The sequence below is a fragment of the Xylocopa sonorina genome, chromosome 13, assembly GCF_050948175.1.
Source record: "Xylocopa sonorina isolate GNS202 chromosome 13, iyXylSono1_principal, whole genome shotgun sequence".
Classification (NCBI taxonomy): Eukaryota; Metazoa; Arthropoda; class Insecta; order Hymenoptera; family Apidae; genus Xylocopa; species Xylocopa sonorina.
Genome location: NC_135205.1, coordinates 7,428,322 through 7,570,511, shown reverse-complemented (window position 1 = coordinate 7,570,511; position 142,190 = coordinate 7,428,322). Strand labels below are relative to the sequence as shown.

The 142,190-nt window shown below is 38.8% G+C and overlaps 12 protein-coding genes and 1 long non-coding RNA gene across 41 annotated transcripts; 7 read left to right on the top strand and 6 right to left on the bottom strand.

Moving 5' to 3' along the window:
• Positions 1-29,998: 29,998 nt before the first annotated feature.
• LOC143430096 (gamma-glutamyl hydrolase-like) lies at positions 29,999-32,089 on the top strand. The gene is made up of 8 exons (XM_076906082.1): positions 29,999-30,114; positions 30,259-30,385; positions 30,571-30,621; positions 30,707-30,781; positions 30,934-31,088; positions 31,193-31,299; positions 31,366-31,594; positions 31,679-32,089. Exons 1-8 carry the CDS (start codon positions 30,009-30,011, stop codon positions 31,840-31,842), a joined length of 1,014 nt encoding a protein of 337 aa, XP_076762197.1. The 5' UTR covers positions 29,999-30,008; the 3' UTR covers positions 31,843-32,089.
• A 695-nt stretch (positions 32,090-32,784) lies between these two features.
• On the bottom strand, positions 32,785-97,425 carry LOC143430097 (uncharacterized). The gene is made up of 2 exons (XR_013102602.1): positions 97,383-97,425; positions 32,785-33,529 (listed from the first exon to the last, which is right to left on the bottom strand). It is a non-coding gene; the product is annotated as an uncharacterized LOC143430097 (long non-coding RNA).
• On the bottom strand, positions 34,560-43,999 carry LOC143430087 (uncharacterized). 11 transcript variants are annotated; one of them, XM_076906053.1, is made up of 13 exons: positions 43,629-43,999; positions 42,742-42,847; positions 41,727-42,122; positions 40,745-41,262; positions 40,531-40,672; positions 40,097-40,429; positions 39,755-39,999; positions 39,251-39,516; positions 37,428-37,649; positions 36,017-36,100; positions 35,715-35,932; positions 34,830-35,595; positions 34,560-34,790 (listed from the first exon to the last, which is right to left on the bottom strand). In XM_076906053.1, the coding sequence occupies exons 2-12, from the start codon at positions 42,790-42,792 to the stop codon at positions 35,122-35,124; spliced, it is 2,949 nt and encodes a 982-aa protein (XP_076762168.1). In that variant the 5' UTR covers positions 42,793-42,847; positions 43,629-43,999; the 3' UTR covers positions 34,560-34,790; positions 34,830-35,121. The 11 variants fall into 11 exon arrangements, with proteins under 11 accessions (XP_076762168.1, XP_076762166.1, XP_076762163.1 ...); XM_076906052.1 differs by having other exon boundaries at positions 34,562-34,790; positions 35,715-36,100; positions 41,727-41,933; positions 42,015-42,122; positions 43,629-43,997; XM_076906051.1 differs by having other exon boundaries at positions 35,715-36,100; positions 40,745-41,259; positions 43,629-43,998.
• T48 (FU domain-containing protein T48) lies at positions 45,857-56,281 on the bottom strand. Of its 5 annotated transcripts, none has more exons than XM_076906355.1 (6): positions 56,034-56,281; positions 54,618-54,764; positions 47,321-47,639; positions 47,086-47,238; positions 46,867-47,011; positions 45,857-46,637 (listed from the first exon to the last, which is right to left on the bottom strand). In XM_076906355.1, the coding sequence occupies exons 1-6, from the start codon at positions 56,119-56,121 to the stop codon at positions 46,023-46,025; spliced, it is 1,467 nt and encodes a 488-aa protein (XP_076762470.1). In that variant the 5' UTR covers positions 56,122-56,281; the 3' UTR covers positions 45,857-46,022. The 5 variants fall into 5 exon arrangements, with proteins under 5 accessions (XP_076762470.1, XP_076762474.1, XP_076762471.1 ...); XM_076906359.1 differs by lacking the exons at positions 54,618-54,764; positions 56,034-56,281 and adding exons at positions 51,396-51,540; positions 52,022-52,127; XM_076906356.1 differs by lacking the exon at positions 54,618-54,764 and having other exon boundaries at positions 56,034-56,278.
• LOC143430400 (uncharacterized) lies at positions 58,908-68,029 on the bottom strand. 5 transcript variants are annotated; one of them, XM_076906660.1, is made up of 7 exons: positions 67,943-68,029; positions 64,010-65,170; positions 61,800-63,917; positions 61,526-61,707; positions 61,136-61,454; positions 60,812-61,021; positions 58,908-60,538 (listed from the first exon to the last, which is right to left on the bottom strand). In XM_076906660.1, exons 1-6 carry the CDS (start codon positions 67,953-67,955, stop codon positions 60,819-60,821), a joined length of 3,996 nt encoding a protein of 1,331 aa, XP_076762775.1. In that variant the 5' UTR covers positions 67,956-68,029; the 3' UTR covers positions 58,908-60,538; positions 60,812-60,818. The 5 variants fall into 5 exon arrangements, with proteins under 5 accessions (XP_076762775.1, XP_076762776.1, XP_076762777.1 ...); XM_076906661.1 differs by lacking the exon at positions 67,943-68,029 and adding an exon at positions 67,223-67,372; XM_076906662.1 differs by lacking the exon at positions 67,943-68,029 and adding an exon at positions 66,784-67,314.
• On the top strand, positions 70,095-71,213 carry LOC143430370 (uncharacterized). The gene is made up of 2 exons (XM_076906601.1): positions 70,095-70,723; positions 71,203-71,213. The coding sequence occupies exons 1-2, from the start codon at positions 70,246-70,248 to the stop codon at positions 71,211-71,213; spliced, it is 489 nt and encodes a 162-aa protein (XP_076762716.1). The 5' UTR covers positions 70,095-70,245.
• LOC143430088 (uncharacterized) lies at positions 71,531-75,784 on the top strand. Its single transcript, XM_076906060.1, has 5 exons — positions 71,531-72,553; positions 73,245-73,560; positions 73,837-74,396; positions 74,484-74,952; positions 75,487-75,784. Exons 1-5 carry the CDS (start codon positions 71,587-71,589, stop codon positions 75,599-75,601), a joined length of 2,427 nt encoding a protein of 808 aa, XP_076762175.1. The 5' UTR covers positions 71,531-71,586; the 3' UTR covers positions 75,602-75,784.
• On the top strand, positions 77,592-80,368 carry LOC143430187 (putative fatty acyl-CoA reductase CG8306). The gene is made up of 7 exons (XM_076906220.1): positions 77,592-77,884; positions 78,161-78,412; positions 78,673-78,922; positions 79,034-79,226; positions 79,360-79,599; positions 79,674-79,931; positions 80,146-80,368. The coding sequence occupies exons 1-7, from the start codon at positions 77,693-77,695 to the stop codon at positions 80,282-80,284; spliced, it is 1,524 nt and encodes a 507-aa protein (XP_076762335.1). The 5' UTR covers positions 77,592-77,692; the 3' UTR covers positions 80,285-80,368.
• Positions 82,165-94,051, top strand: Usp7 (Ubiquitin-specific protease 7). 2 transcript variants are annotated; one of them, XM_076906047.1, is made up of 18 exons: positions 82,165-82,407; positions 83,279-83,377; positions 83,544-83,816; positions 83,958-84,076; positions 84,282-84,416; positions 84,636-84,830; positions 85,277-85,448; positions 85,550-85,742; positions 85,866-86,019; positions 86,280-86,474; positions 89,359-89,580; positions 89,881-90,175; positions 90,286-90,505; positions 90,587-90,754; positions 91,178-91,682; positions 91,750-91,821; positions 91,893-91,986; positions 92,331-94,051. In XM_076906047.1, exons 1-18 carry the CDS (start codon positions 82,314-82,316, stop codon positions 92,432-92,434), a joined length of 3,309 nt encoding a protein of 1,102 aa, XP_076762162.1. In that variant the 5' UTR covers positions 82,165-82,313; the 3' UTR covers positions 92,435-94,051. The 2 variants fall into 2 exon arrangements, with proteins under 2 accessions (XP_076762162.1, XP_076762161.1); XM_076906046.1 differs by having other exon boundaries at positions 91,887-91,986.
• Positions 96,949-99,872, top strand: Shmt (serine hydroxymethyl transferase). Its single transcript, XM_076906066.1, has 7 exons — positions 96,949-96,959; positions 97,499-97,690; positions 98,016-98,209; positions 98,285-98,496; positions 98,701-99,025; positions 99,099-99,598; positions 99,690-99,872. The coding sequence occupies exons 2-7, from the start codon at positions 97,517-97,519 to the stop codon at positions 99,854-99,856; spliced, it is 1,572 nt and encodes a 523-aa protein (XP_076762181.1). The 5' UTR covers positions 96,949-96,959; positions 97,499-97,516; the 3' UTR covers positions 99,857-99,872.
• Positions 99,873-101,482: 1,610 nt separating this feature from the next.
• On the bottom strand, positions 101,483-103,989 carry LOC143430251 (Golgi to ER traffic protein 4 homolog). Its single transcript, XM_076906333.1, has 6 exons — positions 103,830-103,989; positions 103,665-103,743; positions 103,209-103,443; positions 102,993-103,131; positions 102,781-102,921; positions 101,483-102,708 (listed from the first exon to the last, which is right to left on the bottom strand). The coding sequence occupies exons 1-6, from the start codon at positions 103,940-103,942 to the stop codon at positions 102,459-102,461; spliced, it is 957 nt and encodes a 318-aa protein (XP_076762448.1). The 5' UTR covers positions 103,943-103,989; the 3' UTR covers positions 101,483-102,458.
• Positions 103,990-104,948: 959 nt separating this feature from the next.
• On the top strand, positions 104,949-107,915 carry LOC143430092 (uncharacterized). Of its 9 annotated transcripts, none has more exons than XM_076906076.1 (8): positions 104,949-105,118; positions 105,241-105,374; positions 105,664-105,704; positions 106,020-106,404; positions 106,512-106,899; positions 107,142-107,264; positions 107,415-107,547; positions 107,643-107,915. In XM_076906076.1, the coding sequence occupies exons 2-8, from the start codon at positions 105,264-105,266 to the stop codon at positions 107,689-107,691; spliced, it is 1,230 nt and encodes a 409-aa protein (XP_076762191.1). In that variant the 5' UTR covers positions 104,949-105,118; positions 105,241-105,263; the 3' UTR covers positions 107,692-107,915. The 9 variants fall into 9 exon arrangements, with proteins under 9 accessions (XP_076762191.1, XP_076762186.1, XP_076762190.1 ...); XM_076906071.1 differs by having other exon boundaries at positions 105,664-105,906; XM_076906075.1 differs by having other exon boundaries at positions 104,949-105,145; positions 105,240-105,374.
• Positions 107,916-111,018: 3,103 nt separating this feature from the next.
• On the bottom strand, positions 111,019-124,659 carry LOC143430093 (protein-L-histidine N-pros-methyltransferase). Of its 2 annotated transcripts, none has more exons than XM_076906079.1 (5): positions 124,305-124,659; positions 118,587-118,798; positions 112,559-112,771; positions 111,309-111,700; positions 111,019-111,225 (listed from the first exon to the last, which is right to left on the bottom strand). In XM_076906079.1, the coding sequence occupies exons 1-5, from the start codon at positions 124,494-124,496 to the stop codon at positions 111,119-111,121; spliced, it is 1,116 nt and encodes a 371-aa protein (XP_076762194.1). In that variant the 5' UTR covers positions 124,497-124,659; the 3' UTR covers positions 111,019-111,118. The 2 variants fall into 2 exon arrangements, with proteins under 2 accessions (XP_076762194.1, XP_076762193.1); XM_076906078.1 differs by having other exon boundaries at positions 111,313-111,700.
• Between the last annotated feature and the right edge of the window lie 17,531 nt (positions 124,660-142,190).

The following is a 142,190-nucleotide window of genomic DNA, read 5'->3' as shown; positions in this document are numbered from 1 at the left end:
CAACTCCCTTCCGCGCAACCGACGACGGCTGTGCCCCCTTGCCGCTTCGGCGGGCCTTAGGTGGGGAGCAACTCTTGCTCCCCGTTCTGTGGTCCGCGGACCGACCTGCCTCCTTGCACACGAGGCAAACAGGGGCGGCCGCGGTGCAAAGGCCCGCCTGGTGGCCGGTCTCACCACACCTGTAACACAGGTGAGACCGATCCACCTTCGCAGTGCACCGCTGCTGGACGTGACCCAGCTCCCAGCAGCGGTAGCACTGCTCCGGGCGGGGTTTCAAAACCATAACGCGGGCATCAGCCCACCCCACCCGGATGCGGCCAGCAGCGACCACTTTCTTGGCCGCTGCCAGGGGGCACTGCACCCAAAGGGTGCCGAGCCCTCTTGGTGAAGACCGGATCAACCCGGTCTTCACCTCTTCTACTCGACACCCTCCGGTGCCGGCTATGACCTCGGCCACCTCAGATAACCTTTTTTTTTTTTTTTTTTTTTTTAACGTGGGGAAATCCTCATGGATCCCCCGGAGCTGGGGAACTCCGGGGGTATGCCGGACTCTTACCGGCTAAAACCCCACGGTGACCTTCCTCGGCGCTGCGGGGAGGGGACCGGGAACTCTGGACGAACGCGTCCGGTCCCCTCCCGCGCCGGGGCCCTCCATGGTGACTGGGAGGACCCCCTTCCCGGAGGGGAGTGTGGTCGACGATACACACTCCCCCGTCCGAGGTAAAGAGCGATGGCTGGGTCACTCAGCCACCGCTCCCGTCCCGGGGGACGCGTGCAATGGTCGGCACATTCCCCCAAATGTACCGACCGCGCCCCCCGGACGACGCCCGTGCAAAGACGTGGGGCCCGACCAAATGGTCCACCCCGCACGGGCGTCGTCGACGCCTCGGGCCAGGCTTGGCCCGGTTGACTGGGTGCCCCGGGTGCGTCAAACCCGATACCACGACCCGACAAATGCCGAGTCGTGGCCCCTGAGGCTGACCGGCCACCATCGTGGCCCGCGGGCGCGGCGAAGGTGGCGAAGTCCCTCCCCCCGAAGGGTTCTTAGAAGTGACTTCCACCCGAGGGTGGAAGCCCCCCCCGTGAGGAGGAACGGGGCAAACGTCTACGACGCCGACCCCGTAGGCAGCGTCGAGCGGGCAGAGATTGCTCCCTAACCCGCTCGGCGGCCTCCTTCGCGACCATGACCTCCTCGCAAAAGGAGATCATGGCCTGCCAGACGCTCCCGCGACCAAGCATCCCCGAAAGAATGCTCGGCAACGAGAGGTCCGGACACACCTCCGCCGCTAACACCCGACGCGGCACCTCCCAGGCTGGACACTCCCGGAGAGTGTGCCGCGCCGAGTCCTCCGCGGCGCCACAATGGTGGCACCGCGCGGTCGCCTCGCGTCCGATTCGGCACAGGTACTGACCGAAACAACCATGTCCGGTCAGCACCTGTGTGGCTCGGAATGTGAGCCGCCCGTTGCTACGGCCTACCCATCTATCCAGGATGGGCAGAACCGCCCCGACGGTCCAATGGTCGCCGTGACGAGACAAAACGTCCCGCCACTTTAACATTGTGGACCGCCGGGCCTGGAGCCTCAACTCGTCCCGACTTGTCGTCTCCCCTGGCGGGGTGGAGTCCTGACGCTCGAGACGTAGACGCCTATAAACGTAGGCGTCTTCGAGCGCCAGGAACTCCAGAGGTGGTAAACCCGCCAGGGTGGTGGCCGCCTCGTAGGACACCGTACGGTACCCCCTTATGACGCGAATAGCTGCGCGTCTCCATTCCCTTCGGAGGAGATTGACGCACCTCCGATTAGCCGACAACGCGTCAGCCCAAACAGGGGCACCGTACAGTGCCACGCTCTTGATAACTCCACAATAGAGGCGGCGCACCCGCTCGTCCGGGCCGCCAAGGTTGGGCATGATGCGACTCAAATGAGTCGTTAACTTACCCAACCTGGCGGCCAAACGGACGAAATGCGGGACGAAACTCCAGGAGCCGTCCAGGTAGACACCAAGATATTTGATATCCTGGGCCACCTGGACGTCGGACGACCCGATCCTCACCAGACATGGAGCTGAAGTGCCCCTCTTACGAGGACGGAAACAAACTATTTCCGTCTTCTGAGGGGACAACTCCAGCCCCATGCCCCGAATCCGCGAGGCGATGGCCGCAACCGCGACCTCCGCTCGACGGATGGTCCTCCCCAAGTCCCTGCCGGTGGCTAACACCATGGTGTCGTCGGCGTAACATGTTAGATGTACGCCGACCGGCAGGGAGACCCGCAGAGCCGCGTCGTACCCCAGATTCCACAACAAGGGGCCCAATACGGACCCCTGGGGTACGCCACGGCTAATCTCACGCCTCACAAACCCATCGCGGCCACCGTAAACGATGGCCCTGTCCCGGAGGTAATCGCCGACCACCATCCGCAGGTAGGGGGGCACCTCGTGAAGTTCGAGGGCCCCGCGGATGGCCGCCCAGGAGAGGGAGTTGAAGGCGTTCTGGATGTCAAGCGAGACAGCCAGAGCAACCCCTCCCCTAGACGTGGCCAAGTCCGAGAGGGACTTGACGCGCGAAATCGCGTCGATAGTCGACCGTCCCTCCCGGAAGCCGAACTGGCACTCGGCCAGGTCGGGTCCTACGCGAGACAGGTGCTGGACGAGGCGACGTTGAACGATGCGTTCGAAGAGTTTGCCAACCTCGTCCAGCAACACGATGGGCCTGTAGGCGGAGGGCGACTCCGCGGGCCTGTTGTCCTTCTTGAGAAGGACCATCCGTCCGCATTTCCACCGTAGTGGAATCGTCCCCGTCTGGAGGCAGGCGTTGAATAGCCTGCACAGACGGGGACCGAGGACGCTGAGTGCCATGACCCAGGCGCGGCCAGGTATGCCGTCAGGGCCGGGGGCGGTGTTACGCTCCCCCATGCGTCTGACGGCATAGGCCAGCTCCTCCCCGGACACCTCCAACTCCTGTGACCATAAGGCATGGTCGATGGTGTGAGCGGGGGCCGACACCTCCCCAGAAGGGAACAGGGTGCCGACCACCCGCTCCAGGAGCGGAGGGTCCATCGTCTCCGTGAGTGGAGGCGCCCATGGACGTAACTTGTCCATAACGAGTTTGTAGGGGCGCCCCCATGGATCCTCACGGAGCTTAGAGAGGAGTCCGTCCCAGGCCTGAGCCTTGGCACTCCTGATGGCCAGCTGCAGCTGCTTCGTAAGCGTACGATATTCAGCGTACAGCTGTGCCGTTCTCGCCGCGTCGGTTGAGCGTCGACGCCTCGCCCGGGTGTACTGGCGGCGTGCGACCCCGCAATCAGCGCGGAGACGCTGTATCGCGTCGCTCCACCAGTACACCGGGCGGCGGGGCGGATTGGCGCGGACACGCGGCATCGCCACGTCGCAAATAGATGACATAACGTCCGCGAACCAATCCGCCTCCGCGTTAACCTCCACTGGCCCAGCCGGAACGCCCGGCCAGGCCACCGCGAGAACGGCCGCCATCAGGGCGTCCTCATCCATGCCCCTCAGGGCCCACCTCTTCTGGTGGTGGGCTGATGGGCGGGTCGGGGGAGGCGTGGAGATCTCTATGCGTATATACGCGTGATCAGAGAGAGTCTCCACGTCGTCGACCCTCCACCCCGACACACGACGCGCGGCCAGGGCATTTGCGAAAGATAAGTCCACTATACTTTCGCCCTGGTACCGCACGCACGTGCTGGCCGAGCCCCGGTTTAATAACCGGAGACTCAGACCAGCCGCCCAGTCCAACACCGAGTGACCCCTCTGGTCCGTCCTCGGGGAGTGCCACGCAGATGCGTGAGCATTAAAGTCCCCGAGGACGAACACTGGACGAGCTGCGTGCGAAGCGACTAAGCGCTGCAGCTCGTCCAGTAGAGTGTTGAAACGACTGAGGGGCCACCTCGGTGGCGCGTACACGCCCACCACCAGACAATCCGCCCAGTCGACCGCCACGAACCCGTGGCCGCGCGCAACGAGCGCTATCGGCCGGATCCGTGACGGGACCGACTGGGCGACCACCACGGAGTCGTCCAGGTCCCCAGCCCAGGACGGGCGCTGGAGAACCCGGTACGGCTCCGCAGCGACGACCAACTCAACCATGCCACCGCAGAGACCCTGAACCATTAGGTCCTGTGCTGCGATGGCATGGTTGAGATTGGTCTGGATGATGTGACCGTGAGGAGGCGTGAACTTTAAGCCGTGTCCATGGCCTCCCCCCGGCCAACATCATCCATAAGAGCGGGATTTTCGGCCCGCTCTTCCTCGTCCCCAGTGTCCATACATCTCGAACATCCCACGGTGGAGGATGATGCGGCCGCACCACCCCCGCTGGATCCTCCCACGTTGGAGGGTGATGCGGTCGCACCACCCCCGCCGGAACATCCCACGATGGAGGGTAGTGCTGATGCACCACCCCCGCTGGAACCTCCCGCGATGGAGGGTGATGCGGATGCACCACCCCCGCTGGAACGTCCCACGTTGGAGGGTGGTGCAGCCTCACCACCCCCTTTATGGACACTGGGGATTTTAGTCTTCTTCGCGATGCTCTTTCCTCCCTTCAGCGCAGCCGACGACGGCTGTGCCCCCTTGCCGCTTCGGCGGGCCTTAGGCGGGGAGCAAGCTTTGCCCCCCGTTCTATGGTCCGCGGGCCGCCCTGCCTCCTTGCACACGAGGCAAACAGGGGCGACCGCGGTGCAAAGGCCCGCCTGGTGGCCGGTCTCACCACACCTGTAACACAGGTGAGACCGATCCACCTTCGCAGTGCACCGCTGCTGGACGTGACCCAGCTCCCAGCAGCGGTAGCACTGCTCCGGGCGGGGTTTCAGCACCATAACACGGGCATCTGCCCACCCCACCCGGATGCGGCCGGCAGCGACCACTTTTTTGGCCGCTGCCAGGGGGCACTGCACCCAAAGGGTGCCGAGCCCTCTCGGTGAAGACCGGATTAGCCCGGTCTTCACCTCTTCTAGCCGACACCCTCCGGTGCCGGCTATAACTTCGGCCACCTCAGATGAGGTGACCGAGTCGTCCAGGCCAATAATACGAATGTCTGCCTTTTTACATGGCCTTGCTACCATCACGCCGTCGCCGGCCAACGCCACCTTCAGTTTGTCAGCCAAGGCTGTCGCCTTGGCTTCCTTTTCCGGACCGGCAATCTCCAACAGGAGACCGCCGGTCCTGGACTTCTTGGGGCGGACAGCTTCCACCCCTACGTCAGAGAGCTTCACCCTCTGCCTTGCAGCCACCATGATATCCCTATAGGTGGCTTTGCTGCCAGGCGGGAGGGTTAAAGCGACTGCCGCGGTGCGCGGCAGCCGCCCCAGCTTTGGCTTCTCAGCCATCTTCCTCTCCTGGGCCTTCGGTGGCGGGACAGGGTTCGTCTGGGCCTTTTTGGCGGCCCTTACGGCCTTTCTGCCCACCACCTGGGCCCATGAAGTCTCCTTGGCTACACCAGATACTGATGAAGATGGTACTGGTGTCTCAACAATGCTCCTTTGCGCCTCCTGGCGCGCCAATAATAATCTTTTAGCCGTCCCTGATGGGGTAATTTTGGCTTTAGATGTTGATGAAGTAGGATGAGGCTGCTGCTTATTCGGTATCTCCGTCCTCTTGTCCTCCGTCTTCTTCTCTGCCTTCTTCTGCTTCTTCTTGCCCACGGTGGCCTGTGTAACAGGACCACTCGAGGGCAAGGTTTTCCTCCCGATGACATGCAGGAGCTCCATACGGAACTCTTCCATCTTTTTGCTAATTAGTTCCGCCACCTGATCAATTGTGGCGGGCGCAGACTCCTCCTTATGCGCAGGAGTATCTTTCACCACGGTACTCCTCGCATCCCTACTATGCGGAGCCGGTGTTTGCTCCGCGCGGCTCTCGACCTCCAAGTCCATCATCCTTACTGCTGATGGGCTTGGAGATCGTTTCTCCAGCATGCTCAGTCTGCACTGCAGGCGCTTATTTTTGGCCTGCAATGCCTCCAACTCTGCTCTCATGAGCGATACATCGTTAGCCGGCAGTTGTGTTGCCGGGCGCTCGACTCGTTGGGCCAACTCCATGGCTGCCGCCCTCAGAATTCTCGCAGCCACTCTAAGGTCACGCTGAATCGTGCCTTTTAAATTCTTAGACTTGGCTGCGGCCAACTCTATTCTATCAGTTTCCTCGAGCGCCCAAGCGCCGAGGTCAGCCAGCGGCTTATTTTTTGCCAGCTGCACAAACTCCTCCATTTCCGGCACAGGGTTTGCTGATTTCCCTGGAGGAGGTGGGACCCCTGTGCCTTGGTGGATCTCGACCTCTAAATCCACCAGCTCAGCCTGTCGCTGAGCCTCGATGTAGGCCCGCTTGGCCTCAGCGAGGCCTACATACTCCCCAGTTGTTGGGGGTCGTCCTCGTTTTTTGGACTTCGGACACGGTCGGTTGATGGAGAAAACGGATCGTACCGATCCCACCGACGTGTCCGAGTCATATGAGGCGTCATTTGACTCCTCATCGGCGCCTCTTACGCGTGCAGCAAGCACTTTGTCTGAGACAATAACAGGTCTCAGACCTCCGACCCTTCGGACCCCAGAGGTCCCCGCCACCTCGTCAATCCCCCCATTCCCCGGTTTTTTGAAAATTGAATCAGCCATAATGATCCCACGAGTGTGGTCGGAAAGTAAGTCGCCCCTGGCAGAGCCGCCATGCCAGGGGAAGGCTGATACACCCGGGGGGCGCCAGTATCCCCGGGGTTGGTCGCTAGAGACCGATGCACCCACCGGCCACGCCCAGCCGCGAGGACTGGACGTGCCCCATCGCCGCGTACCGCAGCTTGAGGCTAGGGACTTTTTATAGAGGTTTATCCCCTCGCGGGCCGGCCAATGAAGGCAAGCCCCCCGCTCCGGTGAGACATGACCACCGGTTTTACGGTATTACGACAGGGGCAACACCACCCCTGCCGAGCTATGGGATCCCGGGGACGCAACCCCCCGTACCACGACCAGAACTGGCCGTGGCCCCTGGGAGGGGGACCGCTTCAACCGATTTCACCCCTCAACTCTGGGCCTTACCGGCAAGGGAGGCCCTGCCAGGATCCGAAGATCCCACCGGCATCGCCCCAGAGCATCACCGAGGCTACTAAGTCTCCACGATCCCCGAAAAGCCAGAGCCCCGTTAGCCACCGGAAAATTCCGGTGCCCAGGTTCCACCACGAGGAGGTGGGGATGGCACATGTTGTCGCAAACAGCGACAACTTTAGAACCCACCTCAGATAACCTAACCTAACCTAACCTAACCTAACCTAACCTAACCTAACCTAACCTAACCTAACCTAACCTAACCTAACCTAACCTAACCTAACCTAACCTTTTTTTTTTTTTTTTTTTTTTTTTTTTTTTTTTTCGTTGGGAAATCCTCATGGATACCCCCCGGTAGGGACTAACTGACCGGGAGGTTATGTCGGACTCCTACCGACTAAAACCCAACGGTGATCAAACTCAGCGCTACTCGCCCCCCCTCACGCGAATGGAGGGGGGGGACGGGGGGAGGCCCGGAACTTAACGATGATTACATCAGGCCCCTCCCATCTGCGCTCAGGGCCCCTCGAGGTTTTGAGGATGCCCTCTTCCCGGCGCACTCGCGCACTTAAACGTCCCCGGATACCGGGGTATCGAGGGTTAGGTGTGATCACCCACCTTACCCTCTCCCTCGCAACACGCGTGCAATGGGCCAAAGGACAATCCCTGGGTCCTTGGGACCCGCGTGTTTCGGACGAGTACTATGTTAAAACGTGGGGCAGATTACCGTCCGAACTGCCCACTTCGTTGTTATTATTGCCGTTATATGCTGTTGGACACAGTCTCTAGACGACAGCTGTTGAAGAAGACTCAAAGCCCCAATAGTCCATTCTTCTTCTTTACATTACATTATCTCCACAGTTAACTTGTCACTTGATTAAGTGTTATTATTATAACACTAATTATAATTAATTAGTACTAATGTACTTATGTGTACACACATACGCGTGAAATTTATGCTATATGTATGCTATTTTTATGTTATGTTATACTAGTGACTTAAGTCTATCACTTAACAACTTTTAAGCTTATGGTTATCGTATTTCTCTATTTACTTCATCTTTCTCTGTTTTTTAGTGTTCACTTATTATATATTTTTATCTATATATATGCTTTATTACCTATTAATATTGATTTACTATATTAACTAGTATATTAGCAACAATAGATTTTATTATCTTGCTCATTTATCGCCCATATATACGTTAATATTGGCCGAAATATGGATTATTTATTGTTTACTTATTTGCCTTGCACTGTTATTTATTTGTTTATCATCCTAGTTGTTAGTTATGTCCTTCACGTTTCCTTTTTACTGTCTTTTCGAAATTAAAATCGCGAAAAGATCATCAAAGTCCCGACTCAGAGTTCCAGGACTTGAACACGGCACCGCGCGGAATTAAACTTCGCACGGTATCGTGTTCAAGTCCCATCGTATGAGCGAGACTTTCCCTTTTTTATTTTTCGTCCACTTTTATTTATTTATTGTTGTTGATTTCTTCTGTATTTTAATGTTTGCCTTGTTTATTCATCCTCCGACTTTAAAGATTAATTATTTATTATCGGATGGATGAGCAAAACAATTGTTTTATCACCAATTAAATGTCTAACACCTCTATTTATTAATTATTTAATTTTATTTATTGTTCTTTCTCTTTAATTTATGGTCCTATATGCTTATTTATAGTCATTGCAATTTATTTTAATGTATTTCCGCATTAAAAACAACGAAAAAAGTCACAAAGTCCAAGTCAGATTTCCGAGATTTGAACCCGCCACCGTACGGGGTTCGTCTACGCACGGTGCCGCGTTCAAATCCCATCATTCGTACCAAACTTAATCCTTTTTTCTTTTCTTCACTTTTTTTCGTTTTATTTGCTTGTCTTTTCCTGTTTTATAATATATTCCCACCTTATTTATTATTTTTAATTTATTTTAAAATTAAACGGATGTTTTAATTTTAGTATTTAATATTTAAGTAGGTAGGACTTTTCCCTCCTCTATTTACTGTTTTTCTTTCTTTATAATGTCCTTCTTTGGTTTATATATTTATATTTTATATTTTATATATTTATTTCTTACTTGAGTTTATTGCCCACTGTTACTTTATACTTTCCGTGTGTGTATTTTCCTGTTAACTTTGATGTTAACTTTACCACCAGGAAGTTGGTGAGCTCTTGTCAACTCCAAGTCCGTTTTACATATACACGTTATTCTTACTTTATTTTTATTTTATTTTCCGCCTTTCTATAGTTTTATAGTTTTTATTCCTTCATAGACATTCTAGCATGCCTTCGCTATTTCTTCACTTTTGTTCATTTTTATTTATTTTATTTACTCGTCCTTTTCCTGTTTATTAGTGTATGCCCACCTTCTCTTATTATTATTTAATTTATTTTTAAATTTAAATTTAAATTTTTTTTTAATTTTTAAAATTTAAATTTAAACGAATGTTTTAATTTTAATATTTTAATATTTTATGTTTTAATATTTAAGTAGGTAGGACTTTCTCCTCAGTTTAATGTTTTCTTTCCTATAACGTCCTTCTCTGGTTCGTTCAAGATGCTGTTTTAATTTCTTACTTGAGTTTATTGCCCACTATGCTTTATCCTTTCCGTGCGTTTATTTTTCATGTTAATTTTACCGCAAGGAAGTTTGTGAGCTCGCATCAACTCCAAGTCCGTTTTTGCACATACGCGCTTATTCTTACTTTATTTTATTTTATTTTCGCCTTTATTTTTGTTTTTAATCATTCATAGTCATTCATTCAAGCGTACCTTGGTTTTTATTCGTTATTTACTTTAATTTAAAGCGTTGATTCCATAGTAAACTAGGTAGCCGTATCATGCGGGTATATTTGAGACCTTTACTTGTATCTTCTGTCGTCTTGTTGTCTTCGCGATTGTTGCACTATTGGACGTTAAATTCCGTTCAGTTGTTAATTATTCAATTGTTAATTAGGCAGTCAAGGTCTCGCTCTTCCATGTTTATTTTATTTATTTTATTTATTTTGTTTTTTTTTGTTTTTATTTTATTAATTTTATTTCTTATTTTTATTTTTATGCCTGATTTTAACAATTATTTTACTTTACGCCCGTTTTATTTATTTATCGCTGATTCTTATCTTTCTTGTTAGTATTATTGTGCCTTCCTTGTTTATATTCTTTCGAAATTTCATTCTCGTTCACAGCCTTAGCGTGTAATGTCATAAAGAGCCAGCAAGTCGCCGTAACCCTTCGGTACATTTCCGTGCACGTAGTTTTTCTTCTTTTTATTTTTCCGCAATAATTTCTTGCACTTCTTATTTGTCAGACCCTTATCTCTATTACCTACCTTTCTTGTTAAATCAATTCAACAATTATTGTTCTAAGCAGGTAATAAGGTAGTCGGGTCTCTGCTCCTTCCAGTCGGTAAGTCGCCGTTAGTTTTCGGTACGTATCCGTGTACAGAATTTTTCTTTTGATTTTTTTCGCCATAATTCCTTGCGATTATTGAATGTCAGACCCTTGACTTCATTTCCTACCTTTCTTGCTGAAATCAATTCAACAGTTGTTATTTTGAATGAGCAAATGGGTAGTCGGGTCTCCGCTCTCTCTAGTCGGTACGTCGCCGTTAGTCTTCGGTACATTTCCGTGTACAGAATTTTTCTTTTTGTTTTTTCCGCCATAATTTCTTGCAATTATTGAGTGTCAGACCCTTCACTTTATTCCCTACCTTCCTTGTTGAAATCAATTCAACAGTTGTTATTTTGAACGAGCAAATAGGTAGTCGGGTCTCCGCTCTTTCTAGTCGGTACGTCGCCGTTAGTCTTCGGTACATTTTCGTGTACAGAATTTTTCTTTTTGTTTATTCTGCCACAATTCTTGCACTAATTAAGCGTCAGACCCTTATCTTTGTTTCCTACCTTACTTGTTAAAATCAAACCAAGAGTTATTATTTAAAAACAAGTAATTAGGTAGCCGGGTCACTGCACTTTATTGTCCGTATTTTTGTCGTTTTTTTGTCATCAATTGTATAATTAATTGTCTGGTATACGTGTATTTTCGCCACTTTATATGCTTTTAGTACTTGTCCTTGTAATATTGGCTACGTCGATCATGTTTTAACCCGTTCGCGAAATTTGTCCCAAGTCCAGGGCGCACTTGAGTCTAATTTGCTCATATAATATTCATAATATTCATGCGTGCATACCACTGGCTTGATTTTTCGCCACGCACTATCACACGATCACGCACGAACCGCACACACGCACACGAAAATTATTCGCGCACTCACGCACTCGAGTAACCGAACGCGCACACACGCACACAGCACTCACTTGTCGCACTGCACGGTCCTCGTCGATCCTCTTCGCAGCCGTTGGGTCCATGTTGACGTCCTCCGATGAATTTATCATCAGTTTCTTCATGTTTCTTCGCGTGTTGCGTTGCAGAGGAGAAAACTGCGCATCTCCTCTGGTTGGAGCAACCAAAACAGCCCCAGCAGCAAAATAGGAGAAGGCCTTCCTCCCGAGAGGATCTTAGGAGATGAACCGCTGTCCCTTTTCAGGAAACAACGGCCCCCCCTCGCTCGGACGGACGTGACAAACGTCTACGACGTCGGCCACGCAGGACTCGCCGAGCAGAGAGCGTACGCTCTCTTTCGCGCTCAGCGGCCTCCTTCAAAGCCATAACTTCGTTGCAAAACGAAGCCATGGCCTGCCAGGCCCTCTGACTGTGCGTTATTTTCTCAAAAACAACACTCAGGGACAAATCTGGCCCTATCTCGCCAACCAGGGACCGCCTCGGCCACTCCCATGCTGGACAGCGCTGCAACGTGTGGGCGGCGCTGTCTTCCTCTTCGTCGCAGTGGGGGCAGACGGCCGTGTTTTCTCGGCCAATCCTCTTCAAGTACGACGCAAAGCACCCGTGATTCGTGAGTATCTGCGTCATCCTGAAGCTAAGCGCGCCATTTCTTCTCGTTAACCACGCGTCGATTGTGGGGAGTAACGCCCCTATCGTCCAGTGGTTAGTATGGCGGCTCAGAGCCGTTTTCCACTTCGTCATAGTTGTTCTATGCGCCTCGCACCGCAAATCTTCGGTGTTTTGATCTCTACTCGTACCTCGCAGCTTCTCGTAAACGAAAGAATCTTCTTCTGCGAGGAATTCAATAGGCGCTATGCCCGCCAGGACTGTTGCTGCGTCATAAGAGATGGTTTTGTATCCTCTTATCACCCTTATCGCGACTCTCCTCCAGGATCTTTTAACCGTACTAATATTTTTCTTACTCGCAATAAGGGCGGAATACCATATCGGCGAACCGTACATGGCGATACTTCTTACGACGCTGGCATACAATCTTCGAACATTCTCGTTCGGGCCACCAAAATTTGGCATTAATCTGCTTAGCTTGATGACAGATTTATCCAATCTTGGCGCCAGACGGGCGAAGTGGTTCTCAAAGTTCCACAACTCGTCGAGATAAAGTCCTAAATATTTAAGTTCCTTTTTAATCTCGATCGATTTCCCGGCTACTCTTATCCTCCGAACGCGATTAGAGCTCCTTTTTCTTTCGAAAGGGCTTACAAAGAATAGAGCTTCCGTTTTGTCAACAGATAATTGCAGCCCGAGTTGTGAGAACTTAGATGTCACGGCCGCAATCCCCACCTCGGCACGGCTAATGGTTCCGCTTTTACTTTTCCCGACTGAGAGCACCATCGTATCGTCCGCGTAACACGTAATGTGTACTCCCATCGGGACCGGCTCGCAAAGGGTTACATTATAGCCAATATTCCACAATAATGGACCTAGGACTGAACCCTGCGGAACTCCGCGATCTGTTGTTCTAGTTATTAGTTCACCGTCGCGATTTCGATATATAATCGCCCTTTCGCTCAAATAATCATGAATTATTGCCCGTAGATATTCTGGAAATTCATGCATTAATAATCCTCTACGGATGGCCGACCATGAGAGGGAGTTGAAAGCGTTCTTGATGTCGAGCGACACCGCGAGCGCAATTCCTCCCATTTTCGTGGCCGCTTCCGCGGTGGATTTTACTCTCATTACCGCATCTATCGTAGAGCGGCCCTCTCTGAAGCCAAATTGGCATTCTGCGAGGTCTGGTCCATCCGATTTCATATGCTGGACGAGTCTGAATTGAATTATTCGCTCGAAAATCTTCCCAACCTCGTCCAGGAGGACTATCGGGCGATACGCGGACGGTGAATTCGCGGGTCTTCCCGGTTTATTGAGCAGAACCATATTGCCTGCTTTCCACCTTTTTGGAAATTTTCCGGTCTGCAGACATTCCGTAAAAATTCTCTGCAACCGGGGGCCGTAAAAAACGATCGCTTTCGTCCAAAATCGACCTGGGATCCCGTCAGGACCGGGTGCAGTGCATTTTTTCTTGAGTTTCTGCACCGCACGTGCGATATCCACCAACGTTACTTCCTGATTCGCATCACGGAAATTTCTGAAGCTCTCAAGCAGGTTACTATCCCCACATATTGAGTCCGTATCACCTCGTGGGAATAAAGTGTCCACAACCTCCTCGAGAAGCTCACTACACATTGTTTCCGTGATAGGGGGAGCCCATGGTCTTAATTTGTCCATAACTATTTTGTATGGGCGCCCCCAAGGATCTTCTTGCAGCGTGGATCGCAATTGATCCCAGGATCTGGATTTTGAGTCCGAAATTGCGAGTTTAAGCTTGTTCTTCTTGCATTTATATTCTTCGCAGAGCTGCTTGATTTTTTCCTCGCTTTTGTTGTTCTTTCGACCTTTTTCCCTTTTGTATTGGCGGCGTGCGAACGTACATTCAGCTCTGTGTTTCGAAATCTCATCCGTCCACCAATACACGGGCTTCCTCTGCGGGATCGATTTGATCCGCGGCATGCACGTATCGCATACCGATGATAGAGATTCGATCAGGTCGTCCACTTCTTTTTCCACGTTTATCGGACTTTCGTCCTCCGTGGTCCATGTGGCAGCGATGGCAGCAGCCTGCAGCAAGTCTTCGTCCAGTTTTTTAACGGCCCATTTTTTCGGCCGGTTATTCCGGATAAGTGGGCCATTAGATTGGGCTACGGATACCTGAATACGGATATAACGGTGATCCGACAGGCTCTCCGTTACGTCGACCCTCCAATCTTTGATTTTTCTCGCCGCAAGAATATTTCCAAAGGAGATGTCCACTATGCTTTCTCCCTGCGGACGGGAGCAAGTGGACACCGCGCCTTTGTTTAGTAAAATTAATCTCGCTGTACTGGCCCACTCCAGAACCAAGTGTCCTTTCTCCGTTGTAATTCTCGAAGACCACGCAGCTGCGTGTGCGTTAAAATCTCCGAGAACGAGCACCGGGCGATTTTTTATTCTGGTATCATTTAAGACTGTGTCCAATTCGCCTAAGAAGCGCTCGAATTTGGATATCGGCCAACTTGGCGGTGCATAAATGCCCATAACCAGCCACTCGCACCAGTTTACCGCTACAAAGCCGTTTCCAGCCGCAAAGAGCGCAATTGGCTTGTATGCAGACGGCGTGCATTGCGCAATTGCGACTCTTCCTGTCGTGTCTCCGATCCAGTACGGACTTTCTGGGACACGATACGGTTCAGCGATAACCACAAGTTCCATTTTACGATTCTTCATCTCACTGATAATCAAATCATGAGCTTTGGCAGCATGATTTGAATTTATCTGGAGGATTTGGCACGTATCGGCGAATTTTAAGCCGTGTCCATCGCCTCCTCCTGGCTAAATTCCTTCTCTTGGTATTCACTTTCGATTTCGAGCGCAGCGAATCTGTTTTCCACAGAGATTCGTCCTGCGGCTAGCTCGATTTTTTCCCCTCCACTGGTTCCTTTGCTTGTGGAGGGAATTGCGTTATCCTTGATGGTTGTATCACCTTTTTTATGAAAGAACTTAGTGATCTTTTGCAGACCACTTAAATTCTTGTTTTTATCCTTGTTCTTCCCTTCTTCGTTTTTTGGATTCGCCGTATTTTCTGCTGTAGTTTTTGCGGGCCTTTCTTGGTTGCCCCGGGCTCCGCACGCAGTGCCCCCGGCCCTGTGACCCGCCGGGCGCCCCGCAGCACTACATATCGCGCAATTCGCCTTGGCGGCTCTACACTCTACTGCACGGTGTCCTTGTTTGCCGCACCTGTAACATAACTCGCTTCGGTCTATCAGGGCCGTACATGTTTGCGCGACGTGCCCGGATCCCCAACACTTGAAGCACGTTTCCTTCCTTGTGCTTAATATTTGCACTCTAACGGTCGTCCATCCGATCGTAATTCTGCCTTTTTCGGCTATTTTCCTTGCTGCCGCGATAGGGCATTGCACCCACACGGTGTTAAGACCCGTGTAGGTGCGTCTTAGCGGTCCAGTTTTGATATCGGTTTCCGCACATTCTCCGATTTTCGCAAGATTCCTGAGAACTTCATCCTTTGAGATAGAGTCCTCTATCCCATGCAGCCGAAGCTCTCCCTTCTTCGTTGGCGTTGAGATTCTTACGCCGTCTTCTGAGAGCGCAGCCCTCAATTTCTCAGCCAATTTTGCGGCCTTGGCTTCCTTGCTTTCTCCGGTTATTTCGAGAATTAAGCCACCTGTTCTTGCTTTTTTCGGTTTAACCGACTGAATGCCGATTTCCTCGAGTTTAACCCGACTTCTAGCCGCAGCCATGGCCTCCGCATATGATTTTATTTTTGAGTCGGCGTTGTTAGCGGGGACTGTAATTACCACCGCCGCCGTTTTTGGCACTTTTGCCAATTTTGGCGTCTCCTTTTTTGGATTTTTTGTACGCTCCATCCTCGATGGGGCTGTTGTCGTCGAATTACTGTTATTTGTTTTCTTCGATCTTGTGATTTCCGCCGATCTTGTCGCGCTCTTTACTTTTCTACCCACAACTTTGGTCCATGGGATTTCGTTCTCAGGTTTCAAGGCTTTTCTCGCCTCTTCAACTTTCTTCTCCGCAATTCTGGCTGCTGGAGATTCTCTAACTCTTTTTTGTATCACTGCCATTCTCTTATCCAAAGGCGACTCAGTTTTATCCTTCACCGACCTTTTCCCGTCTTCAGGCTTTCCTTTGCGCGCCTTAGCGTCTGCAACCGGGTGTGATACTCTGTAAGGGGCGATCTTCTCTCTCGTTTTACTAGAGTCGGTGTTCTCTCTTGTTTTCCTCGCTTTTGTTGTGCTCGAGGCCACATTTGTTCGCGAGTCAGCGTTTTTCTTACTGAATAACTCGTTCTCGATTCTCTCAAATCTACTCGAGATGAGCGTCTCAATATGCTTGAGGATTGAATCGAGAGGAAATTCCGCCGCTCGTGCTGATCCATCTGAAGTCGTCGCGTGCGGTTTTTCCTTATTCTTCTTCGGACTATTACCTGGGGAAGCACGGCTGTTATTATCCTTTCCGATCCTATTTTTTCGCTCACTCGCCATTTCAGACAATTTGTGCGTCAATTCGGAAAGCTTCGCGCTCAACAGGTCCACCTGCTTCCTTAGTTGCGCGTTTTCAGCAGCCAAGGAGCTGATTCCCCCTTCAGTGTCGTTCCCAGTTTCGTTTTCGGTCGTCGCCTCGCTGAGACGACGAGACAGCTCGTCAGCTATCACGTTCATGTGGATGGCGTTGACTCTAATATCTCTTTTGACCGTTCCCTTCAGTTTTGACGAGATATACGCCGCCCTGTGTAACTGCGAAGTGTTTCTCTTCGCCCATGCTCCCAACTCGGCCGCAGAGGCGTTTCTGGCCATGATTCTGGCCTGGTTTTCGTCCTCCGTGACTTCTTTCCTGCTAGCCTTCGGGGGGGCCGTGGTACCAAAGAGGATTTCCTCCTCCTCTTCGGACCATTCTTCGCCTGCTTCCTTCCCGACGTAGGTGGCTTTCTCATATTTGTACTTGTCAGGAGCCCTTCCATTTTTTCCTTTATTGTTTGCCGTGTTGGTGTTACCCTGCTTCCTTGGGCTTACAGTTTTGCGCCTGATCACCACAGAATCTACAGACTCGTCGGAATCACTCGTGTATGTCGTGGTGATCCTCCTCTTGGGGGCTTTTCTGCCCCTTACGGCGCGCGTTTCCTCGAACTCCTGCATACCCACGACGTCTATCTGTTCAGAATCATTTCCTACCTCGTCAGATTTGTTCACACCAAATCCATAAAGAGGTGGAAATTCCTTGTCGAAGTCGCTTCCACCGTTGTATTCTGTGGGATCGTCGCTGGTTTCCTGCTCCGTCCCAGGCCTATAGGACGACGTAGAAGCCATATTTCTGGCTTCTTCCGCCTCCTTTACCCTGTTAAATCTTCTTAATTGAATTATTTTTCCAAACACTTTTTGATTGCAAAGAGAAAATCGTCACCCTCTGGGGAGTTACTATAAGTGACTATAATCCACTAGAAAGTTCCCAGCGTAACTATACCCACTTTTATGCGCTATATTCAGGCTGATTTGAATCTCTTACTTGTAAGGATACTTAAACAACTCACCCGAGGCGGCCACACATCCAAAGAGTCCAGAAATTAACGTTTTTAATGTAAAAAACCGTGCATTCTTCTTGCCATGTGACGTTCCGTGTTACATCACCAGGCGGCGCTGATCGTATGGTGAGCTCGTACCCGTTGTCCGAGTTGCACCTCTCGATAGCCGTGAACACTGCCCGCACTGGTAACCACGCCCGACTGTCTCGATTTGTTTTTATCCGAGTTTTTATTTAAGCTACTAGTATTGCCTACTGTTTCAGCTTCCTGTCTCTTTATTAATTAACTAGGTAATTATTATTACTATTTGTTATATATGTTTATATCTTTACGTATCTTCTTTGATTTTATATTGTTTATTTTATTTCAGCGAAACTTCACCCCTGCTTGCATGCATACATAAGCTCAACACGCCTTCCAGTTTATTTCCTCAACTTAATGAATTGAGTGATTATTAGGAAGGGAATGCTAGGGTACGTGCTATCTAATCATGACACATCATAACCTGTACGACACTACGCCAAGTATACTGTGTAAGTTGAATTTATTTTATTAATTCTCTCCACCTTATTTATTTAATTTATTTAGATCTATTTATGACCCTCTTGTTGCTTCTTTAATACTCCTAACCCACACTTTTTGTCTCATGCATTGGTTGTACGAGTATTTTTGTTTAAATATGCTGCTGGTCGCCTTTACGGGCCCCCTGGAGGCAACGACGAACCGCTTCCTGGTATTTGTGACGGCAACGCCTCTGCCAGGTTCTCCGTCGACTCAGGTACGCCTTCTCTTGTATCGCTTGTAAACACGTATTAGTATTAGTGTTAATGTTGATGTTAATTTTTAATACTTATGTTTACTTGCTTGTGTCCACCCGCAGATACTTGTTTTATAAGTTATTTCCACTTTTCAGGTCTGCGGATGAAGCTCCCTTCCACTTGCCTTTTGCCTACGCCAGCAGCCGCTGGAGCCAGCACGGTGTGCACGACACTTATCTTTTATTATCTTATATAAGTCCCTAGTTTCTGCCTGTATGGTTTGTTTTATGCAGAAAACAGAAAACTTGTAACTGTTAGCCGTTTGTATTTCACGTACTATAGTCTTCTACGTGTAATTATTATTTCTTCCACTGTATTTACTTAACTAATTACATGCATGTATTCTACATATATTTGTATTAGCCAGTTTTTAGATAGTTTTACAGCTGTATACATATGTTTGTATTGTGTTTTAACTATTTTAACTATTTTAACTATTTTTGACTATTTTAGTAAGTCAATTGAGTAATTTTAGTTTGTGAATATTTACTTTATTTCACTTATTTTATATTACTTTATCTATTAGCTGTATTTTCCCTCTCGTGTATTTCTACATACTTGTGTTATGTTATTTATGTATGTAAAATGAGTTAATGAATTAAACGTAGACACAGGAGGACTAAGTGGTAGTCCCCTTGTGTGTGTATTTGCCGATGCTGTGCGTGTCAAGAGGTCACAGATCTGGCTCGCACAGTAGCGGGTTATTATTTTATTATTGCAGTCGTGCAGTGGATTGCATAGACTTCTCTCTGTTTTTCATTTATTTATTTATTCCCTTCTTTACGTGCTTATGACCTAACTTCCTTCCCTTCTTACACTCCACGAGGTTTTTTGTGATTGTTCGCTCCCTTTCACGTTTTTATTTAAAAGGTTAGCGTAACTTATTCACTCCCGTTGTTTAAAGGATTTTATTTAACAAATGGACACCTGTATTTTTAACTCGGCTAACTTAATCCTTTGTTTTTGTAATTTTAGCTGAGCTTGTATGCCTCCTTTTTTAGCCTTTTGTGTTTTTAATTTTTTGCTTCAAGTTTTTAAATTCACTTTAACTTTAACTCTTTATACCTTCTTTCTGACTGTCAAACACCCTTTGTTTTCACACAGGTGAGAGTTTACTTGTAGTGAACGCAAGTTGGCGCTGCGTCCACCAAAACTTTGAATTTTCTTCACGGTTTTTATAGTTAGTACTAATTTATCGCGTAGTTTTTATAGTACCATCCACTTTCTCTAGCCTTGTCACACACTCAGAGGTACGAATGACGCACTGTCACTAAGTAATTACGTGCCGCGACGCACTGCACGTGTACGCGAAAACGCAACGACACACGACAATGGCGGCGGTGTTACGTCACACCGCCTTTCCACCGATTTATCACTTGTCGCGCACTTTACACTCACTTTACACTTTATTGACTTCACAATTGACTCTTGACGATACTTACCTTGCCTCTGCCTCTTCCTGTGACCCTGCAGGCCCCTCCTCGACCCGAAAACGCGTTTCCGAATCGCGAAGTGACCACGCACGTGTCACGCGCGCAAAAATAGCGAATTCGCGCACGAAATTCGCTATTTTTCGCCCTAATTACCGCGCGATAACCAGGTTTTTACGACTGGCTTCACCGCGATACTTACCTTTACCTTTCGGCACTCGCTTGAACTCTAAACCTCGCGAATTCCACTCGAGAAATCGCAACCTAACCTAACCTAACCTAACCTAACCTAACCTAACCTAACCTAACCTAACCTAACCTAACCTAACCTAACCTAACCTAACCTAACCTAACCTAACCTAACCTAACCTAACCTAACCTAACCTAACCTAACCTAACCTAACCTCTACAACAAGATGACGTCACTTCCGGTGGTCCCCGAGTGGGATGACGTCACTTCCGGTGTTGCCCGAGTGGGATGACGTCATTTCCGGTGTTGCCCGAGTGGGATGACGTCACTTCCGGTGTTGCCCGAGTGGGATGACGTCACTTCCGGTGTTGCCCGAGTGGGATGACGTCACTTCCGGTGTTGCCCGAGTGGGATGACGTCACTTCCGGTGTTGCCCGAGTGGGATGACGTCATTTCCGGTGTTGCCCGAGTGGGATGACGTCACTTCCGGTGTTGCCCGAGTGGGATGACGTCACTTCCGGTGTTGCCCGAGTGGGATGACGTCACTTCCGGTGTTGCCCGAGTGGGATGACGTCACTTCCGGTGGTCCTCGAGTGGGATGACGTCACTTCCGGTGTTGCCCGAGTGGGATGACGTCATTTCCGGTGTTGCCCGAGTTGGGTGACGTCACTTCCGGTTTGCGCATGCGCGAGCAGATGACGTCACTTCCGGTTTGCGCATGCGCGAGCAGATGACGTCACTTCCGGTTTGCGCATGCGCGAGCAGATGACGTCACTTCCGGTTTGCGCATGCGCGAGCAGATGACGTCACTTCCGGTTTGCGCATGCGCGAGCAGATGACGTCACTTCCGGTTTGCGCATGCGCGAGCAGATGACGTCACTTCCGGTTTGCGCATGCGCGAGCAGATGACGTCACTTCCGGTTTGCGCATGCGCGAGCAGATGACGTCACTTCCGGTTTGCGCATGCGCGAGCAGATGACGTCACTTCCGGTTTGCGCATGCGCGAGCAGATGACGTCACTTCCGGTTTGCGCATGCGCGAGCAGATGACGTCACTTCCGGTCTGCGCATGCGCGAGCAGATGACGGGATGACGTCACTTCCGGTTAGGTTAGGTTAGGATAGATTAGAATACTTGCCGGAGGGTCTAGGGTTATCTAAGTTACTTCCGTAGGGGTTGGGATTGTGTTAGGATAAGTTAGGTTAGGTTAGGAATATTCCGGAGGGGTGAAGGTTAATTTAGGGTAGGTTTGGTTTCATCCGGGGAGGTACAGGTAGGTTTAGGATAGGTTAGGTTAGGTTAGCTTACTTCCGGTTGCGTTTGGCAAGCGGTTAATGCATTACTACTAGTATTTTGTGTCATTGGTAGGGCCAATTTCATTGATGGATAGATCATTTCTTACCGTGGGCGTACAACGCCCTTCTTTACTTAAGAATCATTACATAATTTCATGATTAATTAATAATTTCATAATTATAATTCAATTTTGGCGCCATTGTGGCGCCATCTCTTCGGTAATTTTCGAAACAGAGGTGAGAACAGTTTAAGCAGTTTCACGAGAGATGCCGCCACCTGTCAGTAAACAGTACTTCCTTGTATATTTCGATTAAAGTTAATAATTATAAAATATGCATTGCAATAGCTGTTAGTTACTTAAAATTTAAACAGTTTCTTCATTGTTAATATAAGGAATATGTTATTGTGCAGTGATTCCATGTTTTATCCCGTTCCAAACAATTATTGAATGCACGTGCTTATAGTTGTAACATGTGCATTATTTTTTTTTTTTTACATCTGTACCCCTACTTTTATATTCAATTCTGCTGGTTTCTGTGTTCTGCAAGTAATCTCCATAAGGATCAACGTATTCCTGAGTAATCTGCATGCGCGTTGTCTAAAGCGATTCGTTAATTTCTTTCAGAAAGTGCATTTTACAAGTTGTTTCCTGTTTCAGGATTGAAATGGGTCATTCTTGGTTATTTACAAGTGTTATTAACGATTAATTGGTGATAATAGAACATTTATTTCAGATGCTTGACAATTAAAGAATACAAAAAAGTATCCGTACCTGCGTACGCTTATAAATTAAATTTATAAATCCACGTATACATAGTATGTTATTAAAAAATTTGATGTTAAGTCTTACCAGGTACATTTTACGCCATTGTCTTTGTAAACAAGTGTAAGATACATCCTATGCGAATAAAAGCGATGCCAATTTATAATGGGAACCTGTAGATTAACAATTTATATTGCTTCTTCTTCGTCGTTGATCCAACAGTCCTTCGTAACTGCTTTAAGACATAGAAAATCTTCTTCTAACTGTGATAAGAGACTGATCTCTTAGAAGATCTCTTAAGAGTTAATCTCTTCTATCTGGTTATTGTAGTTCTTGCACCGTTACTCTCAGCTGAACACATGTAATTGTTAGTCGTAAGTCCTTGGAGATGCTTCGGCAGACATTTGTACACGCGATTAAAGGCATACCCATGTGCACAATTGATTGAGATACCATACTAAACAAGAGAAAAGTCAGAAAAAAGGATTACAAGTGTCAGAATGTTATTAACTTTCATTGTTTAATGGAAGAAATCCTTCCAATTATTTATTTTTTCACCACTTACAACATAGTCTCGTAGTAGAAACGCATTTTTTTAATGATTATACGTATTCTATTAACGTTAGGATTCTAACATTGCTGATTAAATTATTAATTATCATCATTACTTTATTTACGAAATGGTGGCGCCATCTCTCATGGAACGGCTGAACCCTGAACGACGAACAGTTTCAGCACTTTTTACAGAGATGGCGATACCAGTCTTCCTAAGTGTCGAAAAATGTGAATAGTGGCTATTAATTAATTAACTCGCACTTTCTTTCGTAATTAACGAGGAAGGAGCAGTAATTTGATAGTGAATGTAAATAAGATGTTATTAAAAAAAAATGATTTATCGTTTTATTCCCCTCCAGACATTACTCTTGTGCTTGCAGTGATTACAACGTATCTGTGCAATATTTGTATATTTATGCCCATTCTCTTATAACTATTTTTATTAGTTCTCTGTGCTTAGTTCTCTGATTATACGTATTAACAGAAAGTATAAGCAATCTGCCCATGCAATTGAACGCATTCCCTACTAATTTCTAGACACGTGGTCGCATGCAATTCATTTATTTGGGTTTGGTACAATATTGTACTATTATTTCGCCTCAGACATTCAAATAGGTTATTTCAGGAAAGTTGCGAAGGTGGTTGAGTAATTGAACAGATCATTAAAGGTAACAGAACATTTATTGCAACTTCTTGTCAATTTACAGAATACAAAAGTGTTAGCTTATAAATTAACTTAATAAATACGCATACGCATAGTATATTACTAAAATTTAAATGGTAAGACTTAGTAGATGCATTTTACAAAGAATCTCAGGAAGCCAGTGTACGACACATCTACGCCTAACACTCATGTCAATTTGCAAGGAGATAATGTAGATCAGCCATTTCTGAAGCTTCTTCTTTGTCGTTGATTAAATAGCCCATTATAACTGCTTCAGGACTCTGCGATTCTTGTCTGAATAGTAATAATAGGCCAACTATTAGTCTTCGTTGCATGGATATTATAATTTCATTTCTGTGACTCTTATCGGATGTAGACATGTAGTTGCTTGAATAATAAAGTCCTTTGGGATGCATTGTCAGACATCTGTGCATAAAATTAGAAGCATACACATGTAAGCAATCGTTTGATGTAGCATGCTAAACAAAGGAAAGGTCAGAAAAAGGAATGATTACAAATGTCAGTACATTATTAACTTTCATCATTTAATCGAAGAAATCCTTTCAATTATTTTGATGCATCTACCACTTGGAACATATTCTCGTAATAGAAACGCGTTTTTAATGATTATATGTATTCTATTACCATTATAGTTTTAATATTGCTGATCAATTTATTAATTAATGTCACCATTAATTTTTTACGACACGGTGGCGCCATCTCTCGTGGAACGGCTGAACCGTGAACGACGAACAGTTTCATCATTTTCCACAGAGATGGCGCCACCAGTCTTCCCGCGATTTTTTCTGACGTAGTATCGAAAAATGTGAATAAACATAAAACATTCCTCGTTGCAGCTATTAATTAATTAGCACGCAGTTTCTTTTGTCACGTAATGATGGAGGGACGAACAGTAACTTCATAGTTCGTGTAAATAAAATGTTATTGAAAAATGATTCGTTGCTTTATTCCCTTCCAGTCATTACTCTCGTGCTTGCAGTGATTGCAACGTATGTGTGTAATATTTCTATAGATTTATACCCATTCTCGTATATCTACTTCTATTAGTTTCCCTGTTCTGTGCTTGTTTCTCTGAATATACCCATTAGTAGAAAGTACAAACGATCTGTCCACATAATTGAACGCACTCGCAACTAATTTCTACACACGTGGTCGCAAGCAATTCATTTATTTGTGTTTGGTAGAGCATTATACTATTTTTTCGCCTTAGACATTAGAATAGATCATTCCAGGATCGTTGTGGAGGTGATTGAATAATTAAACCGATCATTAAAGTTAACAAAACGTTTATTGCAACTTTTGACAATTCACAGAATACAAAAGTCTTAGCTTATAAATTACCTTAATAAATACGCATACAATTAGTATAATACTAAAATACTACACATAGTATATACCTAAAATTTAAGTGGTAAGGCTTAGTAAGTGCATTTTACAAAGGATCTCAGGAAGCCAGTGTACGACACATCTTGTGTGACTAGCACTGCTATCAATTTGTAAGGAGATAATATAGATTAGCCATTTATGCAGCTTCTTCTTTGTCGTTGATTAAATAGTCCATTATAACTGCTTTAGGACTTTGCGATTCTTGTCTGAATAGTAATAATAGCCCAGCCATTGGTCTTTGTTCCATGGATCTTATAGTTTCTTCTCTGTCATTCTTATCCGATGTAGACATGTAGTTGCTTGATTAATAAAGTCCTTTGGGATGCATTGTCAGACATCTGTGCATAAAATTAGAAGCATACACATGTAAGCAATTGTTTGATGTAGCATGCTAAACAAGAGAAAAGTCAGAAAAAAGGATTATTGCAAGTGTCAGAACATTATTAATTTTGATCGTTTAATCAAAGAAATCCATTCAATTGTTTGGATGCATCTACCACTTGGAACATATTCTCGTAATAGAAACGCGTTTTTAATGATTATATGTATTCTATTACCATTATAGTTTTAATATTGCTGATCAATTTATTAATTAATATCACCATTAATTTTTTACGACACAGTGGCGCCATCTCTCGTGGAACGGCTGAACCGTGAACGACGAACAGTTTCATCATTTTCCACAGAGATGACGCTACCAGTCTTCTCGCCATGTTTTCTGACGTAGTGTCGAAAAATGTGAACAAACATAAAACATTCCTTGTTGTGGCTACTGATTAATTAACACTCAGTGTCTTTCGACGCGTAATTAACGAGGAGAGAGCAGTAGCTTCATAGTTCGTGTAAATAAAATGTTATTGAAAAATGATTCGTTGCTTTATTCCCTTCCAGTCATTACTCTCGTGCTTGCAGTGATTGCAATATATTTGTGTAATATTTGTATAGATTTATACCCATTCTCGTATATCTATTTCTGTTAGTTTCACTGTTCTGTGCTTGTTTCTCTGAATATACGCTTTAACAGAAAATATAAGCGATCTGTCCATAGAATTGGACGCATTCCCAATTAATTTCTGCACACGTGTTCGCAAGCAATTCATTTATTTGTGTTTAATACAGCATTCTACTATCTTTTTGCCTCAGACATTAAAATAGATCTTTCCAGGAACGTTATGGAGGTGATTGAATAATTAAACCGATCATTAAAGGTAACAGCTCGTTTATTGCAACTTCTTGTCAATTGACAGAATACAAAAGTCTTGTTTTATAAATTATCTTTATAATGCACATACGTATAATATATTACTAGGACTTAGATGGTTATACGCCTACAACTTTCATTATAATCTCCAACATCCTTGATTAATTAATTAATTAATATAAATTTATTTGGAAGCGTTATCGACTTCCACATCTTAGCAGACTCGTTCACTGCCACCTACTTCCGCCCCTCGGAAGGTACAATTTCCTACAAACAATAAGTCTTTAACAAGTAAGGTAAACTGAAGTAGAAGCTTAGAAAAATCGCGTATATGCGTCCATAGAGCTCTAAGGGTTCAACACAGCTAACGTAGCCGCACGAGCTATCGTGTCAATTGCATGTCCAGCGGCCTTGCAGTCTTCGCTACTGGCTTCGGTTATTAGCTGCGGTAACAAAAAACTTATCCGCGAACCGTACAATCACTGCCTGTCGACGTGTACGTAATTAATTTTGTTTCGACTTTATTGACAGAGATATTTGCACTGTTTGAACGTGGACTCGAGAGAACGTTCCTGGAACATGGTGCTGGTTCTTAGTTGATAATCGTGATACAGGATTAAACGTCGCGTAAAAAGTAACTTCTTATATTTTCATGTTTCTTATAGAAAGCGTAGAAATATAAGCTAAATATAAATCTAGATTTTGTAAAGAAAAATTATGATGTGATGTCTTTGATGGCGCAGAAATAAGTGAATAATATATTTAAAAAACGTGTAAATTTGAAAGACGTAGCAAACGAGAGTCTCTTTTTTATAGATGGCACAAATTAATTTTTAAGCAATTTCCTACTGAAAATGTACCTTCCGAGGGGCGGAAGTAGATGGCAGTGAACGAGTCTGCTGATATGTGGCAGTCGATAACGTCCTTCGGAGGTAGATGGCAGTGAACGAGTCTGCTGAGATGTGGCAGTCGATAACGTCCTTCGGAGGTAGATGGCAGTGAACGAGTCTGCTGATATGTGGCAGTCGATAACGTCCTTCGGAGGTAGATGGCAGTGAACGAGTCTGCTGAGATGTGGCAGTCGATAACGTCCTTCGGAGGTAGATGGCAGTGAACGAGTCTGCTGAGATGTGGCAGTCGATAACGTCCCTCGGAGGTAGATGGCAGTGAACGAGTCTGCTGAGATGTGGCAGTCGATAACGTCCCTCGGATGTAGATGGCAGTGATCGAGTCTGCTGAGATGTGGAAGTCGATAACGCCACAATTTACATCGTACTGTCGCAATAGCTTTAAAAACGACTGATCACTCAACGGCGAACAGTCTCAGCATTTTCTACGAAGATGACGCCACCAGTCTTTCTACTATATTTTCTGATATAGGTGTCGTAAAATGTGAATAAACATAAAACATTCCTTGTAGCGAATATTAATTAAGTAAAACGCAGTTACTTTCGTCAGGAAATTAACGAGGGAGCAGCAGAATCTTTATAGTTGATCTGAATAAGATGTTATTGAAAAGTGATTCTTGGTTTTGTTCCCGTCTAGACATTACTCTTGTGCTTGCAGTGATTACAATATATCTGTGTAATATTTGTACACATTGATTCCCATCCTCTTATATCTATTTCGATTAGTTTCACTGCTCTGTGCTTGTTTTTCTGAATATACGCATTAGTAGAAAGTATCAACGATCTGTCCATACAATTGGACGCACTCCCAATTAATTTCTATACACGTGGTCGCAAGCAATTCATTTATTTATGTTTAATACAGCATTCTGCTATTTTTTCGCCTGAGACATTAAAATAGATAATTGCAGAATCGTTGCGAGGGTGATTGAATAATTAAACCGATCATTAAAGATAACAAAACGTTTATTGCATCTTCTTGTTAATTTACGGAATACACAATTCTTGTTTCATAAATTACCTTCTACATGCACATAATTGTTTAATCAATCAAATCCTTTCAATCATTTTAAAGTATCCACCATTTGGAACATAGTCTCGCTATAGAAACGTATTCTATTATCGCTGAAATCCTCACATTGCTGATTAATTCATTACTTACTACCATCGTTAATTTATTTACGTAACGGTGTCGCCATCTCTCGTGGAAGGGCAGAACCCTCAACGGCTATCAGTTTCAGCATTTTCTACAAAGATGACGCCACGAGTCTCTCTACTATATTTTCTGATGTAGATGTCGAAAAATGTGAATAAACATAAAACATTCGTTCTTGCGGCTATTAATTAATTAACACGCAGTTTCTTTCATCACATAATTAACGAGGGAGGAGCAGTAGCTTCATAGTTAATGTAAATAGGATGTTATTAGAAAATAATTCGTCGTTTTATTCCCTTCCAGTTATTATTCTTATGCTTGCAGTGATTACAACGTTTTTGCGTAATATTTGTATAGATTTATGCCCATTCTCTTACATCCACTTTTATTAGTTTCTCTGCTTCTGTGCTTGTTTCTCTGATTATACGCATTAGTAGAAAGTACAAGCAATCTGTGCGTGCAATTGAAAGCATTCACTTCTAATTTCTAGACACGCGGTCGCATGCAATTCATTTATTTGTTTGGTACAACATCGTACTATTATTTTGCCTCAGACATTGGAATAGGTTATTCCAGGATCGTTGCGGGGGTGATTGAGTAATTAAACCGATCATTAAAAATAACAAAACGCAATTCCTTGTCAATTCACGTATTACAAAAGTGCCCTTACCAGCGAACGCTTTGGATCCTAGTCTCGTGATATGTAGATGTTTAATTACTCGTTGTAATCATTAAATAACTTAATGATTAATTTCTCCGTTTATAATTGTATTTGAATTTTGGCGCCATCTCTCGCAAAGGTGCTCAAACTGGTCGCACATCATTACCGACAGCGTAGCGAATCATTGATACACTTGTGGCGCCATCTCTTGGACCATTGCAGAAACAAAGTTGCGAGCAGTTTGAGCACTTTCACCAGAGATGGCGGCACCTGTCCGACAACAATACTTCTACAAAATTCGACGGATGTGAATAATTGTAAAATATTCCTTGTAGTGACTGTTATTTACTTAATATGCAGTTTCTTTCGTTGTATTGTTAACGAGGGAGGAGCAGTGGTTTCAAGTGGAAAAGAAGATGGTGTTATCGAAGAACAATTCATTCTTTTATTTCGCATTAAACAGTTGTTAGACACGTGCTTACAGAGATTCCAACGTATATGTGTAAAATCGCGTATTTCAAATTCAAACGTTTCCATACATTTTATTCAACCTCTTTTTGTTATTGTGTTGCTATACCGACTTACTTATGGGGGTTACGCAACACATATTCACGATATCACATTCTTTTCCTTCTTCGAGCGAGAAAGAAGAATAGTTTTACGCGGTATTACAGCAGAATTAATTGTTTTATCTGTCGTGCAAGGATCGGAAGTATAAGAATAGATCTAAAACATTTCCTTCCATTGTCACTTACAAAATTACGAAGAAAAAAAGTAAAAAAAGAAAACGATCAAATTCGATTATTCTGTTACGTAATAGGAAACGTTCGGGAAACATCCATGGTGATTAGAATTGCCAGTTCGTTGGCTCGGTCTGCTATTAAAATATTTCCTTTACAAATCTTGACTATGGACGAACAAATAAAAAAATGTTGGACTAATTACCGAAAATGGAAAAAAAGAGGGTGATACTTTACGTTTAACTTATTACAAAATGAATGAGAACAATAGATAGTCTACTTGAAATACGTAATTTTTTGTAAAAGATTTCACCAGTTTACTTGCAATGACACACGATATCGTACAGAAAATAATAATAATTAGAAATGGAAAATATCGCGCGATAAGGGGATACCAAATAAATTGAATTTCTTGTTCTCTCTTGTAACTTTAGAAAATTGTTTATTTCGCGTTACAAACAATCGTATCGGTCGATTTAAATGTATTTAAGATCGTCGGTGACTAATGAAATCAAAGATCGTAGCGTTTTTTAAAGACGAACGGTTGATTCGCTGGGACTGTGCTATGTTTGGGAAAACTGATTGCATCATCGAAATATTTGTTTATTAAACAAACGATTGATCATGATCTTCAGTTCGACACAATTCTCTTCCGTAGACGATAGAAATTGCGTTGAACGCTGATTTACTTGTGGCAACTTTTACCTTTCGCAATGTTCGTACAACCAGTAACGGTCGTTATTTTTGCGTTTTTTGTGTTGCATTGTTTAACAATTTCAAAACAATTCGATACGCAACCGAACAACCGACCGATAATTGGTAAGTATCTGTCTTCGACGTGGTTTACAATTATCATTTATATTATACCGTATTACGTGCGTGCTTTGGTTTTTTCATTTACGTATATGCATCGACTTGTTTGTAATTACTGTATTCCAATTGCACATACTTTCTGCTTGGAAGGTATTCTAACGCAAGAGATAAGCGCTTCATTGAAAAAGCAAGTATATCCTGAGATATATGATAGCTATATCGCCGCATCGTACGTAAAATTTATTGAGGGAGCTGGTGCAAGAGTCGTGCCGATTTGGTAAGTGCCTGAAAGTAATATTACCCGTGCATCTTTCTTACTTATAATTTCTTTCATTTATAATATCCACTGACCTTGTTACTGATCGTTACTGATAAAACCAATCGTAGATAGGTGATGTAATTATGCATGTAAGGGAAGGGAAATTTATATTTTAATGTTTCTTCGTGTGTTCTTTATTTTAGGATCGGAAAGAACGAGTTCTATTACCGAAATATCTTGAATAAAATAAATGGGTAAGAAAAAAGTGGAGAAACGAAAAAAAAAACACGTACGATGAGACGCGTACTCTTATTCATATCTTTCTAACAATTTTCATAGAGTTTTGTGGCCCGGTGGAGGAGCAAGTTTTTCACGAAGCAATGGATACGCCGACGCAGGATACGCGATTTACAAGTAACCAACCGTTGAACTGTACTTTCGAAATTTATACATTTTCGACCAACGTGAAATTTTAAGAACCTGAGGACTTTCTTTGTTTTTTAGGGGATAATTGATAATAGCTTCAACTTATTTGTTTATATGCATGTTAAATGTATTATTTGCAGAATCGCGAAACAGATGAACGAAGACGGCCACTACTTTCCCATTTTGGGAATATGTTTGGGATTCGAATTATTAACGTATGTTGTTGCAAATCGCGTCGAAACTAGGACAAAATGTAACAGTATGAATCAAACGATTGCTTTGAATTTTACGGCAGGTAGTACTCGTGCTTTTGGTCGAACGACCGACTAAATATCCGTTCATGTTCTTTAAAGACCTGTTAAGGCCAACGTTATCAATAATTCTTCTCTCGTGTTTTAGACTACCTAGATAGTAGGCTGTATAAGGATGCTCTGTTCGATATCGCAGATATATTGGAAACTAAGAAAGTAACGGCAAACTACCATCGTTTTTGCGTTACAAAGAACGTAGGTCATGTCTCTACAACGACGTTTATTTTGGAAGTATAGTACGCGTAGTATGGCTTTTTACAGAACTTAAAACGAATCGTTAAAAGCAATAAATTCCGAATATTGTCTTTGAATAACGATTGGAACGGAATTGAATTCATTTCCTCGCTGGAGCACGTTACTTTACCTTTTTACGGGTTGCAATTTCATCCAGAGAAGAACTTGTACGAATGGGTTCGCAACAAGTATATTCCGCACGGGGCAAATGCGATTAAGATTGCTCAATATTTTGCAAATTTTTTCGTCAGCGAAGGTACGTCGATAGCGTCAAGACTTTCGTATTTGTTTCTCGAAAGTGAATGCCAAATGATACAAATTAAAATTGATTTCTGCGCAGCACGTAAGAGCAAGCACAAATTTTCAAGCGAGGAGGAGGAACTTGAAAACTTGATTTACAATTACAAAGTAAAATATACTGGATTGAAAAACTCCAACTTCATGCAGTGTTACATGTTTAAAAATACTGTTTCACGGAACATGCGTATGGTCGAAAGAGATTAAAATTATTGACATCTCTGTTAACCGAAATGCTAATGCTGAATTTTCATGAAATTATTAATCGTGCCGGAAAAAGCATCGGTTTTATTCAAAATAGAATTAGAGCGTAGGAAATCATTACATACAAGATAGGACACGTAGAGTTCACATTTAACAGAACACCAGTGTATATTGTGTCACAACTGGGATACATAATATTACAATGGTGCATAATAAAATTCTATACATATTTCATTCTATCTAAAGTAAATCATATTTCGAATCCTTTCCTTCACCATCGTACTTCACTTTGAACCGAAGCATTTCATTCCGTCCCTCTCTCTCTCTCTCTCTCTCTCTCTCTCTCTTTCTCCCTCTCTTAAAAAAAGACCAGACAACGTAATGTAGGTGGAAGTCGTGAAGGCAATTGTACGCGAAATAGACTCTAGACTGCGATTGTCGGGGAGGAAAGTAAAATGTCAACCAACGCTTCCTTCGCGCTCGCTTCGATTCAAAGAGAATAGTTGGATCTGATATTTGCTTCCTATTTTTTAAAACAAGCACGTAACTAAATCTCTTAAAAGCATGAACCAACTCTTAATTTTATCCTCGTAACGTATAATATTATCGATAATAATAAGATGATAATAATTCATATAAACGTTATTTCTATTTATTCCTTGCTAAACTTTTTAGTAAATTACAAGGAGCGATACCATCGATCAATTGCAGAGGAATTCTTTACACGTATCGTCGGAAACGTTACATGCATCGAGTATTTTCGATACGTTGCATCCAGTTTCCTTTTCTCTTCGTTTACCTATCGTGTACAATATATATATACATAATGTATATACGCGTGAGCAATATATATTATAGATATATATTTGTTCTTTCTCTATAGATGTATCTTTGCACAGATTTTACGTGTTGCTTTCTTACATCGTTTCTTAATTCTTCTATACATCTTTCTTTCTTTCTACTAAATGATCTAACGTGAAAATCTTACGCTCCGTACGTGACATATATTTCGTGTCGCTCGTAAGGTGATCTTGCAGTAATCAATTTCCCTTTCTCTTTAAATAGTACGTGTGTTGTGTATGTGTGTGTGTTGTGTGTGTGTGTGTGATATCTAATTATTTGGATATACTTAGTTATATTTATTGTAATATATTAATCTAAATTTCTACGGAGTGACAAACATTATCGTACACGAAACTCCATGTGACGCGTGTATACGCGTCGATAAATTTATCATTTTTCTCCGCGTCTATATTCGATAGTTGTTACTATAATATTATACATACTTAGGATAAGCCCGATAATGCGACGATCGTGTTGATACACGACTGCAAAATTTCTATCGCGTTTTATGTTTCGCATAAAAATAACGTGCGTTTCAGCGTTCGGCGCTGATTAAAATAAATGATACGTGTGGAGGTAACTTAGTATCGAACAACGTCGTCGCAGTACCGAGTTTAAGATAGTTTTATCTTTTACTCTTAATCGTAAATACGAAATACATGGCCTTACAACATTCGATAATATTCTTTTCTTTTAAAGTAGGTGATTCTCAAACAACGTTAATCGTTTAAAATTAATTTGTCATATTCGAAACGAAAACATTGTCCCCGTACTATTATAAACGACGGTATTGTATTGCTATCGCCTGCTCGATTCTTTTTCTTTTCTTTCTTTTAGCGTTTAAGATCTGGTATGCGTGCGTGCATTATGTGTGTGTGTGTGTTTCAGTGACGATGCGAACGCTTAGATGAAATCGGCAAAATTATATTGCACTCGATATATTACAAAGACTAATATTAAACAAAAAGAAAAGTATTAAGAAACAAAAGAAAAAAAACAATGACTACAACTAAAACGGACGGCTGATGCGAAACTTCTTTCAACATTCGGGTCCGTATAGATGAAATATAAATTGTTTTAAAGTGAACTACACGCCAATTACAGTAAACGTAAATGTCTAAGTGAATCAAACGTTATTAATTATTAAATACATATATACGTATATATATTTTTCAGTCACGTTTACGCAGAAATAACGAAACGTATATGTATATTAAATTTTACATAGAAATTATTTCTTTATTCTTAAAGCAAAATATATAGAAGAAAAGTGAATTCGCGCCTTTTTGTCCTTCGGCGAAACTTTCTGCAGTATACCACCGATGAAACACGCCTGGTAGTTTCAATCAGAAAATCGATAATTCAACTCCATATCTAACAAGATTGCGCGATTATTGTTCGTGAAGGTGATAGCACGAATTAGAAATAAATGTGTTCCGGGGTGAAACAACCCGACGAATACTAACGATTACTTCTGCGTTTCACGATCAATTTTATGCATGAGGTACTTCATTGAACAAAGGATGTAGTTAATCGTACGTAATTGGAATTAAAAATACACTTTGTACTTGGAAGAAATTGCTCGATGGATCTTTTAAATTACGATCGAACCGTTACTCTAGAGATGCGTCGCACGCAATGTTGCATTGCGTTGAATTTTATTCCTTTCGATTGACAGATACGATAATTTCATTTCTCACTGCTCCTTGTTTTTTCCTTCTTTTTTTTTATACGGAATTGTATAAAATTTCACACAGCGTCCTACGATTGGTGCGAATAGTGTTTAATCGTAATTGAATCGTTTTCCTCTTCGTAAACGACCTCTCTCTCTCTCTCTCTCTCTCTCTCTCTCTCTCTCTCTCTCTCTCTCTCTCTCTCTCTCTCTCTCCTCTCTCTGTGCGTGTGTGTGTGCGCGCGCGCGCGCGCGTGTATGTGTGTCTGTGATATAAAGTTAGCATAGAAAAAAAAAAGTTGAGAAGAAGAAAAGGAAAAGAAACAAAGAAATTCAAACTTTGGATAATACACCACTATCGGTCGTAGCGGCACGATTAACTGTTCGAAACTGATCAAGTTTCTATAAATCTTTGTCGCTGTATTTTCGCGTGTAACTACGAACGAGCATTGCGACGAAATCGTGAAACGAGGACAGCAGCACGCTGTAATTACGACGATTTGCTACGGGCCTTTCATCGCGTAACATCCGCTTCGGTGATAAACGCACTTTCCTGCCTAGAAAAGAAGCGATCTCAGCAGTCTCCTTCTTTCTCTTCGAGAAAAGACGAACAAGAAGAGAACAAAAGAGAGAACAGCTTGACGGTACACTTTCGTATCGACAAACACGAGCACGAACGTTCTTTCAGTGTCGCATTCCGTTCTCCCTATGAAAAGTGCTTCGTTTCCTCTTGTCCTTACTTCGCATGCTTGTTCTCTTCGTTTGGTTTAGTAGGAGGTCAATACACCCGGAGGAGTAGGTACGACAACGGTGTGTTGCGGTACTACGGGTGGTGCGGGTGGTGCTAGGGGATGACCGACCAGAACCGCTGCTGCCGGAATCGGCAAAACACCGGATTGAGGGATCGCTGACGGTGTGCTGACTTGCGTCGGCGGTCCTTCCGCCGCATGCTTTCTCAAATGTCTGAGCATGTTGCCTTTTTCGACGAATGTTTTTCCACAATCCGGGCAACTATGCGGTCGCTCGTCCGAATGCGATCGTCTGTGAGAAACCAAATGCCCCTTGCACATGAAGTCTTTCGGGCAAAGATCGCAGCGGAACGGCCTTTCGGCGTTGCTGCCTTTGTTGTGCGAACGCATGTGGAAAAGTAAGTTGCCCTTCAACGGGAAGCTTTTGCCACATTCGGTGCATACAAAAGGACGTTCACCAGTATGACATCGCATGTGATTTACAAGATGCTCCTGTAACAAAAAAATCAAACAAAATTTTATATTACCTTACCTTCGTCATCGATGAACCGAATGTGCGTGTAAAAAGGAAAATCTTCTTAGTTACATATACTGATAGTTCGAAAGCGTACCTTTCTAGTAAACGGTTTCGAGCACACGTTGCAACAGTGCGATGAATCTCCGGTATGTTGACGGAGATGATTATTTAGATGTTCTTTCCTGGTGAACGTTCTCTGGCAGAATTCACACCTATGCGGTGATTCGCCGGTGTGGATTCGCACATGATTCGTCAAATGCTCCTTACGAGTAAATGACTTGGAGCAGAAGTGGCATCGATGTGGCGATTCGCCTGTGTGTTGACGCACGTGATTTGTCAAATGTTCCTTCCTCGTGAAGGATTTGGTGCAATACTGGCACTTGTGCGGTGACTCACCCGTGTGTTGCCTGACATGGTTCACCAGATGATCCTTTCGCGTAAATGCTTTTGGACAGTACTGACAGCGGAAGGGCGTCTCTCCTGTGCACATTAACCAACGATATCGCGACTTTTACTTCTATCTAGTTACTAATCGTTATCTTACGCAAACTGATTCGTTTCGATCGATTTTCCGTGATGCAACGTACAGAAAGTGTTATTTCATTGTCGCGAATTTTAAGCGTTTCTGTTTAATTGTGTTGTTTTTAGTGATTATCGTTTTAACTATCTTTGTTCTTCTTTTTTTTTATACACTTCTTGGCAGACTGTTTCGATTCTTATCTTCTTTAATATCGATTCATAGAGACGCAATGCGAATAGGATTATCGATTACAGTACTAATCTCTACAATTTCGCTGGTTATGAAGAGAACACAGAGCGCGTTACCTTTCGATATTGGTATTTCCATACGTTACATCAACCGGAAGTCAGCTATTATAACGATAACAATTCAGTAAAGATGCGACAATTTGATAGTCAAAAATACGTTCTTCTCGTTACATCTTGTCATGATTAAGAGAAACGGAAATAAAAGAGATGAAAATTAAATCGCTATGTTGTACGTAACGTCGTATGATGTATACATATATACGTAGATATATATATATATTTTTTTTTCTTTTCTTTTCCTTTCACGTAGAACTAAATTTCGTTGATGAATTTTTTATTACCTACGAAACGATACGAGAATGAGAATGCAATTATGTACAACTCGGTGAGAAAAAGAAATGAAAAAGAGTTTAATGATAAGTCGACTAAAGAAACGTCTTTGGAACGCAGACGCATTATGAAATCTGAAATAGTTAATAAGAAGCATATATGAGAGCGGTGTATTAGGCAGAATAGTAAATGTCTCTATGGGATACGATGATGTAGGATAATCATGATCGGTTAAACTAGTTAGACACAATGTGGATTGTTATGCGCGTATACACCATGTATCTATATGAAAAAGCTCCGTTAAACAAATGAATGTATAAATAAAAAAGAAGTAAAGATAAAAAGAAGATACGTATTAACGTTATTTCCACATGCATGTATGGAAATTATAGCTAAACATCGGACGGAGAAGGTGTTCGCGAACGATCGTTTTTTATTATGCACACGGAGACACGGGTACGGGGACGGGGACGGGGACGGGCAATGATCGATTCGAATTTTCGGACGATTCTCCATGTATGACTCTCTCGGTGGATGGATGTGTTGTACATGATACGTTACGTGAATATGATGCCTCGATAGTGATATAGCACTTAATTCGTGTCTCTTAACTACGCACGATTCTTTTAACCACGTGTAAACTACTACTCTTAGAGACAAATATTACAATCGGTTATCCGTGAAGTGGACATCTGCCAACCGCTCTCACCTGTGTGTTGGCGGATGTGGTTAACAAGGTGTTCCTTTCTGGTGAACGATTTGGAGCAGAAGCCGCATCGGTGTGGAGACTCACCCGTGTGCTGGCGAACGTGGTTCAAAAGATGCTCCTTTCGCGTGAATGTCTTCGAGCAGAAATCACAGCGGTGCGGCGTCTCACCCGTGTGCCACATTATGTGGTTCGTAAAGTGTTCCTTTCTCGTAAACGACTTACCTGTATTCGCAGCGGTAAACAATACCAAGAAAAGAAAAAAAAACATCAAAGCTTTTATTATATTGTAATAGGAAACAGAGGCTGCGATTAAGCTGTAATTGACATGTAAGTACGTATGGGACGATTCCAAAATGATTAACATTTACGGTATCAGTACGTGGCAAAGTGTTACTCGTCGTTTATATTTTCATGTCATAGTTAAAAATTTGCCCAGTATATCGTCTGCAAGATTATTGCAAGTTGCGCGTTGTCATTTATGGGAAAGAAATTTTAAGGGTTCTTTCGACTCGATTCATTAAGACAGTTACTATAACGTAGAATTAATTATACAACGCAATTTCGTTTCGAAATTATTATCGATCGAAAGAGTGTAGTTGAGGTTTAAAGCGTAAGATAGGAAATTAAAAAATTAGCAAGACCGATAAACGTGTAGTGCTCATATAATTCTATCATTTTCGTGGCTAAACCTGTTCGCGATACATAAATACGTATTTACGAACCACTTAGATTTACGAAATAAGTCATCACATCGAAGTTGGTGATAAAATACAGACGTATGACAGACACGTCGGTAAATGAATGACCCGTCGTCACCGATGGCGACGGCCAACAAAGGAATGATACGCCGACGAAACACACTGTTCGGCAATTCGAAGGTTAGAAAGACGCTTTTGTGAAGGAATGCGCGCGACTTGTGACAGAAGCTAGCTAGACACGATGCGCGATCAATTCTCGAGAATTTTATTTCAAGCCGTTCAAAGAGCAACCTTGCGCATATCGACTCGATCGGGATAAAAAATTTCCTTTTTTTGCGTGACATATTGTGTGAAGAATATTGTTTACTACTTTTTGAAATTGAATTTATTTAATTCTCAAGAAATTAATTGGAACTTATTTGTACGCGATCTCTCTTCTGTAAATCCGATGTGTGCAACGTATTACATATCATGTATGACACACCGAAATTAAAGTGTAACATTAAATCGAAAAGACGTTGAATAATTCTTTGTTAAATATGTTCCACAATTTTTTGCGTATGTAAATTATATTGACGCGAGATTACCGAACCGCGTACAAATACAGTGATATTTGGCAAATTCAACTTGCCTACTAATTATCAAGTGTACCACCAAATAGATAATGAAATGAACTAAGAGTATTTAGTATTTACTACAGAAAACATAAACGAACATATCAAGTGTGTAGTACTAAATTTAATTTGGCGATACGCTAGATCTTAATTATTGGAACCGTCCCATTAATTATTAAGTTTCAACTCCTTAACTCGCAAGTAACATCTAACTTAATGTTAAGACACAACTTTATATAAACATTTTATGCGTGCCAATTTTTACATAGTTTTTAAATACCCAAATGTTAATAAATTTCAATAACAAGTATGGGATTTTTTCATACTTGAAGAAATTATCCCATTTATATAATGATTATATATGTGATCATCGTTTATATTAATTACGAATATGTCAAGATTATTCTGTGCGGAAACATTATCAAACGAAATTGTCTCCTGTTATCTTAAGAATTACACGTACGTCTTAATACTTTGCGCCATTAAATTATTGGAAAAATGAATTACTTACCGCATATTTCACAGCGAAATGGTGTATCATTGGTATGTGAACGCATATGGTTTGCAAGATGTTCTTTACGTGTATATTTCTTGCCACAGGCTTGACAATGGTGGGGAGTTTCGCCTGTGTGCCACATAACATGATTCATAAAATGTTCTTTGCGGGTAAAGCTCTTTTTACAAATATCGCATCGATGCGGTGTTTCACCCGTATGTTTACGAACATGATTTACCATATGTTCCTTTCTAGTAAATGTTTTTGAACAATACTGGCATCTAAAATAAAAAGATTAAATTTTGATAAAAACAGATGCATATATATATATATATATATATATATGTAACATTAAAAAAAAAATTAAACTATTTTAGTAATTGAAATTCATACGAAATTTCTCTTCGTAAAGCATTTTACTTCGTGGCGTTATTGAATAGAGAGATATTGTTTCGCGCACAAAAACTCTGAATCCTAGAGTTAATTTACATTGTAGACGAGAGAGATAAGCGAATGTACCTGTAAGGTGTTTCTCCGGTATGACAGCGAGTATGATTATCTAAATGTTCTTTCCGTGCAAAACTTTTTCCACATACGGTACAGTTGTACGGCTTATCAGTGGCGTGTCGCTTCATGTGACGTTCTAAAGATGGTGCATTTGCAAATACATGAAAACATACTGTACACGTAAACATAGATCCGCCCAAATGACACTTTCCATGCCGTGTTAAATCATTTGCATTTAAAAAGGCCTTCCCACATACCTGAAAATATTTCAAGTATTTCGAATATAATTGATGAAAATAAAATGTGTGCATACATAAATATGTGTACACACATAACGAATTTCTTTTCACATACCTGGCAAGTAAAAGGTTTCCGTTCCGTATGATATCGACGATGCACAATAAGTTGATAGCGAAATTGAAAAATTTTCCCACATATTTCGCATGCATGACTGCCAACTGATACAGGCGACGCGCTTGGTCCTGGTGTAGCTTCACCATCGCTTGATTTAATATCGAACTTATTCAACTGAACTTGTTGCACAATTGGTGTTCCATTTTGTATAGTGGTAACCGTTTGAGTAGGAACTGTGCTTCCAACTAAGGTTGTACCGGCTGCTATTTCACTTTGTAATTTTCCAAATACTTCATGATATGCTAAAAGCTGATTAATATCCTCGACATTCACCTGTGGAATACGATAAAAGTTACGCGATTAAAAGTTGGACGCTATGGTGTACAACGCTTCCATTGCGTGGACTATAACATGTGAATTACAATATTTCTCACCTTATACATACTTTGCACCATTTCAACACCAAGGGTTTTCGCTAAGTCTTGCTCATTTCCAGCACTGATTTTCACAACCGAACCATCAGCTGTTCTAACATCCATCATATGACCGCCCGGTTTTAAGTCTGGCACTTGAAATCTACACAAAAGTTACAGTATTATGTATGGTATAAAAATTATCTTACTTAATAGACGTAAACTGCGAACGTACTGCGTCATATTTAGTTGACGTAGTTCTTTTTCTTTTTCCGGTTTTTCTGTATTGTTTTGACTTCCACCTTCGGTCGAGGAATTTCCACTTATGTTCACACCAATTTGTTGCTGTTGTTGCTGCTGCATAAGACTTTGTTGCAATTCTTGAGATGTTTGTAATTGGAGATCGCATTGAACCTGACAATGAACTTGATTGTCGCTACAACGTTCAGTTGTGCAACTCCCACCTTCGTCTTTCACCTTGTTATCATCTCTCTGTGCGCTTTGATTATGTGCAGTTGGTCCATTATTCTGAGCATTCTGATGATTTTGCATTTGATGGTGGGATTGTTGCTGCTGCTGTTGTTGTTGTTGTTGTTGCTGCTGCTGTTGTGGCTGTTGTTGTTGATGCAGCTGTTGCTGCTGAGCTGCCTGCATTTGTTGCTGCATTTGTGCATGTGCTGCCTGTAAATGACCGACGCTGGCAGGTATATGCGTTCCGTCTAAGTTAAGGCCTGGCAGAGAAACTGGAATCTGCTAAATAAAATATAACAAAATTACTACATTCTTCTTTTTAGTATAGATGAATTCCAGTTACAGTAATTGAGCAATTAAAAGCGAATTTTACATTTTTTCCTTTTTGAACATATTGTAAATGCAAATAATAAGCGCAGTGGTATTAAAAGACCACGTATGTAGATAAACATATATATATATATATAATTGCAAAATCAATGGTAGTGTGTCGTATAATTATATGCAATTGAAAGAGGAAATAAAGAAAATCTTTGGAAACAGTCGTACGGCGAAGAATGTGAAACTACAAGCATTCCATGTGTATTTACTGCAAGACACAACTTTGCTAACTACTCACACTTACACGAGGGTTGCGTACAATACGGTATATTACCATAACTCCTGCAAACGCAGATACTAAACCTGGATCATTTATAAGCTACGTTCGATATAACTAATCTTTGCATACCTCTAAGTGAACAAACCTGTGGATTTGGTTGCAAAGAACTATGATGACTGCTACTGCTAACTGAAGGTTGATGATGGTGGTGTGCAGGTGTTGACTGATGATGCGAACTGGAAGTCAACGCCATTTCTTGGTTCAAAGAAGAGGCTGGCTCTTTGGAAGATGCCTCTCCACCTCCACTACTCCTATGTGAGGAGTTGTGGTGGGAATGATGATAGACCGAGACCTGAGGTAGCGGTCCAGGAAACAGATTCGTGAGGACCCAATATTTAGCTACCGAGGAGGCTAACGCTACGGCTGTACCTACACGCAGGTCCGCGGATGAATGTGGGGTACTCCCTACATTGCCAAGACTGGTTGCTGTAGCCAAACCACCTGGGTATGAAGGACGACCACTTTGACCCGCGTTTACATCCTACCGATATACATTCAAACATTTGTACAACATTGATACAGCATGCACCGGCATGCACTAGGCTCTATTCCAATCGACAAATGCACCAGTGTTAAGAACATTTTTTTCCTCGCTGATTGATTTGATTCCTTCTTGTAAATCACACCGAGATCCAATACTCAAACTCATTCTCATACTCGGCGAGCGTATTGAAATATTTCGAATGTTAGATCATCTACAGAGATTTATCTCTTCTGTTGCGGGAAATGAGGCACAGAAAAGAATGTACTCGCTTTATTTAAATTAGATACAAGTAGATATGCTTAGTTGGAAAATAGGTTTCGTAAAGATTTATCATCACTGGATTTGGAAAGGTATAAGCATCCAATATTCCAGAAAGAAATAGGCATAAATAACTGGAAATTGCCAACAAAATTAATGAGGGAAAGTACTGCGAAAAGAAAAGCTGTAGAAAGTAAACTAAAATATTGATACGTATAAATATTTATGTAATCTAACAAATGGGGCCTTTAAATTATTGTATAATGTTTTATTTTAAAACTATTCATATACCACTTAATGTAATAATTGCGCATTTGTAGTTTGGTAAATAGCCCGCGTCACTTAGAAATGATCTTACCTCCTGTTGTGCCTGCGTAGTCGCTGGCAATGCATGCTGCTCACTATTCATCTTTATTCACTGAAGAATACTAATTATATGTTTTCGATATATTTCATTTTTCATCCTGCAAAATAATTTAATTGAAATTAATTGTTATAATTGCACGATATTATAATATAACAAGTACAAATATTAAAAGTGTTGTAATATTTGTAGCAAAGTTAATTTAATGAATAAAAATATGAAGAGATATTAAACGCGAGAGAAAAGAAAGCATCAAAGAAGATTAGTTATAAGTAGCCACGCATTGCTCTTTGTACCGCTGAATCTGACTGGTGAAATAGACGTCGGGATTTAACCTCGAAATCAATTCATTTAATATCAATAAGCGAAACAACAACTCGGTTTAAATGCAATGCACTCGATTGCACATTATTGGGCGGATACTTCTTATTACATAATGCTGATGATAGGTTAATATCGGAAAGAAAGTATCGAGACGTGTAGAAAAAAAGAAAGTTCGTTAATTTAACCTCACAGATATTTAGGAGTTTTTTGTTGAGTGAGCGGGAAGGGGTGAGTCATCATCCGATACCATCTTTCGAAGGCGACAAAGGTTGATAATGAAAGACTAAAATGCTAGCGTACCAGCGGCTCGAGTAAGTACGCAGCTGCATTTTCACGTTTGCCAGAACCTGTCGTATATCTCCTCGCGTTTAAGAAAGGGTTCACGGGCACCATCTTCTGGTGTCTCAGGCATATGACGCGTCAATTATCGTGACTCGTAGAACGAGGACAAGAGGCTACAAGATGGTGGTTCATCGGGGAATCGGGGCAAGGGGGCTTGTAAAAACCGTTCGAGAAGGCCGAAACGATAATCGAAAGAGCTCGGAGGATGGACTCACGTGGTGTACGGTGCCGTCGGCGGTTCTGGCATCTCGCTTTGTCGGCCCTAGGCCGTCTCGTACACAGGGAGACGCGCGTCCCAACGCAGGGGGGGACGTCTTTCGCCGCCTCTCGACGTCTCACCTCGCCATGAGTACCCACAAGCAAATCCCTGATAATGGCCACGCGCCCTCGCCCTCCACCTCCGCAATATATTCCAAGGAATGTCCACCGAATTCAGCAAACGGGCTTGCCAATTTTGATCCAGATAAACGCCAAGTTGCGCAAGAATTTCACAAAAACGCTGGCAAGAGCATACGTGCTCGCGGTTAACAGAAAATACGACCACTGTCATGGCGTCCCTCGCCCACCCCGCAGGAACTTACGCGTTTCGAGCCTCATTTAGTCGATCATTGTTTGATCGAATTCTACGTAAAAATCACTCGATGAATAACCTTGAAATGACGAGAAACAAATTTCTAATGAAATTCTCTGAAAATAAATGGCTTGCTACGTGATAGGATAAAATGAAATTTAGCAAAGTGCTCTTTGCCAGTTCATTCAGTTTGCGCGCGCAACATCCGGGTATGTACGCCATTTGATCACTTCCTGTATGAAAACCCGCCAATTTAGAAATACGCCAACATGGTAAATAGATGCAACTTATTAATTTTTTATTAATTTAATGAACTCACCTCTTTATCGATCTTGTACATTTCTACACTGTCAAACACTTTTTTTCGTTTTATCAAAAACACGAACCTTATTATTCTTTTATGCTCTTAAAAACGTGATAGCTTATGAAAATAGCTTGGTCGATTAATTATAAAGAATTTGTAATCTCTGTGGAAAAAGCTTGAAATCATATCAATTGATAGAAATTTTGTACTAAATTTATTAAATAAAACTGATGCTTGAATTTCTATAATTTCATCGATATACATATATAATTTGCAAAATTAGGTTATACTTGTTAAAAGTAAATGTTCTTCATTTTATTTATTCAATTATTGAATATAATATACTTTCCTTGGAGACCAAAAGGGACTAGAGTTTAAAGAAAAATGAATTGTTTAATTATGTTACATATATATTATATTTATATAATCATCTTGTATGTGTTCTCTATTAAAATATAAATATTTACATCAATTTGTACATACAACAGACCACTATGGTTCTATGTGTAACAATATATTGTATCGGTATGTGGACATACATGCTGTGCAATAAAAATGTTTTGCATCCTTTTATTCAATATAAAATGTCGATACAAAGTATTTGTAATAGATGTTTAAAACTATAGTTATGAATTCATTTTGAATATTGATAATATAAAAACAATTTCGTATCAAATTTTATGTTCATCGTGAATAGAAAAAGAAAATATTTCTTGTGACTAGTATAGTAAATTATATAATAATTACATATGTATTAAATATTTAAAATACAAAACTTAAATAAAAATGTTTTCTAAACACAATGATTATAGTTATTTGGTATCATTATTAATTTGTTCAGTCCTAGAAGTCATATACACATGATACATACATTGGCATATGTGCATTCATATATACATAAATCGTACATACATACAAACATATATACATAAATCGTGCGTACATAATACATACATACATACATACATACATACATACATACATACATACATACATACGTACATACATACATACATACATACATACTTACATACATACATACATACATACATACATACATAAACATATATCAATTTGTCCAAATCTGAGGAATTGGTAAACACAATTTTCTTTAGGGGGCAAAAGAAATTGAGGAATCTCCTATATTATTTTCTAATTTAAAGTTTTACTTTGAAGATAATAGGATTTTAAATTCCATCAGGTACTCGATCCATCTAATTGCAAACATAACAGTGTACATAATAGTTTTAAAAATATGTTTAGCATTTGGCTACAGTAATGTAGAAGCCGGAATCTGTTGTATACTGTACCATCTGATATTCATATTGAAATTTCAATTACTTTTGTTTTGAAAGCGAAGATTCGCTATATAAAATGATAAAGAGGAGTACCCTATTTCTTTAACACGAGAAGTTTCGATGTTTCATCTTGTCTCATGATCATAAAATAAATCACGACAATTATAATTATACATATCACGAGAGATATCTAGAAATAATGCATTTTCTATGCTATAAATTCCACTTTAAGAAAATGATTGAATATATATATATATATTACATGTAAATAAATTACTCGAATAAAACGGAGATGTATTAATTTTTTAACTTTATATATTACAGTTTTAGAATCAATGAGAAAAAAAAAGAATGGAATATAACTGAAATATATACCTTTTGTAAGTAGAAAATATATCTTTTTATGAGCAAATACTATAAAATATATATATATTATTTACAGTTCTGTAGTAATTTCATCTTGCGGTCGAAACCCAAGAATTGTAAAGTCATCAATGAGGTATTCACGTGCAGGTGACCAATCTGATAATATAGTATAGTTAGCAGCCTCTGCGGTATTTTGAAACTCCCACTGTGGGTTCAATTCATGATCGAGCCCATTCCTTTCACATTCATTTATCGGACAACTGGATTCTGTTAACGTTGTACTAGTATTGTAATTGTGATTAAATGTTGAAATAGTAAGCTCTTGAAAATGTGTATTCGAAGGTTTCAGCCGCTTTTGGTTGTCGTATACTAGCGGAGTTGTTTGCCCTATGCTAGATCCATTTGGACTAAGTTTGACATTATAAGCTCCAGAGCTACTTTGTCCAAGGCTGGAACTAACAGGGCTGTCTTTTACATAGCCAAGACTGGAGCTTGCAGGGCTGATACTTGATTTGTCGCTCGCTTGAAATGTTGCAAGTGGTACATTTGGTTGGAATGTAGTCAGATTAGTTGGAGTGGTTCTTGGTTCGTAAGACTGAGGTGATTGTGCGATTGTTACTTGTTGCGATGAATTCACTTGGACGGACATTGTTGGTTGTTGCAAAAATGTTACAAGTTGAGCCACCTTAAAGTACAAAGTGTTATTTTCCTGTTACATTTATCAGTGTTCACACGTTCAGTTAAATAATGTTTTGTTTTCATGTATGTACATATTAATTATTTTGTTTCACTATGCATGACTTACCAAAACGTTTTAAAGATTTGCATGAAAGAGAAGTAAAATTGGAAAAAAAGTTCTTTGAAATTTAGCAGAGACTTTTAGATTAGTGCGTCTGATAAGTATATCAACTTACTTCTGGAGAACTGTGTCGTTTGTATCGCCTTAATAATCTCTCTGCCCATGAAAAAAGTCTCTGCCAATCATCCGGAGGAATGGATATTTCATCATCTCTTCTATTAATAAGAACTAATATCCTTGCCAAGTCACGCAAAACTGGTCTGTAAATCACGGCAATGATAAAGAAGAATGATAGCAAGTAATTAAAAAATTTACATTAATCATATAATTGTACCTGTAAGCTTGTATTCCAACAGCACCATCTCCATTATTTCCAGAGTAATACAACTCCCTAACCTGCCTTCTAGTATCATTCAGCATTGAAAGAAATGTATTGCCTTCCCCTCTGAGCGTTGCAAGGTGTTTTAAAAAATCTCTTCTCTCTGCACTGAAACATAAGCAAACCATACTTGTTTCCCATCTCGATGCCATTAATCTTTAATTGTACATACAATATATTAGAGGCGTACCTATCTTCAAATTGTTGAATTAATTTAGTAGCTTTTTTCTTTCTTCTATGTACAATTATAGCTCCGCATAATATAATAAGAATACATATAGTCGCGCCGCAAACAACTCCCACCAAAATAGCTACTTGGCTACCAGTAAATCCAAACATGTATCCCGTTTCCTTACAAATTCTACCCATGTATTCGTCTCTAGTCGACCAATCTGCAATGTGACCTGGTGGACAAGTATCGACGCAACTACCCTGATATAAAAGAACTGCGCATCTTGCACACATTCTATCTCTACATCTCTTGCAACCTCCTTGTCCTTCGACACATACTGTAATCATAAGAAAAATATAGCTATAATACTTTCCTAGATATAATAATAATAGCAGATATGTAAAATAACAACAATTTTTGTTAAATATTGACAAATAGTAAAAATAATAAATTGCCGAATGTATTTACAATACTAAATTTAAAAAATAAGTATTAATTTATGTTTATTTATATTATAAATGCTTTTTGTATATATCTCTATTGTTTTCATTTATTTTCAGTTACTATTTCAAAGCAAGAGAGAGGGAGAGAAAGAGAGAGAGAGAGAGAGATAATTTATTATCAAGATATTCCAGCAAGGGTAGAAGATAACAATTGCAATTAATGTAATCATTGTGATATTATAATATTGTATTCGTTTAAAGATGATTAATTTTTAATGTACACATTTATACAGAATCAATTGGGACAGATATACGTATATATTATATATATTATGTGTGTACATTGTTTGTTTAATTAAGACCACTAAGATACAAAACAATGACGTTGGTAACAAAAATAAGTCGAGATCAATTAACGTTCTTCTGGAATAAACGAAAATTTCTGGAATAAAACGTGCTACTTTATGAACTTTACAAATCGAATTGTTGCACCGATCAATGATCCATAACCCGAAGCTGTGCCCCAAATGCTTGACACACATATTCGGCAAGTATATCACTATTTAAATATACGAAGTACTGATGCAAATGTACTGACTGGTGCGCTGTATAAATATTTTACATAATTCTAATGATATTTGTAACTGTATCAGGTCACTTTGAACTTAAATTTAAAAATCAGATATTGCTCGCGTGAAAATTATATATTACAAGTCCTGATATTTTTTGTACTTGTTTTATATAGATTAATTTATGAGCGTGATGTTGATATTCAAATACTGTTGTTGTAAAAGTAAAATTCTCTAGTGTAAAAGAACATTACAATTTGCATACTTTCTAATGCTGATGCTGAATAGGATTTTAGCGATGATAGAAAACAGAAGAATAATTTTTAGGTGATATCGTTAAAAATTTTGTAATTTTTTAATGAAAAGAAAAGCAACGAGTTGTAAGTAATACAATAGAAAAGTTCTTGTGTATATATTGATAGATCTTATGCTGTTGCGAGGACTATTAGTACGTATATGAGGAATGCGGTTGTTGGTTTCTTGATTACGTGTCCAATCTGTTTTGTAGTATGGTGGATCGACCGACGACATCACGCTCTCCAGGTTAAGAATGTATAGCTTTGTACCCGCCTTTTTTCTTATATTCTAAACATACATTTCTTTTCCACTTTCTATTGCAATGCGAACGTTGTAGACTATTCTGCTTAATGAAATCATGGAAACCATTGAACTAGGTCGGTATGATTTTTCAAAATACTCTAAAATCATAAAGATGTTAACAGAATAATATTATATTTCGATGTCACATAGCAATATTAATTATTATTTATTTTCCCGCAATTTCGGTGAACGAAATAAAAGTAGATTTTCAATTTCTGCGACTATAAACAGTGCAATCATACCAAACTAATTTTACTAATATAGCTTCAAATCAATATTAAAACCTGTTACGTTTCATAAATTATTGTAATTCTTCGGGAGGATAATTTTAGACGTAAGTTAATATTTTTTGGTGGTCTGTTTGAATAATCATATTATCTTTCATTTGTCACGATCCTATGTTGTTCGAGAAAAAGAAAATAAACACAGAAACATATTATTTTTCGAAGATAGATTACGTGTATCGAAATTGAAAGTTTTAATTGCTCGAACTTGTTACGAGCAATTGTACTCCCCTCCGTATTACACCATTACATAGAATTAATGACAGATGTTTAAATTCTTTTTTTTAACAGATAAGAAAAAAAGAAAAAAAAGATGGGTCAATAAATCGCGCGCAACATTTTCACTAGAAACATTTTTTTACGATATTCGATGTTGATCTACTCGTACTGATTTCGCAGTAAAATCAGAACGTGGAACGATTCGAACGTTAATTACACAGTGTTACGTATGATGGTAGAACGTTCAAGAATTAACTCGGATAACTAATGTTTGATTGGTGTTTGAAATTTTATTATAAAATTGTCGGTAAGACTACAAGTATTTTAGAATAATTTTCGATTGCGTTTATTATAAATCCAGTAACGAAAAGAACAAAAAGAAAAAAGAATCTACTATCATAGTAAAATTTTGAAGAGAAGAAAGCCATCGCTTGATCGTTGCGTTAGCATTATATTGTTTATTATTTTCGATACGTTACATCACACGCTTCACTGAACTTTGTATTGTATAGAAAGTAAAATTCATATAAGCTATATACATGTATCTAAAAAATATCCATAACGAAGAAAAAAATGGACTTTTTCTTTAACAGCAATAGTAGCTGTAATAGTATTTATTCATTTTTCGAGCATTTTGGCCTGCATGAAATTTATTTAAACGGTTAATTGTTTTTTTCTTCTAGCATGAAGGAGCAGAGAGCGTCGTGAAATTAACGAGGACAATTGGTAAATGGAGCCGGATGGCAAGCAGATGCTCGTGATCGGCGCACGCGTACGGGCAGTTACGCATCTAATCTGACATGAAACGTGTAGAACAGGCTGTTCTGTGCTAGCAACTAATCCATAAATACCCTGAAACGGTTAGCAATGGTGTCTGATTAACGATTGTTGTACAAAAAAAAGTTAATCATTAAAATTAAAATTTACCGATTGGTTTGCGATAATGTTTTGCAGGATACTCGAAACGTCAAAAATTGTTTCTTACTTTTATTTTCTTACTTTCATTAACAGCGGGAATAATTTCGATGTTCATTATAAAGGGAATGATCTGCACATTGAAACATGGATCTTTATTATATAGACTTGAACTGTACAATTAGAAAAATTTTTACTTGTAAGCTCGGTGTGCTGTCATATTATGCTACCAATAGGATTGATTATGTCACTGATGTAACATATTATCGTGTCTGTGCAACATATGTAAAGAATAAGCGAAATTTATCCGACTTTAAAAATGTAACGGTACGATAGCAACATTTACCGATTAGTAAATTTTCTTTCCAGTATTTCATGCGAATTCTCTGGAAACGCTGGTTGAGGGAAAGTTCTGGTCGGCTTTTACATTTCAGGCTACCACAGCAGCTCGTAGAACGAACCGAATCTACGTTTCGCGGCCTTTCTAGTTGCAGAACGATCGGTATCTTTATATTTCAACTGATTATCGTTCTCGCGAGTGGTTACACAATTTTAATGTAACCATCATTTATGAATTTGTACGTTAGAAGCTGTGATATAAATCGATGGAATAAAGTTTTCTGGATAAATGTTTGAACGAAAATACTTTTCCACTATGTATATTTGTACTGGTCACTATATAGGTATGTGATTTTAATTAGTACATGTATGCGATTTTTTATGCACCACATTGCAAAAGTAACGTGTCTTGCGAGTAAATGCAAATAATACTAAATATTAAAAAAAGTAACAATTGAGCGTAATAATATATTTGAAGATGCATAAGACTTGCGTCGTGAAAAGAATTGGTACAATTTAATTAAAGGGGAGGAGGGGGGGGGGGGGGGGGGGGGGTCAAACAGATAAGAAAAAGTCCGTCAATATTAACTATTTAAAATAAAATTATTATTGTATCAGTGTGGGCAACCTACTTCTTAACCCAGATGACACATTCGAGTACATTTTCAGTCAATTGGTGAAAGAGAAATTATCGTTTAGCTTCGTATGAGAACTTTCCACATACCCACGGCCAATTTAGTTATCTAGAACGACAATCTGCATCATTGCCAAAGTAGGAACCGAGTTCACTCCTAAACGTTTCCTCGTTGCGGAATCCGTCCTCGTTTCACAAAGTGGAAGTTCCTCGGTCATCGTGTGACAATCAATGTCTAAAGCAGGAGAAACTTTGTGAGGTCTCCAGCTAGGCTTTGAATACTATGGATTAATGTAATTCAGTACATCCTTCGTCCCGATTTAAAATCATCGAACATGATAATTGCTAACCGAATATTGTGAAAACATAGAAACGACAATTTAATACGACAACGGAGTATAATTATCGCAGCGGATAGATCACGGTGTAGCGATTTTATCGTTGCACCGTAGGCGTTGTGGAAACGGTTAAATGGTAAGGGTAAATTAGAACAGACGAAAGAATTGAATGACCGCAAAATGACCGGCAACTCTCTTCCGAACTCATTATGATGACAACTAATTGATAAGTGCAATGTTAGAATTTTATCATCATAGGTATCCACCATTTCGCTAACGACTGAACAGAAAAGAAACTTTTCGTGTCCGTTGACCGAATATCGTCCCTCAACTGAATTTCTCGAATTTGTACAACCAAGTATAAGTATGTAACTGTACCTCGCGATTTACTCGCGGCCCCGAAGTAAACGGTCTCGATGCGCCATGCTGCGCCGTAAAGAGAGTAAAAGAGGCAAGCTACGCACCAAGAATTCTTTCTTTGAGCGAGCCAGTCATTACGTAACTCAGTTAATGCCAAGCAAGATATATCCCGGTTCCAGAAATGTACAGTTATAACTCGCAGCCCGATCCCGTGAAGTAATAATAAGTAAAATGGTTGGGGCAATGGGAAAAAGTAGAATAAGTCGGAATAAGTAGAACCCCCGCGTATACATACATACATACATACATACACTGTCGCGCAAAGTGCACCGGTGACCTAGCAACGTTGTCCGCATAACAATGAGAGATCGTATCCCGCTTCATGATTTCAAATTCATTTTCTTTCGAGTGTTTGTCTTGCTACATGAAAAATCCTTTCTCGACGCAAACTTTATATATTGCAAAAATTCAATCAACAGACGACAGTAAACGATAGAACTTTCCAATAGATGGAGGCTGTACAGGCTATACACGTATACGTGCAAGTGGATATTGTATGCTTTCGATGTTATTCAACAAGTAAAACTCCGTCTTTCTATACTTTCGTAACCATGTATGGTCTTCGTAGTGGGTTTAATTTGTATTGTACAAGGATACCGACATACGACGGCAGGTAAGTTGTTCTTGACATTTGATCTAATATTTCTGAGAAAATTATTCAACTAAAATTGTTATTTACATATCAGACAAACGTTCGCGAATCGCTTAGGTTCCCCTAACGAATAGGAATTCCTGCGAAAATTTGAAGCAATATTATCTTATTTTATCGCATTAGTATCGCATTTCGAAACTATTCTCAGCTAATCAATATCCTTTATAACAGGTAACGAGATAGTCGAGGATAGCCGAGGGACAGAAAGTATGATGAAGGATGTAAATGTTTCACCGACGATAAGTTACCAGAGCCGAGACGGAAGTTGTCAGGCCGGATGTCGATAGTAAGATTGCCCTGGTGTCCCGTAAAAACCTACATTTGGACAATAAACTTGTTGCTTTCTTTATGGAATACATGATCGCATAAACATTCAAATGCTTACGACGACGTTCACTTGTTCAACTCGGAATAATCTATGCGAGTACATAATTGAACAGAAAGAAAAATAATAAACCGCCGCGGTATATACTGTAACGTATGTATTTTGAACAATGCAGGTCTCGTTAAATAGGTTGGAGTTAGTTTGTTCTGCACCGGACTGACGGATCAGGCTGGTTTCGTGGAAGGAAACGGTACTTTGGAAAATCAAATGGGAGTTTGGTGTAAAGACTACCGTTCCCACTTCCCTTTCTATTCTACCAGTTCCTCCACGTTGAAAAGGTTTCGATTCCGTTTATGTACACTACGTATATATCTACACGGTATTTACGGTGTTTTCGAGATCATTAAGTACGATTTTTACTCGGGTAAGAAAGTCTTCCACAGTTAAGTTTGGCTATCCCCCGATTTGTGTAACCATTAACCGACAATTCTTCTTTTATTGGCATGCCACTCGGTGCGCAAATTGTTTGCTATCCTCGTGATCGAAATGTATATATACATCAGTTAGCAAGAAATTTATAATTGCCACCATTTTGAAGCCTTCGAGCCATAAAAAGTCATTTATACTTTGCGAGATACGTATTAATCATCCATGTATAGATATGCACAAAAAGAAATAAACGTTAATGTAACGTTCTAGGAAAAAATGAGATAATTTAAGAATCAGTAATTCCATTATGAAGGAAAAATGTGAAACAATCGTGTGATTCTACCGTGTAATTAAGAAAGTCCCGGTAATCATTTCATCTAAATAATAGTTATATGGTACTGCATTGAGCGCGTTGTTCACAGGATGCCACCGCTTATCGAGCTATCAGCGATGCGCTGCGATGGCACGTGTATACGATGGTAAATTAAACGTGCGATACTACTTCAGCGATTTAGAGAGGAGAACAATATTAGGATGAAATAGTGAATTATACAATATTAATTTGGATGAAAGAAATTGTACTTTACACGTTGCCCAGACGAATGGATGCGGAATTAGCAATATTTTATTACAGTCTTGTATAAAACAACAAAGAGGCAATTGTTTAAAAACGTAGTACAGCGTCGGTTAATTCTCTGTTTTACCGGTATCTTATGTCGGTACAAGTTTCTTTGTGCATTCAAGATTTATGAAAATTACTCTCAATGATCATGAATATCAGCATATTGCACGGAAGATATACATAATGTTACGCGGGGTGAATGAAATACTTGTTTTCATCCTACTACAAAACTACAAGTCCTAACAAAATACCCTTGTGACTGCAAAAGAACCGAGTGGTACATGTAATTAATTCAACTATAAATTTAGAGAAGACAACAAATAATTATCGCTTATTCCTGTAATTGAGTTGAAACTGTCCAAGTTTCAAAGATATATCTGTGGGTGGTACATTTAGAGGGTGGTACAATAGGATGTATTTTCGTTGGGCAAACGCCACAACTGTGTTACATGTAACAGCAAATGCCACGATTCGCCTTTAGAAGGTTTCATGAAGGCAGCCACTTCCATCGTAGAGGTGTGTATACCTTTCCCCTGCATCCACGGTTCTCTGCTACGGTGTCTACACGACGGTGGTCCGTTCTGGTCAGGGCCGGTGAGCACAGAGTTCTCTAACCTAGAGCTCGCATACAACCGTGCTCCAACAACGCAAAAACGATCCTCGTCTCCTTTCACTTGCACAAACAAGCCAATCATCGGTTTAATCTCATTTGGCTTGATTAGAAGTATATACCTTTATCATCAGTGTTACACCTTTTCTAATTATAAACTGAACACTTTTCATTTTATTCTATTTTATTATTTCCAATTTTGTATAAATATTTTAACCCAGCTCGGTAAAAGGTGATCGTAATTTATGAAGTTATTCATAAAAGAATCTGTGATGGCCAATTAAAAGAGGTACAGGGAACCCTTTATGAGATTTTTTATTCCAACTGGTGCAATCCTATTTAACATTCCATTAAGTGTTCATCAATTGTTGCGAATGTGTTTGTGCCTTTCATTTTGTACTCTAATTGATTACGTTGTTATACATTTTATGGCAATTATTTAATTCATTCGTAAGTCTGTCTACAATAAAAATGCTTCAAATAAATAAAATTTTGCATACAAAGTATAATTCTAAAATGCATATGCAGCGTTGCCATCATTTTTGCCATCGCCTAAAAATGTAGACGTCTTTGAACCATTCACGTTTTCCCTCTGAAAGAGGATTCCATTTATATATAATATGTAAAAGATAAAGGAAATTAGAAAAAAATACGAACATTAGATGAATCGATATTTTCAGAGGCCGTCTCATTGAAATAATATCCGATAGCCATTAATACGCGCGATGAAATATCAACATAAAAACGTAAAAAGAACAGAGTTAATACGAAAGGATTTTTGTTATGGTATACATACAAAGGCACGAGCATTGTACAATTAGCTATGAGATAAATTGAATTCGATTAGCGTTGCGTGTTACATGCAGAGAAAAATATTCTTCGTCATTCATAACACACTTATCGTAACGTGATTACTGTGCACGTACCTATATATGACTGCAGCTTAAATTTGCTTATTATACAATCAAAATGTAATAAATAAGATCTGATTCGACAAACGACTTTATACTTTCCATAATGCAAAATTAAATTTGTCATTTGAAAGCGAGTTGAATTTCTACTGTTTCAACATTCCCGTTCACATGATCCTATAATGGCAATTCAGTTATATGTTGCGATTAAAAGGAATTTATGTTAATTGCCGCAACATACATGTACTGACGAAACAAGTTTACTGACTAATCCGTTATGAAAAAATTTCAAACAGCGCGAAGGCGCCAAAATATCAAACACCAGACGGCGATATGAGGATCGGATTTATAGAATAATATAACCACGTGTACTTAGTGTAATGAACTTGATATAGGTGTATATATAAAAAGTACTTTTTACCTTGTAATTCGTTATCAGCCCGAGTATAATCCAAAATACAAGATAGAAACACCGCACTAAACTTCACTAGCAATAATAAATTACCCATTCTGAGTCGACATAATTCTTATGTCGGTACAAAAGTTAGAAAACTTCATGAAAACTCGAGCACCATATGACCACTGCACAGCACAACCATTTCTCACAGTAGTTAGTATCATACTGAAGGACCGAATCCTGCTAGAAAGTGGGAAGACTTTCTCGTTCCCTGGCCAATCCATTGATCTATTGAGGGTAAGACATACAACTATGCATGTCTACCTTTAAACTTCAAGATGGCGCGTTGAGCGCGATTTTGCACTTACGTTTAAATTAGATTTCAGATAGACTGAAGATATAGCCGCGTAAATACGTTCTTTTCTCATTATTTACTTATTTTAAAGAACAAACTTTTATTTCTGAAAATGTTATTCATTCCAAAATGAAATAAATACAAATTCTATTAATTTTAAAATTATATATTAAACAAAATATTTAATTTTAAATTAATATAAAGCAGTTGAATAAAATAAATTTAATTTATAATTTATTTATTTTTTACAAGGTATTATCTTATATGTAGTAACAAAACATGAAATGTTGACTGCGATAATGATCGATCAAGAGAATCAATATTACAGTCCCAATATGTATATATATATATATATGCAGCGAAAAGTAGCATGTTTAAAATATAAATTTCAATACAATAGAATAAAAAAAAGTATTTTAAAATTATTTCATTTTGTTAAAATGTCTGAAGCACACACCATATGCCAAATTTTATTACACGAAGCTTATGGATACATAAATAAAATGACTGTTTAATTTATTACTATATCCTCTTTTTCTGAAAACATTTCTTGTATATTATTATTGTACTTAAAATAAAATAATTGTATCATTTTGGTAGACGCTATGCAATATTAGAACGACGTATAAAAAGAAAACTATAATTCATTGGTGCTATCACGATATATAAAAGTGTACGTTTTGGTTATGTATTTACTGTATTTAAATATATTTACAAAGATTCGTTTCATAAACGTAGACCCCCGCCCCCTCTAGCTGCCCTTGCTCACGGATTCGGTTTTATTAAAAGAACTTAATATTATTGATTCAATTAGTGCATTGTCCCCTTTTTTCATGTGTATACAAAAACCTTTCGTACACAATTAAAAATTTGTGTATCCTCTGTATGTAATTTTCCTTTATTTCGTTTTGATTCGTCCATTTAATATTAAGATATAATATCTGACATTTTTTCACTTTTGTACATTCACGTTTTATTTGAAGGGCTATTTTGCTAATAGTCATTCCAACTTGTGACTTATATCATGTTTTATTATTCATTATATTTATATTACACATAGATGTATGTATACTCTTATTAGTTGTATTATTGTATTGATTTCAAATACATTTCGCGAATTTTTTCCTACTAGACGGTATTATTAAATAGATTAAAATCGATTTTTTTTCTTTTTACTTTTCTACCGTTTAGTAGTATTTAACCAGGTTACAGAAAATGTACAAAGCTACAATTGGTTTTCAGTAGGAATGAAGAAGTAAGAAAAGAAAAAGAACTGAACAGAAGCGGGATAAAAATCGAAACTTGAATTAGGCTTAAAATACACGAAGGCAAAGAATAGAAATACCTATTGTTTTTTTAACATTACATAATCATTTTCTCAGCTAACAATTCGCGAATATCACTATATACCGTTACCTCTCTCACCACATATCACGATGCGTCAGTTTCATATTTTTTACAGATCTATATTTTATACAAATTACTTATATGTAGGCATCACGATATTTCAATTTTTCGCGTATCATTATTTTTCGATATTTTAAATTATCTTCTTCGCAATATATTTACAAGCCAAATGTTCCTAACGTTTATACAAAACTGGTGATGAAAACACCTTTTCTTCGTGTCACTTTCAAAATGTGTTGAATATTGGTAAACTTTGCGTACAAAGAGAATTTGACAATTAATAGAATTTCTATCATAACTTATATATATTATATATATTTTTCACAAATAGGATATATATATGTATATCTTTCTTTATTTATTTTTTGTAATTGTGACCTACTATAGAACTAAACTGTACAGAGTGATGTAAGTAGTGCTCTATGTACGCAGAGTTTTTTTTGTTTTTTTTTTTTATTAAAGATTCAAAGGAAGAATATATAATGGAATTATTCATCATATCATTCTATCCAGAAATTTTTTGTATCACAAGTAGTAATATTACAATTAGTCGTCTAAGATAGAATTTTGTTTCCCCTTCATACATAATTGTATAAGCGTTTTGTTCACAATTCAATTTTTCTTATTAAACTTAGTAGCAGTATTTTTTGGCTGTTTCTATCTTTGCGTGTCCCTATCTTACAAAAGAACTGCTCTTCGTGTAAAAGTAACGAGCTTCGTCTCGAGGAGTTCAAGAAAAATCCGAATACGTTTACCTTTCAGTAAATAATTTGTCATCTTACATTGAAACAGATATATACTGTAGTTTTAAATGAAATTACTCTTTTACGCTCTTCAATTTTTGTTATAAAACATTTTGTTACTATGTACGATATAAGTATGTACAAAGAATCATTTTCTCTCCGGCAACTTGATTGTTGTACCTATATGACTAACGTTTAAAAATGATTACTCTTGTTTTGTCGTATTTTATGTTGTAGGAGGAGGAGTGGCAACTATTTTTAGCATATTTACTGATGTATATTGTACATATACATGTGTGTGTGTGTGTGTGTGTGTGTGTGTGTGTGTGTGTGTGTGTGTGTGTGTGTGTGTGTGTGTGTGTGTGTGTGTGTGTGTGTGTGTGTGTGTGTGTATACACGCACCTTTTTCTCTACTCAAAATTAGTATTATGTACATTTTATTCTATATTTTTTTATACAATTTTTGCTTCTTTCTGCTACTTCTCCCTGATACACCAAGAGAATCAATATTATCAATGTTCTTACATTTGATATTACAAAAACTTGCCTCTTTTATATTCTTACAAAATTTGATGACAATGACAGTGATAATAATGACAGCGTAGATGATTATAATAATATTAATATGAAAAAATAATATAAATCAGTAATTACGATAAATTTTTATAATAATAAGTAGCGATTAATTTAATCACTAAATTGTGTATGTACTGTTAAATCTTAATCACTGGTTTCACACTCATAAATTATCGTAGACAGTGAAGATATAATCATCGCACACCAGAAACAGAGAAGATATTTCTGGAGCGAATGCCTGTTTTTTTGTTTTTCTTTTGTTTTTTTTTTCTTGAAATTGTTATATCGACAATAACGATTACAATTATTGCAAGTGTTCTCGTTTAAGTAAACATGTGTGAGCATGTTCTCGCGTCTTCAGACATGAAAATGATTTTAACGCGATTTTAATCATAGAAAATAGACAAGGTTAAGAAATGACAGGAAATATTATATCAGCAAAAATCTATTTATTTACACCTACATTAAAATTTATGTCACAATTAATTTTCCAAAAGTTATAATAGAAATAAGTATTATTACACTAAACTTATCTTCTTGCAATAAAGAACATAACTACACATGCTTACTAAAATAGTATGACTTTTAAAAAGAAAAAAAGATGCAATATCTTGCAATATCTTTGAAATTGTATTATGTAATAGTCAATTATTTCACATAAGAACTTTGTTATTTACAAATGATTTCTTACATTCACAGGAGAACACTTGTCTATATGTTTCTTATCCGCGCTTCTTACGAATGATGTTAAGAGTGTTCACAAATTCCATCAATTTAATTGATTAATAGTCCATCTCATTTTGTATATACACGCATACAACTTAGAAGAAGTTCAGTGTTTTTTTATTTATTTTTTTTCATCGACTTCTGATATTTGTTCAAATTTTGGTACAATATGCCCCATTCTTTATTCCTGCGTACATGATGTTTTTAGGGAAAATTTTGCAACGTTTCCAAGTTTCATAAGAATTTTTTTCATAAGTATTAGTAGAAAAGCAAATATATCTTTTTCTTTTTCTCTTTCATTCTTTTTTCTTTTTTTTCTTTTTTTTTCTTTTTGATTAACATTGTTCCTCGGTAACTATTCGTCTATACTACTGATTTTAAATTAAAAAAATCTTGCTTTTACATTAGGTCGAAAGGCCACCGTTCAAGGCCACAGGCCAAGAAAATTAATTAAATATAATTAACGAGAAGAATTTCCGCTTCTTCATTTCCGTTAATTTCCGTTTCCGTTTTGTAATTCTTAAAGACAGCAACAGCATTCTCATTTGAACATCTTGTACATTGGAAGATATTTCTGTCGAGCATATTGATACTTCGTGTATGCAAATTACCATACGTTTGTCCTCTTATACATTCTGACATTTATACTTTCACACTTCAAACACACTTGTGCATCGAGCGATGCAAAGCGTAACTTCAAAACGTCTCAAAATTGTTAAATGCTGAAAAATATAAATTAATTATTAGACTTGATTAAAATTTCAACGTTTGTCAACAAAAATATTGATTATGTATAATATAATACACAGTAAACAAGATATTAAAATGTTAAATATATAATATCTAATAATATATATGAATATTATACAAAGATGTTTTGTTTTACGCTTTATCAATTTTAATTATTTCTTTCTTTTTTTCTTATTTAACATACTCCTTTTACAAACAAATTTGAATATAATTTATTTCATAGTAGCCCATACTGGCAAACTCACCGAAGTTTCACGTAACTCGATGAAGGTTGCACTTCGGTATATACTGATTTGTATCCAAGTGCCAACCTTTTGTTAATGCACAAGGATAATGCGTGACGGCTTTACAACCTCGTTTGACGCAACCAATATTCGCTCCCGTTAAGCCACAAGCGTCACATATCGACTTCGCTGCATCCCACACAGCCTCTTGCAAACCTGTTACTCTTCCACCTGCGATATGAACGATTTTCTTTTTCTCCAGAGTCTTATAACAACGTACGCTTTAAATTCAATAGAGATTCATTCAGAACAATTAACGATAAAAATAACGGTAATCCATCGTACCTGCCATGTATACTCCAGCTGCCCAAACAGCACACTGTTCATGAAGCCAAACTTCCCAGCGTTGCTCTTCTCCGGGCAGTACGGTCATTCCCGTAAACATCGCGTTGGTATTGCTTTCCATGGAATTTCTTTTCTTTTTACCCATTTTCGCGGTGAATTGGTCAGCTAAACCGGCGTACCTTAAGCTTCTCTTATTTTTACCACCTTTTTTCTGTTCCGTGGTGATCTCTTGCTCGTCCGCTGAAAGAATTCCATCCTCTAACCGTTCCTTTCCAATTAAATATGGCCCAAATAAATCGCTTAAAACACCAGCTGGAACCTATAAATTAACGAATATAATTACAGCTACTTAGCTGGAGAGCACTAAAGAATACGTATAATAATACATACAGTGTAGGTTCCAGGTGCTATATGCGGACCAGCCAAATTAGGATGTGGTCGAGAGGGATCTCCAGGTATAACAGAATGAGGACCTTGTTTACAAAATACGCAAACCCATGTGGAGTCTGTGGTATGAGCGTCGTAGCGCGACGACAGTGTTGAACTGAAGAGACCCGCTCTACTGACTTTACCTGTAAAATTGTGTAATAAATCAACAGTACTTGATGATACTTGAGAATTATAAATGTTTGCTTAAACAGGTATTAAAGTTAAATATGCACACCCCTATAGTCCAAATCGTTCTGATGACTGAGTCTCTTACTTCTTCCCGTGGTACCATTCCCGATACTTTTTCGCTTCTCTTTACTTTTTTCCTCTTCTTCTTCCCGTGGTGCATTAACAACCTGAATGCTTAATGGACTGTCCCTTGGACCTTCAACGTGAACTACCGGCCCACGAGATCGAATGGAGCTTGCATTTGATCCGGAATCATACGCCATCTCTCTTACACCGTCCACTTTAGTATTCTTCTTCATCCTTTTTGTGGCGTCCTGTTTCTTCAAGTTCTTAGATATTTTTCTCTTTTTGATTTCTTTCTGAGGTATAATATCATTACCGACAGTTCCAAAAATATTTTCCGAAGATCTCGACATTTTTCGTTTACCCCCCTGAACTTTAGCTTTCTTCCCCTTCTTCCCAGATATTTTTGTATCGACCGTAGATGATACATCGATGGGATTTAAGTTCTGCGTTTCTTTCGCGTGCAGAACGTTATTCTCTATATTCTCGGCTTTCGTCGTATTGCCAGCTTCAAGTGCCGATTGCGTAAATTCTGATTTTGATTCCTCTTTTTTAACATCTGCCTCTGTCTCGACGATACCGGCGAACATCTTTTCAAGTTCCGATTCAACTTCGTTAAATGGATTTGTATTATTTACAGATTTTGGACTTGTTACTTTGGAAAATTCCGCCGCGTCGTCGCTGGATTTTCTTCTGACCCTCTGATTCGATGCAGTCAAACTGGGAGGTGTACTTTCGCTGCTTCTCCGCCTCCTGACCGGTTGATTTTCTTCATTCCTTTCTTCTACAATATCGTCTACTTTTTCAGATATTCTCTGGTCTGTTCCCTCCATGTTGTTGTCCTCCAATTTAACAACCGGCGTTGCACTTGTCACTTCTTCGAACGTTAGTTCACTAGTTCTTGGTTCTGTTGGTTCCGTCGGTTCCAGTTCCATATCCTCTACCTCTGTTTTAGAATCTTTACTAAGCCGTACGGGTTTCTCTAGTTTCCTTTTTCTGCGTTGCTTAGTGTTATCGTTGGAATCGTCATTACTGAACGCTGGCGATACTACCTCGTCTTCCCTGTTTGGCGATTTCGATTTTTGTCTATCGGGCGACATGCTTTTAACACTTGAAGTATCTTTCTCTTCTACCGGCATTACGATAACAGATCCAATATTCTCTGCACTGCCAAGCTTTTTATTTCCGCCTTCTAATTTCTCTAAAAGAGAATCCACGCCCTTCTTACCTCTTTTTGGTAAGTTTTTAGGTGATCTCACGTTCGTCTCTTCAACTTTTCGATCTCGTTCCGAAGACGATTCTCTTTTTGGACTATCCGTCACATCCTTATCGATTCTAGAGGTAAGATTGACAATGACAGGCAGGACGTTTCTTGGCACTTGTGCGATAACACTTAATGTATCTTTACTTTTCGTAACCTCGGATTCTTTCTTATCCGGTACCACCCTCTCGATTGTTACACTAGGTGGTAAATTTATAACTTTTTGCGTAAAATTATCTACATTCATTTCTTTAATTTTATCATGAAGGTTCGCCACTCCTTTCAAATTGCTTTCGAAATTTTTTACCGTTATTTTCGGTGTGATCACTTCTTTAGTTGAGAGCGAAACTGGCTCGCTAACGGAGTTAGGTGTTGGAACCGACGAGCTAATTCCACTGTCCGATGAAGTTTCCCCGTTTAAAGGTATCGGAGGAGAAATTATATTTCCATTTCTGCTGCCTTTGTCTACATTTCTCGCTGTCAAACTTATCGGGATATCTTGAGGTATTCGAGAGTAATTCTCGGGTATAATTTCAGATGTAGAAGACAAATCTAATGTACTTTGTGAACCCGGTGAGCTTCTGTATTGACTTTGGTTCTGTCTATTATCTACCAGCATTTGTAAGCTAAATAACGGGTTTCCCGGTGTATTCGCTGGAGTAATAGTTTTCGATGGAACAGTTGGTGTATGCCATGTCGGAGGAGCTTGAGTATGTGCAAGTTGCGGTGTAAGTTGTGACGTTATATGAGATGCTCTTGCCATAGATGGATGCGTATAAAATCCAGCTGAACTCAATGCAGCACCTGACAAAGCAGTTGGATGAATATTCAAACCTGAAACTGATAATTAAAATGACTTTCAGCATATAGAAAGGAATATAATATGCCTTGTAATCGCATTCCTATATCAAAAATTAAAAAAAAGATATTACCTTGACCCTGTGTCATTGTAAGATGATTCCAGACTGTTTGAGGTGGAGGTGTGCCAACCGGTGGTCGGCTATGACCCGGATATTGTCCTGACATTTCGAAATCCCCCCAATTACTTAATGTCGGCTTGCAAGCGCTCGCAAAATATATACTCTTTGATTTATTTGTTTGTTCGTCTGAACAAGATTCACTTTTAATGCTCGTATCTTTGACATTCAGAGATGAATGGGTAAGAGAAAGATCTATACCTTTTTTTTCACATAAAAACGATGAAATTTTATCATTTAAACGTTTATCAAGAGCACGAATACTCGCTTCTCGCTTTAAGTATTTATTTGGTTCACAATCTGAATTTGTTTCCGAATTTTTGCATAATTTTAGGTCTTGAGCTTTAAGTATCGCTTTATCAGTTTCTAAATTACGAGATAAATCATCTAGATCCGAGAATTTCAATAAACCATAGTCTATCTCCTTGTACTTTGCGCAGCAATTCTCTATGTTGCAGGAATGATTTGTTTGTTCTGAAATGGCACAGTCCTTCAAAAATGTTTTTACATCTGCGAAATCGCACAATAACTTCTTTTTATCCTTATTTTGCTTGTTAAAACAGGCTTTACTATCATCCAAGTTTTTTATTAGATTAAGAGGCTTGTCTTCTTCAGAAACGAAAAGATTGTTGTAATTACTTTTATACTGTTTCAAAATTTTCGACAAAGCCTCGCACTGTGTTATATTTTCTATGTTCGTCCGTTCCGACAAGCAAGAGAAACAATCACTAATCTTATGACAATAATCGATCTCCTCTTTCGCATCAGCATTCAATAAATTAACCGTTTTTATTTCACTATCGTCACTATGACAGGTACTATAACTTTCTTTACGATTCTTAAGCACAAGTTCTGGGAAATCTGTTAAGCATTTATTGACTGTACTTTTCAATATATCAGAATTTGCTACTTTGTTGCCATTTACTGGTTGTAAGAAGTTTCTAAATTGATTAACGTATGTTAAATCTAAATCTGACACGTTTATGTTTTCTTCCTTGCGACATATACCATATACATCTGGCATACCACCATATGCTAACAATTCTTGTATGTAGTCCCACTGCATGAAATTATTTGACAGCGCCCATTTTGGCGCAACTCCAAGTATATATGGCCCTGTAATCAAACATTACATATACCTATTGAGAATTGCGTTTAATACAATCTTTAAGAATTTAGTATTTTATAAACAAGAATTTAAAATACTATCTGTATCGATTAAGATACAAGTTGAATGATAAACTGAATTAAAAAGGCAAGAAAAATAAATAACATTTCTTGTGATTAATCATGTGTGAAAATGGTGCTAAAAATTATGTTTACCATCTCTGGTAACAGTCTATGGGACTATTTTGACAAATTACATCATAACGTGGATCTGCTACATTTATTCCTTGTATATTTAGATTGAATGAATAATTAAGTAGGCAAATAATACAAATTTAATTTTTTCTTCCTCTAATATGCGATCGCACAATATCTTCAGTTTCTGAAATTATTATAAGAATACACGTAAACAAATCGATTTCTCTCGTAGTTAACTAATTACTGATCGTTTACACGCCTTTACCCATAATTGTAAACACAAGATTGAAATTTAACGCTGAAATATTTGAAATACTTAAAGAAATAATGAAATAAATAATTATATTTTAAAGGAACAAAAAAATCTTGGCTGGAACTTGGTTTATATATAGAATATATAAACATTCGTACATTTATAAGAAAGTGCAAAGCTGTTTTACAAGACTTACAATTACATTGTTTACATTGTTTTCAAATGGCATTTGTGCCACTTACAGTTAAATACTTGTAAATATGAAATTGAAATTTCTAGATAGGGAATCAGGACATTTTAACATTTCGATACCAGTATATCTAATTTGAGCACATAATTAAGAGTACCCTTTCACACTAATTAAACAAAAAGATGTGAAATCCATAAAACAGAATATATTCAAAGTTGGCAAAAATATTTATCAAGATGTGAATTGATTGTTGTTAGTTATAAGAAAAACAAAAAAAGGATAGGAAAACCAATTTAATAAGCAGTAAGGTCTATTTATTTTGAAAAGTTTTTATCGTCGATTTAATATGCCACATCATTTGCGAAGGAACTGTCATAACAGAAAACCTGGGGGGGGGGGGGGGGGTATTCTAACGGTTTCCAGAGAAACACGATGTAAGGAATAACAGTGGAAGTGTTTCGCAGCCGATGTTACCCACGAGGGGAGCGATGGGTATAGGTACGCAAGTGTGACTAGACTGGTGTTTGATCTCGACTTCCTGATCGAATGGTGCGATGATAGCGGGATGAAGTTCGCGTACTTTTTCGTGAATTCCAATGGCATGCACTATGCGTAGACATACGGTACTAGGAAGACGCATGTAGAAAGACACGTTAACCAAGCCGCGAATATACACCCATAGAAAAAAATACAGAGGAACGCACATATGTATGTGTACATGCATCAATGACGTGCGTTTGCGTGTGCACACGCCTATGCACGCACAATGTGCAAAGCGTGGAAAGAAGACGTCTAACCCTATGAAACTAAACTGCACAAACACAGACAAAAACACACACACACACACACACACATAGAGAGATAGGGAGAGAAAGAGAGAGAGGGGGAGCGAGAGAGAGAGAGAGAGAGAGAGAGAGAGAGAGAGAGAGAGAGAGAGAAGAGAACGAGGAGCAAAGCAGGGATGTTGTATAGTTCTCGCACCTGAACAGTATCGGCGATAACGCGCGAGCCGCGTGTGCCGACACGCGGAACAACATGCACTTATTCAAAAATTGCAAGTTACTCCCGCGATCTTTATCTGACGGCCGAGTATCTCACTCTCGGGACACTTGAATTGAATAGAACTTTTCACTTGAGACAACAAGATCTAGGATCGACAGATTGCATGGTGCGCGAGACAGACGCGTTGCATTGTACCGGCACGCATGCACGCACGTACCATGCACAATTCAAGCAGCGCACACAACACCAACACCCCGACAAGACGTACGACACGGACATGGGTGCCTCTTTCTTTCGCGTAAATCGATGGGCACACTCGATTTCACTGGCTTTTCCCGGTAGGCATTTAATTGGAAAACGTGCCACCGATGATCGCTATAGTTTCAACATAGTCACGGGATTATCACGGGATACGCACCTTCCGCACAGGGCCCTTGCCAGGGGCTGGCGAATTTACGATTTTCGGTCAAAAAATCGTCGGGGCATCAACCAAAGCAGAATTTCAACAATGGTGGCCGCTAGCGAGCGAGCCGCATGCAATGCTGACACCTTGCGGTGGCGGCGTCAATTACATCTCTATCTTATTCCTTCTTTTAGTGATTCTCTCACTCATCCATTCCCAGTCATACATTCTTCCTTGTACGATACGTATCATTTTTTTCCATGAATTCATACTATCAATTTTTCATATAATTACCAAAATATTTGATAATATGTTTTTAATTAAGAAACTAGTTGTAACATTTGTTGAAATCATTTTAAATAGATAATGATGTTAATGGAAGTTTAACAATGTACGGAAGGTTGATCGTGCATTATCATATACACGAGAGAGAGAGAGAGAGAGAGAGAGAGAGAGAGAGACTACTTTAAAGAATATTATGTTAGCAATATTAACATGACAGGAAATTAATTTCAAAAGTTATACGCTTTAAGTGTATTATACGGGTATAATTTAAAACATCTTCCATAACCGTTTGAAAGTGGCTTAATTTATAAAGAAAAAATATATTATACACATACGAATAACGGAACAATTAGTAATTTGATAAATTTACTATTATGTCGGTTATACTATATTTAAAAGAAATATATATATAATATTATTAATATTACATATATATATATACATACTCACCATTTCGTGGCATTTCTTTTGCTATTTTACTTGATTTTCGTTGATATATGTCGATTGTTTCCAACGTCTAGTTCTACCGTAACATCACTATAATCAAGACATAATTATAAGCAAAAGCATTTATTAAAAAGTAACTTTGAACGAAGTTTATAAAACCGCGGCAAATATACATACACATGGAGGCGTTATAAGTCATGTAGATACATAGCTACACATAGGTGCATGTATTATAGTACTCTTCCACGACTTTCTCGAATATTCTTTAATAAATATATAAATTTATAAACTATATACATGTATATAATTGATAATCTGTATAAAAATTCCTGTCATCAAAATTAAAGTATGGTATATTGCACACAATTGTCCACTATATATATATACATATATAATACGCATGTATAATATAATTGTACACAATTATAATTGTCTATATTTGATTGCATAACTGTTTACACAATTGGTTTCGTAAAAAAAATAGAATTCAGATAAATAGACAAACGTTTTTACTCGTTTACAATCTAACAATTATTGCGATTCAATATAACATATATATATATGTTTTGTAATTCAATTGTACAGCACATTTACATTTCTTTAAATGTGCATTTATCGTTAACGTAAACAAACATCATAGTGCCGTAACCCGCTAAACAAGCACTAACTAACCAAATTCTACATACTTCCATACACAATAGTATATCTATTGTGTACTTATAGGTACATGGGGTACCTATACGTATGTATGCCCACATCGAGTATATAAACATATGAGGTTATATTGCGTCACAGATGGTCCTTTGAGCAATATGGCGTCAATGAATGTCGTCTGCTCGCTCCGACACACACATATGCTTTTAATCATTTAAGAAAAATATAATTTTTTCAAGTAGCGTTAAAGAAGAAAAGAACGAGTTTCTTTTGATGACCGTAATTTTAGTTTCCATCGAGTTAATTGGATTCAATGTTAATTGAAGAAATCCGAAGTTTCGTGCAAACTATTTTAATGTGATAAAATTGTCGTCTGCTTGATTGACAGTTGCGCAAGTTCAGAAATCAGTGCCGAAGGGGTGAACTGTTACGGTGTTTGGATACGCGATAGTCTCGTTTCTACTAGGGACGAATTATTGCGAAAATGATGATTATAACGAAGTTTGTACTGAATTTTTAAAAGTATAAAATATATGTTAGCCCTTTCGTTTTACTTTTCACTTAAAAATGGAGGCAGAAGTTAGAGTTAATCGCTATTTTTCAAGCATTTTCAATCCTAATACAGTTTATTATGGATTTTAACACGAATGACGTGTCAATGTATGTACAATCAATGCGAGACTCGAAATCAAAGTGAATTTCATAACAATTTAAAAGAAGGGTATTCAGTTTTATTGAGATTAACCTCCAATTTTCAATGAACAGATTGCTTGTTTACCAAGTTTAGCTTCTAGTAGAATAATATTTTAAACAATTCACGATTATATATTTCCTTGAAATGATTAAGGATGAATACACACAAATTCTTTGCATAAGGAATAAAGGATGAGCGGAAACTGAATTGTCATCCTATATATTACGTTAGCAAATGTTATATGTTACTTACATTTGCTCTATAATTACTCCATGTCAATTATTCACTATGGGAGTGTTAAATTTATTAATATGTGTACAGTGCAATTATGTAATAATAGAATGTGAAGTGGAGTTATTTAAAGATGAAAAATGTGCTAATAATAAATCATTAGCATGATAAAGTATAAATGTTAACAAGATAATTATCTTGTTTTACAATTCAATATATATATATATATATATATATATATATATATATATATATATATATATATATATATATATATATATACATATATGTATATATATTAACATAAATATTATTACTAATGTAGTTGCATATTGTTCATACAACAACTATATACACGTACAAAGTATTTATACCACCAATGAATATAAATTTTAAAGGAATTATTATGTACATCCTATTAATTGATCCTAAAAGCAAAAGGGATTGCCATTATATAAGAAAATTGATATAAATTTGCTATAAATTTTGATTTATTTGATAGTAGAGATTTAATAGTAGAGAGAGAGAGAGAGAAGGAGAGAGAAGGAAAGAGATATAATATATGTATGTATATATACATATATAAGAGTATAAATAAATAAATAAATATGTAATTCAGTATTATTAAAATTTTCTAAATGATACATCTAATATAATAAGAATGTAAAGTACTTTATTCATTATTAGTGAATGAATTATATGATCAAAATATAAAACTGCAAATACCATGGAGCATTGTGAAGAAAATGATGTATGTAGTGTAACAACAAATGTTAAACCAGATATCTCTCCCAAGTCAAAGCAGAAGAAAAAATCTCTTTGCCGTATGCTTATGAATAAAAAGACCAAAGTTGGATGTCTAGAAACATCATATAAAGATGGTGATTCTAATAAAAATTCTAAAATGGAAAATTCGCAACATGGATCTCATACTAGTACAAAACTTTCACTGTGTTGCGCAATGACAGAGCGCAGTAGAACACCACCGCAAAGTTTGACTGTCAGTAGATTATCTCCGACTACCTTAAGCCATACATCCGTTAAATCTGAAGTAGCTTCTGCGAATGGAAATTGCCTAACGGATGTGATGGTACAAAAAGAAGAAACATGTGTAGCGAGTAGTAAACATGACGTTCAAGAAAATATTGCAGAAGGGAATAATATTTTTATAGGAAAAGAACGACAGAGATCGGCTTTTATCGAAGGTAAGGACTATTGTATGTTTAGAGTTTTTTATTTTTGCAGTTACATTTGTTTGACTCATTTTATTAAATTTATATATAACTAAAAAATGGTGTCCAATGTATTTCTTTAGAAAATTTCCCAGCTCAATTTACACTTGAATTAAGATTAAAATGTTGTGCAACAAAAGGTATATAAATACTTTGTTACAAAATTATAACAAAAATATGAAACGCAAAGAGCAAACTTCTTCCTTTTGTTTTTTTAATTAACAGACACTAGAACGAACGATAGATTCGTTAAGAAAGTAAGTCCCTTGGTGTCTTACATACATATATAATATCGTTAATGTTTTAATACCAGACTTATTGTAACGCTGACATAGGTGGACAACATTTTGACATATAAACAAGCATTTACCATACATTTCATATTGTTGTTACGAACGTTTAATACAGCATTTAGAGACTTTTGTTAGATGACATTTTAATCTGATGTTCAGCTGTTGAATAGATTGGCCAAGGATTTGTGTAGGAATTAGTGCGAAACACTTTTCATTATTTATCTATTTGTGATTGTACAATGGTTGCTTACAATTGCTTTATGCGTTAGTTATTTGGGACTCACTAAAGTATAGCTAATACTAGATAACACGTTTATTCGAATATTGTTTATTCTGTTTTATTAATTTTGTAACCTGTGGCTGAATGAGAGTAACTAGTGACCTTGCACATCCCCACCATATTCTTTCCTCTTAATCCCTGTAAAGAGTTGTAGTCATTGTGTTTGTGCAAGGTAGTTCACTGACAGTCAGTTAATAAATCAACACTTAATCTATGATGTAAGAACATAGTTTAAGTATTTTTTTAAATATTGCTTACTAAATATGTCTAATTCCCATAATAAAACAAAGAAAACTTCTTTTCTCAACAAATTATTTAAAGTAACTAAGAAAAATAAAAGCGGCATGTTAGAAAACAAGGCTAGGCAAAATTTGAAAGCTGAACAAGCTTTTGATAAATGTATTGAAAATTTTAATGTTAAACACGATAATGTTACTTATGAGAAGGGAAATATTTCTCAGCTGCAGTATGACATTAATATTAAAATGGACTTGGATAGTACACAAAATGATAAAATTCTTGCTAAAAATTCATATGGCAAACAAAATTTTGAAGATAATGATACCATGTCAGATGGAATTAAACCAAGTGTGACTCAAACTTTCACGCAAGTGACAAATGATCATAACAAATGCACAGATATATTGAACATTCAAAGAAATAAAAAAGCATATAGTATGACAAATATTAACGTAAAAAAGAAAGAAAAAGAGTTCAAGTGTGGTTCAGATAGAAATCTAGATAAAAAAATTGCCTTTTTAAAAGAAAATTGTACCAAGAAACATGCATATCTTCTAAGTAAAAGTGATTCATCGAAATATTCAGATTGCTCTCCAAAGGTTTTACATTTAGTATCACATTCTGAAACTACTTTGGTAACAAAAGCAAATGTAGTACCATATTCCAATGTCATAAATTACCTACAAAAAACACATGAATTTTTATTAAAAGAAATAAATGTAACGCCACAAGAGGATAGTGAAGATAGTGATTTCTCTGCAGAGTCTACAGAGGATTCATTTGAGATCATTCAATCATCAGAAGATGAAAATGATCTTCTAATTGAATGTGAAAAACATGAAAAAAGCTTAAAGGATGAGTATATTACAAAAGGGAAATATATCACTTATTTCTTCTTGGAAATGGAACGACAATCCTACAATCCTTTTGATGTTTACAGTATGGTTCAGTACCATGAATCTGACAATACTGAAAAACCAGGAAAAGAAGGTATAATACAATAAACGCGATATACATACCTGCTGCTTAAAATTTGATTCCTATGCTTCTTTATATATTTTTTGTTCTATTATTATATAAATGTTACATTATTTCTTCTATTAGGTCACTCGTAAAGTATTAATGTTTAAAATATGAAATTAGTGCTAATATAAGTATATACATGTAAGAAATATTAATACCAGTTAAGAATTTTTACAAATAGATATTTGTGAATATGTTCCAAACAAATTTTTATGTATATGTACATATTATTATTTCTTTCTTTATATACATACAAACACATTTTTTATATTAAATGTACATGTTACGATTTTGTGCGTGCGTGTGTGTATGTGTGGGGTGGGTGGGTGTGTATTTGTATATATTTTTATGTGTTTTTTCATTTTTAATCATATAAGGTACATCTGTTGAGAAAAGAACTAAATATTTAGTTGAAATGTTTATTTTAAATAAAATAAAACAGACACGTTTTCCTATTTTTTAATAACTGCATCGGTGTCAAGAGTGTAACGAGTAGCAATTAAACCAATTTGGTTTCATTACTGATACACATTGTAATATTATTCATTGTTTTATTTTCTGATAATGACTTTATTTTTTCAAAATGTTATTTTATGAAATATATATGTGTTATCTGAATTTCGTACATTACTATATTTATGATATTTTTGTGTTTTAGGTGAAAATTCATCCTCTGGGTCTGTCTCCCCAAATGTTCCTGCATATTTAAGGGAGAGACTAGTTCACAGACGATCTGTGGATAATTTAGTAGTAAGTTCGCCAACAAATTCTATGCGACATTCAAGCCCAGAATCTATAAAAAGTGCACCTGTTCAACTTAAACCACGTTCCACGTCTCATGATGCTTTGTCTAAAAGGAAGAAGGAACGTCAACAATCTCAAACAACTGGAGCATCTATGGACAGTTTAGCGAAACAAGCATTATTAGCTGCTCAGATTCTAAACTTAATACCTACACAGAAAGCACGTGAGAGGTATGTCCAACTTAATGAAATTCACAGTGATATTAGTCGTTTATCAATTCTTCCAAATTGAGCTTAGAAGATAAGTATGGGACAGAGAGAAAGGATTTATTTTGTTTCTTGAAAATTTTGATTAATGCTGTCACAATAAAACAGCTAGCTTGTAATAGTCATCTGTAAGGAACATGAAATTTTGTTCTTTATTTTCTAAAGAATTGAAAATTTTTCATCGACTATTTGTTTTTGGGCTACCCTCCATAAAAAGGTTTGTTTTCTTCTTTTACATAGAAATTTCCTTCATGGAAGGATCGCTGCGAATTCATTGCTTGGACCGGTTGAACTTGAGAAAGTGTTACCAAATCGTGAATTGAAAATATTTGTCGGAACATGGAATATGAATGGACAAAGTCCGCCAAAGGAGTTGAATGATTTTATGTTACCTTCAGATATAGAAACTGTTCCAGACATGCTAGCAATTGGAACACAAGAATCTTGTTCTGAACGAAGTGAATGGGAAGCAGCATTACAAGAAACTCTTGGTCCTTCCCATGTATTGCTTTCTAGTACAGGTTTAGGGACGCTACATCTTGCACTTTTCTTAAGAAGGGACTTGATTTGGTTCTGTTCTATTGCTGAGGATGATAGTTTTTCAACTAGAACAGGAACTGCTTTTAGGACCAAAGGAGCAGTAGCTATAGCTTTAATGTTATTTGGTACAAGTTTTCTGTTTGTCACTGCACATTTAACTGCGCATCAGGATAAAGTTAAAGAGAGGGTAAATGATATTAAAAGAATAGTTAGAAATCTTGATCTTCCCAAAGATTTACCTACAAGACATAAAAGTAAAGGTAAAAATTTAATATAGTTTCTTATTATTATATTGTATTCTTACGTAATTGTATCATAAAAGTACTGAAACAATACATTTAATTTAGATGTAACTCAAAATTTTGACTGCATATTTTGGTGTGGTGATTTAAATTTTCGATTAACTCAGCCAAGAGAAGAAGTTATTCAGTGGGTTACAGACACATCCTTTCCACAACAATTACCAGTAAATTTGCACAAAGACCAGTTGCAAACAATCCTTAATGAAGGGGCTGTATTACGCGGTTTTGAGGAAGCACCAATTACATTTCCTCCAACGTATAAATACGATCCTGGAACACAAAATTTTGATTCAAGCAGTAAACAACGCACACCTGCCTACACTGACAGAATTCTCTTTAAAGGGAAAGGACACACTAGAGGATATATTAGAAGAGTTAGTCACGAAAGCTCTAATTCATACAAAGATGGAGTTATAGAATGTTTGGTTTACGATTCTGTACCAAGCATTTGTACTTCAGATCATAAACCTGTGTGGGGTGTCTTTAAAACAACCATAAGACCTGGTATCGATACGTATGTATTTTCCATTTATATAGTACAGATGTACAAGCTATTGTATACCCGGTGATACAAGTAAGAAAATACTAAGTTCCAAATATTTAACACTCTCTGTACATATAATTTGTACATATTTAAAACAAATATAGAAAATTAAAATATGTCTTTGTAAGGAGTTCAAGCTGATAATTGAGGAATATATGATCTTAGTTTTATAGATTAATTTGTAACAAGCATCCTGTTTGATAGCACATTTGAAAAATTCAAACTCTTTCAAAATTCAAAATTCTCAACAAATACAAAGGAAATATCAAACATAAATTTTATGCACGAGGTCTCTCTCCTTTCGACTTTAAAGTTAAAAATATTAAAACATAACGCATTCATTAATGCTGTAATGAATTTTTTGTTGAAAATGATTCTTGGAATGAATAAATTTTTATTGAATAAAATCCAGTTTATTTTCACATGTAAAACAAATTCAGTTTCTTCTCTCTTGTATCATCAATTTTGAGATATGTTATATTAATTGATTAATATTTATTGTAGAATTCCCCTTGGTGGAGGATTGTTCAATCGTGAAGTATATTTAGAAGGTATAAAAAGACGTGCAGCTGCTATGGACGAATCTCATGGAACGTCAAAAGTATGTTTGATTCAGTAAATATAGGTAATATAAATTTCATAGGAACAACAAAATTTCACATTGACAAATTTATATAATACAAACTTTATATTTAATCTAATTTTCTAATGGCGAAACACATGTGAGATTATAACTATTGCAATTTCTTGCAAATTATATGATATTACTCCTTTTTTTATATGCTCTCTTTTCCTTTCTTTCTGTCACACACACGTATGTGTGTGTGTGTGTATATATATGATTAAACTTTTTTATATGAATAAAAAAGCTGTTTTGTAGTACAGTTTCTATACAGCGTGTTACTGTACAGTGTGCACTACGTAATATGTAGTCAAAGTAATAAAGTTTCCTCATTCTTGTACCCGAAAACAAAATAAAAGGTTTATACGTATGTACGTGCCACTTCTGATGTTATAAAACAAAAATAAAGGATATTTCATTGCTTTGAAGTTTAAAACGTATATATAAAAGATAAGTGATTCTTTAGTGGGTATTAAATAAATCCTATTAATTACTTAAAGATTTGTTCCAAATTTTTGTTTGCTCATCGCTAAAGTGATAATAATTGTACTATATAAAAATTTAAAAGCATCATATTATCATATATGTACGTCAAAGGGGAGTTATTTACATAGCATTGTGATTATATATATATTTTACTAAAAGGTATATTTTTTTTCTTTTCCATAATAATAATTGGCACAATCACCTATAATGTACTCTAGTCTGATATCAATATGAACAAATTTAAACAAGAATTGAGCATACAGCTTGCGTTGTAACAATATATCAATATATATACATATATATACATAAATGTACGCTGAATATTGAAATTTTTCGCTTATTCTCCGACTTCCGTTTGACGTAATTGCAACTTTTTAGTGTAAATAAAGAAAGGAATTCTTTTATATCTATATATACGTAAACGAACTTTTTACGATTTTATAGTTATATATATTTCTTATATAAATGATATAATTTTATGAAATTATTTCAGATTTTATGTGTATGAAATGTACGAAAAAAGAATATTTATTATCTGCATAATTTTTTAATTCAATGAATAATATAAGCCTAGATATTTAAATAGAAATTAGTGAACCAACGTGTGATACACTTTCGGCGAAAATATATACATAAATCTAAAGTTTCTCTTTTTATAAACTAGAAATGAACGCTGTAGAAAGTTAAAAAGAGGAAATAAGTATACAGTATACAACAAGTATACGCCGTTCGAAGCATATGAATTATAGATAGATGGATGAAGATTTGCATGATATTTGTCTGAACGATGACCAATGGCTACTAATAAGAATTTCTTTTTAGTCGTAGACTTTTAGATAGATTTAACTCTTCGAGCAAATAGTTTATTCCGAATTACTTTGGTATCGTACGTACAAAGGAACAAACTCTAATGATTTGACGAAAACGCTTATAAATTAAGAAGGACAATTGAAATATTGATGATGAATTCAAATTGCTAAACACGAAATAAACCCGAAAGAGATTTTTCTATATCTAGCATATACAACCCGTACAGTGAATTACAAAAATATTCGGACACTAAGCTGTGCTTAACTTGAACCGCCTATATATAAGGAAAATAATATATATTTAAAAAATCATAAAATATTATATTATTTTTGGTCGACCATTTAGCGGAAGTGATTCAATTCTCTTCTCGTCCTAACTTCTAATGTATCTGCCGTGCATGCGGGCGCACGCGCGCGCGCGTATGTGTATGTGTGAGTTTATATACAAGAGAGGAATAAATTATGCAAATAGTACATTTTTTGTTTGCCGCATATAATACTTAATACGAAAATATGATTGAATGACGAAATCTGTACTTTTCCAGTGTTTAGGGTACATATATACACATATATATATCACATATATGTATATACGATGATCGTGTCGCGGCAACAGTCGAAGTGTCAGAGGCAGAATTCAGTTTGCAGCGGACCAGCGGTTAGTTTGTACATGTGTGGTATTTTGTCCCGGTAGAGATTCGTTTAAGGTACATCTTTTACATTCCAAAGCAACTCGTAGTCTTTTCGGTTATTTGTTTGTTACATATTTTTTAAAGCATCTTACCAATTTGCAATGGTGCCTTCCGTAACCGATTTTTATAACGACAAAACTGTATTCATAACGGGTGGAACGGGATTTGTTGGTGTGTGTTTAATCGAGAAATTACTAAGATCAGTTTCTGGTATAAAAAGCATTTACTTGCTGTTGAGGTCGAAAAAAGGGAAGCAGATCGAGGAGAGATTGGAGGAATTGAAAAAGAATTCGGTATGAATTAATACTGCATTTTATTAACGTTCGCTTGGCAATTAAATAATAAAATTCTGATTTATTTCTAATTAGTCGTTAATTAATCGATCTTGAAAACGACAAACATTTTCATGCGTTCGTTCTCCAAGCTATAGTATAGAAATCGTATTTCTATACTACAGCCGTTCGGCGTAAGGGAATTAATTCGTGACATATCGAACGTCATAAAGATAGTTTTTCATATTTTAATACCAGCTATTATTTGGTAATATATTTTTTATTTTATCATATTAGGTATTCGATAGAATAAGAGAAGAGAATAGAACAGAACTTTTTAAAAAGATAATACCTGTAGCTGGAGACATAGGTGAAGAAAATCTAGGATTATCATCTGCAGATAGATTAACTATCGTAGAGGAAGTCCAAATTGTTTTTCATTCTGCAGCAACCTTAGATTTTGAAGCAGATTTAAAAACGACTACAAACATTAATTTATTGGGAACACGACGAGTTGTTCAGCTTTGTCAGGAAATAAGAGATCTCAAGGTAAACCACTCTACCAACAGAATAAATATTGACATAGAATACAGCTTCTTCTTAGTGGAATTGAAATGGATAATAATATAGCATATACTATTGCTGTGCTCTATTGACATTATAAAAGACTAAGGACAGTATAATAGTATGCCGACAGACATGACTATTTGTGAACATAATTATTTTAAAAAATGAACAACTTTAAGATTGCATGTTAACAATTAAAATTAATCTAGGAATAGCAAATGAGCTGCCTTTTAATTTTTTAGGCTTTGGTATATGTGTCCAGTGCGTATGTAAATTCAGTATTGAGCGAAGCAGAAGAGTATGTATATCCTTCTCCATACGATGTGAATGAATTACTAAAGTTGGTGGAAAAATTGGACAAAGTTACATTAGATGCGGAAACACCAAATATCTTAAAGGATCATCCGAATTCTTATACATTTACAAAACATTTAGCTGAGCATGAAGTTAAGAATGGACATATTCCTGCTGCTATTGTGCGTCCTTCGATGAGTATGTTACTTTGTTTTATATCTATAGAGATTTTATATATATATATATTTTAGAAAACAAAGTTTCAAATTAGTAGAAATTAATTATTGTACTTTATGTCTGTATATATAGTAACAGGATCATGGAAAGAACCAGTTCCTGGATGGACGATATCAAAAAATGGTCCACAAGGATTTTTAATGGGTGCTAGCAAAGGTGTTATAAGAAGATTACCGGTAGCAAAAAATCTAATATACGATTATATTCCAGTTGACATTGTTGTGAATAGTCTTATTACTGCAGCTTATGCCGTTAATCGAGACAGGTACTTTGGTGATATCTTGTTATTTATATAGAGTGAAAATTCAATGAAAGAAGAAATTTTTACAAAAGTTGATGTATAATTTACATACTATGATACTAAAACAGCCATGTATAAAATGATTGTTTTGTTACAGTTCGGAAGAATTAAAAGTGTATCATTGTACATCTAGTACAACCAATCCTTTCAGGTGGTGTTCTATAGAGTCAAGAATCAATTATTATTTACACACATTCCCAACGCTAGGTGCAGTTTGGTATCCGCACCTGAAATTTGTATCTTCAATATTTCTATTTAAGTTATCCGCAATCTTTGTACATTTTCTTCCTGCATACATTTTGGATACAATCACTAAATTGTCAGGAGGGCGACCAATGTAGGGTATAAAAGACTAATTAATTTAGCATAAATTTAATGAAATATAATTTAACAAACTATTTTCTTTTTCAGCTTGGTACGGTTACACACAAATATTAATAACTCGCTGAATCATTTATACAAATTCATTTTCTCTGAATGGAAGTTCCATAACCCTCGTACAATTGAATTACACCAGTCATTGACGGAGGATGATAAAAAGTTATTCAATATAGATATTACATCACTGATATGGGAAGACTACTTTATTCATTTGACACAAGGAGTCAGAACATATTTGAGTAAAGAATCACCGAAAACATTAGCAAAAGCACGGTCCAAAGATAAGGTGTTAGTATAAATATTTCTTTCTCTGATAAAAAAATAGAAAAAAAGAAATTATCATTATTATTGAAATCTCATGATCCGTATTATATCTTTGCGGGAGAGTTTTAATATTTTAAAAGCATTGTAGTTCTTCCGCGAACATAAAGTATACGTCTAAAGGCTTGAATGCCATGAGTGCTGTGTAATAATTTAATCTTTATTATTTTCGTATTTCTAGATTATTGGTTGCTCACTTGATCTTACAAGCTGCATTAATAGGATTCGTTTGGTGGTTGGTCAAAGCTGTCTCTGCTAGTACTTGGACCAAGACTTCTCTGGTCGTTCCCATTACGCATATCCTTTTCGATCAATTATAAATCGTTTTTATGAATTCAATCAGATCTTACAAAATGAAATTAATAAAACTACAACATTGCTCTATAAATTGAAATATATAACGCAAATATGACGGACACGCGTTCATCATGTTTTGCATTTCTTTTATACAAGGTAAATAAGATTTATTAAGAATGCAGTAAAATATTTTTCAGTAAATTTTGCACTCAAACAGGTGTTGGGAAATAAAAATAAAGTAGATTCTATATTACGTAGCTTAAAACATAAGCGGATATTGTTGGTTTGGAACAATAACATATATAAAATAATTATAATTATAATATATTATTCTTTTTCAAACTCTTTATTATATTACATTTGTATGCAAAGCTAAAATGTCTTGTTATTGGACATTAAGCAAACAAGCAAGCATGCATTTTAATATAATCTAGTACATAATTTTTAGAAACGGTAAGGTTTATGATTTAAAATCGATAAATGTTTATTACAATACTCGAAAATACATTGTTAGTAAATTCGATTAAACAATAATTAATTGTTAGACGAACTTTTGGTATGTTTATAAAAATGTTAATGCGTTGTAAAATGATTAATTAGAATATCGAATAACGTCGCGTATTGCGATCCACCATCGATCAGACCAAATCTACCGCGATGTGTTTAGCAGAAGACTCTACATTTTTAACTTTTGACAACTTTTCGATTTTGTTACGTTAAACGGTGGTATTATTCTCGATGTTCCCTCTCTTTTCTGCGCGGGACGGATGCGTGAGGAACACGCGTTGGAAGAAGATGTCGCGTCCGTCGTCGCCTAAAGGCGCGTCTCCACTGTTTATCCTATGGCGATGAGAAAACGTATTTAGATTTTTACATTTTTGATAATATTTTTATTTTCTTGTAACGATCGCTATCTGTGGTTTTTTTTCTGTAAACTCCGTCTCTCTTGTGAAATTTATATACCTTTCCGCAGCAGAGTTTAGCATCGTTAAAAGTTTCCTATTGTTTCAATTAATTTGCATCAATTCAAGCCGATAAATAGATAAAACAAAACTTGTATACGAATATAAATTTACAATTGTACAAGTATTCTCTTTAATAGAATAAATTTATTTTGTTTTATATCTCCCGGCCGAAGGGGAAGAGAGTAAATGGTTGTTATAATATCGAGTATCCTATCTAAAGAGTGATGAAAATTTCATGACTTATACGAATAGCATGCAGAAGAGACTGGCAGGCAGTAGAAGAGTGTGGTTTGTCGCCATTTTGTTTATTTTCGAATAAAAAAGAGGCCTGTGAAAAACGGTGATCGAAGGAGATCTCGTTCAATCTTTATCGGTGAAAACATCTGCACTCGTTTGTGCGTATCGGTGATTAGGTTAGAAAACTGGAAGCACTGGTAGAAAAAATCGGTTGCTGCACGGGGGATAGTTGGCAGAGGTTGAAGATACTAAGAGCGAAACGTAGTCGAGCCGAGGTTCGCAATAAGTACGTAGGTCTGACGATTAGTAGCGCGCCGGTCCCGCGGTACGGAAACCGTTTCTCGGATCGGCCAAGAAAGAGCGAAGGGGTAGAGAGTGAAAAGTGTAAGCGAGACAGGTGGTACAAGAGCAAGAGAAAGGATAGTTGTGTCGACGACGATAGGAGGGAGGACGTAAGAACAACGAAGATATCTAAACATAAGGGTGGAATATATGCTGTGGGCGTCCCCCGAAAAAGCGGGGGCACTTGATAGCCGCAGAAATTGGGCTCATCGCAAGCAAATATCAGTCGTCGTCGTGTGGTAAAACGACGTCGCTCTCTAGTCGTGGTAGTGACGCGAGCTCAGTTGCGATTGGAGACGAGCAATCACAGCAGCGGAATTTTCGTGAGCAAAAATCAACCATTCCCAAGGAGAATAATCAATTAATCGAGAGACAACAATCAATTTTATTCTCTCGAAACTCGTTCGTGGTTACACCGATTAAATTAACTTCAGAAGTAACCTCGACGGCGGAAGCCGCCTCCGAGGTTCCCGGCGCAATCAAGACGACCATCAATATCGGCATTGCGATGAACCACGTTAACGATCAGGAGAATCTAAAACAGCTTAACCTGGCACCGGTTCAGGTCAATGAAGTCGAAGAAATGGATACACAAGAAGGAGGTATATACTTTGCTTTTGTTTGTTTTGCCGCATTTAAATTTTTTTCCATTTTCAAATTACTTTTATGTTTTGCTTTTCGCTTTGAAGGTTATGGTTAATATTTCGAATTCTGAACATCGATACGGACACTTTATTGCCAGTTTTTTACGTACACATATGTCTACGTATTTTCATTTCCAAATGATCTTTCACAGAATTTGAAATTACTAAATTCCAATTCGGATTACCATTCAATTAATGAAACTAAATGTATTTACGGAATTTCTCTAATTCAAAACTCGTTATACCGTGTGTTGCATTTTAAATAATTTTCAATTTAACGTTACTTAATTAGTCTATAGTACAGTCATGTGAATACACACACACACACACACACACACATATTTACTTGACAAAGAAACAAGATTTTAAGTGTATGTTAAACAAATTATTATCTTTTAACTCTATAGTCTTTGTGAGTATTAATAGAAATATTTTGAACTGTTAAGTAAATTGGTAGCGATCATTCGCATATTATTTTGAACAATTTATAATTGTACAGTTACGATTAGACATGATTATATACAAATGTAGTTCTTCATTTGATGAAAACATTCATTTGTCATTTTATTATATCGCAATGATTGAAATCTGACTGATATGAATTACTTTATGGATATTATTGTAAATTAATTCCTTAAGAGCATTATTAGATAGCACGCAACTTGTGATGCGTAAAAGTACAAAATATAAAAATGTAAAAAGTTTGTGCATTATCTAGAAAATAATATATAATTTATTTAAATGTGTAATTTTATTTGTTCTGTTTTATTTGAAAATTTGTGAGAGCATCTTAAAAGATTACTATACTTTGGAAATTGTAATCTTGTAGAAACACCGAATGACGGTGGAGGAGATGGTAATGATACTAGTCCCATGAACGGAGAATCAGAGTTAACCTGTATAGTTCAAGATCAAGAAATGGAGGAAGGTAAGAAATAAATATTGCTCTGACATTGCTATGTATATAATATTCTTAAAGATTTAAATTATTCGATACTAGGTAGTTTGTGATCAAGTGATTTTTTGTAATTCATCAAAATATTAAATTACCCATTAGTTGTTAATCTTAATACTATCTATTCGTTTTTAATTAGATGAAGCACGATCAGAAGCAACATTTCGCTATACAGTGGAGAATCTTTCCAAAATGAAAGATACTCAGTTGTCACCTCCGTGTTACGTTCGTAATTTGCCATGGAAAATAATGGTAATGCCAAGATCAAGTCAGACGCAAGATAGAGCTCCGCAAAGATCACTTGGTTTTTTCCTGCAATGTAATGGAGAAAGTGAATCATCTTGGAGCTGTTATGCAGTTGCAGATCTTCGATTACTTTCTTGTAAGGAAGGACAGGAACCATTTAGTAGAAGTTAGTACATTCTTCTATATGAATGCATACTCACATTTTATTTTCAGGATATTATTTTCTTTTACTTAAATTTTAGTTTAATAATTATTACCTTCAATATTAACCTATAAATACTACTATAATTTTTAATACTTATTTTAGAGATACAACATCTCTTCTATAGTAAAGAAAATGATTGGGGATTTAGTCATTTTATGACATGGCAGGATGTCCTGGATCCTGATAAAGGTTTTATTAAAGATGATTCTATTACACTTGAGGTTAGTGCCATTGTTATCTATTAGATTAAAACCTGTTAGATCAATGGAACAATTTTCACGTTTAATTTCAAATGAAAAATTGGGAAAATATTAAATGTAGTTTTGCTTTTTGTATAACTTAGTCCTTAGAAGGTATAAGAATATATATATGTTTTATAAATAATTTTAATATACTTTGATAATACTTGTAAATAATTTAAAATAGGTTCACGTGATGGCTGATGCTCCGCATGGTGTCAGTTGGGATAGTAAAAAACACACAGGATTTGTAGGTTTAAAAAACCAAGGTGCTACATGCTATATGAATTCTTTACTTCAAACTTTATATTTTACCAATCAGGTGGGTCAATAAATTTGTTCTCCTTGTTCTATTCTAAGTTTGTTATCTGTGTTGTACTGTGTTGTACACAACATATGAATTAACAAAGGAGTGTATAGATGTTCAGATCTAGTTGTTTAGTCAGAGAAATAAAATAAGATATATTTAGAGGATCTTCTGAATTTAATTGTGATCCTGAATTGTGATTATTATAATTCTAAAGGAAATCTTTGTTTTCAGTTACGTAAAGCAGTCTATAAAATGCCAACGGAAAGTGATGATTCAAGTAAGAGTGTTGCTTTGGCTTTACAAAGGGTTTTTCATGAGTTGCAATTCTCTGATAAGCCTGTAGGTACAAAAAAATTAACCAAAAGTTTTGGATGGGAAACATTGGACTCTTTCATGCAGCATGATGTACAAGAATTTTTACGCGTGGTAATAATATTATACGATTTACTATCATAAATATTTTTAATAATAGTAGAAATAACAACAACATACCAACAACAACAATAGTGGTAATGATGATGATAATGACGATGATAATGACGATGATGATGATGATGATGATGATGATGATGATGATGATGATGACGATGATGATGATGATGATGATGATGATGATGATGATGATGATGATGATGATGATGATAATAATGATAATAATAATAATAATAATGATGATGATGATAATAATAATAATAATAATAATAATAATAATAATAATAATAATAATAATAATAATAATAATAATAATAATAATAATAATAAACAACAATAGTTTTGATCTGATTGTAGAGTAGTATTTTTGTCCATATGTACAAAAATTATTTATCACAACTGATAGTGATTTCTTACTTTGGCTAATACAATCATTTTAGCTTTTAGATAAGTTGGAAAGTAAGATGAAAGGAACGTGTGTTGAGGGTACAGTGCCAAAATTATTTGAAGGAAAAATGGTTTCGTTTATCAAGTGTAAAAATATTGATTACAAATCGACTAGAGTTGAAACCTTTTATGATATTCAATTAAATATAAAAGGCAAGAAAAATAGTGAGTACAGAAGGAAATGCTGCTTCTTACCGAAAATTAAAGTTTCGTGTTTTTCATCATATTCGAATATTTATATTATATGAAAATTAATTCTGATTTAGTTTACGAGTCTTTTAATGATTATGTGAGTACCGAAAGTCTGGATGGCGATAATAAATACGATGCAGGTGAAAATGGATTGCAAGAAGCAGAAAAAGGTGTTATCTTTTCATCATTTCCACCAGTATTGCATTTACACTTGATGCGATTTCAGTATGACCCGATCACAGATTGCTCTGTAAAATTTAATGATAGGTAAGGAAGTAACGTAAATGATTATTTACCTTGATATGTGTGTTGTCTTTTTTTTTTTTTTTTTTTTTTTTAAATATATACGTATATACATGTACATATACATATAAATTACATTTTATGAAGGTTCGAATTCTATGAAAAAATAAGTCTTGGAAAATATTTACAAAATAAAGAGGCAACAAGTGCGGATTATACATTGCACGCAGTCCTAGTGCACAGTGGAGATAATCATGGTGGACATTATGTTGTTTTTATCAATCCAGCCGGTGATGGAAAAGTACGTGAACTTTTGTTTTATTAATAATTCATAATTAGAAAAGCATGTGTACTCTCCATATGTGATTAGAATAATGTATAAATTTTTATTTAAAAGATATTTTTAAATAACACGAGATATTCTTCAAGTGTTTTGATTTATGTAAACAAATGATTATATGATTGCTAAAAATGTAACTCAATTCCATTCTTAAATAATTTTAAGTTATTATTCTTAGCATGCAAATGTAATTGATTATTTGTATTCGATCTTTGGAATAGTGGTGCAAGTTCGATGATGATGTCGTCTCAAGGTGTACGAAACAAGAAGCTATTGAACACAATTATGGTGGTCAAGATGAGGATATGTCTATAGCTGTGAAACATTGTACGAACGCGTATATGTTGGTGTACATAAGGGACTCTGAGTTGGAAAACGTCTTGCAAGAAGTCAAGGAAGAGGATATACCTCAAGAGGTCAGAAACGTCCTACACAGAGAGCTTTCCCAGGAGTTGAGCGACCTTGAACGTGACAAAGACGCGACTGACTCAATCAAAGACTCACACACAGAGACTACGACTCTTCGTCCGTGCACGCAAAATCCTCGAAATCCAAATCTCTATATTCATGATTTTTAAACTGGTGAAAAGAATTGTAAATTGGTTGAATTTTTTTCTGATAACCTATTTCTTAAATACGTATGTTTTGAGCTAATTGGCTCATAGCATGTTAAATCATCAAATTCATAACGCATTGCATCAAGTTAAATACAAGGACGAAATGAGTTCACTGACAGGTATAGAAACGTATTCGAATAGACTCAATATTTTGGATATGTAAATTAATCAGAAAATAATATCTATAAATTAAATTTAATAAATTAATATTTTTTTTAGCACCTATACATATATATATATATATATATATATATATATATATATATATATATATATATATATATATATATATATATATATATATATATATATATATATATATATATATACACACATATATGTATATATATATGTGTATATATTCAAATATTTGTTATAAAATTTCTCTTAATATTTTTTAATAACTAGAAATTTATAGCGTTATCAGCTACAGGCTGTTGTATCACCAAATGTTGATGACATTGTACACATTGTGTCCATTTTCAGGTACGACATGTATGTAATATGTCAGACTTGATCATTTTTAAAAAGTGTTACGCGCGCATTACGTTGCTGATATTTGTTACATACATAAAGGAAAACAAGAAAAACCGTTATTTCACTACATCGCGTTAAATTGATATCTAGATACAGAGATACATTTGATTATTTTGTATTTCATTCTAATATGGTTGATCGATGTAAAGTGTTGCATTACAGTGTTCTGAAATGTATATTCAGTGGATTTTTACTAATTGCTGTTATATGGAGATTTATTTTATTCGAATGAAAGTATTTTTTATCTTTTTAATACAGAGGATTTTTTGTATGGACGATCGAGTCGTGTAAAAATGAAATTTTTGTTGATCCTTTTATAATTTATTTTTTTCGTTATTTAAAAAAATTTTATATTGAATATGTATATATATATTTAATATATATAATATATATATCTAATATATATATATATATACATATATATATATATATGTGTGTGTTTTTTTTTTAATCGTGACTTGAAGGTTACTATACAGCTATAACTAATGTACGCGTTCCACTTCAGGTCCTAGAACAATGGAAAAAACAAATAAAAACAAAAAAAAAAGAAAGAAAGAAACAAAAAAAAAACAACAACAAAACAAACAAAACTGCAATCGGGTTGGCATAAAATCTGATTATTAGGCTATTATCATGACGAGCCTTAGAATCGTTTTGAAATGTTTATTGTAATAAATATTGTACCATATTATATCTAAAAAAAAAAGAAAAAAAAAATAATTGTATTGTAGTATTCTAAAGCTTTGGGTAACAAATGCACAGACATATCGCAGAATAGGTTGAAATATGTGAATAATTATAAGGGGAAAAAAAAAGAAAAAAAAAAGTGAAAAAAAATACAGGCAGGAAAGACTTATTAGTTGATAGAGTGGGACAATTATTCAAAATCTGATTTGAACCGATGAGTTACAACTCGTGAAATAGATAAAGCTGTGGGATAAAAGAGAAAACGAGCAATAGGTAGGATTTAATAATGTCGGCTTCTTCCTTAACACGTCTTCTACGATGTATTTGTTATTTAACGAAGATCGTTTAATGAGTGAGGTGAAATGTGATTTATATTATGAAATCTATGATTTTCGTGGATTAATACTTTGAATGAACGTTAATAATAAAATTAGAATACTAAACCTTGTATTGAGGTCTAAATCAATTAATCGAGTCGTTAATTCATTAAATTTTGTCAATGTTAATAGTCAGTATGACCACCAGATGCTATCTATTTATTTGTTGTTACATATTAATAAATAGAAAAAATTCAATGCCTCATGAACAAAGTGAATATTTCATAATAGCTATAAAGTACCTGCATATATATATATGTATATATTACGCTATCTTAAACGTAGAATGAATGAAAGAAAACAAAATATGGAATAAAATGTCGAATGCTAGAGAATTTAAAAAATTAAGAGTTACAGTAGCTAATTGTTCTTTTGTCTTTTTTCATATATATATATATATTATTTTTTTTCTTCTCTTTACTTTTTATTTATTCAAAATGAAGCTATATATTGTCACTCAAAACGACCGCATAGCAATTGAAAAAATGTGAAGCATCTCCACACTACTATGGTTATACATTACATTATTACTATTATTTAGCATAAATGATGATCACATGTTTCCAGAAATGATGTGATAGTTTTTAATTTGCAAACAATAACAATCATTACCATATTATATACGATAGAATTAAGTGAGTTGAAATTATTTGAAATATATGGTTGTTAAAAATTATTTGAACAAGAATTTTCAAATTTAAGGAGATGATACCATCTCATAAGATGGAAACAGTAATTTCTACATTCGTACGTATAAATTTCTGAACAGTTTAGATATTGGAGATTTTCAAAATTTTGTTACCCAATGAAATCATCATTGACAGCTGAATAATTTTCATTGTGTAATTGTTTGACTTAGTAGTCTGTACTGCGGCAGATGAACAAAATTAAAATTATATAAAAAGGGGAAGGAAGATTCATTCTTTTGATGTTTCGAATACTATTTGTTCTCGAATCTCAAAAGCATGATAAAGTAGTACACTGCTTTTCTAAAAGTATAAATTTTAGAAGACAGATGAGGAAAAATGACCAATGAGACGAATTTAGTACATATATGGATAATTTTAATTTTGTTGGTCTAGCTGGTGGAGAGGCTGCAAGAGGAGAAGAGGCTGGAACAAATACGAAGAAAGGAAAGAACAGAAGCATACTTGTATATAACCGTGAACGTCCTTCTCGAGGATAATTTTGACGGTCACCAAGGGAATGACTTGTATGATCCAGAGCATGCTTTGTATCGTGTATTTCGCGTACGTAAGCAATGTACCTTGCACGAGTTTCTCGAATTGCTGAGTGATAGCTTGGTAAGTGTTGACAAATTTTTCATGCTATTACTCTCATCCAGTAACATTACATTCAAATATTATATCAGTATCGATTGTTTATTTTGTCGATATTTTAATATTTTATTTGATACATTGAAATATCGGTGTGACTTATAATATCGTGCATCCCAATTTGGTTCTATATTATATCACTGTGATCATCTACGAACACGGTAGGTGATTGAAAACAGAGTACTTAAGAACGAAAAAATTAGTTTGTTAGTCTTCGAGTATAAAATCAATTTAAAGAAAGATAATAATTGTTTGTTTTTCCTACAGAAATATCCAATAGAACAAATTCGTTTATGGCCACTGAATGTACGTTCGAATCAGACTTGTAGACCGATGCCGATCGAATTGGAGAATGATCTACAAAAATCGATTTATCAATGCGCGGAAAATCCGAATGTTTGGAATGTGTTTGTTGAGCTTGTCCCTCCAGACTCTGATTTAACAGCATTGCCACCTTTCGATAAAGATACCGATGTTCTACTATTTTTCAAATTGTACGATCCTAAGAATAAGAAGATTCATTATTGTGGACACCATTACATGCCGGTCACAGCTAAAGTTCGTAAGTTTCACTCCAACGATTCGAAAGGATACATACAAGTATAATAATAAATATTTTGCAGCAATATTTAAGTTAAAGTAATTGTTGCGTGTATATGTGTTTATGTACAGAGGAGTTAATACCAATTTTAAATGAAAGAGCCGGATTTCCATCCGATACGGAATTAGCACTTTATGAGGAAATCAAACCGAACCTGGTGGAGAAGATAGATAATTTAACGGAACCGCTCGAGAAGGTCCTTGAAGAATTGATGGATGGTGATATTATCGTTTTTCAAAAAGAAGGTGATAATCAAATGTACGAGCTTCCAACGTGTAGAGAATATTTCAAGTAAGTTGTTTTGTTTGTCAAATATTCTGCAAAGATATTTATGCAAAGAACGTTCTATAAAAATGTTTAATATATTTCTAGGGATTTATTTCATAGAGTGGAAGTAACATTTTGCGATAAAACCTTTCCTAATGATCCTGGCTTTACAATGGAACTCTCCTTGAGAATGACATACGATCAAATGGCAAGAGCTGTGGCACAGAGACTTGGTACAGATCCTTACCTTCTGCAATTCTTTAAATGTCAAACGTAAGAACACGTATTCCTAGCATAAGAACTGTTATTCCTCTAATTACTGAAAATGTGATAGCATCATTTATGTAAAAATTTCACTGAATGGAAACGTCATTTTTACTTCCAATATCAAGGCAATTCTATCAACATCTATAAAACAATTTAATCTTAGTTTTCAAAGATTTCAAGGGCAATTTTATGAACTGACAGTTTAAAGAATCTCTCTTGGTGTTCCTAGAGTGAATGTGATAAAAACTACCGTATCATTGCAATTTTTTACACGTGCAACAATTTCAAAAAGTTTCCTACGATATGAAAAACAATTGTTTGTTGCCTGAAATAAGCATCGTAATCGTATTTTTAATAATTAGGGAAATAGTAACGTGCGTGCAGGTAAATCATATCATTTACCACATTTATAATTTATTACATTTACAGTTATAAAGATTCACCTGGACATCCTTTGAAATGTACGTTTGAAGGTTCGCTTAAAGATTTGGTTTCTTATTGTAAACCGAAAGCAAAAAAGTTATATTATCAACAGCTCAGTATCAGAGTAAACGAGCTTGAGAACAAAAAGCAGTTTAAATGTATATGGGTTGGTCCGTCTCTTAAAGAAGAGAAGGAAATTATTCTTTATCCCAATAAGAACGGAACAGTGGCAACGTTGCTCGAAGAAGCTAAAAAGCAAGTTGAATTATCAGAAAACGGCTCCGGGAAGTTAAGGATATTAGAAATTAATTCTAGTAAACTTTCACCGGGTCCGAGAGAAGATGTACCTTTAGACAACTTGAATACATCCGGCACGAAGTTGTACAGGATAGAAGAAATTCCAAACGATGAGTTAAATTTGGCAGAGGATGAAATGCTGGTTCCTGTTGCACACTTCCACAAAGATATATTTTCAACGTTTGGTATTCCCTTTTTCTTTAAAATCAAACACGTGAGTATAATTTTAAAAAAACACTTTAAATAGTACAGGTATATTTTTGTTATTCGTATCTTTGTAGGGTGAGCCTTTCCCAAAAATGAAAGAAAGACTTTTGAAAAAACTAGGAGTGCAAGAAAAAGAGTTTGAAAAGGTAGGCATCCGAATCTAATTTTATTTGATATTTTATGTGTGAGAATTCATAAAAAAACTTTGAAGTTTAAGTTCGCGGTGGTGACATTGGGTAAACCACATTTTATTATGGACACACCAGACTACTGTATGGATCTTGCAGATTTCCGTATTCTTCCTAACCAGAGTAAGTGTAATACAAAGAGAAAAGTAAAACGTATAGCCACGCATTCATGTGTATATATATATATTCATTAATTCATTAATTCATTTATTCATTTATTCATTTATTCATTTATTCATTTATTCATTTATTCATTTATCCATTTATCCATTTATCCATTTATCCATTTATCCATTTATCCATTTATCCATTTATCCATTTATTCATTTATTCATTTATTCATCTATTACCAGTTTGAAAAAAGATATTAAAATAGGTGGAGTAACAAATAAAATAATTTTATAATGAAAATTATAAATTGATATAAACGAAGAACAGATTTGTAGTTTGACTACTTTTAAACGCAGGCACGTCACCTCTTAGGCCTTGGCTTGGCTTAGAACATGTCAACAAAGCGCCAAAGCGCTCTCGTATCAACTACCTCGAAAAGGCCATTAAAATTTACAACTAAATTTTCATCACAGACGAAGAAAGAATAAAAATTAGGCAGCCACTCGTAATAATTTATACGACTCTATAGTAAGAAAAGCGACGTCTGACACACGATTGTTGGAAATGCGTTTATGTATTCGGTTGTTCAGCCAGATAGATCGCGGTTTTAATATTATGATCACGTTAATGAAAGGTAAATCTACGCTTTGTATACGACGGATTAAGAGACTGTAATGAACCATACAATGAAATTTTATGCATCATGGAAGTTCTCCCTTTCAAAACGACAGGGATTTTACGTAATGGCTGGATCTATGGTATTACGTTGATTCTGCATAGACTCTCAACAACGGATTCTGTTTGCAAAATCGATTATTGTATTTGTAAATATTTTGCTGCACGATGGTGGTAATTATCTTTCTTTTTTCTCTTTTTTTTTCAATGCAATATTCAAACACTTGCCACGGGTAAGAATTTATTTAGACGAATATTTTACTATTAAGAAAAAGAGATAAGAGATTGTAGAGAACAAAGGAAAGCTCAGATATCGAGAAACAGAGGTATTTGTAGACATTTATAGTATATTGATTTTATAGAACTCACGAGTTTTGATTATTTGATCCTGCCACGTAAAATCTTTGTAATTGAATTATAACGAGACCCAAAGAAACACTGTTGTTCTATATGATACAATACTTGACGCCCATTAATAGAAAAGAACTGTCTGCATACAGAATCCACTTTTATATTATATTCAGGATGTTTGAAACGCAGATTGACAGATACCTTGTAATTTAACATTCTGCATTGTAAGGTACATTTTTTTGCGAAAAACGTTAACATTTTCTTTATAATATTGTTTCTAATAACACACGCATCTGTTAATACATAATATAAAAATGTAGTAGCTATCGATCCTTTGATTGAATGGAAATATAATCAAAGAGTACGATATTGTTATATACATATAAATGACACATTGTCCGCTAGAAAATTTCTCAGTTGCCTTCCAAACAGTCTGGAACATTTTATGTTTGCTAGTATATTCTTTTTCTTTGTGTGCGTGTGCGCGCGCGCGCGCGCGCGTGTGTGTGTTTTATGCGTATTTTCATACGTATGTATAGTTTATTGAGATTTATGAAATTTTGCAAACACGTAACAGTAGAGTAACGTTAAAAAGGCAGTTTCAATTAAATGAATAGAAATATGAGAATGCTCGAATATAATAAATTTGTTAACTCATCGTGCATCGATCACACGACTATACATTGAACATGTTACGAGGTAAATATTGTTCAAGAGAGGGGTTCGTTTCACGATTTCATAATTGTCGTTAGAGTAAAGCTTTTTTTTGTTCTATTAAACATTACTCGGCAGTTCTGTTCTTTTATTTTTTATTGCACTGCACACACTTTGCGCGTGAAAACTTGCCACGATATTACAAGGTCTCCTTTATTTATGAATCATGTTTTATTTGACAATTACTTCTGCCTTAACTGTGATTAAAGTCTTTCCTTGAAACGTATAAATTTCACAGCACTGCAATATATCTAAGGGTGTTTAATTTATTTAATAAATACATTTATTTCATAAAAGACTAGTTTGTTACAATGAATAAAGAAGGGAAAGAAAGTGATGAGGAGTTGGAATTGTTTTAAAGTTGAAAACAAAAACTCTGAAACACGTCGAATGAATGATTTTAAATCAGAATAATTAGCTGTTAGTCTGTTCGAATAATAAATTGTTGCAATTCAATTGGAACAATCGAATATCTGAATCTATATCTGAATTGGATATAATTTGTCTCGGTATTTTAAGTGCATACATAATTAATAAACTCGTCAAATGTAGCTCTCGTAACGAATACGAATTTATTTCACGATATCGCATTTTTTCGTTTTTTTAAAGCGCATTCGACATCGGCGAATGATTGCTATAAATCGATAATACGTAAGAGATCTATGCGATGCGTAGTAATACTTAAGAAGACTGGACATACTAGTTATGAAGATTACAATATTTTGTAAACTTAAACGTGATTGTACAGCTAGATTGATTACCTACAGCCGTAATTTTAATCGTAAACGTGCTTCAAGTCTAGTATTTTCGTTTTCAAAAGTAATTTTAGTATGATCTAATGTTATCGTGACAGTTTTTTTTTTGGGTCATTTCACATTCTTTTTCGAATTTTCGTAATGCTGCTCAAATAATATTTAAAAAGAAAAGACAACAGTTTTTAAGAAGAAATACTTACCGTTTCCTTTAAGTATTTCTTCTTTAAAAAAAGTTGCCAAAAGAATTGAAATTAGTTTGTCAATGCTTTTCGACTAATTATAAACTGTTTCAAGTAACAATCTTAATAAAGACATTCAAAGGCAAGATACTTGGATAAATCGGTAATTTTTATACGAATTATATCCTCTAATTAAATGGTACATTTTGAAAGAAACATCATAAATATTCATTGGAAAAAACAATGAAAGTTTTTTTTTTTTAATTACTACGTTCGTTAGCGACTACTGACAGTGACAATGATTTGGATATTGGAGGTACAACTATGAATAGTATTTGAGATGATGTTATATAATGGTAACTAACTACATATGTATTTTTTGCACGAAGGCATATGAAAATTATATTAGGGAAGGATTATTTACGTTACTGTATATTATAATAAAAATAGGGAAAGAAAGAAAAGTATGAAAATATCGACGTTACATTTATAATAAATGATACGCGTAAGGATGCACTACTAATATATAAAAGTATAATGCTAATTAATTACGACAGGTGTAGCGTAATTTTTTTCTAAGAAAATAGAAAAAAAACGCAAAATATACAATTATATATATATATATATATATATATATATATATATATATATATATATATATATATATATATATATATTCAATAAAACAAAGGAGGTATACAATAAATTACAATAAATTAGTTTTATTGTAATTTCTTGTATATTTACCGCTTTAGAGGTAAGAGAGAGAAAGATATATAAGAACGCTATAAAAAAGAGTGAGACAGATGTTGCCGACCCTTCTGTCGAACCCCTGGCGCCATCTCTGTAAAAAGTGCTCAAACTGGTCGCTCAGCGTTATCGACAGCGAAGTGAACTACTGAGAACTACTAGCGCCATCTCTGCGGAAAGTACTGAAACTAATGCCCGAAGCAGTTTCACCGCTTCATAAAGAGATGGCGCCAGTAGATATTCGGTTGTGGCGGTTCGTCGAATGTGGGAGAGCTTGTATAACAAGGAAACCACGTGTATTTCGCGAGAACTACTTTTATTTGTTTTTACGTTACGTCTACACACCCCTGAGGCTCCAAACGGAATAGGCCGCTGCTTTTTATATTTTTTCTTACATCGTTCTTAGACTAAGTTCTACCAACTATCTTATTCTAGAGTTACTAGCTAAGGACTAGATTTTTTCTTATTTTAATACTATGCTATCTTAAAAACTATCCTTAAGTTATTCTACTCTAGTTTACTTATTCTAACTTAGTCTAGATGTCACCCTATGTGACTTCCGTCTGCTGGTTGCCACACGGTAGTTCACTTCGCTGACGATAATTGTCTGCGACCACTTTTCACAGAGATGGCGCCACGGGTTCTAGAGTATGGTCACCATCATCTGTCTCACTCTCTCTCTTATAGCATCCTTCTCTCTCTTACCTTCAAAGCGGGAAATGTACAAGAAATTGCAACAAAATTAATGAGATATGCAATAAAAGGAGAATACAATAAGATTACTAGGTTATAAAATAAATTATAACCTAGGGGCGTCACCGTGATACGCTGCTGCTTTTTGAAGTGTTATGTGATTTGCTGTATTTTCTGGGTAAGTGTAAGCAAGAGGCTTTTTTTAGGAAAAACTGTGCGAGAACCTAAGGAAGGATAAATCAATGCTGACATGTTCGCTGGCTTCGGTCACGAAGGTACGCTTTTAGATAAAAAGATTCATTGGAGTGGTAGTTTATAAAAGGAAATCATCTGTCCAGCTTCCATGCAGCACTGTCCTCTTCCACACGACGACGGCCAGTCTATGCGTATACGCATATTATAACCTTTGTAACCTATGACTGACTTTATTATTCTTTTTATTATTTGATTGACGATATTGTATTGAAACACATTTATTATATCTAAAGGTAGGTTCGTGCGTCGATACCGTGCAGATTTCAATATCTGTAATATTTTCGGCTACAATATACATTATATATATATATATATATATATATATATATATATATATATATATATATATATATATATATATATATATATATATATATATATACACATATATGTTGTAGATATTAATCGATATAGTTTTCTATTGAAGGTATGGAAGGAATGGAAAAGGAAAGATAATGAATAATGTTGGAAATATTTCGAAAGAAATAAGAGAAACATCGATCGAAAAGAATCTAGCTATGTTGGTTGGTAAGAAATGCGATATAATCACTCTCTAGTATATAAACTAGTAACTAAAGAAAATCCGTTGGGTCGGAGCTACTTTCAAAGCAGTGTAAGTCGTAAAATAGAAAATAGTAAACGTATAGTAAACCGCGTTGTGACAAACAAAGTGGAATCTTTCCTTCTTGTTATAAGAGAACTATAAAGTGTAATCGACTCATCGGATATACATATATGTCGAACACAATTTGTCCGAAATTGATGAAAGATTAGGGAATAGAAAGTCTATATAGATTTATACATAGATCTTGGTGGAAAGTTTGATTGCTAGCGCAACTAACAGCTGTTTCATACATTATACACTGTAAATGTTTCGTACAACAATTGTGATCGATTAATATTGTTCTTAAAAGGAACAATTTGTATAAGAAAAAAATTTCTACCCGGCAAATAAATTAACGGTTAAAGAAAGAAAGTTTTCCAACAATTTCAGAAAGATCAGAAAGAAATTATCGAATGAATAATATTAAGTGACTGTGTGTGTGTGTGTGTGTGTGTGTGTGTGTGTGTGTGTGTGTATTAAACGAATGTATAAGAAATAAAAAATATTTGAAATCATCTTCGTGTATATTTCATGTATTTTTGATATAGTTCAAGAAGCGATTTGTTATGATTGCGAATTGGTCGAATTTAAATCGGCGTGGTATTCAATTGGTTGGGAACCTGATGTGCGTTCGTATGCGCCGTATAAAAGATAGCGATTTCAAAGAACGTGTACCAGACGAGGTTCGGGATTCAAATCGTAACGTACATTTCTCAACCATCTGTTGCACGCCTGAGCTCGTGAGTACATTCTATATTTATTACTAAAAATAAATAATTTCTTCTCTTGGCTAAATATTAATCTTTGCATGTACGATGTAACATATAAAGCGTATGCGTTTATCTTCACTTAAGAAAAAGAGGTGATATTTTTCATAATAGCATGCACACAGGGTTATCTGATGCACTATGAACTTCAAGAGATTGTATATATACATATACACATATACATAATAAGTAGATATGAAATACCTCCTACAAAGTTGGGAAGTAAACAAATTTACTCTTATAAATTCTTGTAATTGTGCGGTCTCTAAAATTTAATTGGTCTTGTGTTTGTTTTTAGAATATGGTTGGAATAATTTATAAGAATATCTGGGAAACAGATCCAGAACTTTTTGAATTGATGAAGAAAGAAAAGAAAAGGCAAGAGTGTAGTCTTGAAATGATTGCCAGTGAGAATTTCACGTCGTTAAGTGTACTGCAGTGTTTGGGTTCTTGTCTTCATAATAAATACAGCGAAGGACTTCCCGGGCAAAGGTAGAATATTTTTCGATTCACAGCATTATTGTAATCGGATAAATTAGATTTGAAACATTCTATTTACATGTTTAGATATTACGGCGGAAACGAATATATCGACGAGATTGAACAGCTGGCACAAAAACGTGCTTTAGAGGCATTTAATTTAAATCAGGATGAATGGGGTTGTAATGTGCAGGCATATTCAGGAAGTCCAGCTAATTTTGCTGTCTACACAGCTTTAGCCGAGCCACACGGACGTATAATGGGTTTAGATCTTCCTGACGGAGGACATCTCACGCATGGTACGTTCTATTAGTGATACGGCAGATATCTATGTTGTGTAACAATGTTTTTATTTAAATGTCAGGTTTTCTGTATTGTATTTTTAGCGATATACGGATAGAAAAGATAGACTTATGGCTTTATTCAAGTAATGGGAATCATTGTTATGTACACGAGCACATATTGCACGGAAGATGCGTTAAAAGTGTGGCATTTTGTTTTAGGTTTCTTCACTGAAAAGAAGAAAATTTCGGCAACATCGATATTTTTTGAATCAATGCCTTACAAGGTTGACCCAGAAACTGGCCTGATCGATTACGATAACCTAGCTGCACAAGCAAGATTATTTAAGCCGAAAATTATTATAGCAGGTGTGTCTTGTTATAGTAGGTGTTTAGATTATAAGCGGTTCAGAGAAATAGCCGATGAAAATGGTGCCTATCTATTCAGCGATATGGCTCATGTATCAGGGTTGGTCGCAGCTGGATTAATCCCTAGCCCATTTGAATACAGCGATGTTGTTTCCACTACAACTCATAAGACACTAAGGTATATTAAATTATAATACTAATTTCCAAATCCAACTCTTACTGCTATTGTCGCGATATCGCATAATCTTCAGGGGGCCTCGAGCTGGTGTGATCTTCTTTCGTAAAGGTGTTAGAAGCGTCGGGAAGGATGGTCAGAAGATTATCTACGATCTAGAAGATAAAATAAATCAGGCTGTATTCCCAGGATTACAGGGTGGCCCTCACAATCATGCGATTGCAGGCATTGCTACGACAATGAAACAAGTTAAATCGCCAGAATTTATTCAGTATCAAAAACAAATTATAGCGAATGCGAAGAGGCTGTGTTCGGGACTTCAAGAGCGCGGCTATAAAATCAGCACGGGCGGCACTGACGTCCATATGTTACTTGTAAATTTACAATCAACGGGTATAACAGGAGCTAAAGCGGAGAAAATTTTGGAGAGCATCTCCATAGCGTGTAATAAAAACACGGTGCCCGGCGATAAAAGTGCTCTGAATTGCAGTGGTATCAGATTGGGTACACCCGCGTTGACTACTCGTGGTTTAATTGAACAAGATATGGATAAAGTTGTTGACTTTATACATAGAGGTATTTCTTTTCCTGTTTCTAAATAGACCTGTTTAAGCTAATGAAATTAAACTTTATTAATTATTACATTTATATTCCGAATTTCGTATAGGATTGTTACTTTCCAAGGAAGTATCCAGTATTTCTGGTCCTAAACTTGTTAACTACAAAAGGGTATTAAGTACAGATGACAGTATAAGAGCAAAGGTTGCAGCGCTAAAAGAAGAAGTCGAAACGTTCTCTAGGCAATTTAGCATTCCTGGCTTTAAGGAATACTGATTATATAAATTTCTAAATGGTTTTCAAAATGATATCGTCGAGAATATATCATGTTTCTTTCACGATTCATTTATTTACTCAAAAAATTTATTTACTCATAAAAAACATATATGTATCTATAGAGATTATACGCAGTAGTAGTCGCAGAGTAATAGATTTTTCGCGTAATCGAGAAGCAGCGTGCACAACGATACGCGTGCAGATCTACTGACCGAAACGATGTGTGGCTATTTAATGAAGCCGTTGATTGAACTTGCCTTTTCAAGAATAAATCTTGTAAAATGACGACATTAAAATTTCAGTTCATCCATCAATATATGTCTCTTGAAACAGTCGAACATTGTCCTGAGAAATTTGTTCATGCTATAGCAATCGAAGAAGGTACTTGGGCGATTCTACTTAGCTGACCTGTCATCCATTATATTTCTGTGTAAAATATGCAATTTTCACAGATACAAATTATTTTGTATCTGAATGTTTATTGTTGTGGGTACATTAAGAAATTAAAGCGTTAGAGAATAAGTTACAACACTACATTCCTTGTACAGTAGCTAATAAATTAAATTTCATATCCTTTTCCGAATTTGAATAAATTTGTACATTTGTTCTTGCAACTAGATAGAAACGTACTTCAAAGTGAAAATAATATTTCATAGATGTATAATAAATTTTTTATCTGCAGAATTTACTTTGTTTATATAAGTCACTATTAACACACAAATATATAAAACAATTATTACACAAGTTTACACATAATCCAAGTTTAACAATCTGCATGGAAGAAATATTTAATCATTTCAATCACTATTATTTGTTGTTTATCATCGCTGAATAAATTAATGAAGAATAATTTCTTGCGCAACTAAACTGTTTAATATCTTAATTTTATGATTTTGCAGTCGATAACTGAGATTTTTAATAATAATAATTTTTCTTAACTTTATAATTAATATGTAATATCATATACATGACATTATTACCCAATAGAAATCGATCAAGTTAGGAACATAATCCTCTAATTGAATTCAACATGATTGGTTCCACTAATTGGTATAGATATGGTAATAGAGATACGAACGGACAATGCACTTCATCGACGTGTCCACGTGTATAATAAATCTACGATGCAAAAAATTTTAAATTACAATTATAAATAATTTGAATTTCTATTTGGTTTTCCTATTAAATATTGCATTACTACCGTAATATTTATGCCTGAGAGAAAGAGAGAAAGAGAGAAAGAGAGAGAGAGAGAGAGAGAGAGAGAGAGAGAGAGAGAGAGAGAGAGTATTACAATATATATTACATTTTTCATTGTTTTGTGATGATAAATTTTGAAATTATTATATAATACCTGTATAATGTTGTAAAATTCTACGATTTTTTATAATAATAACACATATAAAACTATATCAATGCATTATACAGAAAAACAATTATTACGCATTGACCGTGCAATGCATTACATGAAAACTCTATTTTAATAACAAAATTTAATTTATTTCTCCTTAAGGATGGAATTTTATATGTGTGTATATAACAAATTTAAACATTGTATATTTGTACAATATTTTGCTGTGTTCATCATAAATTACAGAAAAATAAGTTGTTATACCTACGATAAAAGTTCCATAATAATATACATGTTTTTCTATGCATATACTTATTTTAAACCTATATCCTCGATTATGTTTTTTCCTATATCTTTTAATTTAATACACAGCAATTACTTACATTATTCTTATCTTAGGTAATGAGAACTGCTTTGTTACAGAATAATGGCCGTTATTTTTTCGCAACGGAATAGATGTATTCTCTTCCGCCAAGACTTCCAAACAATATCAGTTTATATTAGTACAGTTTTATAAATAAATATTTTGCTTACTACTATGACAATTTACTTACGTAACGATTCGCTTCATTACTATTTACTATTTCAGCAACAAATAATATCATTAAGCACTCCTTTCTTGCCGCTATAAGTGAATATGTCACGTTTATTTGTCACACGATTAAGTTGATATAAAATAAATCTTGGTTTCGGCAGATACACACTCAAGTACAAGTTTGTTTTTTATAGATACACGTTATGATATACGAATTAATATTATTAGTAGAAGGATTTTGTTCATAATTCCAGTTTGTTTTTAACACTTGACGATAGTATTTAGACAGGATTCTATTGCGTACAGTTTAAAAGTTTCGACCAACTTTGAACATATCAAATAATACTTTGAATACAGTATCGGAACAGTATTGTATCTAAATAATGGAAATAAGGATTTTTAAATAAATGTATCTTTTCTGTGCATTATTTGAGAATTGATTCTGCAATTTACAACTTTGAAAAATTTCTCTAGGTACGCGTCCCATATATTTTCAATTGAAATAAGTTCATTTGTACAAGTTGTTTAAGAAAACTAATTTCAGTAGAATATTTGGAGGTCTGACAGGTCAGCGCAATGTGTTCATTGAAAATACGTGGGACGCTAATTTTGCATGCGTATGTGTAGTATACGCGCACGCGTATCTGTGTATACGTATAAGTTCATTATTTACTTTCATCACATTGTTCAGTGACGTGTAACTTTGTAACTTTCAATTAGTCAAGATCTTGTACTGTTTGCGACGTTGAAGCTGTATTTCTCTGTTCATCATCCGAACCTTCGTCCTCAAGACCGTTGAAAAATGATTGTAAAAGTGTGCCGAATAATCCTTGATTACGAGGCCGCGGGGACGGGACGTTAAAAAATAATTGCCCTATTTTATCCAAGTACTGTCGATAACACGGATCTCTGTTTAAAGATATTTGATACTGTTCACAAAGCACTGTGAACGCGGCGAGTTTACCACTAAAACATATTAATTGATATTAATTCATTTGTAGAGCTAATCGAAGAAAGATTTATATTCGCAACACTGACCTGTCGATTGTTTTTAATAAAAAGAATAAAAAATTCAGTAAGGGAAGCAGATACGGTGGGCCGCATTTAATTTTTGGATGTTGCGAAGTGTAAGAATTGAAAACTTCTTGCGCGGCTGCTTTATTTTGTAAACAGAGGTACCTGAAGGGAAAATAGAATAGCTAATTCTTTTAGCGATTACTTACTTCTACGATGGATGGATTTATACTTACTGAAAAACTGCTTGGGCTATAAAAAGATCTATCTCGTTTGTATAGCCGCGTTGTTGATGCAACTCGACAAGCATCGCGGCACAGCCGGAACCGTCTTTACTGTATATGAAATGTTGCCTCGCCATCGCGTAATTCTTTTCTACAGGCCGATATGATCCGTTGTAATAACGTTTATTTTTACGTTTAACTGTGTTTACTTTTTAGAGTAAAATTTACCTTTCCAAAATACTTTGGCTATCTTCTGATGCAATTCCGGATGACCTGTCTTGTATTCTGTACCTCTTATACTCCATCTTAGCGCCGATTGTAAAAATACATCTCCGTCTGGCGACAAATGGCTCATTTTTTTAAATAACTTTGTAATTTCATTAAAATATTTTTGACAAGGTTCCGTTCCTGATTGCGTTAAAACGTTTACGTATAAAATTCCCAAGTCAGTTCCACTCGCGTGCTATAAGCGGTAACATTATTTGCTATTTAAATATCGAAGAATATTGGAATACATAGTTTCGAATAAAATTTAATTATAGATTGTTCGAGAAAGAAATTGATGGTGAATCACGTTGTTTAAAAATGCGTACCGCGACATTATCGTGGGATAATGTATTTGTAAGTAACGTTTACTGCAAAAATTGCTGCGAAAGGACGAACGACACAAGTTCAATTACATACCCGTTCGCGTTCTAATAAAAGAGAAGAACCATTGTAGAGTAATTCCAAAAGGTCCGAATACATTTTCTGGCCAAGAAGTCTGGAAAGAGAGGTTAAGCAATCATATTGAGAATTGTACAACAATTATTCTCTGACAATGTTAAATAATAGAGGTTGTTGGCCCACCTGAAATACAAAGTTCTGTACATTTGATGAGCTTCATAATAATTTTCCGCTTGTAAAGATGCTTCTAATTTAGTTAAAACTCGGCGAATAGCGCGATTGTTCCGCGAGGCCATGTTTACGCTCTTTGGAATATATTTTTTTCTGGTCCCGTATAATTGGTAGCACTGTGCTGTTGCGAGCAATTTAAATTTGAATTTGAATTTTCCTCGGAGCCGAAATTATATGATACTTGGGTAGCTAGGTAAAATATAAATTACGTGTACCTCTAACGTGTTGTTGCGATACGAATCATTTAATTATGATACATCACTCGGTACGACTGGTAAATACATATTACGAATTGCGCGCGCCCGCGAATACGGAATAGGTTAATTAATTACCACACGCACGCACACATACTCAATCAATCGTCGCTAAATCTATAGATGCGCGTTACTCCACCTGTGACGCCATCTCTTCGAAGAGTTACGAAACTACATTCTACGTTGTCGTTTATCTTCGATTTATCTTGGATATCAGAGCAAAAGTTCAACCAGTTTCAACTCTAATCGCAGAGATGTCGCTAAGCGAGCGATAAAATCAAATTTCACAACTACTGTAAACTGTAAGTGAAATAAATATTACGATTGCAATAAATTGTTTGTACAATAGGTTTAGCAGAAAGAAAGCAAGTTTCGTCTAGTAAACAGGTTTCAAGCAGCGACGACGACGACGACGACGACGACGATGAGGTGTAAATAAATATAACAGAATGGCTACTTTGTGGGCTTACTTTACTTTGTTTCTCTAGATGCTATAGACGTTCAGTTATTTATTAAAGGAGAAATAAATATAGAAATGATATTATATATCGGAGATTATTGGGCAAGGTAGGAACGTCGGTGGTTGGGAGTGGGATATAAATACAAATGTAAATGTAAATAGTAAATAGTAAATAGTAAAGAGTATAAAGAGTAAAGAGTATAAAGAGTAAAGAGTAAAGAGTAAAAAGTAATATTGATAAATGCGCAAAGTGGCGTCGCGTAAGCGACGAGGGTGAGATAGGTAGGTGGTCGTGTAGGTATAGGTCGTGTAGATAGGTGCGTGCGTGCGTATCCATATAGGTGGATAGGCTAAAAATCGTGGAGGCAACGCGCCTCTGGTGGGCATCGATGGAAGCAAAGGTTGCGGAAATAATTATCGCGATTTATGTTATTTGCAAATGCGAAGAGAATCATTAATGAGGGTATGTCGAGTAGCGGCGATTAGGGTGATAAACGGGTCCTCTAGTGTTCCCGGTTAGACTTTGAGTGAGTGAAAGTCGTGCTCGGTGACGGTGACGGTGACGGGGTGAGTGTCCAAAACGTTCATTCCCCCCCGCTTTAAAAGGGGGGCGGTGGCTCGCATCAGTGTTTTTTTATCGTTTCTTTAGACGTCTTCATCCCGAAAATAACAATGGCCGGAGGATTCGAATATGCATGGATTTTTAAAATGCCAACCTTGCTACCCTGGCAACCTACACACATTTTCCCGACCCTTTTTTATTACATGTGTCAATTAGCATCGGTACGGCTACTGTGCATCTTAATTTTTTTTTTCCAACATACATACATACATACATACATACATACATACATACATACATACATACATACATACATATATACTATATTTATATAGTATATTTCCGATATTCTATTAACGAAAAATAAATCATGTTGTACGCTTCTATGGAAATTTAATGAAATTTAGATACTTTTCTTTCTTTTTCACTTTTTGTCAAATTCTTCGCTTTTACGAACCTGCTTTTCTTTCTATTAAGATCAGAAGAAACAGTTCAACTTTATTTGTACAGAATGGACTTGGCCGAAACTATGAAAAATATTGTTGCCAAAGGTATGCAAACCGAAATGGGACCACCGGGTGGAGGATCCGGTTACCCTGCCACTCCGAGTAGTGCTGGTTACGTTACTGAAAAGATGTACATGTTATTACAAGCTTATCTTCAAAATAAAGGTTGGAATCCAAGCATCGAACTGCTTCAGTGTTTTTCCGAATTCAAGGATGCATCCATGATCCCAAGCGCTGCTTATTTGCAGTAAGAATACTGGCTATTAATTCTTAAGTCTTATAGAAGACATTTATACTAAATAGTTTGGTTCTTTTAATATTCTAACATACATATATTTCTCTTTTATAATGTACAACTAGGATGATGGCGTCGAGAATAGCTTTGGATTCTCAGGGAAGGCTGGTTCTTAGAGAGAATGGAAAGATAATATTGCCCTACGAACATTTTGCAAACGCCGTCATGTTAAAGCACATGAATGGTCCGCACGGTCTACATTTAGGCTTAGAGGGGACAGTTAGAGCTGTCATGGAATCGTACACCATCGGGCGAGAATGTTTCGGTATGGAGAAAGAGTTTATAATAGAAGTGGTACAAAACTGTCCGAATCCTGCTTGCCGTTATTACAAGAACCAACTCGAGTTAACCCAAAAGATGGGACACATGGCGCCGACTTATATCCAAGATAATGAAACAACCGCTTCTCTTTTACGTACTAGTTTCCCTCATAACACAGATTTTCAGCCAGTAAGCATTCGAGTTTAATCGTTTGCTTGTATTGTGTACATGTTGATGAAATTTCATCTACGCGTTTATAAATGTAAAAGGTATACGCGTGTGTTTCTACATTCTAGACGTTAAACAGCGGTAATCCCGCTACTCATATGGGAGGAGGATCGACGGCAGATTTGACAGAAATTAGAGGTGCTGGTAATCAAATGAATCTTCAACGTCCTCCAAGCCGTCCATCATTAAATATTCCGCATCGACCTGTGACGCAAGAGAAAAAAGTGCCCACTGGGAAGCAACATTACGAATCTCTAGTACCTAATATCGCGATCTCTGATCATAAATTAACCGATTTCTTGAGGACGAACCTGGATAATCTGGACAGCCTCAGTGGACTTGGTTTAGGAAACCTGCAAGGAATAGGAAATGCAAACAAGGATTTGTTAGCTTTACATAATGGAGCTTGGCCGACGGAAAATGAGAAAGGTTCACGGGCATCGTCAAATTCCGAAGGTAAAAAGTAAAAGATTGCAAGAGGTGATAGACAGATATAAACACGTGAATTACGTTTATTTTAATCGTGATTGATAGATACGATGGCATCAAGTATATTATTATTTGTACAAGTGTTACTGTCTTTTTACACTAGAAGGACTAGTACAAGGGTACACGTTCCTTGGTTGTTATCTATTCAGGCGTAACGTATTCCATATTATGTATATGGAAAAAATATAAAAACTTTTATTATTTTGTAGGTGGACAAGAAAAAATAGTAAGGGCTTTCGCAGAAGTTATGAAGAATATGGCAAGAATGAAAGCCTGTGTGCGTCCCGCGATGTGCAAGCCATACGGAAAACAATCGGAAGCTTTGCAAAAAAGTAATCAATTATATTTTAAACGACGCGTGATGTTATGAAATATTAAATACTGCATTCCTATGATTACAATCCATAGATATAATGCGTTGTCAAATCGTTCCATCGGTCGAAGGAGAAATTTATATGTGTTGTTTGTTAATTTCGATGCAGCATTGGTGGACACGATACAGCTTGTACAGTCGCTAAGAAGTTTCCTGCCACCCCCGCATATTCCTGTTTCAAGCTGGAAAAATGAAGATAAACATCGATTAGATCATACGGGTACTACGTATCTTCCATCATTGTAAGTATCTCTAATCGTTTACATATATTTTTAAGTGATATGCCCTCGTTACATGACTAGAGATATCAAATAAAGAGTTTATAATTTTTACGCAGAAAGACTGGAGGTTTAGAAGAATTATGCGAACAACGCAAGCTAGACTAAACAGAAATCTGTCTTCGCTTTTTAAGCGGCAGACTAGGTTTTGTCTTTGCGCTCTATGATGTTCTAGTCATGTGGTGTTTATGGGTTAGATGGGTGTTTTTGTATTTAAACAACCCGAAGGATTGCTCAAATGTTGTTGGCGCGTGCGTTTAGGACTTCAAAAAAAAAAAAAAAAAAAAAAAAAAAGAAAAAAAAGGACAAAAAAGTACTAAGAGACAAAACGAGTCATGCGTGGACTGTGATAAACATGGGTAGTGGAAAATGAAAAGAAATGAAAATTTATATATAGCCAATCGAGAAACAAACTCACACCGTTATTTCAATTATTTGTTAACGATTAGCATTGTTTCGTTGCTATAAGTTGCATCTTCGAACTTTTAGAATCTGCCTATGGGGCTTACTTTTAGCAACGGATGGCAATTTATTATCTGCCTCGTAGTGAATATAATTTACGCATTATAGATACGTGTGCTAAGGCATTTACAATTTATCGTTGTGCATTGATTTAAAATAAACTCACCACTTGTGTTCGAATGATTAACAATTACTTGTTTTACATTTAACTATAAAAATATTCATATTGTTACGTCCAACTAATCTTGCGTGCATATTGAACATTTTGATAGAGCACAAGAACCAAATTTAATATTACGTATAAGTGTGACAAGTTTTACAATTAGATATTGTTAGGGATATTTCAATACGAATACTCTAGTACGCGTGAGAGCAATTGCAATTCTTGTTACCGCTCGACCTCGCATTATTTTATCTTTAAATGGTTATCGCGCGACTACAAGATGTCGTTTTCATTCAAATGACTGAGATCGCAACAAAGTTGTACGGTTAATACATGTTTTTTCAACATTGCATTGCATAAATTATTGTTTATTTATAAGAATATATATTATATATTATATATAAATTATTGTTACGTCTGGTATTATTGTGTCCGACAAGTTGACGTTAAAACTTGCAATAATTTACGAGCTCCATGGGCAGTAACACATACGGTGTACATGTAAAAGAAAAAAAAAAGAAAAAACAGGGGGAGAGAGAGAGAGAGAGAGAGAGAGAGAGAGAGAGAGAAAGAAAAGTCATTGGTCAATTCGTAGATATTTTTCGAGTAACAATCTCTTTATATATGATTGAAAAATGAATAAGTAAAGGATAAAAAGTTGGTATAGATAGTAGAGAATTTTTGAAGCGTGTTTCGTATTCAATGCTCGAAATTTTCTCTCACTTGCACCAATATTACTTACAAACGGTATTACCTCTACAAGCCACAAAAAGCGTGGGATAAGCCGAGGGAAAAGAACAAGAAAAAGAAAAGGAAAATATCGTGTTTTATCTAAATCGAGATACGCGGATAAACTGCATTTTCTGTTGATTATACAAAGTAAAGTAATTTTGAACTCGATTGTTGTACGCATATCTGCGATGGTAAAGTATTTCCTATCTGCTCGATAATATCAAAATCCGAACTATATGTTTCCGAATCTAAATAATAAGTTTGTGTACCGGATGCGTGGGAAATGGATGAATGCGTGGAATCTTGTTTGTACACACAGGTTCGATGAATGGAAAGTTTCGGCTATCAAATAGCAAAATTTTTAATATATGAGCGTGTGTGACCGCGTGATTCTGTTTAGATAACTTTCTATAAACGTGTCTGTTATAAACGCATGTATATTTATTTATAATGTATCCAGCGAATATGTCGGTCGACCGAGGCTCGACAGGGCTCAGATTTCTGCGACGCGCAATTTTTACTTTACGCGTGTACAGAATGTGCGTGCGTGCGTGGGCTATAATAATTCTATTCAGCGTAGCTTAGAGAGAGGAACATTATCGCTGTTGTTCTTCCGCCATTTCGCCAGCAGTCTTTCTCCTCATCTTTGTACAATATCGATGTTGTCGACAACTTGACTTTTCAAACGAATAACAGGGAAGGTAAGGTGGTCTCCAACGATCTGAAATGGCGCTTTTTACTATACGGATCGTCATCTTTGTATTGTACTTCAGTACGTTCCGAACAGCCTTTTATTACAATTCATCGATATCAACTAAATATCTCCCAAGTATTATAGTAAAATGTTTTAGCTGAATAAAATTATCATTAGCTGGCTATACTCATTAGAGGGATACTCGATGATTACTTTCGTATTTTTTCTAAATATATTTTTTAACGTTCTCTCGTCGTTCATATTCAGGCTGTAAGCTGCGCAGAGACGAACACATTTTATTTTCATTATTTATGGTATGTCTCGTTACGTATATTCGAAACGCGTATGTATCATAGCATAAAAGTAATACGAAAGACACACCAAATGAGATTTATTATGAGAATTATTATTTATTTTTACTCTATCTCTATCCATCATTCTCTAAATATCAGAGTTTGTTAATAGAGGAACGAATGAATTAAATTTCATAGTAAACTGGCAGGGATCTGTTAAGACGGAATGTTGAAAATTGTGCGCGGCACGTACGATCGCTGAAATATCATCGAAATTTAACTACTTTCCTTTACGTATCGCTTTTCCGTCTTTCTAGTACACCCCCCTTCCTCCACCCGCTCTTTCCTCCGTTTCTTTGTTAATCGACACGACCTTGAGAAATGAGGCTACTAGCACATATATAAGTATCGTGTCAATTACCAACATATTTCTTGTAATATTTATCACGCGGTTAACGCGAACGTTTGGCTGTTTGTCCTCCTGTCGTATAAGCGATAAATCGTTACGACGAGAGAACAGTAGTGATAAGTAGGCAAGAGAAAAGAAAGGAAGAAGAAGGAGAAGAAGAGAAGAGAAGAGAAGAGAAGAGAAGAGAAGAGAAGAGAAGAGAAGAGATGAGATGAGATGAGATGAGATGAGATGAGATGAGATGAGATGAGATGAGATGAGATGAGATGAGATGAGATGAGATGAGATGAGAAGAGAAAAGAAAAGAAAAGAAAAGAAAAGGAAGGGAAGGGAGAGAGCACGGAGAGAGAAAATATGCTGAAAGAAATGTTGAAAATTCAGTTGCCGAGTTCAATCGTTCTCACGTTATAATAATAATTGCTACCGGTGAATAGCAACGCCGTGTACAAGTATCTTGCATCTTCCGACTTTTAAGAGAGTAAGATCGTGTATAAGATGCGCACCGTTGTTGCCGTTGTTGTCGTTGTCGTTGCTGCTGCTGCTGGTGTTGTTGTTGTTGTTGTTGTTGTTGTTGTTCATTTATCGATCGCATAAATGGGCAATCATCGAATCACGATCGATACGATGAATTATAAATAATACACACCAACGTCTATCGCTGTATCTGCACGTAAAGCTCTTGTTGTCGCTTGCCAGCATTGCTTTTCTGTATTCTTGCATAAAATTCTAATGGATCGATGGACAGCAATGATTAAAGTTTTTACAAGTGTGACTTGCCTGTGTTAAATTTCCGTTGATGAGCAGCCTGTTGTTCGGGCGCGCGCGGTCCGTGTTCGCACGCGGATGGCTCCGCGAGTGTCCATTCGGAGGCAGAGTATCGCGAGCTGTCCTAAAAGTGTCCAACCAATGAGAATTGTAGGAGAATCTAGATAGTAGGTTGAAAATCGATTGAAAATTGAGAGGATCGCGCACTAACGGGCTGTGCCTCTAGAACGAAGACAACGTCGTCGAGAAAGTAATAGGCCTGGCCAAGATCCCCCTCGCAGAGGTAAGGCAGTTTGCTCCACGTAAGACATCTTAAGCCCAACGGAGCGAAAACTCTGTCGACGAGGCTGGCTATTTGACCTTCTAGGCCGTTCCCTTTTACTGGCAGATATTCCGATGGTTTATGATCACCCCTTTCGCCAACTTCTACGTAAGGGCTGAAGGGAAGGACCACCGCCACGATCAAACGACCACCTGGAGCTAAAGACGACTTCAGACGGCGAAGTAGAGTGTTGGGTCGATCGCAACGGTCCAATAGGTTCAAGCAGAGGATCACGTTGTACGGGCCAGTTTCGTACCATTTTTCAACGTCGAGCACCCTGAGAAATAAAAATAACGACAACAGTTAACTCTTCATTTAATTTCCTATCGTTTTAGAATAGAGTAATATATCAAATAATTTTATTCTGTCAATTATATTCTAAAATGCTATAACAATTTATTATCCGCTGTACGGTGTATCTGCTAATGGTAAAATCGTACGGGAGCAAATAAATACCTATCTGCATATCTACATATGTAGCAACATATATAGCTATATATCTTTATCGATAATAGATAGTAGACGGTAGACACGATTATTAATAATAACCGGAATCCTGATATCGAAGATCTTAATTCACGTGTAAAAGAGTAAATGGAGTTTTATAAAATGTTGAGCGTACATCGCGGACTGTACGGTCGCTTACTTAAAATTCGAACAGTCTCGAATGTAACCGTATCGACGCGAGACAGCTCGGGTGTAAAACCGTCGTAAACCTCTACTCCAATCAATTCGGTGCCATAAACTCTGTTAGTAGCGCACCAGGACGACATTGCCTTGCAATATGTTAGGTATTCGCTCGTTTACTCAATTCAATTATACGATATGTTTCATTTTAATTTTCACACCTAGACCTCTCCGCCAGCACTTCATCCTCCTATTTATCTATAATTCGTACTTTTAACACTAGGTACCGAGTTTAAAGTATTTCAGGAATTTATATTATAGTGAGTTGGAAAATTGAATTTTCTCCGAGACAGACGAGAGAACGAAAGCACAATTTTTTAATTAATATCACTTACGACGTATAATAGACACTTTCTGATATTCGATGAAACTGGTTCGTTTCAATTCTCGACGGAAATTGTTGACTAATCATTGATAAAGGTTTATAAATCTTAAGATAAATGCTTACGTAAATTTTCTTTTCGCCAGAGCCCATCTCATCGGTGCTGATATGTCTGTGGCATAAACTTTTTCAAATAGATGGGCAACGTGAGCAGTGGTGGCACCGTCGCCGGCTCCTAGATCCACTAACGAATGCCACGGTCCGGAAAAGCCGCTTGCATCTATTAACTTTTGAAATTGTTCGCAGGAGAAAACATGCATGGAACCACGGCCGAGCAGTCTGAAAGAATTCAACAAAAAACAAACTTATAAATGTTTCCTTCTTCAACGACTAGGATGTTTTCAGGCTTCATTTCTAAGAATAATTGGCCGAAACTTGTAAAAGAAAAAAAAAAGGAACCGCGTCGCTGTAATGCAGTGCATGGCCACGACGATCCATCGATGGCTTGGAACGCGGGATTTTGATCGTGAATTCGGTTACCCCCGGTGTTATAAATAAGGCGACGGTGTGGTCCCGTAGCCCCCTCCCTAGCGGGCCCACCTTGATATTTTTCTCTTCTTCTCGCTCTCTTCCGCTCTCTTCCGCTCTCTACCAAATTTGGTACCATCGATTAACCAGCATCTTTCCTTGAGGAGAGGATGAAACGAGGAACGAAAGAGAGAATTTTTTCCTTTTCCAATCTGTTCCTCGACGTGTATATCTACTTATGTATTCATTTTTGGGCTTATTTCCATTGTCAGTCTCAACCACCATGGTTACGTATTACAGCTGTACAGCGATCTCCTTTTCGCCAAGACAGCCGAGCGGAGAAGAGTGAAAGAAATGGAAAGGGAGGAGAGCGTATTGAAAGGGTGCACATAAAATGTAGACGCGCGCGGGTCACAAATCGGATTTTTCGCGCGAGCGATAATTAATACACCGCTTTTGCTCTCGACTTTTCTTGTTCGACCCTATTATGTACAGCAGCGTACGCAGCATATACACAAGTAAGTAAGTAAGTAAGTAAGTAAGTAAGTAAGTAAGTAAGGAAAAATACTTGTTCCTCCCTTTCGCAGTGCGAGGCACAAGCCAATGTTTCTCTCTTCTGTTTTCTGTTTTCTAGTGCCTGCACTCTCTCCCTCCCTCTCTCTCTCTCTCTCTCTCTCTCTCTCTCTCTCTCTCTCTCTCTCTCTCTCTCTCTCTCTCTCTTGTTGTAACTTTATTTAAAAATGAAGTAAATCTGTGCCGCAAAGCGTTAGAAAAGGGTAAAGTTTTTCGCGGTGATTGAATTTTAGTCCGGCAATAGGCAATAGTACGGGGCTTGTTCTCGATACGGCCTCGACTTTTATCGGTGAGGGCTTCTCGTGGTCGCTCGTAAAATACTTCGAAGGGCGAGCGCGTAGTGTTAAAGAGGCGCTCGAAGGACCGTTTACCTAATAATAGCAATAATATGTAAATGCGATGGGTATCAAGCCGCCATCTAAAGAATCCACCCCGCTTCGGGCCTATTGTTTGCAAATCCCCGTTTAAGCCGTGCTGCGTTCTGTCGTGGATTGCTGCGCAGCTCTGGATACACCTATTTCTTTAGTTCCCTTTTTTTTTTTTCCCGCGCCGCGCTGTTTTCACCCGCGATCTCTTCCCCTTCGTTCTCCAGACCGTGCAAATAATCGAAGGTATACTAAGATAGCGTTATAAAAATACTTTCCGATACATTCACGTATCTAAGATTAGATTATCACTCGGTGAACAAATTTATAAACATATGTAAATGAATAATATGTATATACGCCAGTGGCGAGAATTTAACAAGCGTGTATAATATTTATGGATGCAAAGTTTGATTCAGCCGATTCAAAACCGTTTCAAAGAGATACATCGACGCCATACAATTATAATTTGATTGAATCTCGTCACGCTCGAGATTCCCTGGACTCTGAACGGCATTACACAGATTCACGTCGTTACATTCGAGAACGGCGTAACGCTGTACATAATACTACGTGGAACATTTCAAAGTACGCTCTGAATGGATTAATGAACCAAGTGACATGGGATCTGATTGGAGCAACACTTAAGGAATCCGTCCAGTCATCTTTACCTTCGTTTGTCGTTCCGAACGAGCAGAATCCGGGCGTTATCCCGACCTTTCTCCTCTCCCATCTGTACCTCAATCATCTCTTTAAATATTGTTGCTAAAATTTGCACAATAAAATTTGTATTATTCGACGTGCAAGTAAAGTAATGTTAATTTTTCAATTAGAAAGTGAAATATCGAAAGACAACGAGGAGCTTCGGTGAAAATAGTTGTTTCGTTTCGACGTAGTTGGTAGGTTCTACGACGAAATGAAGCGAAACGAAACCACGCACATTGACACGCATGCATATGCAGATGTAGTAGGTAGAGATATAGGATAAAAGAAAGGACGGACAGAGACGGTCGCGGCTGGTGTGCGTTCGCGGGCGACGATGTGAATCGCGGACGGGTGTGCTCGGGGTCGTTCGGTTATTTCCGTTACCACTCGTAGGTTTGTTCGGCACGATGGGGGTTAGGTTATTTCGGCAGTGCAGGAGCAGTCTCCGCGCAGAGGGGAAGCTGTAACGGTGGGGAGTGTGCAGGTATGTGACAGTGTGCAGGGAAAGAAACCGGGGGGAGAGAGAAAGAAAAACGTAGCGACTATTTAGCATTCCCCCGCCCCACTTTGTTGACGGCGCGGCTCGTCTCGTTAGTCGGTTTTACTCTCTTTCTCGTTTGCAGCGCGGGTGTGAGTGACCAGAAGTTTCCGGCGATGGGGCGGGATGAAGAGAAACGAAAGGAAGAAAAGAGGGGAAAGCGTGTAACTCGAAGTTTCTATAGGGATGCTGGGTAGGCGTGGACCGTGAACCACCTCGTCGACGAACGGTGGAGGGGAGGCCACGCCAGTCTTTGCTGTTGGTGGCGGGTTGCTACGAGTACAGGGTGGGAAGGTGGACAATAATTACTATTGTACACGTCCGAGTTTTGCAAATGTCGGCGTCCGGCGGGAAGGGTCAAAATAACAACGTTGTGCAGACGGAGTTAAGGGGGATAAGGGTTCGTCCCATAGGAGAGAAGCTACCCGCCTTTTCATCCCTGGAAACGTTGTTCGACACATATTGTGATCTTGAAACGTTTGCGTTCCTACGCAGCTGTGGTATGTAGACGTGGTGACCCTGTGTCGTGACTGACGTACCAACTATTTTGAAATTCTTAGTTAGTTGGGTAGTCGCGCAGTGACAAAGCCGAGGTTGTTCTCTGTCAGAAACCACCGAGAACCGAAGAAAGGAAAAAACAACAAAAAAACGAGTATCGAAAATGATGAAAATAACATGTTACACAAGCGAATATTTTGGCAAAATTTTTTATTAATCGTTCTCGTTACGCTAGAAATATAATAAATTTTAAGAAATAAACGATTGATCTAACAACAAAGTTGAATAAATATAATAAAATTCAAATGTAGTTTGCTCGAAATATAAATAACGTTCGAAGATGTCGTTGTTTCACAGAAGCTGAGCTTTCTTCGATCGTCGCGTGTAAGGTCAACGTATCTTGCCCCCACCGGGATCTTCCATTCTATCGACTCTATAACGTGAGTACATACTATGTACATATTGTATACATACTATCTATACATGTACCTATAATGAGTTAGAAGAGCTTTCTCAAGTGCAGGTTCCTCGCGAGCGTGTTCGATCTACGGCCGGGACCTCCTCTTTGGACGTTTTAGACGCGTGTATTTCCACGCATTTTCGTTGATACTTGGGTAAGCGCGTAGGTGATCACTTGTTTCAGACACAGAACCTAAACTGGAAGTAATTTAATCCTCCTATTCGTTCGTTAAGTTTCAATCAGCAGGCGACCAGCTGCTATCGTAGTGCGATTTAAGTATACGAACGCAGCACTCTTATTACGAACGACACCCTCGCGTGCGTATGTAATCCCGTAGGGTTGCGTTCGGACCACGGTTTCTCTACGTAGCTATTCTGTAGGAATACCGGTTTGCATTTACCGATACGTACAGGAAAGATGATCATCTTCCTCTTGTTTAGCCGCAAACACAATCTTTTATCGCATATATAATAGTTTACGGATCGGATAGATCGCATCGCTATGCTCGTTCGAAGGTGCGTCGGGAAAGGGGTGCATAAAAAAATAAAAAGCCCAGTGACTCGATCACACAAGGTCCATCCCAGTATTATTCGTATTAACGAGCACTATCATTTTCTTACTCTTCTTATTCTGAACCTCAACTACAGACATCGTGCAGGATAATTATTATTTCTCGGTAAATAATGAAACACGTTGTTAGAAATTAGACTAAATTGACACAATAATTGAGTACTAATCGTCTCGCAAATCCATTCTCTCTGCTTCTGTTATCAGAGCACCCTACGATTGGTCCACAGAGACACAGACGAGTCTCGTTGGTTAGCAATTATTATTAGCGCGTTTGCGCGGCGCTCCCCGGTTCTCCTCTCGATTGGTAACCAACCCTCTCTCTAATTAATTGAGAGGCGCAGGCGCGAATTCTCGCGTCTAATGGAAAACCTTCTCGTGGGCGTCGACCTCGCTTCGTCGAGAACTGTCGGATTCCTGGTTTTCTTTCTGTCCCATGGCTACGACCGGTGTGTAATTAGAACCGAATAAGAGGCGGCGCCAAATTCCCGCGCGCTATCCCTTCCTTCATCCTGAGTTTGCGCTCTGTTAATTACGCTCCGTTAACCCTTTCGTTCGCATGGAACTCGGGAAATGCCCGTTCCTGGGTATCTTCCTCCGTTTCGGACGGGAATTGTCAATTGTAAATTAGAAGTACACTCTCTATGTATATTCTACGATACGAGTATCCAAAGCTGTCAAAGCCAATGCATTTCAACAGGTATTTATGTACAATATGTAGGTTCTGCGACGGTATTACTCTCCCTTGGTAATGGTGGAGGACATTTCAACGGTAATTATGATTAATTTGTGAGACGAGCGAACTTGTCTCGAAGCTACCAGGGAGCTACCAAGATGCAAGAGATCAGCCCTGAGAGCCGGGAGAATGTAATTAATATTCTCAGCGGGTGCGTTGCGTTGCAATGTCACGTGAACGTCACTCGGGTGACTCCTTGGTCGTTCTTTTGATACTAGTTTGGTCGTTTGCTCTTTCATTTCTGCGTCGATACTCGTTCACGATTAACGCTTAATAAAATCGTAAGACGGTGGTTGCTAATTGTTATTTAAGCCAGGTTCGTTTCGACGGGAAGTCTTCTAAGCCGAGTTGTATAATATAAGTCTATAAGCTAAGTTGTAAATGAATACCGCGTGATTTTGTTAGGTTAGATTCGTTTGGTTGAAAAACCAGGAGCTTTACCGGAGATTTGTCGAACGTGTTCGGAACGCGTTAATTGCTCAATCCTGCCTCCTGGGCCCTGAGAAAGAAAGCCGCGCATCATTCTAATTCATGAAGCGACCTGTGGCGGTGGCTGTTCCGCCTAGTAGCACGCGGACGGCCGGTGCTGGATTTTAATAAACGGTTCCCACCCGGTCAATCCCGTATACACGGCAGAGATGGTGTGGCTGCGGAGGTGTTTCGGCTGGTAGCTGCCAGGAGGACGACGCGCACAAGGAGAGGTTAATCACCCGCGCTGGATTTTAATAAACGGTTCGGGGGGCAAACAAAGCTGGTCATCAATAACCGCCGCCTCTCTCTCTTTCTGCCAGGTACCACACCAGGTTGTCTCTGCCGCTCCTTTTCTCTTCGGGTTTCCCCTCTTTCTCTTTTGCCGTCCGGTGGTCGAGAAGAGGAGCCAGCTCACCAGCCGAACCAGCAACGGTAGAACCTCGTGCCAGAAAGAAGCTTTTGCCACCAGCTTGTCGAGGCTCATCGGACGGCCAGATAGGCGGAGATCGTATCTGCGTGGTTATTAATTAACCGGCGTGAAGGGAAAACCTCCTTTCATCACCTCGCAAACGATCTGCCCTTGCTCGGTCAAGGTCCCGGCCTTGCCCCAGCTCTACGGACAGCTTCGTAGAGCACCGCTAACGCTACACGCGTAAAGGGGTATGCGATCGATCTTTTTTTTTTTTTTACCTGATCAACCTACTACTACTCACCCATTTATGGATGTCCGGCTGATGAACCAGGACAAAGCAGATCTGGCCAAAGAGTGCCACGCTTGCAATGGTAACGAGTCCGATCTCTCGATGGATTTCATTAGAAAGATCTCGGCGGTTTTGTCGGGTTGGTCGTAACGAGGTCCCGCGCCAAGGGGAATCCATAAACGCAGCAAATCTTCTCGGATTTTCGTTCTATCCACTTTGTACCACTGTAACAGAAAGCAGAATGAACTATTAATCAACAGGATAGGATGGTAACCAGTTGGTAAGCAAGCAACCAACCAATCAACCGGGTTTCCTCAGGTTTCGGGTACAGGTCCGTATCGACGGAATACTATAATATTTTCAATTTCACGAGGCAATCACGGTCTCCCCGTAAAATTTCGCGGTGAGTTAATGCGTCGAAATAAGAACCACTGGCCCCTTGCGATTCATTAACATCCCGCAAGGTGTCCGGCAAAAAGTGTTTCTCGCTTCATTATCGAGGCTGCGTATCGCGACATTAACGATATTTCTGGCCGGTGGAGGCTAGCCGGGCGGTTTCGGCGCGAAACCGCAAAACAGTCGGTGAAGCAATTACGTTGACCGGTCCAGAGGCACCGGCAGCCATTCAGCAGCAGCAGCAGCAGCAGCAGCAGCAGCAGCAGCAACAGCAGCAACAGCAGCAGCAGCAGCAGCGGCAGCAAAAGTAGCTAGCAAAGCAGCGACAGCATCGCCACCGGCAGCAGCCACAGCGGTCCAAGCTCGATCCACTGGGACTCGCTGGTACACGACAGATATCCGATTTCACCGTCAGCTTCCGAGAATGAGAACCAATTACGCGGCCTCGGGATATTAAGGAATCGATCTAATTTGCGCGCGGTGGTGGCTCTTAATGGCGAGAGCCGACCGATGAAATTATACGAAAATGTAATCAACGCGCTTTTTGTCTCGTTTCGCTCCAAGGGCAGGGACGTAATTAGGAATGCTTTTGCGCTTCGCGACGGGGGACACTTGTTGCTTTCTCTCCCATTCTCTACCTTACGTCCTCCTCCCTTTTTCCACGTGCCCATCTTCTCTTTTACTCCTTTACGTTACCAATCGTCCGCTTTCCTCTCTTCGTTCTTTTTTCTTACGCTTACCCGCCCTCCCTTTACTCTCCCAATCCATTATTCTCCGCGCCTCTTTCAGCCGCGCGAGTCGAAAGACCAAAAAAGAAACGAGAAGCACGACGAAGGAGAAATTGGGCGGGGTGGAGATGGAAAGACCTGACCACAGAAGAAGAGTAATTAACGCCATGGTGTCCAGGTGCGCTGCCCTAAGAAGTCGTTTATGGATTACTCGGCAGCCGTGCCGTACGCGGTCATCAATTAGATTCTCTAATTAAAACAGTCCCTTCTCAGCCTCGGGGAATTAACTCCCGGCGAACTTGGCTAATATTCTGTCGACTCTGTCATCGTCGGACTCTATGGGTTCAGGTGAGATCCCCTTTTCCTTCGATCCGACCAATTATCTCCTCCACTATTTCATTTCAGTTCAGAAATGAAATTCCATCGATCGCAACTAACGCGGTACTCACTTTTTCCATAAGTAAGAAGTGAGCGAGAATCGTAGGAATAGCTGGCTACAATTTTTAATTAAATCGACCAAGAACTTGAGCAAAATTACGATCCAAGTCGGATCGTATCCGTCGAAGCAATGAATCATGTAACTCGAACGTTACTCTAATGATCGGCTGACGACATTTCGTACGTAATTGAATCGAAATAGTGAGAACGGGGGGAGGGAGAGAGAGAGAGAGAGAGAGAGAGTGGCATACGATTTTAATTATAGCTAGCAGCATGCATTGCTAATTCATCACACTTTCATTCGACTTTTTCGCGAGTTTTTCTCAGCGAATTACAAATGGCTACTGACACGGTCGCGCACAGCCGGACAACATTCCTCTTCGTGTCATTAGTGGGGAGTTTCTGCAAGGCGACACGAGACGAAGATGGTGGAAATCTTCTGAAATGAAAAAGCAAAGAGCTTCGAGATTCGCACACCTCGCACCGTACAGTCTAGCATTAACGTACCAATCGGCAACCGACTCGGGCAACGAGTAGCCAACTCGGAAATCACGCTCATCTAAATCAACGTCTCACGATGCACCCCGACAAACGGCGGGAGCCGTCAGCTACTATAAAACAAACAGGACTAAACATATTTCCTGTTTCGCTTTCATTTTATTCGCCTGCACTCGCATTATATTTAATTTAACTTGGAGTCGTTTAATCGAACTTTCAGCTACTTCAATGCGCCACCTATATAGAACGGGGAGAAAGAATGTAAGAAAGAATCTTCTCTCTTTCCATATATTTTGTTCTGTTTTTCATAAGTAGAGAATTTCGCAATTAGTTGCCAAGTACTATTTTTTTTTTTTTTCTTTTATTGTATCTTCGACATCGTTTCAAAGAAGATCCTTTCGACGGAACGGGTGGGACTCGAAGCATGCGTAAACCCGATGCATAAATCGTGAACGATAAACAACGCCGGTCGAGGAGCAGTTTATGCTTTCCACGAGGGATACTAGGGATGTTTGGCTGCTCGTACGTGGAGCTCTTCGGATTCCTCGGCCGTGTTGGATCGCGAGTCAAACGCATTCTCTTCCTGTGCCATTATGTTATTGCTGGAGGCGGTGGCGGGCACGAGCCGAACCGACGCCATCTTTTCGTGTACTCGATGGAAAACTTTTCATTGATACGTTGTTGGACGTCGCCAGCCAGATTTAATCGGTCCTTTAACATAGTTTAGCTTTTATTTTCGTTTTTTAATTTGTTCACCTTTTGTGCATCTTTTGTAAAAAAAAAAAAAAAAAAAAAAAAAAAAATGCCGCATTAAAGTTTCGCTCTCCGATAATGATTGGCAATTCTTTTCTTCCGAGTAGGTAATATTTCGGAAGATTTTGGAAGGAATAGTACCTACCTGTATTTAATTGATCAAACGGCTACGTACCCTGAGCATTGGCGGGTGAAGGGAGAGTTTCTTGATCGGAAAAGCGACGGTGCGCGGAAAGCGTTGGCGTGTAACTAACCGTGAAGAGTTTCCATCGAGATCAACGATCGGCTAACGAAGCAGGCCGTGCCGTACCGCCTCTGGAATTGTATCAGTTCGTTTGCGGGACGAATAAAAGTAATTCGAATCTCGCGAATATCTTGGATAACCCGGTATCTATCTAAAGCTGGAGAATTTTGCGAAAAGCTAGATTGCCCATCTATTGTTAGTGTAAATTATACCTACCAATATCTACTAACGTGGACAACTATATACTTGCGATGTATTGCGATAATACGTCCAAGGTATCGATATAATCATTTCGAGTCGCTTTGGCCAGCGAGAGAGACGCGACCGATCATGCGTGAAACGAGTGGAAGAGTACTCTCTGGTTACCTACGATCCTGGACTTACGTAGTGCCCCAAAGGAATATTTCGAGAACGAGCCGATAACGATCTGTGTGCCCGTCCCGCGGCTTCGTTATCCGATCCGTATACCCGCGTAAAATAACTTGCAAATTATTATGCGTGCGGCTCGACCGTCTCCATCGACCCCTTTTTCACGCCCTTTCAAAGATTTTTCCACAGCCTTTTTCGGTCATCGAGATAATATTATCCAAACTGATCTCGTAAAAATCTCAAAATAGCTAAGCCGAGAAATCGGTAAAAATGCGAAATACCAATGGGGGCCGGGAAGGATGGGTCCAATGAAATCCTTCGTTTGACCGACTTGTCTCTGAACATCGGTTTTTTAGTACCACGTCGTGCATCGGAGGACTGGCGTCGTCGTATACGCAAGAAATTTCGGCGACAAAGCGCATCGTGTACGGGAGCACGAGAATCCGTCCCGTAGAGATCGTGTGCTCCACCGTGGAAACCGGTATTCTGCTTACGAATAAAGACATAAATACGGCTCTGTTCGAAGAATCGTGCGTGTATTCGAACAGTCAAGAAATCAGTTTTTCGACGCGCCTGATCTACCACCGCGTACGCGCACGACGCACGCCACGACCATGATCATACCACTTGATAAACGAACATTCACCGGCCATACGCGAATTTACCGTGACTGCAGACGAACGAAAGATCATCTGGATTTCGTTTCACGGCCTATAAACACAACTCGTATCCCCTTTCAGTTTTGCTTCTCTTCTTTTTAAGCAGCGATCGAACATACTTTGTTCACTATGTTCTAGAGCACGTTATCGCCGATTGTCATTAAACGACTACCACTGATCAAATATTTGGATATTATTTGAATTATATTTGAAATTTAAGAGCCGTATCATCGATATTATATGTATTACGCATAGTTTTGCATTTTATCTTATCTATCTTATCTTATCTTATGTTCGATGTAATCGTGTCTTTTTCCTTATTTCTTCTCTATATTGGAAAGGAACACTTTTAACGTCGCGAAATAATACATAAATTAAGCTTCAGCATGCACAAGGTGAGTTAAAATTTCGACGAGATTAGGCGAACGTACTGGTTGCTGCACACACATTATGAGGGGAGGCTTTCTATTTCTTTTCCTCCAGAGCCTCATCCATCAGTCGCCGTTAATAATTGAAAAGCAACATCCTAAACCACCCTCCCCCCACCCTTTCTCTATCTATGAGCAAGCGGACGCGATGTGGCAGCCTTTTGAGAACCTTAAAACATCACCGGAGTCTCACGCACCCACGTGGTTCCGTCTAAGTGCAAAGTTTTCAGACCGCTCGCTCACAGGATATTAGACGGGATCCTATATACATACATACACATACGTTTCTACTGTATTTTATACAGTAGAGCTACTTTTGGCTGCCACGGAGTGAAATCTCGCGGGGGCGTCCCTTAGCACGAATTTCAAATTTCTCGTTTCCGCGCAACCGAAATGGGATCGTTCCCTTTTTCTGTACCAGGACCCGCGAAAGGTTCTCGCAGCACCGATAAAAGCTTCTTCTTTCCGCTAGATGAGTAGCGTACGCGTCAATTTGAAATGTATGTTAAACGATGTTAGTTTGCGCGATTAGGTTTCTAGTAGCGATTAGGAATTCTAAGTAGGGCGAACTGGTGTATGGAAAGTAACGATAAGTCTTGGACAGTGGCCCGGAGCGGTGTTCGAAGATGTTTTAGGAATATCAAGGACGTAATTATCCCGTAATTACTGAGCACGCTCTTGACTCTTGAGTAGCATCGCTCGAGGAAAGAGGATACAGTCAGTGGTTGGCCTTGTACGGTAATTGTGCTAATTATTACCGCTCGCCCCATCACCCCATCAGCCCCTCGCCCGGTAAACCCTTCGTTGCCGTTTCCTCTGCCCGCAACCCAATTACCCTGTTGGCTCGCGTACGTACGCACGTCGCTTCGAATTTACGGAGCCACAAGATTCGAGAGAGGTCCTTTCTCGGAAACGAGATTTCTCGTTCGACCTATTATATAGTGTTATATTAATTGAATGAAGCGATTAAAATAACGAGCGAGTGAACGATCGTTTAAGCCTGTTTCGAGGCATGTTCGCAAATAGTGATTGAATTGGTTCCAAAAATGATTCGATGAACGATAAAGATAACGCGTGATAATGGTAAGAGGAACCGGCACCAGGCGTGTATACGGCCCTGAGGGCACTGACGTGACCCCAGGCGGCGACAACGAGAACGGAATACGCGCGGTTTAGAGATACCGAAGGAAATGTAACCTAGATACGATGCTATTTACCTGGGTTTTGTCATAGACCTCGAGTTGTTCGTCCGCCCTCTGTTTGTCGTAAAGTATCCTGGCGAGGCTTCCATGTGGCCTGTAACTTCCTACGACTCTACTCGTGGGTGAATCTTGATTGACAGGGGAACAGGTAGTCAGATTCTTGACGTCGCAGGTGCACCTCGGAATAGGCGCATCCGCATCGGCCATCCCCACGAGGAGCACGTTAACGGCTGCCAGTCACAACGCACGCATGATACTAGATTCGGCGCTGTAATCTCTCGCGGTTAACACTTTGCTACACGAAGCGAGAAAAATACGAAAGATTACGCAGTTCACGTAAACACGTCTAGCACGTGGCCATGTTGCCGACGGTGGCGGCGTCTATGGGTCGATCAGCGAGTTACGTCTCCCGTAACGAGCCACTGTCGACGATGTAGGAAAACGCGATTATCTTTTGACAAGTTTTATTTAAAAAAAAATGAAAAATTCCTCTATAATATTTCCCTCCCCCTCCCCCCATTTCTAAACACGTGTATATTTACTCCTCGTTTGTACGTTGTTCGCGTTATTTATGTTCGCGCGAGCAAAAGAGGACGTTTCTTGCGAATGAAGTATACCTGTGTTAGTCAAAAAAGATTTAAGTTTTGCGAATAGTAGTGGTCGATAACAAGTCGATAAAATAATGGAAACGAACGATCGCGTGAATGTGCATATGTGTGCATAAAATGCGAACGCTCGGTATTATTATATTATTATTTAATCGGTTATTATTATATTATTATTTAAATATAATGTGGTTATTATAATAATTAGCATCTACCATGTTCTAGGACAGTGGGGATATAAAAATATTTGGAGATTCGCGGAGATGTTTAATTTCGAAGAATATTCAAGCCTCGGTATACGAACGTATGTACGAACACGGTCAATCGGGTATGCTTCACGATCCTATTCCCCTTGTACATTCGGCCAGATTAATTTGCACTTAACCTTGATTCGCATCTTCAGAGTGCAGTTCTTAATAGATCTGGTATCAAGCGGAAAGGAGAATGGCTAAGAAACACCTTCAAAAGGATAGAGATACAAAAGGAGACGAGGAAGATTTTTATTTCAGAATTTTATTTAGAAGAGATCTTATTTTATCTGTACATATAATAAGAGATATCTGTACATCTGCCAAAGAAAGAGAGTATTACGGGAAAGTTGATAATGTTTTTTCGACAACGGTCGATGTCTTCTGTGCGCAACGTGCATAGATAGACCTTCCGGCGCCTTTTTTTTATCGGTCGTTTCACCCTAAAGAAAGTTACCGACACGCATTAAAGTTTTACGCGATATAAATACGGCATGGAGAAAATTTCTTGCACAACGGAATACCCGTATCTACTTACCGATGAATATTTTAAATACGATATTGACGCAACGCGCACGCGTTACTGCCGTTCTCGTACTCACAAGCCACACACCGAGAACTTATAATAATTCATTAATTTATGATAAGCTAGCGCGTCACGTCTACGACTCGCATCCTCTCCTGCCTCGCCCCATAAATCATTTTCGTTGCTGACATTAATTGCACGCCGCCCCTCGTTACAGGGAGAAATGAGATTTTTTTAATTGGCAAATTTTTCACCGCCGCTGACACTGTGACACTCTTTCTCTCTCTCTCTCTCTCTCTCTCTCGTCTCGGGTCTTCTGTTTTTCCATAGAGTGTCGTACGAAAAAATGTAGGTACACCTATGCGTTTCTCGTGTTAAGCTATATCGATTCGGGATAGTTTTCATATAAATCACAAGCGGGGGACAAGGGAAGGAAGCTAATTAGAAAATTGTAATGTAAAAAGAGATTAATTAAATTTGACAGAAACCAAGAATAACAAGGCTAACGACAAAAGTGTTCTAAAACAATTTATCCGATACTGTGTTTAATCTTGATATCTCTTTCACATAATTGATTAGATTCTGAAGTGTGTCGAGTTCCAGAAGGGTAAAGAAGGATACTGTCGCGGTGACTTGTACCAGTTCTAACTTGTTCCCGACATGTTTGGACTGTTGCTGTCACTTAAAACTTAAACATGTGCTGCACGTGTCCTCCCTACAAAACACGCCATGCTACTGGTTCATAGTGGTTAGGTAGGTACATTCTACCGATTCGAATTCTTAATCTTCACTGTCAGACTATTCCGATCCTTGTGTTTTTCTCGTCGAACACCGCCGGCGGACCATTGAGGTAATAAGATATGCAGAAATCGAGTGCATATCTCGTCGTTTAATTGAGAAAGTACCAATTCGCTTATGAATACCAAAGCGAGAGCCAATAATTAGAGGATGGTGAACAACGAACTTCCGTAAAGGTTCGAAAGTGTCATTGTTAGGATAATTTATGGTATCTTGTCGTAGATTCGTAGTGATACGAAGGAAGATGACTTGGTAGAGTTTTAACTCGGTAAAGCCCAACACAGGTGGATACGCAGTCGAAAGCGAGCCGATGATCGTGAAGGGGTTGAAATTTTTGAAGGAAGGAGGTGAAAGCGGGTAGAAAGCGGGAGGTTGGAAACGGAAAGGAAAACTGCACGTTCTATTTCTAAAGTACTCGTTCTCCGTTGAAAGTTTCTCATTCCGTGGAGTGGAAATTGTTCGCGTAGCTTTTATTTCTTGGACGGTGCACGATCGACCGATCCGAATCCAGATTTTAACCGGAAAGCCGGTGTTTAAGATAATAAGGACATTTTTTTGATAGTACGCGTAATTAAAGCCGGTACCGGGATAGTGGGAAACGTTAATTAGCGCTGGCAAAGGTGCAAACCGTTATTAACGAAACTTGTATGTAAGGGAGTACACGCAAACGGGGCGGGTGTGCACGCGTGTGCGCGCGTCGATGAATTATCGTACCTGTAATTATGTACGTAGCTGAAACCCGTGGTTTTGTGCCCGCGCGTCTTTCTTTCCCTCTCTCTCTCTCTCTCTCTCTCTCTCTCTCTCTCTCTCTCTCTCTCTCTCTCTCTCTCTCTCTCTGTGCGTCACATACAGTCATGCTATTGGACGATATTCGAAAAGTGGTAAAACGGGTTAAATTCCACGCAGACTTCGAGAAATAATTTAATTACACCTGGCTAACGATAATTGCCGGAACGATAATTCGATGTTAACCTGCGTCCGAAGAAACGCGTACGTAGATGTGCAGTTACCTATCTATGCACGGGGGTGGGTTTAGTTCATTATTTAATCTCCTAAAACTGATAAATTAAACTGAAATCTGCGCGTAGACGCGTCGATATGTATAATTTCCGGGTTATAGCTTAACGAGAAATCGGTGCCGATTCCCTCTGATTCCTCGGTTCTGCTAGAAGAAAAGATTCGAAATAATTAAATCAGCCTATGCGGCAGCTTTAATAAGAAACGACGCTAATACGTCTCTGTGAAGTTTCTCTTTCTCCGCGTTCCGCCTTGCCCCTCCTACCTAGCAGTCAGGTCCGGCTGTCTGATTACAGGGGAACACCGAAAGGAGATCCACGCACCGATCCCTGCTGTTTCTCTCTCCCTGCTCGTTCTTCTTATACCTCGTAATAATAATTACCAACACACGGTTGCCTGTACACCGTGGAACGAGTCGAGGCAGAGAGGAACGAAGAGCTATCTAAAAGGTGAGGTCGCCGGTTCTGATGCTGCTGATGTTGTTGCTGCCGTTACCGCTGCCGCTGCCGCATGCTGTTATTGGTAGTGGCGGAGGTGGAGATGATGATGGTGGTGGTGGTGGTGGTGGTGGTGGTGGTGGTGGTGGTGGTGGTGGTGAGGGTTCACACGTGGAGTGATGTATGCCCCGTGTGCGGCAGAATGCGTAACACTGGGAGCCTATACGTCTTACATGCCCGGAGGCTTCCAAAGTCGGAGCCTCCTCGCTTGCCCCTGTCATACATACCTACGTGCATACATGCGAGCCGTGCGACACGCGTACTGCTTGCTTCTTTCTAGGCGTATAATGTCGTCTTATCATTTTATTCGATCATACTTTGACCAGCAATTAAAGAACTAATCGTTGCTTACGAGTGATTACGCGTGTCTTGAATGTACCGGAGCAGCGCAGCGTAGCTGCGTAACATTACGTGGGATAGTTAGAAAAAACACATTTACTCAAAATCAAATGACCTTAATTGTTTTTCTATTCTTGTTCAACGTTACATCGTTGGCCTCTATCTATCGCTGAGAACCGATGGTAGATTAATAACGGCGCAAGGAGGGATGGGGACAAGGAAAAGGAACCTGCGAAGCTTACGCTGATATGCATAAAATTGGAGCACGCATAATAAATGAGCGATTCAGGTAGCTTGAAAAGTAGCCGATGTCCACAGGTTTCGCCCAAGTGGCGCAGCATAATTTTGTTGAAACTCTGTTGTAAATGAACGAGTGACGAGCTGTCGAGTTTATCTTTTTTTCCAGTTTTGTCCTGTTCTCCTTTGAATCATTGTCCTGTTCTCCTTTGGCCAGTCGCGTAATATTTAAAGCTCTACGCTCCTCGTAACGATCGAGTGCTCGAGATTTATTTAGCGTCAGTCCGCTATATACCATAGACGGGGTTGGTAAAGCCAATCTTGAGGTAATCCCGTTTTTCTGGCCGTTCAATCAGCAAACGGGGAAAAAGAAGTTTCGGGAATCGTGGCTGCGCTGCGTATAAAGCATCGCGAGGCGCTAACCGATGCTCCGTGAGCGCAGGTACTCTCGTACGTCTTCTGGGACGGTGAGGATCAGGGTCGTTAACACTGGTTCACGGTGGGTACATCGACGTTCCGACGGGGGTCGGCACCTTCTTTTTTCGATTGCTACATACGTATATACCGACGGATACACACATTGATTGCATTTTTGCGTCCGTGCTGGGTAATAATGCTAATTTGGTAAGTAGAAATGGGCATCAGCGGGCGGTCAGCCAGGGCATGGAACACACGGTAGCAAGGGCAGCGCTAATGCCTCGTTTTTGTCCTCCTCCCTCCTTGGTTTACCTTCTCCACCTCCTGTTCCTTCTCTTTCGTTCCACCTTCTCGATTCGCTGCCATCGGCTTCAACCCCCCAGCCCCCATCCCTCTTGCCGCTTCCCTCTTGCCGGCACCACGGAGTTGTTCGTTCAGACAAGCCGCCAGCTACAGCGGCAGGCGACATAATGACGGCCAGACCTCAAACCTCAAACTCCTAACTGAATCATAAGTCCTCTGGTCGTCCGCACCCGGACTGCCGCCGGCTCGCAGCTTCTCGATTTACCTCGCGGTGAAGCCTGCTGCGGCCCCCAATGTCGACTCGTTTTGTCTTTTTCGCTTTCGCCGGCTCTACGGACCCCGATGTTTCTCTCTTATTCAATCGTAAACACCCAAACGAAGGAAGGCGAAACGATTCTCCACTTTCTATTTACTCCCTCTTTGTCCGCGTCTTTCGTTTCTCATGGCGTGCTTTCCTAAAAACCTATCCAAGTATAACTATCGTTGTTATTACTAGTAGTAGAATTTAAAAAATTGTTTGTTCCCGAGTTTAAGAGACAAGCCCACATTTAATGTCTTTCGCAGGCAGTGGATTTTGTAGGGGTAGGCCGTGAAAAACTTTCTGAAAACCTTTACAATGGTTCCGATAAAAAGCACCCCTGCGGGACACATATGCTACAGTGGTTTTTCTTTCGAACCGCACGTCCGTTCAATCTCCTATGAGTGATTCCAGCGACAGATAATCGATAGTTACGCGACTCTCTCTCTCTCTCTCTCTCTCTCTCTCTCTCTCTCTCTCTCTCTTTGCTCACCGGAATGGTTGTCTACAAATTTCACGATAAATATAATTTATTCACAGTGTATCATCATTGGGTTCGCTGGGGCGAACATCGGCTGGGAATCAATCGGAACGGAACGATTTCGTGGTAAACGCGTACGTAATACAAGTTTGGATATGCCTTAGGCAAATAGAGAGGGTCTTCTTCTCTAAAACGAGCGAGCAACACTTGGCCACCAGTTGGCGTGGAAGGTGGGTCGGAGGAGAAAAAAGTCGCGACGACGTTAACCGCGAGAGACACAGGAATGAAAGGATAAAGGAGAGATAAATCCTAGTATTGTAAGCATCGGGCATCGGGCATCGGGCGGACGCGCGAACTAGCGGAACGGGCCGAGAAGAGAGAGAGAGAGAGAGAAAGAAAGGAGGAGGGAAGCAAGTACGTAAGCAGATGTAAGTATACGTACAAGGTAGACGTACGTGTGTATATTTATAGGTATAAAGTATTGCAAGTACGGATGGAGGACGGGAAGAAGATCGGGAGGCAGAGATCGTCCGTACCGGAGGACGGAGAGGGGAAAAAATATAATGGTGGCTAGGTAGGTAGGTGGGTGGGTGCGGAGGGATACACCATCGATGGATATCGAGTAGGCGAGTTGGTACGTGAGATAATAAGGCGTGCTCGGGCATGCCGATGGAAACCGCACGCGGCATTATTCAAATTGAATCCGGTAAGAATTATTATTGGCGGGCAAGTCGGGCCGAGCCGGCTCATTCCGCGGGCGCATTCGCGAATACAAGGAGGAAAAGAGGAGCTGCAGGAGTCGTCGCGGGATAGAAATATATATATATATATATATATATATATATATATATATATATATATATATATATATATAGAGAGAGAGAGAGAGAGAGAGAGAGAGGGAGAGAGAAAGAGGTAAGATGAGGAGAGCGATGGTGGCGGGCGGCGTTGGAGGTGGTGGTTCCGACGGAGCGAACGACCTCGCCATCACGACCTCGCCGCGTATGATCCGCTGCGGTATCGCCCGATGACCCTGGTGTCATTACGCCTCACTCTGGACGTCATTACGCTAATGTCCATCTCCTTTTCTTCTTCTCTTCATCTCGAGACCGCGGCGCCTTTCGTTTTTTCTCTCCTCGCAACACCTCCGCGTCGGAGGGCACTTGACACGGTTCGCGTCTCGATCCTTGAACACCCGATGCCCTTGCCGCCGCCTCCAACCTTCTTCGAAACGACCATTCCGATTGGTACTTAACCTTCGCGTCTGTTCACCTTCCTTTTTACGTCTCTTTGTCTCGTAACCAGCTGGTGGTCATTCCTGTTTTCATTCCGCCCGATTTTAAGTCACCCCGTGCGACGCGTCCGCTTTTCCTCTTTTTGATGCTCAACCCATATTACGTATACCCAGTATTACCCAGAGCTCTACGATTCGCACGATTCGTGTAATAACCACCCTGTCAGGGCTGGGGTGAATACGGGTTCGTTCCAAGTACTTGCTGTTTTTACGGTTCATAATTCAGTCGAGTGTATTTCAAACGGCTGCCAATGGCGTGGCCTTAACGTCGATGCGCCTGATTTTGTATGGACGCGGGCAACCCTGCATTACGAGGCGTCACTTCGGCCCTCGGAGAGATTTAAGCCTGTCGCGTCGCGTCGCGTTGCGTCGCGTCGCGTCGCGAAAACTCGTCACCCACGATTGCCCTGTTATTTATGCAGTTTCTTGGGTCCGGAGTTTCGTTCGGGAATTAGCTAGGAGGAGATGTGTGTAACGGAACGAAATGTGCGGTCGCAGCGGCTTCTCGCCGGCTGTTTACAGCCGATAGAAATATGTCACGGGCGCCACGTTCGAACAATGAGAGTCAGCCGTAATGAAATACGCTTGCACGGACGATAAATCTTGGTAGAACGGTGTGTTGTATCCGAAAGAATTTTTCTGCTCGACTAGACGCGTGGGGCCAAACATTTTCTATCATTATTACAAGTGACGTGTACGTTCGATTGCCGTTTCGGCTTAATTGTAGTACAGATAGGGTATCCCATCCCATCTACGAGGATCGAACGTGGATTTGGTATGGTACTTTTTATTTTCCGTTCTCTCTGGTATTTGGCAAAGTAGTTAACCCCACGTTAACGTTACATTTATTCTACAATTATAATATCGTTAAGTAAGACGTAGGTTAGTTACGAGTTGCGCCCATGTTGTTCATCTTTGCCTTTTCTTTCCTTCTCAAGCGTTCGAGAGATACCTGAACACGACCAATTATCAGGCATATAAAATATCATCGAGGCCCCGCGGGCTCGGATTAATCATATCCGGTTTCCTATCTCGCGGAAAAAGCGTTAGAAAAGAATTTTCCGCCGCCAGCAGAAGAGATAGCTGGCGTAATAAAATCTATCGGTCGATCGGGCATCATTGAAACTCGAATCGAAGAATATCTTTGAACAATTTCATTATTAGTTATAGTTCGGTACGTTTTATGGGCGTAAACGGCACGCGCTTGGGTGGGACTGGTGGAACCAGGACTCATCGGGCCCCAGTTCTTTCGGTCGATTCTTATCTGATATAGCGGCCGCATATAATTACAATTAAAAAAGATGCTCGCCGATAAGGGAAGAGGAGCTCCGCGTCCAACTCGGGTATATACCCTCCCTCTATCGGCTGCTACTCGGTCCGGTTCAGTCCCCGTGCACCCATCTATATGGTTATAAAAGGGATGGCCAGGGGAGTAGCGGAGGGATTACGGGGGGAGGGAAAGAATGGTGGCATAATATCCGCTTGAACTTAAGTTATATTCCTTCTCGTGCAGCCGAGATATCGGTGCGGAGGTGGAGTTCGGTTCGAGGGTATGCTAATTCCGGCCTCAGGCCACCACGCAGCCCTTAATAGCCAGCTGAGCAGCTCTTATGCCGGCAACTAGCTCTCGTATACCTCTACGTATACCTCTATATACAGAAGAGAGAGTCGTGGTGTCTGTGTGTGTGTGTGTGCATCTCTCGTAGTTATAGAGGTCTCTTCGAGTCGATGGTGTACCCTCGCGTCGCGTCGGCGAGAATCACCGGTTTTTCGGAATGTTAATGTCTCGGTAGAGGTGCCCCTTGCTCGGCTCACGTCGACGATTAGCGCTCGTACGTGTAATTGGGATAAATACTCGTCTTCCAGGTATTCTTCACTTTTTATCGTATTTGAGCGAGGGAGTTGTTGCTCAAAAGCATACATACCCAGTTTTCTCTTTCGACGAGATTTTACTTAGAGAATAAGCTTCAAGAAATACCTATCGATGAATATTCTGTAAAATTCGAGACACTGTCCACGATCTCTTTTGCACCGAGGCGAATAATTCTTAGGAGAGAACGATCCGACATCGGTCGACGATTTCTACCTCATAGGCAGATAATCGCCTTTGATTTCTCTCTTCGATTCCTGCTCCACCCCCGTCCTGCTTTCCTCTCGTCGCCCTCTCCCCTTGTACCTCGCCCTTCGTCTCCTTCTGCTCGAGTCCGCGCGATCGGAGATCACTCCCTTCTTATATAATTACCTTATTTCCGAATAATTGGCCAATTTATACTCGAGTCCCAGCTGAAAACAATCCACCTCTCTCTCTCTTCCTCTCTCTTCCTCTCTCTCCCTCTGAATCTCTACACCCCATGCCCCATAGGGCCCCGTAGAGCAGTTATTTTATGTATATGGGAGTGTGATTAGATCAGAGTCCGTGTTGGTGTGTGGGTATGATAATTCTGCCCGTAGGGCCTCGCGGGCCGGTCTCCACCCACGCCACGCACACAACACGTATAACGCGCGTCTATCTTTCTCCGTTGTCCTCTTCTAACCATTGCCCGGCGTGCTCTACCAGCCTTTCTCCTTTATCTCCATTTCTCTACGTTTCTCTTCTGTTCGATTCAGCAATTCCGCGTTCTACCGTACCAGGGTAACATTGTAATCATCCCGTGGTACCAGCGGATTTTTGCGCCCGTCCGATCATTTTAATTCGCCTCCTATTCGCGATCCGATAATATTTGATTAAGGAATTCCTTAATTAGTAGACGCGATTTAAATAAATGAAAATAATTAGTCGTTAGTTAATCGTAACAGATTGTGGATTTTTAATCGTCACAATAAAACTTATCGATTCAAAGGTTCAGACGAGTCAACCTGTCTGTAGTGTTACAAGTAAGTATATAATATAAACAGAGTGTAATTATATTCCGTATTCATTGTTCGATTTTGTAGATATCGGAGTAATTCGGAATGCGGAATTGTAGATTCGCCTGCGGCGATAAATTACCGTTACGACGTCCCGGGAAAAACAGAGAACGCAACATTATCCAGCAGAAAGAAAGTATCCCTTACGGCGCAGCCTCTCTCTCTCTCTCTCTTTCTCTTTCTCTCCCTCTCTCGATTCACCGAGTGATCTACGTCCGAATGGCGCGGACATTCGGTCCCACGTTACACTTTTGAGTTACTTCCTATTCCGTAAGAGGCCTGTGTGGAGAACCGCGCGCGGAAGAGCGACCGATGATGAAGAAGAACGTTTAAGCGTTTTATAGCTGGAGACGCTTAGCGAAGGAGGATAATTAGCGAAGGATCGAACGAGGCAGCTGGTCAGCGGAGGCATCGAGTCTCGGTCTCCCTCGTAGCCGCATTTACCCGCGTGATTATCCGCGTTGCGATGATTATAATGCAGTGGCTCGTTGTCGTTCGATTCTATAATATTTCCAAGCGATTCGAGTTCGAAATTTCGAAATCAGAACGAACAGAATGGATTAGCGATCGTTGGATGAAAGTTCGGTTAATTCGATTAGAATCGTCGCATACGATCGTTGGGTTCTAGCCTCACCGATAGTACGTTCCGTTGAGCGTACGGGTGAAACACGAGGGAAACACGAGGGAGAAAGGAAAGGACGGTCTTGTTTTAAACGAGGGTATAAACATTCGTTGAAGAACGAGGTTTGCCACGGGGGAATAGTAGGGAGTAGAAGCAGGAAGAGCAACAAGAGGAGGACGGGTGGTAGTTCGGAGCTCGGAGAGATGACGAAGGAGCATTGGGTGCGGGGTAGTTTCCCGGATCGATGTGTGCGCCCCCGTCTTCGACGGGTAGAGAGAGAGAGAGAGAGAGAGAGAGAGAGAGAGAGAGAGAGAGAGAGAGAGAGAGAGAGAGAGAGAGAGAGAGAGAGAGAGAGAGAGAGAGAGAGAGAGTCACCCAGCCTCTCCTACTCGCTCTTACCGTCGGTGCTGGTGGTAGTTATACAAATTTCCAAGAGTGTCTGCCCTCTCTCCTCGCTTCCCTCCGTCGCGGGAATCTCCTTTTCTTGGCCCTCCACCCTACACCCGACCGCCACCTCCCTGGCGCGGGGCTCGAGAGTTTCCATAGCAACCCGGGGGCGGGCCTTTGCATATTATACTCTGTGTGTGACAAGCCGACTCGTTATGTACGCGCGCCGTACCAGCTACGGAGGTGTGTGCGTACCCCGCTGCCGTGTTTGTCCCCGTCCGTGCGTCCCCCAGTCGTTTACACTTGCATGCGCGAGTGTTGGAGCGATAGAGCGCCCCTGTCTCTCTGTACGGGGGCGATCGTTCCTCTGAGTTGGTGGAGGGGAATCAGTAAAGGAATCGCGCTAAGGTGCGAGCAGAGGCAGATGAGGAATTGTCACCTCGGACGGGACTGGGGGAAGGTTGGCTATGCCGGTTCTTTGTACTTTCCAGGGTTGCTGCAATCTCCCACACCCCCACACCGTAACTTCCTCTCACCCTGGTAAGTTGCAAATTCTACGAATCCCGCTATCTTTTATATGGAGAAACGAGAGCCCCGATGCGTTCTGATTTTTACAGAAGCCTCTCCTCTCCGCTCCACTTTTCCTTCAACCAATCGTCAAAAACAAGAAAGACATCGAGAAGGGGTAGTAGACGCGTGATACGTAAGGGGACATGTTTTTTTGGCAGCCAAGGGAGATTCGAGAGAGCGCCCCTAATTATAAAATAAAAAAAAATCAATATCTTACCCTAGCCCGGGTAGGTAGGGGTAAAAAAGAAGAGAAAAAAGAAAAAAAAAATAGGGTGACTCCCCGTCTTCTCGTCAATTCCACTAGCGATTCCGATCCAACGAGTACGTCCTGCCCCACTGCGATCACCACTCTCTTTCTCCCTTCAACGAGGCAGTGCATGTCCGTTGCAAAGCACAAATAACGAAAAGAGGCAAAAATACGAAAAGACCGAAGAAAGATAGGATGAAGGAGAAGGGGTACGTACGAGTTCGGAAGTGGCGTTGGAGCGTGGCTGGGGGAAACTGCAGGACGTTATTTCGTTGCGCTTATTGCGTTTCCAGAATTTTTATACGCCGTATGCGGCCCATACTTATGGACTTTTAATACCTAGCTGGCACGTGCTGGTACACTTCGCTTGCGATTCCGATATCTACCGGGAATAAAGATGCAAAAGTATTTTATTAGATTTAGGATACGGAACGGTCGAATATTCGACAATCGGGGAGAAAACATTAGTAAGCAGGTTCGTAAGGTACGGGTTATTATTTCGAGAGTAGGCAGATTGATTCGTTTTTGTCTCGCGCGACGACACATTCGAATAAGTAAGAGCCACCCACCCTGCGAGCTTGCATCCCCTTGCCAGCCCGTGGCCGTAAGGTTCTTTTTCCTCCGCCGGCTCCACCTTCTCCCTTTCTGGCCGAGCTCAGGTCGGTTCGAGGGATGGGTCGCGACGAGATTAAAAGAAGAATCAATAGCGCCTCTCGCCCCACACCATCGTCGTGCCCCTCGCTTCCACGAAGGTGGGTACCTCCCGCAACCTCAAAGGCCCTCGGCATATATTGAAATGCTCTAAGAGCTCTCCCTCCCCCTCTCGGGCCAAGTTCTACTGCAATAGCTACCACCTACGCGGGTGCCCGTGCAAGAGGGGTGCAACCATCGTTGCACGCACGCTACTGCTTCGACGACCCTCTTGGACAACAGACACACTCTCTTTCCAGCATTTCCTTCGCATAGCTACATATGCAAAACACGATCCTCTGTTATCCGATAAAATTGGTTAAGAAGGAGCCTATAGTATTATAATTTCACGTGAAATCGTTCCGAGGTCGGTTGGCTTTTGTCCAGCACGCTTTTGTTCCAGCATGTGTGAACACACACGGAGGGAGCCATTTCGGAAATTGGTATCGCTGTTTGCCTACTATGATTATGTTGAAATGATTTTATATTTTTCGAAAATGCGTCGTGGAAAGTTTCGGTCAACATCGTCGAAAAATGTATTAAAGGCAAACACATGCATTTTAAGGAGGTCCGGCTGCGCAACCCTCTTTCCCGCGGCACACGCATTTACATGTGGACGCGTAGGTACCTTTGCTCGATCGAGGTGTTTACGTGTGGCCGTAGTCGTAAAGATGTCCCCGGTGTGGTTCGCGAGTTTTCGCTAGTTTGAGGAGCGCGCGATATAAACACCGCCTCGTCGCGACGTGTCACCGTGGAATTCGTATTAATTGGAGGGGGAGAAACGGGCCGGGTTGGCTGGCCGGAACGCTGGGGCACGAGTTATGTGGCGGGACGAGTTATTATTTACTTATTAGATGGCTGGCGAACGGGGCGGCCACCGAGGGGGTGTGAAAATGAACTAAGGCCGGCGCGGTAGAAATTAAAAACGTGACTCCACCGCTCGGGTAGCTTCATCGTGCGGCTAACGAGAAGATACGACCTCTCTCTCCGTGCGTGTGTGCGTTGCACACCTCTGAATCTACTCTCCATTCGTATACCGGGTGCTCCTTCCGAGAACGCTGTTACGCTAACGTTCCGATGTGAGTATAGGATGCACCGGATGCGATCCAGTGGAGATGGCTAGGATAACAGTTCCCTATTCCCGAATCCTCGAAATCTTTCATTATATTATATTATCGTAAACTAGACGAAAGTTAACGCCATTAGGTTAAAACAAAATTTGGCAATTTGACAAGAGACAAGGTAGCATTCGCCGAGGCGCTTGGAGGGTTTCTACGGTGGGGTGTTCCGAAAGGTTACGAATGCCGAGGGTGGATATCGCATATATTTTACGTGTCGCCTTTATTTCGATACGACGGGGCTTCGATCCCAGTCTAAACCTAATTTGCGTTCCATCTCGCGGGCAAACACTCTTCGAAGACCTTCCGAGATCCTTCTCTCCTCATCTGGTTCCGGGCGAGCTGTTCTCTTTTCTCGAGAATTATATTGGACTCGTCCCCCTTTTTAGAACCTTTGCGCGATACTTTCTCGCGAATCTTTATTTTCTTTTTTCACATTTGCTGTCGATGCATAAGGGCAAGTGAATCGGCTTATTTAAAATCCATACCTACCTTCGTGTATCTCCATTAATATATTCCGTCAATTAATATACCGTCGTAAAAAATGTCATCGAAAAATTGCGTCTGGCGTTTTGCGTGATAACGCGACGTCGGTCGCCTAAGCGGTCATGTTTTCCGATCTCTATGCAAATTGGCAGGTGAGCTAATATTGGAACTCGGAAATGGGACGATTCGTGGACCGGAAATAAAATGAAATCTGGGATAATGTACCGATATTCGTTCGGCCACGGTTACGTTCGTCTCACATTATTCGCTAACTCAACGATTTTATCAAATTTATATATTTTTTCTTTGCCCGACCTTTACCTCTACCGGTGAAACCGCGTGATTTCCGTAAGTTTAGCGATATCGTAAATATTATACAACTTGCTAAGAATCAAATATTTAGCAGAGTAGGTTTCCCTCTCGAGTTTCCTCTTCGTCTCCCTCTCTCTTTGAGAACGCGTTTGCAGATGCAGGAGAAGAAAAGTGGGCTCGACGTTCTCCGCAGGCGGCAGTAGTTAAAATGAAAAAGAGAAAGGATACGGGCATTCTATAATTGATATATCCGATATTTCGTTTCAGGAGTAGGGATGCCGATTTTCGATTGATTATCAATAACATAATATTAACGGTCAACACCGATCAGGACACGTATTAACGATATGTATGCGGATTTCCTATTTGTATTTCAATTTTTCAAATAATAACTATAAGTCTCTATAACGTGTGTACAATTTGAAATCTATCTTTTTGCAATTATTTAAGGGTCCATACGCAAGTATCGATACAATTCGTTCAACGAAATTCAGAATAAATTAATTTACAAATTAAACTATTTAATGTTCGATCTAGGTCTTTGTTATTATATTAATATTTATTTATTTATTTATTTATTTTTACAAAATAATCGACGTCCCTACTTACGAGCCGCTAAGCACAAACGGGAGCAATGATTTTGATCGTAGTCGTATCTCGCGCAAACGTGCGGTACAGCCGTTCAATTCCGAGTGTGGCTGTATCTACTTATTTCCTTACTCGTTTGCTTACTTACTCACTTGATTACTTATTTATTTGCTTGCTTGCTTGCTTGCTTGCTTGCTTGCTTGCTTGCTTACTTACTTACTTAATAGTATAGTTAGTTACCGCTATCACTTCTGATTCGGACGCTGGTGTCACGCATTCGCGTTAGCGAGGGCGCTAGGATTAGAATCACTGCTCGCGATTGTACAAGGACGTAAATAATGGAACGTGCTCAACGTGTCGTAAAAGTATATACCGAAGTAGCTACCGATGGAAATCCGAGTTGCAGATATCCACGAAAACAGAGGGGAAAATATATTGTTTGGAAAATACGTGCCACGTTTTTTAGCTTTGTCAGGAAGGGATCGGAGGAAGGGGAGTATTGATCAGTTTCATAGACTAGATCTATATATAATCGTATCGTATGTATATATATATATATATATATATCCAATAATATATATATAATATCATTATATCCTTCTTCATCATTTATATTTAGTGGTATAATTAATTACTCGCTTAGATATGAAACCTAATAGGAACATGATTGCACCGCACCCATTTTGCCGTACGATGTTGGTGCCTGATCGCAGATCTCTCTCTCTCTCTCTCTCTCTCTCTCTCTCTCTCTCCCTCTCTATCGTTTCGCTCTTAAATTTCTATTAATTCATTTTTCTTTTGCTTCCCTTTTCGCTTTTCTTTTTCTTTGTTCTCTCTGTTCAATTACTTTTTATAGGAATAACGCTCTATAATCACTGTATGCTCGCGTATATTTATATACGTATACAGGTACAGCCATGTTGCATGGCACGTTTGTATGTAACGTATCGTATGTATGTATGTATGTAACGTATCGTATGTATGTACGTATGTATGTATGTATGTATGTATGTATGTATGTATGCATGCATGCATGCATGCATGCATACATGTATGTACGCGTGTATGGGTCTTCAAGTGTTCGTGCGTATGTGTACTTGTAGCCGCGTGCGTTCGATAGATTTTCGCGGTTGCATTTTCTCTTATTCTTTGCCCTTTCCCCTTTCATCACTTTCGCTCCCCTCTATTATAAAATCTAGACAGGCGTGCGCGCGAACACGGGATCCTGTTCTCGCGCACGCAACACATATGGCACCATAAATATATATTTGTACACAAGGGCGAGCGTGGGTGGACGAGATGACCAAGAAAGAACGTCTCGGTGGTAGTTAATCGTTGTTATTGTACAGCGTTTATCGTTAATAAAGAGTGATTATCAGAAGAGAGTTGGAAAAATAAAAGAAATAAAAGAGAGAAAAGGCATGAATCTCGTTCTTAGGCATCTCGTTCAGCGAGTACGAAGAGAAACACGAACAACGTTCTCACGTATCTCTAGGCTAGTTATCCGATCCCGATTCTAACCTCATTGTCGTTGGTTCGTTTTGATCGGCGGCCATCGCTAGTTGATCGTTTACGTTCAGAAGATATTATATCTTTGTTTAGTCGAGCGATCTCCCCGCGCCTCCGGGAATTTTACAAAAAAAGGGGCGGTACGCGAGGCGCGAGGAGATAATCGTAGGTAGAGTATCGTATTCGAGTGGGTGCGATAGGAGGATCGGGCTGAAAATAGCTCTGGCAGGGTAGAGGAATGGATCGGGCGCGGCGCCAACATCGTCGGGGTCGTTGAGCCGGCGTTTACGGGGGTTGTCCGCGGCCGCTGCCTGCTCAGCCTCGCCCGGCCTCATCCGGTGAACCGCGGGGCCCCCGTTAGTGAGTACATATTAGATATACACATGGCGATCTCTCACAAGAATTAGTCGCTATCGTTAGTCAATTAGTGTCCGTTATTAATCAATAGTCAATGAAAATTCATTCGAACAAATTCACTATTCTCAATCGGCAATAATCTGAACGACAATAATAATGATGACAATAATAATAATAATAATAATAATAATAATAATAATAATAATAATAATAATAATAATAATAATAATAATAATAATAATAATAGTGATGACGATAATGATAATAATAATCGCAATGGCAATATAATTAACCGATTAGGTTAATAATAATAATAATAATAAATAGTCGCGTTTAACATAGTTCTATAGAAACTCAACGAGATTATAGAGGAAACTGATAGACAAACTTGCACGCCGTTGACCTACCCTGTTTCTCTTGTCGAAACCCGATCGATTCGTTTTTCGATCATTACTCTTCTCCGCTCGGTAAGAAGAAGAAAAAAATATCCACCGTCCGTTGGATCTTAATCCTTTCACGATCACCCCTCTTGAATTCAAGTGAATCGTAAAACTCGGTAATACGAAATTTCTGATTTTCTGAGCCAGGTTGCTTCTTTCGAGTTTTATCGATCGATATACATATACATATATATATATATATATATATGTGAACACGACCGTGGAGAGAAACGGGGAGCAACGACGTCGTTTCGCGTCGAGAAATAGTTCGCAACGCAATAATAGTTTCGCATACTCAATTAGCATTTGCATTAGTCATTCCTTAAATTAATCCGCGCACGCATCTTATCACTCACTCATCATTGTTGATTTTAGGAACAGCTAGTAGCGAGGTTCGGTTACTCTATCACGCAATCTCCCGTACTCAAAACTCAAAACGCCAAAACCGATTCAGTGTCGCGTACACGCGCACGTACGTTGCCGCGTTTTGAGAATTCACACGCATAGCTATATACGCGATATATCTACGTTATATCGATATATCGATCCGAGATCGTTTTCGATATTTCATCATTTACCATTGTACCGTGTTCGTATGTATATACATA

Excerpts from the sequence above, each read along its gene's own strand:
- LOC143430187 (XM_076906220.1), top strand. The coding sequence starts at position 77,693 with ATGGTGCCTTCCGTAACCGATTTTTATAACGACAAAACTGTATTCATA. Across the intron at positions 79,227-79,359 it reads TATGCCGTTAATCGAGACAG|TTCGGAAGAATTAAAAGTGT; the intron begins GTACTTTGGTGA and ends GTTTTGTTACAG. Across the intron at positions 79,932-80,145 it reads GCACGGTCCAAAGATAAGGT|ATTATTGGTTGCTCACTTGA; the intron begins GTTAGTATAAAT and ends TCGTATTTCTAG.
- LOC143430370 (XM_076906601.1), top strand. The coding sequence starts at position 70,246 with ATGGAGCATTGTGAAGAAAATGATGTATGTAGTGTAACAACAAATGTT.
- T48 (XM_076906354.1), bottom strand. The coding sequence starts at position 52,304 with ATGTATGTATGTATACGCGGGGGTTCTACTTATTCCGACTTATTCTAC. Across the intron at positions 47,239-47,320 it reads ATTCAACAATTTGAAGATAG|TGCAGAGAGAAGAGATTTTT; the intron begins GTACGCCTCTAA and ends CTTATGTTTCAG. Across the intron at positions 46,638-46,866 it reads AACGACACAGTTCTCCAGAA|GTGGCTCAACTTGTAACATT; the intron begins GTAAGTTGATAT and ends TTGTACTTTAAG.
- Usp7 (XM_076906046.1), top strand. The coding sequence starts at position 82,314 with ATGAACCACGTTAACGATCAGGAGAATCTAAAACAGCTTAACCTGGCA. Across the intron at positions 83,378-83,543 it reads AGATCAAGAAATGGAGGAAG|ATGAAGCACGATCAGAAGCA; the intron begins GTAAGAAATAAA and ends GTTTTTAATTAG. Across the intron at positions 89,581-89,880 it reads AATTGCTGAGTGATAGCTTG|AAATATCCAATAGAACAAAT; the intron begins GTAAGTGTTGAC and ends TTTTTCCTACAG.
- LOC143430092 (XM_076906072.1), top strand. The coding sequence starts at position 105,665 with ATGGACTTGGCCGAAACTATGAAAAATATTGTTGCCAAAGGTATGCAA. Across the intron at positions 106,405-106,511 it reads ATAACACAGATTTTCAGCCA|ACGTTAAACAGCGGTAATCC; the intron begins GTAAGCATTCGA and ends TCTACATTCTAG. Across the intron at positions 106,900-107,141 it reads GGCATCGTCAAATTCCGAAG|GTGGACAAGAAAAAATAGTA; the intron begins GTAAAAAGTAAA and ends ATTATTTTGTAG.
- LOC143430088 (XM_076906060.1), top strand. The coding sequence starts at position 71,587 with ATGTCTAATTCCCATAATAAAACAAAGAAAACTTCTTTTCTCAACAAA. Across the intron at positions 72,554-73,244 it reads TGAAAAACCAGGAAAAGAAG|GTGAAAATTCATCCTCTGGG; the intron begins GTATAATACAAT and ends TTTGTGTTTTAG. Across the intron at positions 74,953-75,486 it reads ATAAGACCTGGTATCGATAC|AATTCCCCTTGGTGGAGGAT; the intron begins GTATGTATTTTC and ends TATTTATTGTAG.
- Shmt (XM_076906066.1), top strand. The coding sequence starts at position 97,517 with ATGATTGCGAATTGGTCGAATTTAAATCGGCGTGGTATTCAATTGGTT. Across the intron at positions 98,497-98,700 it reads CGGAGGACATCTCACGCATG|GTTTCTTCACTGAAAAGAAG; the intron begins GTACGTTCTATT and ends ATTTTGTTTTAG. Across the intron at positions 99,026-99,098 it reads ACAACTCATAAGACACTAAG|GGGGCCTCGAGCTGGTGTGA; the intron begins GTATATTAAATT and ends CATAATCTTCAG.
- LOC143430096 (XM_076906082.1), top strand. The coding sequence starts at position 30,009 with ATGTTCGTACAACCAGTAACGGTCGTTATTTTTGCGTTTTTTGTGTTG. Across the intron at positions 30,782-30,933 it reads GCAGGATACGCGATTTACAA|AATCGCGAAACAGATGAACG; the intron begins GTAACCAACCGT and ends TATTATTTGCAG. Across the intron at positions 31,595-31,678 it reads AAATTTTTTCGTCAGCGAAG|CACGTAAGAGCAAGCACAAA; the intron begins GTACGTCGATAG and ends ATTTCTGCGCAG.
- LOC143430087 (XM_076906048.1), bottom strand. The coding sequence starts at position 42,792 with ATGAATAGTGAGCAGCATGCATTGCCAGCGACTACGCAGGCACAACAG. Across the intron at positions 40,430-40,530 it reads TGGTGCAAAGTATGTATAAG|GTGAATGTCGAGGATATTAA; the intron begins GTGAGAAATATT and ends CGTATTCCACAG. Across the intron at positions 40,000-40,096 it reads GGAAACCTTTTACTTGCCAG|GTATGTGGGAAGGCCTTTTT; the intron begins GTATGTGAAAAG and ends AAATATTTTCAG.
- LOC143430400 (XM_076906659.1), bottom strand. The coding sequence starts at position 66,422 with ATGTCTACGCATAGTGCATGCCATTGGAATTCACGAAAAA. Across the intron at positions 61,708-61,799 it reads GAACGATTTGGACTATAGGG|GTAAAGTCAGTAGAGCGGGT; the intron begins GTGTGCATATTT and ends ACAATTTTACAG. Across the intron at positions 61,455-61,525 it reads TAGCACCTGGAACCTACACT|GTTCCAGCTGGTGTTTTAAG; the intron begins GTATGTATTATT and ends GTTAATTTATAG.
- LOC143430251 (XM_076906333.1), bottom strand. The coding sequence starts at position 103,942 with ATGGCCTCGCGGAACAATCGCGCTATTCGCCGAGTTTTAACTAAATTA. Across the intron at positions 103,132-103,208 it reads AGCCAAAGTATTTTGGAAAG|AAAAGAATTACGCGATGGCG; the intron begins GTAAATTTTACT and ends ATCGGCCTGTAG. Across the intron at positions 102,709-102,780 it reads TTATTAAAAACAATCGACAG|TGGTAAACTCGCCGCGTTCA; the intron begins GTCAGTGTTGCG and ends AATATGTTTTAG.
- LOC143430093 (XM_076906078.1), bottom strand. The coding sequence starts at position 124,496 with ATGGCCGATGCGGATGCGCCTATTCCGAGGTGCACCTGCGACGTCAAG. Across the intron at positions 112,772-118,586 it reads AGCCGGACATCCATAAATGG|ACTGCTCGGCCGTGGTTCCA; the intron begins GTGAGTAGTAGT and ends GAATTCTTTCAG. Across the intron at positions 111,226-111,312 it reads TCGTTCTAGAGGCACAGCCC|GACAGCTCGCGATACTCTGC; the intron begins GTTAGTGCGCGA and ends GGACACTTTTAG.